The sequence below is a fragment of the Lates calcarifer genome, linkage group LG3, assembly GCF_001640805.2.
Source record: "Lates calcarifer isolate ASB-BC8 linkage group LG3, TLL_Latcal_v3, whole genome shotgun sequence".
NCBI lineage: Eukaryota > Metazoa > Chordata > Actinopteri > Centropomidae > Lates > Lates calcarifer.
Window position 1 is genome coordinate 12,362,829 of NC_066835.1, and position 142,320 is coordinate 12,505,148.

Consider the following 142,320-nt stretch of genomic DNA (forward strand, 5'->3'; position numbering starts at 1 on the left):
AAAGGGGCAGGGCAATGCTGTTTCAAATGCAAATCACCTTCCCTGTTCCTCACAAAAAACTTTCTCCAGTGGCACAGCTTGTAAAATATAGCACCCTATGGCTTCATTCAAAAGATACACCCACTAACCAGCGGCTGTAGAACCACATGGCCTACTGAAACCACTCAACCATATCATGAAGAAAAGTGAGCTCTTTTTCAATGGTACTAGTCCATGAATACACTGAAGCATATTAGCCAAGCAGTTAAGGTTTACATAATGTTTTACCTTCTGTGCTGCATGATGTGATGCTGTATAATATAACGCATTATTTGTCCAATTATAATTTTATTAGTATTTTGTTTATAAGGCACCCATAAGACTGGATATCTGAGGAAAAATCTGTTGATAAACTATTTATTGGAAAATAAAAGATATTAAAAAAGGACAAGAATCAGAAAACAATTTGCAGCATCATGGATGAGCACATAAACCAAAAAAAAAGGCTAGTAATACTCTTAGAAAGTTTGAAGTACCCTGATTGGAGCTAAGACAAAGCAAATGGCCATAATGTATCATCTCCCTGCTGTGCCAAGGAGCAAGTGCTGGCAAGATCATTGTTCTACTTACTTAAAATACCTCATGATTATTAAAAGGAGCAAGCAAAGCACTTCCACATCTTTGATTAACAGTGAAAGATGAGAGATCATTAGAGTTTAAAGCAGCAGAAAGGAAAACCTGCTCTCAAGATAAGCAGGTAACAAAATATCACGAAACAAATCCTAATGCAGGAAGATGTATAAACACAGTTGCAGTAACCTCTCGCTGGCGTGTTATTTGTCATTGTGCAGATTAAAACATTTCCATTCAAATGTGTTAGTGTTGTTTGCATTTAAATCAGAGCCATATTTTAACTACACTCCTCAGAGGAAAAATGACCTTTTTCCTAATGATCCTCTAATCTATCCCCCACTCTCTAAACTTGCAAATGAAACGTCTGCAAAGTTTGTATATTCAGATGTTATGTCATTACTCACGCGCTAGTGTGACGTCCCAACATTTAACACTCAGTAGGAAGTCAGAGGAGTGTTTATACATCTGCTATGGCTATCACAGCAGCCCGATGGACAACAGGCTTTTTGAAAACTGCCTTTGTTTTTAGGACTCCCTCGACATCCCGCTCACTGATACATAAACCCAGGGAAAATGTTATGATAGGCATGACTATGATACAGTCAATGGTAGTTACATACACAAACGTGCCCTTGCATGCACACACACACATACATGCATACACAGACATTTTGCTTGATGCATATAATATGATATCATTAATGATATCATGATGTCATTAAATATGCTGTGGATATGTATGTGTGTGGGTGTGGGTATGTGTGTGCAGACTATGAATTATGGCTTAGGCAGCCCACCGCACTACTGAACTATAAACGATACACTCACCAACACATACAACAAATACACACACCACATATGAACACTCTCTCTCTCTCACATACACACACACACACACACACACTGGAGTCTTTGACAGCAGCGTTATGACTGCCATGAGACACAGAAGCCTGAGAGTTGGTGGGTTTTCCCAGCATGCACTGAGAGAAGAGACAGAGTACACTTTGATGGAACAAACAGATGCTTCTATCTATCTATCTATCTATCTATCTATCTATCTATCTATCTATCTATCTATCTGTCTGTCTGTTTTCAAAGTGACCTCAGTCTGTCTAATCTGGCATGTTATCCATTTTCTTCTGGCTTTTACCCAAGCAATGACCATGTTCACAAGCTCAGAAGGTCAAACCTCTATATCACAACTCATCATGATAGCCATAGAAACACTGCTAAGGCTCTGGTGTCAAACATGTTTCTCAGATGACATGTTTCTTACACAGGACTCAGTTCAAGAGTTTAATTCCCAAAATTTGGTACCATTTGGTACCACCTGAATAGCATCTCTGTTCTTGACATGTCAAATAACTGACATATCTCTATAAACAATGGTATTTATCACCATCTGTAAAATAGTCAGGAATCAGGTTATTTTAGTGATAATTTTGTGCACAGCATACACAGAAATGTTAAAGCAAAAAAAGGATAAGAGAGTGCTTTTGTTGTATGAGTGGGGGAAACTTAACAGCACAGTGAAATGCATGTGGGAGGAGTAGGGAGGTTGGAGGTTGGCGACTGTGATTTATCAACTGAGGAGATGGCATTTTAGTCTATGACAAATGAAGAGGAGCGACTCTGCAGTCTGACTGAAGAGCAAGGGGCCTCATTATGTTAAGAGTGGTTTTAATATTGCATGCAGATAGGTCGCAGTGTGTTTCAAGTTCAGAGCTCTTCAGGTTAGTTCTTGTAATGCCTATGTGTCTGCATTTCTTATTACAAGGAGTTTGTACATACCGTACATTAGACAAACTATATGCTTATTGTAAATGTCTAAGTGAAGAATGGGTGAGAGACAAATATGAGTAATGTAACAAATGTTTTTGAGATATTATTTGAATCAAAATAACTTGGATTTATTTGAAATGACCTAGATCTTAATCACTCCTGATAGACATCTGCCTCAGACAACATACTGTATATTTGTCTTACAATTGATGCCAACTATCTAAATGTTTGACCTTTTCAGTGCACCTGTCTTTAATGAGGCACTAATTAAGAGTCCCATTAGGATTAGAGAGCTGGCAATTAACAGGTCCTTAAATACGAAGATTTGCTCTCGTCTCTGGTGGAACACTAAGACACTCATCACTCATCACAGGAGGCTAAATGTCTGCTCATAATAACAGATAAAAAGCTCTGAATTGGTTTGGAAACTGTATCCGTATCTTTGAGCAGTAGGCCTTTTTCACAGCAGATATGTTGACTTGTCGGAGTAGGAAACGCACAGGTGTTACAAACAATACAAGTGTCCCAGGGAGCCAGCACAAACAATACGAGGGCCCCTGAAACTGAAGCAGCTAAATGGAATTCAGCCATCATAAATTTTATTATCTACACCTTTTTCTTACTGTAACATGTCAAATGAAAAGGCCCACTAGACATTAACAAAAACCCTGTGTTTAAAACATATAGACGGTGGCTGAGTACATATAGTAGTACACATAGTGTAATTACAGTGTGCAGGGGGGTTAGGATCAAGATCAAAACCATTTCCAGTCTGATTTAGGTCTAAAAAACAAAAACCTAAAACATGCTCAGAGAAGTTTGACTTATAGTATAAATCTTACATTTGTTTGAAGTTTCTTCAGTTAAAACTGAGATTAGGAAAATGACTAAGCAGAAAATATACATGTGTAAAGAGAAATTTGGAGCAGTGATCTGAGTACAAACCCTCAGGCTGGCCAGGCTGCTCTGTCCTCAGTGGCGATACCATGTGATGACTTTAACATCATTAGGGGTGTAATCACTATGTATTGGTTTAAGTATTTGAGAAGGAGAAACTAAGTGGGGGGGAAAGTGAGCAAGAATCCGACTGTGTCCTCGGAGGGGTTTGTGTGTGTTTGTCTGCATAAGCATGTTTCCTCAAGCCTGAATGCCTGCGCCCATCTTGGTATCTGATATTGACGTTTCTTTGGGCTTGCTGACCTCTGCCTGGATAAGCCACGATAGTCTTCCACCTAAACATCGGGTCAAACATTGACATTTTTCATCCTCATGCACGACTAGAAAAATCAGCACAGAGAGGTCCTCCTCCCAGCCATACCAATCGAAAACAGAATAAGTTTTGTTCTCCCCCCAATCATTAGCAGATAAAGCCCCTCTTTCTTGCCCTTTAATCAAACAGGCAATGGCTTGACATGGCTGGTTAGCTCCTCGATAGAGTGCTCATTGTGCCTGCGTTGAAAAGAGCTATAGAGGGCTTGTCTGCGAGCAAATCATGGGATCACTGGATGTGCATTCCTCCCTTTCTCCCCCATCTCTGCCTTTCTCTCTCTCTCTCTCTCTCTCCATCCCTCACCCCCTTTTGAAAATCATTACATTGAACAGTTGCTTACTTATTGCTAATTTGTGTAGGTGATCTGGACAAAGTGAAGCAAACATTACTGAAAACAGGCACCCTGAAAGAATCAAAAGGTGTTTGCAAAGGTTTACCTACTGACATCCTTTTGAGACAGTATGTACACCTTCACACAGGTCAAACAAGTTTGATTTGCCTCCTTTTAAGGTAATGTGCCCCCAAAATGCCTTTTGTCTTTCAACCTCCACCTAAGGTACATGGTGAGGCTGCCCTATTCTCCACACACACTTTTCCCCCCACAAACAGGGTTGAGAACAATAGGTTTTAAGGCAGAGGCCCTTCATGCTTTCTGTCTAGTTTGTGATCAACCCTCAGGGGCCATGGCTCTTGAGTATTAGACTTTGCTGGTTTTTTTCTTCAGGTTTTTTTTTTTTTTAAGGCTTCTCCGGGGGCAGATGTGCTCAGCTCAATTCAGACGCAGCTGCAGATGAAGAGGAAGAATATAGGGGAGAACAAAGCCCAGCGAGATGGAGCAAGAATGAGGAGGACCTAAGGGGAGAGAAGAGCAGCTTGTGAAGGAAATAGGAAAAAGCGGATGAGAGAGAGAGAAACAGCGAGAAAAACGAGCGAGCGAGAAAACAAAAACTGAAACAATAAAGATGTGAGATAGAGGACACGCAGGAGTCAAGTGAGGGAGGGTTTAAAGGTGAGAGAACAAAAGGGGTGGAATGTGTGAAAAGGAAAAAAGATAAACAGAGAGGGAGGGACTGAGAGCAGACGGAGATAAAGAGGGCCGCGATGAATCGAACGGCACATTTCTTTCCATGGTGCATGTGAGAGAAGAGGAGACGGTTGAGAAACAAGACATTGTGGTTTCCCTGATCTAAATATAAGTTTGCGGTCGGACCCACTAACTGCTGTGCGTCTCTATCAAGTGTGTTTTTTTTCTGTGCCTGACACAAATAGCCAAAATGTCACATTTACTTACAAACCATGAAAATGCAGTGACGCCTTTTTTTATACGTACTAATAACTATTCTTAAATTAGTGTAAGACTTTGGCTTAATACCATGAATGAACTCAAATGCTTTTTCAAACTCATTGTGTGTTAGGCAAAGATAAAATAAAGACATGTTTTCATATATTCTAAATATAACTGAGCAACAAATTAGAATTCATATTGCAGAAAAAAAAACATTCAAAGCATTCCCAGTGAGGGCAAAAACAAACATTTACATATTCTCATCTTCAGGACATCCTCTGTTTCCTAATAATCAGCATTTGTGTGTTTTGTTGATTAAATGATCCTCCCCATAAATTCCTCATTGTTCTCTGTAAACAACACAGTAATAAAGCTAATGATGTATTATTTATTTTGGGCTAATGTTCTGTGAGTGCTCTAAATGTCTTTGATGTCATGTGCAATACTTTCTGGTGAAATCCTATTATTTTCTCATAAACACCACAATATGATTTTAATACAAACTAGGCAAGTGTGTGTGTGTGTGTGTGTGTGTGTGTGTTTCTCCACTCAAGCCATAAATAGAATGTGGGAGAAGTACAACTTCCTCTCTGGCTTTTTACCAATTTGTAATGAGCCCAGTCTACACCAGTAAAACCTGTGCCTCATCTGTTGTCCCAGTCTTCCAGTATGTATGTACCCAGTTCCACAAACCTTTTTCAGACCAGTCTGTCCAGATGAAGCTGATGACTGATTTGCCACCAGGACGAAAGACAACTTTTCACAATGGATAATCATCACAAATCTCATACCAACCCTGCAACTTTGAAGTTGCAAGTGAACAGTTTCAGATTGCTATCTGTCTCAGGCAGTGAAAAACAAGTTTTGAAATAGAAGTGGATATCCGGCTGTAGCTGTCCCAACCCACATGCCAGACAAAGTGAATTATTTTAGAATATGTGCAGGTTTTATCATAACTATCTTTTATCTCTATCGTCCTGTATTTTTCCTGCTGTCTCCTCCAACCTTACTTTCTCCTGAGTCACGTAAGGGAAACATTCAAAAGCTGTGTGTGTGTGTGTGTGTGTGTGTGTGTGTGTGTGAACATAATGGGTGAGGGGTTAATTGTTACCCTATCAAAATGCAGTTCCAGAGCAACTGCTGATATCCACATTTCTTGGTGGCACAGCTCTGGATGTAGATAGAGAAGAGAGGAAATTATTGACAGGCAGTAACACTTCTGTAACAACAACAACACACATACACAATACCATTCACCCTGGAGAGCCACAAGACTCAGTAAGGAAGTTATTAGCCAACATTCCTCACATGTCTTTTGATAAAAAATGTGTAGCTTGGGCACGGAAGGAGTGGAAGTGGCAACCCAAGCTTATTTTAGGGGCAACCCCACTTAACAGAAAACATCTGCCACGGTTTCTGCAAGTCATCTGTGTGGCTTCTAGTCATGAAGCTCAAGCTGAAGTCAATTTTGGAGGAATCATCTTCAACAGCAGGAGGTTTTCCTTTTGAGGAAATGCGACTTCCTATGTTTTAAGATTATTTGATTTGTTCTTATCAACCTACTGGATTCCTGTTTTGTTTTTTATTTTTATTTTAGTCTTGGTCTCGAGTTGATAACAGTTTCTACAACTCGAAGTTCAACTCCTTACTTTTTTTCCCAGTTGAAAAGGAAAACATGCTCAAGCGCATCCTATAAAATTAGATTTATGAATATGTGAGTACATGCTATGTATACAGAACAGCTGTTGCTGTCAAGCCATGCTGATTATTTAATTGTTATGTACACTGCGGCAAAGATAACGCACCGACAAGGTAATTGAAATGTTATCCCAATCTTATCTGAGATGATTACTTAAACACTACATTTCTAATGCATGTTGAATTAGGCAATTACATGCGTTTAACGAGAGCTGGTGAGTGAGAGAGAGAGTTGGGGGGGGGGGGAATTAGCAGACAATGGAATGGGAATATTAAGTGTTTCAGCCAGTGAGTGTGGGGTCAAAGATCACAGAGTGCTTATAGGCATATTAGCCACTTGGTTATGATAAATTATGACTGCGTTGCTATGGCGACGGCTACACTCATAGCCAGCATTCAGCAGAAAAAAACAGAGCCTTAATGAAGCAGGGCAGCTAGACTAATGTGGTAGTTTAATGTCAGCTCTGTTCTTTAAATTGGGTTAAAAATGAATCAATTATTTTAATAATGTTTTTTTTTATGTGAAAGTTACATGTTATGTCCTAGTAATTCAGAAGCCTTGTAGACATATGTAGACAGTGTATTCCACTGTTGTGTAATTGTAAAAAGACAGTTTATCCAAATGTGCTGTAGGTGTAACTTGCACTAAAGAAAATCACTTGTAGCAAATCCTCATCCTCATAGTGACAAGAAAAACTTGGAAATACATTTTCTTGAGAAGAAAATAATCAGGGAAACAGGGGCTTTTTTCCTCCTCTTTTCATAGTGTGTGTGTGTGTGTGTGTGTGTGTGTGTGTGTGTTTCTGTGTGCGTTTCTACCTGTAAAATTCTGGAATCCCCACTGTCTGCCACATTACAGTGATTTGCCACTTAGTTGACAATTAGATGCTAGCAGCTGGATGCTGATTTTTCAGGAAGCGGTGGGCGCTTGTCGCCATAGTCACGTCACGTCCCCTGTGAGCTCATTAAGGATGTGCGGAACGCCTGCCTAACTGGCTTAAAATACTGGTGGATGGACAGCCAGGTCTGTGCTGAGGAAAGAGAGAGAGGGACAGACAGAGACGAATAGAGAGGAAAAAGAGATTTGTGGATGGATATACAGTTAAAGGAGTGAGGACAGAGTGAAAGCAGACATGTCTTTGAACCTCCTGTACTGCCCTTAAAGGAATTTTTTAGCCACTATCATGTTGCTTCTGATCTGTTCTCTGTTTACATGCAGGTGTGCACATGTTCTAGCGTACATGTGTATACTAACATGTCAACACATGTAATGTTCGCCAATATCCACCCATCTGTCTACATCCATGTAAACATATACGCACACACATACACACACATGCATGCACAGACATATGTCACATGCTTTATAATTAGCTGATTGAGCTCTAACTTCATTACCATGGGGGAGTCTTCTGCACACTAATCAATTTCCACCATCTAGTAATGGCTTAGCGTGCAGCACTGGCTGTCAATAGCAGAATTAGCCACAATGCTGTGGGGACGAAGCACGTGGCCGGCCTGCTGTGGGAGGGAGGGAGTGTAAAGTCTGATTAGAAAGTGTGATGTGTCAGCCCATTTGCATGCAATCTGCGTTTTCAGTGTGTGACAGTACATCTGTGTGTGTGCAGCTTTGCATGTGTGTACCTGGCTGCTCTCCTTTAATAGCCACATATCCTGCTGCTGCCTGTTAAGACCGGCATTTTTACAGTCTCGTTTGACTCTAACACTCCTTAATACAAGCAGGCCAACAAACGCCCAACTATTTCCTCTGTCTAGCTCCCATCCCCTTTGTAGTCATCCTTTCTTTTAATGTATTTTTTAGCCATGCTTTAGGAAAAGGCAATGCCGGTCCACCACTTTGTTCCTGACTGAGACAACACCACAATACCACTATTGGACCTGAATTTTTGTGTAGGTGTTCATAGTCCCCAAAGGATAAAGCTCATTGTCTTTGGTAAGCTCTTGACTTTTCCTCTGGCCACACCATGAGGGTGGCATGTCTGGTTTTAGTGAAATGTTACAACCAGAGGACGAATCCCAAAGACTTTGGTGATCCCCTAATGCCACCTCTTGAGCCACTAGCAGGGCAAAATGTACTACAGGATGGATTGGCACAAAAATTTGTACAGACATTAATGTTTCCAAGATGATGTATCCTACTGTCTGACTTTTCCTCTATCATCACGTCAAAGTGTCTAGGACTTTGATTGGACATTTCCATTAGCCATGGCTAATTTTGAGATAATAAGCAAATGTTAGTATGTTAGCAAGCTAAACTAAGATGGTGAACATGGTAAACATGATACTTGTTTAGCATCAACATCCTAGAATTGCACATGTTAACGTTTTAGCAGACTGACTTTAGCTTAGTGCATTCTCACAGGGCTGCCAGCATGACCTGTAGATTCTTGTTCAAAATGACAGGGTGTTATTGCCATTGTCTGATTTATTACAGACCCCATATAAGGACTTCTTTTCCTCCTTAATGAACCAATACTTCCTGTTGAAAAATGATATAGGCGATACAAGACTGAACACTCATTGTTAGCTGTAAACCAATGGGATATCAGTATCAGTTAGGGAATTTAATTTACTGTAATAGGTGAGGCAGCAGTGTTGGACGCCATAAAAAAGTTGGAATGCCTTTATTAGCTTTTAGTGTAAGAGTATCTCATACTCCCCCCCCCAGTCACTTTGTTCCAGTCAGTTTAAGTCCCTATTTCATCCGGCCGTCAGCAGGTTTGGCAGGTTTAACTCTGGGAGATGACGCCACAGGAGGTCTAGTGAGTTGATGGTCAGCCTTGTAGCCCTTAGGCTATCATGTCACACACAAACACACACATACACACACACACCAGAGTGTATGCACATCAGGGAATCTTGTTTATTATCAAGTATTTAGGGACCAGAGACCAGAGATAGTGAGTGGAGAAGCGGAGCATTGATTCAGCATAAGTTTGATTTGTGTTAGCGTGTATTTCACTGCAGTTAATAAGGAGGTATCACACTTCAAAACACTAGAGTTTTGTTGTACGTGTGTAACAGGGGTGACTGAAGACAAGAGGATACCCCTTCATGAACTAGACAAAGGGATGCGTTGGAAGTTGGGAGCAAAGCCCAAGGGGATGAGAGAAACACCACATGGGGTTTTTACTGACGGATGTTGCAACTGGCAGGCCTCAAGATTAAAAGGGCATGTTCCTCAAGTGTTGATTGCACATCTGAAGGTGGTGTTGGCAGTACCAGGAAGCCTCCTCCTCCAGCCACTGGGCCCCAACACCACCACCACCACCACCCCACCCTGCTCCCCTCAACTGACGAGCTCCTCTGCCACTGGACAAAAGCTGCTGCAAGTCAAGCATGAAAGCAGGGGAGGGGGAGTCGAAAAGAAATTAGGGGTGTGTTGGAGAGAAAATAGCAGGGGGCATGAACTGCCAGCTGTTGTGTTCAGTGCTGCACTTCTCCCAGAGTAAAGAATGCCAAAAAATCCATCTTGGACCGGATCACACACCCGAGATTCACTTCAGGTGCCGTCAGCGTTGATGCATCATTTATGAACCACTTACCATGTTCTTATTTGTACATGTCTGTCTAAATAAAACAAAATTGTGACATGTTTTCATTTAGGGCCTCTATGATATAAGCTTCAGTGATACTCAATTGATGCCCTGAAGAGAACTGTTTTCCTTTCAGCTCTCATTCAGGAAGATGAGAGCACAGAGCAGTGACCCTGGAGCTGGCTAGGAGTTATTGTTATTTTCAAGGACATGTCAGCAGGGTGGATGCATTTTGTCACTGTCATTTGAAGCTGAGCCTTGAGAGAAAGTAAAGTGTTCTCAAAAGCAGCCTTCATTATTACAATGTAAGTAATCACCTGCGTTTGGTCGCTGGGCCTGTAGCAGAACGACGGCACATGTATTCTGTTTACTTGAGAGGAGGCTTTATTAAGTCAACACAAAGTCCTTGGCATCATAAAAATGTTGCTCACCGCGTCGCTTCAAGCAGGGGCGGGCCCCTAAAACCTCATCTGCTCTGTTGTTTAGGCCTGCCCTCTTTTTCACCCTCCCGACTTTTGATTTATGCTGTTTGCCTTCCCTGCATGAAAATTACCCCTGGTGTGTAAAACTATCTGTCAATTTCAGCTCTCCAGATAGTCCTCCAAAAAACAGTTTGAGCAAATTTATTGGCTCATTAGGATGCAGTTTGGAATTCAGCATCCCTCCACTCATTCCCCTCAAAAGTTCTGACTATACTTATTATGTTTATGTATGAATATGCTCCATTGTTTTGTTTTTTCCTCCACAATGACAGCATGTCTGATTACAACATGAGAGGGAGTGAAAAAGCAACAAGCCAAATCAGCCCCCTGAAGTGATATGTATTGGCTGGGGATATTTTTCCAGCATTCTCTTGCGCTGTAATCAAAGGGAGTGGCGTTCTGACTGTGACTCCCATCACCAGAGGCTAATGGCTAATCAAACAGGAGGGCTGCCAACACCTCGATGGCTTTCTCTAGCTGTCCTGCGCTCTCTCATTTTCTCTTCTTTATTTATTTCACCTACACAATGCTTATGGGATATGTTTTTATTGTTACACCAATTAGCGATAGCAATAACTTTTAATTCTTAACACTTTACCTTTTTAAGATTTTATCTTCTTACCAAACATTAGATTTCTCATAGTCCACAACGCTCACACTGTGTAGCTCAGGAGGGGCAACTTTTGCTCAACCCCTTTTGTCTCCAGCCTTTGTGAAAAGCCACAGTTCAAGGGTCAAAGTTCAAAGGCTCTCTGACCCAGGGGTCTTTTGAAACGCCACATCCCATCAGTCTTCTGAAGCATTCTGAGGAGGATTTGTATGATTAATCAAAAGGCTTTCTCCTCCTCTCTCCCCCTCTGCCTCCCGCCCAGTGTCCCAAACTAGGCACCTTCACAAGACACAGAGTTAAGTCAGCACGGCAAATTAACTTCATGCCTCCATAACACTTGTAGGTTAATTTCTGTCATTAAATGATGTAGGTATTAAAATACACTAAAACCTCGAGATGCTGATTTTAACTTCATCCTAATAAGTTATCCTGATGTTAAAGTAAGTCACTGCAGGTAAATCCAGCATCACAGAAATAAAAAATATTGCAAGTGACAGTCAAACTTGAACAAATTACACATCTGAAAGTCTTGCTAAAACTTCAGAAGCTCTTCATGATGCTCATGATAAAACGTGTATTATGTGTTGCTCATATGGCATCCATCAAAATTGAACCAAAGAGTTCACAGTCTGGCTAATCTCAAACTAACCTGTGGGAGTTATAGGTTAACAATTAGGGAGTGTTCTGCTGCTGGAACTCAGTTTGCGTCCTAGTAGTTAGGCAGCCTGGATTCCAAATAAATTGGCTCTTTTACTGTGAAGTTGTTTGTATTTAATGCCTTCCACCCAACAGATGCTTCTGTGGCAATATATTTTAATGGTCTAGCCTTGCTCCAGGCCAAAGAGGTTGGATGAAATTGGAGGGAGTCTGGTGAAGACCAGAGTTACATTTAGTGAAGGGCAAAAAGTCATTATTTAGTAAGAAAAACTGAGTTTGATCTTTCATAAACAAATTTATTTGTTTCTGTGCTGCCATATAAGATTTTCTACACATAAAGAAACTGATCCACAGAATGTGGCACTCGAATTCTTTTTATTTTCTCTCAGGTGTCTGACAGAATAAAAGCCTCTCTCTCTGAGTCTGTCTCTCTTTGTCCCAAACACACACACACACACACACACACACACACACACACACTGACACACTCAGTGGCCCCAGGCATGGCATGTGGGGCACAGTAATGTGGTGAACAAGTTTCAGGACACTCCCCGCTGGTCTCAGTCTGCGGTGCCGACCGCCTGTCGGCCAACCTCTGGCCGCCATCTGTATCCCATTAGAGCCACAAGAGGGCCGCGGAGCAGAACGCACTGAAAAAAAAATCCACTGTGTTCCCCTCAGTCATCCTGCATTATTTAATTACAGAGCACACTCCATAAAGTTCATGTTATTAACACAGTGGGAGCACATAAAAGTATATTGGATAAAGCGACACCAAAGCTCAATCAGTCATTGGCTGGTGCAAACAGGGAATTCAGGCCAATGCTGGTCGGTCACTCTTTGTAAATACTCATTAGTTTGTTTGGGTAATTAGTGCGTCTCAAAAGGTATCAATTATTTATCTGCTGTCCTTGATAAGGTATTTTCATTTATGCCGTAAGTTAAGAATGTATAGAATAGGAATCTGCAGTCCACATACTTTGACTCTTGAGTGAGTATGAAACATTTTGTGCCAAAACATGTTATTCAAAGTGCAATCACTGAGACAATCACTTGAAAAAGAAATTCATAATTTCACAGAGGAAAATAACCATTCCCCTGCAGCCTCTCTTTTTGAGATCCTGCCTTGGCTAAGACAGCTAAAATAAATGCCACAGCACATCTTTATCCAATAAAGAAAAACATTCAATTCTCCCAGGTTTCTGTTGTGAGGTTCTCAGTTACTTGGCATTGTTGAAAGTCTTTTTCGCCTGTGCATTGGAAACTCTATGCCAACAGCCACATGACCACAGAGGGGATTAGGGGTCACAGGTTTTGAGGCCACGCTGCATGACCTCAATCAGCGCTAAAGGGGACGTTCCCAAATAGCTAAAACTATCCAGATGATGACCTTTGACCTCAGCTCTGCACCCACCAAACTCACAAGTGAAGTGGACGTTGCCTCTGGCTTTTGGGAGACCAAACGCCTCCATTATGGTCTGAGATTGGAGTAAGGATTAGACTCAGGCACCATACATACACACACACACACACACACAGACATACGCACACACACACACATACATAAACACAAATGCTGTCTATTTTCATCTCCCACTCTCCTTCTTGTCTTCTCTCACTCCCTCCCCTCTTTCCCTGCCTCCCCCCTCCTCCCTTTCCCCCCTTTTCCTTCCTAACAAGCAATAAAGCTTTTGTGCTTCACTGACTCCTGTAGGCTGCTCAATTGGGGAAGTTGCCTGTCTCCAACACTTTATGTTGTTTAGATTTGCAGAAAAATAAAACATAACCTGCCACCTGTCTGCTCATACTCTGAGAAGCGGGCCAAACACAACAATTAGCCAGTGAGGAAACTGCGATAAAACGCCATCATGGTGCGTCTATGTGAATGTACGCATTAGGGGAGAGGCAGAGAAGAAACACCACACACTTGAGATATATAAGCACATTTCCACTCCAAATGAATTCATAGCATGTGGGAAAACACAATGGCCTGACCTGAATAAATATCGGGCGGGCTGTGTACCCGTCCAAAAATGGAAATCAGCCGATTGATTTCAGGATAGCAGCGTGCATATATTCTGAAATGGCTTTTATCGCTGGCACTGAAAGTCATATAAGGAAATCTAATGTCTCTGTAATGTAAATATAATGCCACTAATCCGAAGGTGCAAGGCAGCTTGAAATCTCGTCAAGCAGGCGTGCAGCGGCTCCTAAATATGTAATACCGTTAAATCAAATTAGAATACCTCTGTCTGACCAGAACGGAAACCAGCATGCACCCCAAACTGGAAGATAATTCAACAAGCACAGTGAGAGGAAAGCAGATTAATTTGCACCAAAATTATCCAGTAGATTGTTTCGGCGAACATTTCCATTTCCATTTTCCTGTGAATTATTCTTCTCACTGCAGGTTTTGGCAGCAGAGCAACGCACAGTATATATCACACCTCCTTTGTCAAACTAAAGACATTTTTGTCATTCGCTTTGGCAGAGAAGGCCTTGTACATGACATTTCAACCTCCATGCCAAACCCCCGCAGCAGGCAGCACAGTGGCTTCTCAGCAGCGGGGGCACGCAAGCTTTTGATGGAGGCTGTCTGGTTCTGAGTGGCACAGTTGGCCCAGATTGGTTTTAATACCCAGAATCAGCTTTACTGTGTGTTTCTGAGATTGTGTCTCCGGCAATGAAAACATAAAAGCATTTTACACACAGAAAGCGCAGCATTCTTTGTACTTGTGCTGCATGGCATAAGTGTAGAAGGCTGCACGTCAGTCACTTCTCCCTCAGACTGTGATCAGCTCTTTAAGGCCTTACATCTCTGAGCAGGCTTCATCACAGGCTCAAGGTCAGTAGGAAGTCTCTCAAAATTCAATTCGGCTTACTTCATACCACAAGTTGTTAGACTTTTCTGTCAACACTTGTGTAGTTTGACACACAGATGTGGATTTTTTTCTTCATACTGTATTGATTACCAAAATAGCACTCATACATCTTCCAGTATGCCACAATTGCCTGTAAATAAGTGTGCTACCTGACATTATGTGGCTGCAATAAAAACAAACACTTCATAAATAATGTAAACTGCTGTTACTGACTAGAATTAAACATCTCAGGATTCAAAAAAAGTCCACCCGCTTGCTAGACAAGAACATCAATATCATAACCCTGATTATGTTTTCTACTACTGTGTCAAGGTTTTTAAAATTCTACAATATCCGCACATGGCAACATCAGTGTCAGTGTTAAGGTTAGCGGAAGGATGTGATTATAGCAAATTCAATTTAGTAAAAGTAACTAAAAGACAGTTGAAGAGAGGGAAAGATCATTATTATGGTGAATATTAATCACACGTGTGGTGGCGCGTTCAATATAACTATAATTTGTAGGATACTAGGCTGATGAAACTACTATCACTCACCCAACAAATCACAACAAACAAAAACAAAGCAAAGACAACAAAAGGAAATAATAGTTTATTTTTGGAAGAATCTTTAGTCGGGTTGCTGGTGAAAATAACAGGGATGTTTTTATGAAAAGAATAAAATTTGGCAGATGTTCTCATAACAAAGGCAGACCTCCCCTGGGGCTGCAAATGCTTGTGCTCAGTGTGGGCTGATTTGGGCACACTACTACAGATATAAAACTGATTTTAGGTCTAATTTTAGGAAGAACAAAATAATGGTTTTATTTAAGCTGTGCCAAATATGTTTGGGTAGTGTAGTTTACCTTGATATCATAGGTGTTAAACTTGGTTAATGTTTGAAGTCAATTTGCACACAACACAATTACATGTCTATCCCATTTGCAATTAGTTGATTTCCATACAGCGCTGGGGCACATTTCTTCAGTGTTGTTCAGTTCTCATGTATTTACACCACAGTATTTTTTATTTTTTTTTTTTTTTGCAGAGGTTTAAAAGGTTTTCACACAAGGTGACGTGAAACCCACACAGGGTGCACACAAACACATACACTTCCTCAGGGCTGATCAAATGCTTCATGCTCTCTGTTCAACTGGGTGTCTTTTTTTATTTTATTTTTTTTTATGCATAAATCTACACATGTACACTTCAAGTGCTCAGGCAGAACACATTCACAAATAGTTTGTCAAGACTGCATGTCTTCTGCATCCTTTTTGTGAGTGTTTGTGTGGAACAGATGGGAGTTAATAGAGCTGCCAAGTTGAGTATCATTCAGAGAAATTTGTCAGATTAAAATGTCACTTCAGAGCAGCTTTCAGAAACCACCAACGTGCAGCTGTGACAAGTGCTGCTCTCACATTCAGCAGATGTGTCATAAGAAACACAAGTAGGGGTCTGAGCTGTTGGCCTAACAAGGTTAATGATTAATGACAAATTTCAGCAAAAATAATATCTCCTATCAATACCTGAAAGTAAGAGACATATCACATTATTGAGGTGATGCAAACATAAACTTATAATGAAACCACTTTCTACAAGGACTTTTAGCTGAGTTTAGTTATAACTGTAGTCCATTATGTGTCCAGCAAATTGTACCTTTAAACTTGTTGGTCTGTTGCTGTACCATCAATTCATTACAGGAGCTATAAGTTTTTGCTATTGCTATGTAGCTTACAGCTGTGTACTCTAGTGTCTAGTAGAAACCTCTTTCCTTTATTCACAATGAGCTGTCTCCAGCAGTGAAACGCAACACCAGTGTTAACGCTTGTTTTGCCTCTATTTCTATCACCTCTTTTGCATACTAACCAGTTAGCCCTGGCCTGTCCCATCCAGTCCCGTCATCGGGCGTATTCCAACCCATTATTCCAAGTGAAGTAAACAACTGAAATGACTCATGAATACACATCCAGCCATTTGACAAAACTATCTTAGCTAAGGGTCAACTAAATAGCTTTTCCCAGAGCTTGTTTAGCAAAAACCAGTAAGGGAATCTTTACGATTTTGCAAATTAATACACCAAAGGTCAAGCAGGAACTCTCACATTCATGTCAGTGAGTAATTTCAGTTTGGTATCAAGTAATGAAACTCAAATCAATCAAAAAATAACTGCCTGGATTTTTAAGATATTTATTGCACAAGTGTAGAGTGGGTTACAAGCCTGCTTATTTATTCATTTATTTACTGTTGTTTAAGGTCCTTTGGTCCACAGCTGCCGGCTCTTTTATCTGTGCTGGGTGGTCACACGCAGCTGGCAGTCAGCTGAGGTGTCACCACAGTGTCCTCATGTGCACTCTGTGCTAAAGATACATTATGTGAGAGCCTCAGTGAAAAACATTTAACAAATAATATCAATACAGTAGATACTGTAAATACTTTAACATTTCCCCAGTTCTGGTATATCATTTTGTCAAGTAATTTGTTTATATTTGTAGGCAACTGTAGTGGTTAGATGAGATTCACTCAAGATATACACTTCAAAACGCTAACAGATCAGAGGCCCTGAGCACACCTGCCATTAACATGCGTCTTTGGTGATCCTATCACAAATGGACAGCTCTAGGCACAAGTGTGGATGCCCCCAAGGCACATTGGGAACGTACCGAGATCCAATCACTCAGACCAGATTCAGAGGTGGTCTGGGCTGCATATGGCCACATTCTTTTAACAGTGTATGCGCAAATATGTCCTGGGCCACACTGAAGGACCGCCCACTCAATTTGTGTCCTCTGCATATGAGGAAATATGTACTCATTCAGTTGGTGGTCAAACCGCATAAGCTGGCTTTGTCCACTGTGTTTGAAAATTTCGAAAAAGCCCATAGCTATATATTATGAGTATGTCTTCCCCTTTTTATTTCTAGACTAGGTACAGGAAGTGTGTTGCTGCCTTCCATTAGTTAAAAACAACATCACACTTGGTCTTTGTAAACAGATATGACGTATGTGTTTATTGCATATAGAGCAGGGAAGTGAGATCTGTGGTCACTGGAGATGCATGCATTCTAATGCCAGGTGTGAACTGACATAATTAGAGCTGTCCACTTATGATCAGATCACCCAAGACTTATGTTAATACCAGTTATGAACAGGGCCAGAATGTCTGCTGTTCATAGACCTAGTGCAGTCAGCTGAACATTACACCTGCCATGGTCATGCATATGTTAATTATATGTAAATCTTTTTGTGTTGCCCCACATCAAACTCACATTGTATCATGGAAAGGTCATTCACAACACTTGACAACAGCTTCTTCTCCAAATTTGTGTGACCAACATGATTTTTGTCTCATTTTTTGCCCAACTAGGTGGGCGGGAATATTTTTCCCACAATCTCAAATTACACAACTTATGTTCTGGTGTATGTTGTGTACATATGTGTTAACAGACGTGTGCCCTTTCCACACATGCCCTCAAAACCCTTTCCCTCACTTTCCTTATTGGGGGCAGGAGCCTGCATCTCTCTGATATTTTTATTACATTCGTGGCAGTGGAGTGTTGGGGGAAGGTGTGGGGTGCATCGGGGGTGTTCCGGGGGAGTCGGTCAGGCTCTTGTCTTTCAAAGCATAGTGTTAAACCGCAGGAATGCTCTGGCAGATTCTTTGCTGCTCTTGACAGCCGCCATCAGCCGCTCGACCCTTTGAAGGAAGTTCTCATCTGAATTCCACCATCCCAATATACTCTGTGTGTGTGTGTGTGTGTGTGTGTGGTCTTCCTCATGTTGTGGGGACCTACATCTGTTTATGCTGTCACATTATGAGGACTTGTTTTTCTTATGAGGACAAAAAGCAAGTCCCCATACGTGAATCACGTATGACATATGTCAGGTTAAGGTTAGGTTAAGGCAAGTATCGTCGAGGTGAGAGTAAGTCTCTCGGAAATTAATGTATGTCAGTGTAATGTGGCCTGAAGTCATGGAACCAAGAATGTGTGTGTGTGTGTGTGTGTGTGTGTGTGTGTGGCCATATTTCAAAGACTGACCTGCATATAATGCAAGTTTACTGTGCATGTACTTTCCCACTGGTTAATCAGATTGTTACATGTTGCTTTTTATCATACCTGAGGCTTTGACAGTTTTAAATGATTGTTTATTCCATTGATTACTTCTACAAATAATCAATTAAACATTTCATCTGCAAAATTTCAGAAAATCCAAGGAGTGCAAGGTGATATCTTAAAACGGTGTATTTTGTCCTATAAACTGTTACATTCTGGACCCCAGATCAGATACAGACACAAACACCAATTAAAAACAAAGGTAAGTGATTCTTTAATGAATAGTTTAAGAGTTCAAAGTGGGGAACAATATGGCAATGAGTGAGTGGAGAGCTGGGGTTCTTATACTGAGCTTGATGAATAATGGAGATCAGGTGAGCCAGGTAACCAGTGCTGTGCCATGCCCCTGCTGAGAGCACACACATACACACACAGACAAATGGGAGGAGACACCTGGGAAGACAAGACAAAGGAAACACCCAGTGAAACTTGAAGTCACAGGGGGTCTGTGACACAAACGGTCCAAAACCCAAATACATTTCATTTTTATTGATATGAAACACAGAAAAGTAGCAAATCCTCACCTTTGAGAGGCTGAAACCAGTGAATACTGTTCGTTTTTTGCTTCATGATTATCCGCATTCTGAAAACAAATTGATTAATTTACCGACCGTTTAAGCTCTAATTTCATCTTTTTGTATTTCTTATTTCTTTGTCTCACAGTATAAAGTAAAGCTATAGTAGAAGACTGGCAGCAGGTGAATATTATGAAATAATTTTCAAAATTTGCTGCTAAATCCACTGGACAGTCCAAAGTTCTTCCAAAAGTATGAGTAGAATTCAAGACAGTTCAGTTCTAACACTGTTTGTTTCAAAAGCTGTTAAATGTTTTAAGGTTCATTATCTGCACTATTCCATAAGCCATTTATCATAATGGCATAATAATGGCATAATTTTCCTTCAAATAAAAATATATAAGTTATATCATGTGCTGCAAAAACCAACTGCATACAAGGAACAGTTTTCTACATACACATCTGCAACATAGGAGATCTGAGTCACTCCCACTAACCCCTAAATTCCATGTCAGTAGTCATTAATAATAATCATTAATACCAACATAAACACTCATAATTACATGCAACCATGGCTTCACAGGCTCCCACCTGTGTCAATAGACTGTCAGTTTATTTAGCTTTAGCTTTGGGCTGAAGGGTTAGCTGTTTCCATGTCTGCAACAAAGCTGCACGCCTCGAGGGTGCAAGTTGAATAAAGATTACATGTGTCATTATATTAAGTAGCAGCAGCTCTTGTTCTGCACACGATAATATAGGGTGACATACATTTTACATGAGTTCCAAAGACCAGCTACTGCTCCAAGGTTGTTCACTTCATTTAAAGCACGGACAGAATTAATTAGGTAAATGTCTCAGAGGTTAATCATTTCCCCCCCTTTCTCTTTTTTTCAGGATTGTGTTTTTTTCTTTTTTTCAGCACTCCACTCACAGGCTTTGTCTTTAACACACTCATGAACAGTATTTGCTGATTCTTTTTTTCTCCTAATTTTTTTGTCCTGTATTTAATCTTGCTTGCCATCTCTCTTAAATTACAAATTACGTCTATTTGCATTTAAAAGTCAAAGCTGGTGACTGTTTGACTTTATACAATATTCCATGAGTACACGCTAACTCTCTCTCTCGCTCTCTCTCTCTCTCTCACACACACACACACACACACACACACACAGTGATTAGAGGTTGTCTGTAAAGCCTGAGGTTAAGTTGATTAATTAACATTGATATAGATTAATTAGCTGTAGCGGCACTTTGATCTATGAAATCACCTCCACATGTGTAGCCAGTATATGTCTTTAGCACTGAGGCAGTTTCTACGCATAAGGAAGGAGACTACATGTTGGATTTCGGCCACATGAGAAGATATGAGCAGCTCAAACTCTCATGGGAGAAAGACAAGAGTAGAGATAAATATCTACAGATGATGGAAATGATCAGAAGGTGTTTTGCAGTCTTTGTAAGGTGTTGAAATGCCAGTAATAGAATTAAATGATGAGTTGGTTGATCAGCTCTCTATTTAAAAAGTTATGTGTTTTGTTTTGTTTTTTAAATGCACATTTCCTGAATAAATTACTTCCTGCAACTGGGACAGAGGCTGTGTGACCAAAGGCATCACAGTAGCCCAGGTGGCTAATGCATATGCTTTGTATTTAAGACAGAGAGAGGTTTGTTTGTTTGTTTGTTTGTTTGTTTGTTTGTTTTGAGAGAATCCTCTGCCTAATTGTTTTTCTGCCTCCTCAGATGCAACGCTAGCATTCCCAACAGGACCCCAACTGTCCCACCAACATCCTAAAATATGTTTAGAACTGACCATGGTAGCTCCTGAAAATTAGCAGAAGAATGTATGTATTATTTATTAATTTATTTGTCAAACTCCCATTGTGTAAAGGTTAGAGAACCTTTGTCATCATGATTATAAAACTAATAAACACATGGTAATGGTTTTGAAATGGCGATGGATTTAAAAAAAAAAAAAAAAAAACATGATTTATTGTTGGTTTCACATGGGAAAGGAACAGCAGTCTCCTATGAGAAGTTCTGTGTTTTGATGACCCCTGCCTCCTCCTGCTAAGACATACTTTGTTGGTCTATATACAACACCACCTGACTTCCTCTTTTTTTCCTGTCATAGTTACTACGACCCCTAGAGGTCACCTAACTTTAAAATGTAACTATGGGTCATAATAAGCTGCTCGCAGAGACGACATATGGGCTTGGGGTTTTTTGTTTGTTTGTTTTTGTTTTTTTGCAGGACACTCTCTGAGAACCTATTTCTAAAACAGCAGTAAGAAATATTTTTTGTGATTGTTTGAACTTGCACAAAGAACTAAAAGTAGTGAAGTAACACACCTCAACCATTCCACTCAACTTCCTTGCCTATTCTTCCTATCCCTGTTTCCATCTGCACAGCGGAGAGGGTCTTCCACTGGCTGGCATCATTAAAAATCAATATGGCTGCTTATTTGGAGTTTGAACTGTGTGTGAATTGGAGAGGGGGAACTCTGACAATTCCCCGGTGCTAAGCCCTCCAAGTCACATGCGGTTTGTCAAGCTTTGTCAGAGGACAAAAAGGGAGAGTGAGGCAGGGAAGGGGGAAGAGAGTGAAGGTGTGTGTGTGTGTGTGTGTACGTGCCTCCTTCCCTGCCGTGCCTATGAGTGTGTGTGTGTGTACACAGTGTAAGGGTGAAAGTGCTGAGGATGAGTGGGGAGGCATAGCTGCCGGGGTCTCCATGGCGATGATGCTAGTTAGCTAGCTCGCGCTCGGGGGCCCTGGAGAAAAGTGACAATACAAGGGACTTAGCAGCAGCCGCGGCTCAGCAGCCGCACTGCATTAATGAGATTTTTCACACTTATTATACACACACTCCCAGCCAGTGCCATTGCAGGAGCGGTCGAGTGGTGTGTGCTCATTGTGCACGCACGCTGAGGCTGCGTTGAGCATGTGTGTTTGACAACAAAATTAGGAGCAGCCCATGATTGTTTACGAGCAGGCAAACAAATAAACACATATGAACAATATTTTCCCTCTCAATCAATTTCTCTTTCAAAATCTGCTGCTCATACACACACACACATGTAAACCACAATATGGAAGCAAACAAACAAACAAAGACTAAATTGTAGAGCTAGACTCCAGGCTGTTATTGCAAACCATTATGTTCCTTTATTATATCGTATTACTTTGTTCCCAGTGTAAAATACTCCTGTCTTTGTCCTCCTATTCTGTCCCTGAGTTTTCTTTTTCAGGTGCCAGAAAAGGAGACATGCAGTAACAATGCTGCATTAGCTGTAAAGAGTTTTCTAATGGTCAGAAACTGAGGATTTTTCTACAAAGAAATGGACAGATTGAAAGTGTAAAGGCTGATGAAGATAACGGAGAATGAGAAAAGAGACATGAAAACATTATTTGTTTTGATTTTTCATTTATCATGCAATACTTAACCGTTAACGCTAGTCTATAATGGCAAAACAGTAAATTCAGCAATTATGTGGTCAAATAAGATATTATTAATTTAAAAAGAATGGCTATAACTTAATTTTTAAGAGCTCTTTTATGTTTTCCATTTCATCTGTATTTCTTTTGTGCAAGTCTGTGTTTTATCACTTTTTATTTTATGCTTGCTGTGACTTTGTTTCTCATTGTTTGTGTTTGCTATTTACTTTCTCATTTTATCTCTTTGTTGTAAATTTCTTTGACCTCAAAAAGCCTAACACAAAGTTACAAAATGATAAAACAAACAAAAAAAATGCAGCCTGCTGAAACATGTGTGTGCTGCAGCTAGAGGGATGTGCAAGTGAAAAGTGAATGTAATGGTTGATTGAATAGAACAAATATAAAGACATGGTCTGGTTTACCAGAGTGGTGAACAAAGTTGTTGTAATTTGACAATCTCATCATTTTAAATGACAAATAACAGTAAATGTAAATGATCCCAGACTGTGGCCTGTCTGGCTCGTGTTTATATGGTTGTGGAAATGTCTGTGAAGTCTCAGCAGTAAGAGATGGTACGCTGTGAGCTGTGAGCTGTGAGATTCTTGTTTTTGTACCCTTTTTTTTTACCATTCGCTGGAGAAAAATAACCATCATATACTACTTATGTGTCCTTTATCTTCTTCAGACGTCTGACTAAATTACATGTCATTTTACTTATCCAGTTTGAGCGCACTGTATGATTTAACAGTGAGGGAGGTGAGGTTCTGCCATATGTGGGTAAGACAAAATTAGAATAATGTTTCAGAGAAATTCTGATTGATTCGTTTTATCCTGTGATGTACAGAATTTCTTTCTGATATGATGTGACAGGAGTTTCTCTGGATGACAGTGTCCTTATCAGCCATGATGGTATTCATGAGCAAGTGATTAAGATGACCCTCTGTAGAAGAATATCCCAGTTTCTGCATTAAAGAAAAATGTTAACGATATATTTTCAGCGATTTATGCTCAAATTACCTACAATATGTGCTGTAAGTAGAACAGCAGAGTCTAAATGACGCCTGGCCCTGCCTGACAGAGAGAGATGAGGAGAAACACACCGGGAGGAAAAACAATTGTGTGCAAAGGAAATGAGAATCTCATTGTACAAAGGAAGTGTTCCTCTACTGCCTGGCTGCTGGCTCACAGATTAAAGCAGCTGTCAATTGATCAAATATTTGCATTTTCTTTCCCTTTCTTATTGTGTGCATTTGCAATTGTGTGTGTTCATGCTCACACACACACACATTGAAAAGAATGCGTGTATGGTGCACACCTACGTTCAAAAATGAGTGCAGGATAGCACACACACACATATACTCTCTCTCTCAGCACCACCCATTTGCATTGGGTGATCTCTCTTGACGCTGTGAGCGGGGGGTCCCTCTTTTTTTTTCTAGCACTGAGGACACATGCTCCCCTCAAGGGTAGCAAAGGGCAGGGGCCAGAGAGCAAAGGGCATGGCCTTATCACCGTGGTAACATCATTCTCTGGGGGGAAATTCCCACCAAAATGAGGTTACTCTGGTGATGAGTTATCACTTATCAAGTTTCATTTCAAAAATGTGTACAGTAAGTCAGCCCTGCTAGATGTAATTAGAACAGGGAATGCATTGCCTCTGTATAACTCTTTGAGAAGTAGTTTTGTCAGTCCCTCAGAATTTGATAATGGTTATTTTATACTGCATATGTCTTTTAAAATAATGTTGTTTTTGATGTTGTTCTGTCTGGACACTTAAATTTTATTGTTTTGTCTTTAATCTACGCTGTGTGATTAAGCCAAAGGCAATTCTGGGCAACAAGAAAGTTCCCACAAGCTATCTAAATGTTCTGGGAAAGACGCAATACACAAGGTTTACATTATAATACTGGAAGTTTTACAGCATGGAGAACAGGGACCATGAGGTCAAATGAAATAATTACCATTAGTGGATATATTCTTTGAAATCACATGACTTCAGAGATCATCTGGCTTGCAGTTTAGTCCATTTAAAACATTTGCAAAATCATTTTACAGTCTTTGAAACACTGTTGCAACTCACACATTTGCCCAACGATTTAATGACTAGCCAGATATCCATTCTGCGGTGTGTTTAAAGATGGTATTTAAGTATTTCATCCTTGTTAATTATTAACCAGCCAGCCAAGTAATATTCAACTTGAGTGTAAACAGACTGAGAAGCTTAAATGAAAAAGACGTTGATCAGAATCCAAGATAAGTTTGCTGATTTCAGATTGTTTGTGAGCACCAACTGTCACTGAGTTTAGTTCATGTAAACAAACAGGGGAGGGAAAAGCAGATTGTTTAGTCATCATATGGTGTCATCAGTTACGAGTGTGATTATAGATAGAACTCCATCCTCTCCAGCCCTTTGCTGTGCATATACAAAAACTGTACAAACAGGAATAACTGTGTTTAAACAATCATTTTTTTTACAGGCTATTACAATAGTCAAAATAATATTAGATTCCAGGCTGATGTTAAAATGAAAACAGACCAGACCATATGCCATTACTAACAGTGACACTATAAGAGGACAGCATGCCATGAGCTGAAATTTGATTTTGTAGAATCCTGATTTCATAATAACAAGGTAATGCTGATGGCTTGATTTGCAGCATTGCCTCTTTGTGTGTGTGTGTGTGTGCGTGCATGCGTGTGTGTGTGTGTGTGCATGGTTTGCATGTGTTTGTGCGTGCCAGCAGAGAGTACGTGTTTACAGCCCATGTAAGTATTTGTGTGCTTGCGTATGCATGTCTCACCTCCTCCTCACCCTGCTCCACTGAGAGATGAACAGATGGACACAGCGGGTGGAGGGGTGGGGTGGGGGGGGTGGAGGACAGAGTCTAGCAAGGCGCAGAGAAACAAAGGGAAGGAGGAAGGACTTCTCTCTACCTCGTGTCTCCTCCTTTCTGCAGGGGTAACACGATGCCAAGCTGCGCCCGCAGACGTGTCAGACTAACAGGTGATACAAAGGTGTCTTCAAGAGAGCATTTGGATGACAGTGGGACGGTGAGAGATAGCAACCTGCGTGACAAAGGTGACATTGTGTTGGAGGAATGACACTGAAAAGGGCGCACAGGTGGCACAAATGTGATTTGCAAGGTGCTCACAGGTGACACTACAAGGAAGAAACAAAGAGGCATAAATTAGGAAAAGATAGCAGCTAAACTGACGTTTATATTACAGTATGCTTTGTTTAGGAGTAATTAGATTTTCTTTGTTATGTGCTGTATGTTGCATTGTGGACTCCACACTCACTTCCACAGTCTGGACTTTCTAGAAAAGAGCAGCTCTGTTTTGAATTTAGTCATAACCAAACTTTTGGTGTCAGAACTGACTGTAAAAAAGGACTGTGAAAAAACTCCTCGTGACATGAGGAAAAGACTCATACCATACATGTGATAAGTGAAACATCAGATAGCACAGCATTTGAGATGGAGGGCTGACACAGCAAAGATGAGACCAGTATGTTTTTTGTTTTTTTGTTTATGTTTTTGTTTTTGTGTGGCAATTTTAGAAAAAGCTGAACACATTTTAGCCACTAAAATTGTCTGTGAAAGGAAGACTTGACTCTTCCAAATGCAAATGTCAGTGGTTTATTTGAAGTTGCCCTCTTGAAAAGCAGAGAAATTTCTTGCAGATTTGATCAAGAGCCATTTTGGTTGACATTTTCTCATATTATCCATGATCCATGGTTGGATTGAAATTATAATAGTGTCATATTAGTTTGGTTTGATTTGGACTAAAACAGCGCTTCTAGAACTGGCTTACATGACCACACGTCTTTGCAAATGAAATATGTTTAACTGGCTGACTGGCAACATGAAACCTAACCAAGCCAAAGAAAAAGTGGAGCTAAATAGCAACTTGATATCAAGTTCAAACCAGACTGCACAAACTGAAACGGGGAAAAAGCATGGATTTGTTCAAGCCTGCGGACACAGTTGTATGGTCTAAGGAAACCAACAGACGTCTGGAACTGTAAAAACACGTCAGACAGGATTTTTTGTCTTGTCTTCCTGTTGCTGATTAAACTACAAACCCTGTCTTTCCATGTACCCACACGTAAGTGTAAGCTGTGTGTTTACATTCAAAATATGCTTGTGTGTGTGCACGCACAGTACATACTGGATGCATGCATGTGTTTTCACAAGTATCAGCAAGACTTGGATCACAGCTAAATACATTTGCAACACAGCGGAGCTACTTTTATGTTCTCGGTCACCACAGTTTCTGCAACACCTTGTGTAAACATTTACACAGGTCTTTCACAGTAACATGCCAATGGAAGAAATTGTGTCTTTTATGAATTTTTCACCATTAACTTTCTATTATTCATTAACATTTAATAACATTAATGGGTCAGAATAAGAACACCTCCACCCCCACCACCGAAGTCTCTCTGTGAAGGGCATCAGAGTGGAGGAGTGGCAGACTCAGCTGTGCACTTCAGGTCTTCTGTGCAGCAGTGATCTGCAGACCAAGCAAATTGAATAATTGCATGGAGCATGTGCCATCAGGGAAGGTAATATTTTCATGTAATTGACAGTGTGTGTGTGTGTGTGTGTGTGCTTTTATTACTCTAAACATGGGGTCTGACAGCTTTGTGGGGACCAAAATGTTGGACCCCACAAGTTTAAACAGCTATTTGAGGGTATAACTTAATTGCAGGGTTAGGGTTAGGCATTCAGCTGTGGTGGTTAAGGCTAGGGTGAGGGCCCAGGGAATGCATTATGTCAATGACAGAACCCCACAAAGATAGGTATACAAGAATGTGTGTGTGTGTGTGTGTGTGTGTGTGTGTGTGTGTGTGTGTGTGTGTGTGTGTGTGCGTGTGTGTTTCAGACCTTCCAACTTTGAGATATTTGCACTTCTAACAATTGAACTGCTGTAATGTTGATGTTTATTATTATTATTATGATTTCATTTAATTTTGCAGAAACTTTATGCCACAAAAGAAAGAAACACAAAACACAGATTGTATCAGTGTTGATGTTCAGCTAAACAAAGATATTTAAATGTCTATGTCTGTGCATTTACTAAAATATACAAACAGTTGCAGCTTTATGTACTGTATCTTTGTTTTGATCATGTTTACATGCTTATTTTTTGTATGTCTGTCAGATTTGTTAAATGGACAGACATATTCGACTCACTCTCTCTGCCTGGAAGTGGATCTGATGGGTTTTTTTCCTGTGACTGTGTCAGCTCCGTTTTGCTCTGACAGTCTCCTCAATTTAAGCAGGAATTAGATTTACTTCCCTCTGCCAGCACCGGCCTTTCATCAACAAATACGGGGTGGCGAGATCACATTTGACAAGCACAGCATAGGTAATACACAGCCATATCCATCATTTTAAACTTTTTATGTCTGGCAATGACAAGGCATAAATCCTGAGGAAAATAGTAAGTGTTGGAAGAATGTCAGTAAGCTGGTAAATATCTGAGGGACACTGAAGGACAAGTACAGTAAGCAGCAGCAGTTAAATGTTCTTCCCTCACCCTCCAGAGTTTAGAATAAAGTTTGTTGTTGTATGTTGTGTATGTGTGTTGCTATAAATGTCATGACAGTGAATTATAGTCAATCTTAACTTTGCTTTTTGAGCTCAGGGGGAAAAGTGGGATTGTTACTATATCCTTCAAATTTGGCACAAACATCCACTTGGACTCAACGATGAACCAATAGGTCAAAGGTCACTGTGACCTCACAAAACACATTTGTGCCCATAATTCAAGAATTCATGCACTAGCTATGACAACATTTCACACACAAATGGCAAATAGGATACAATGATGAAGTGATGATGATTTGTATCCAAAAGGTCAAAGGTCAATCCATCAAAGTCTTCACTACATATATTTTATGAGTCTGGACAGATATGAACGTAAACTGCAACTTGAATAGTTACTTCTACTTTCAGTTTGCATTTCACTTTCTTTTTTTTTTTCAATAAAGATGTGCAGAACACATTTTCACCTCTTGTCAGGAATTTAGCCCCTGAACCATTTGAGTTGATGTTAATTCATCCCAAACAGCCAATGTACCAACTGTTCAGACATGAAAGCTTGCAATGGATACACCAACTGCATGTGTGTTTGTGTTCAGCCCAACTCCTACCCAATCTCAGACCAGAAACTGTAGTTCTTTCTGTCATTTTATCTCCTTCCTGTGAGTATGAAACAGTAAGTAGTACATTGCAAAGATGACAGAAGATCAGTGGCTTGATAAGGATAATTTGATATGCAGATGTGTTTGATGTTTATTTAAGCAAACAACATGCAAAAGCACTGGAATCAGTCCTGTCATAGAAACAAACGTGCTATTTGTGTGAAGTGAGAAAGTGAGTCACTTTTAGGTAGGCTGAGGGGGAAACAGACTGTTATTTTTTAATACCTTATGCCATACAAACAGCTCAGTGCAACATGGGTGTCATGAGCAAAGAGGATGTATTTTGATCCTGTGTTGGAGAAGACATCGTCATGAGCAGAAAACTGCTCCTCAGGGTCCTTGCAGGTGGTCTCACTGACTCAATTCTTTCTGGTTCTGGGAATTCATGACACATTAGCAATCTTCCTCCCTCCTGACAGCATCCTTATGTTTCCATACATCAACTCTGGTATCCTCTAACCAAATTACATCAAACACAGCCCATGCCATTACCGCAACGCTCACTGCATCAGCCTCCACAAGGCCTCATTCTTATCTCTTTTTTTCCCACAGGGGAAGTACGAGTGCTGAATTGTTTAGCTGAGCCTCTGCAGATAGCTATCATCTCTGACGCTATTTGCTTGCAGCGTTGCACAGGAGCCAAGATGGATGCATTAGCAGCGTCTTTTCATTGATGAGCAAAATAAAACTTTACGCTTGACAGTCTGTCCCAAAGTGGATTCCTTTCGTTACCAGCAGGTATATCTGAGGTGCGCTCATAATCCATCTGATGTCATTCAAGCATGGGACAGCATGGCAGGTTCGCCCCTGGTGTTGGATCCCTTCTGTGCCTGTATATGTGTGTATGTCTGTGTCCCTGTGTGCATATGTGATATTTATGTCTTTGTCTTTGTGGGTAAAATATACAAGAAAACAAGATCCACAGATGCCCTTTGAAGACAACTACACCAGCTCATTTTTACTAGACATGTTAAATCAGGATACGATCAAGCATTTTACCGTCTAAAGTAAATCACATCTAAATTAATATACAGTAAGCACTGATAACATAATTATTTAGGAGTGGTTGGAACCACACAATGTATTGATTATACAGTGTGAATTTCCTGGCAGCAGAAATAAAATGAGTGGGAAATGCTTTAATTCAGGCTAAATTGATATCGAAAACAGAAACTGCCAAGCTGATTTACAGAAAGCATGGTGATTATAGTGTGAGATGGTCAAATAATCAGACTATCTTTTTCTCGCTTTCACACCCTCTCTTCAGTCTCGCTTTCTCCTCCGAGTGTGTGTGTGTGGTTGCGAATATGTTCTAGAACATTTACACTAAGATGGAGATGTTAATAAATATAGCCCACAGGCAATCATCGATTGATCACAGTTTCCTCACCGCTGTTTTGTTTAGTGTGCCGTAGACTGCTCATGCACACACACACATGCTCAAGAGAGATACAAAAAGGCTTGTAGATGCATGAAAAATCACCGGCAGAGACATGCACAAATGTAAAATCAAGCATCAACACACAAACACACATCTAGACACACGGGGAGGATGATAAATTGCACTGGATGCTGGTTTTCAAACAGATAGGCATGAAGAATTACACTGATCATCGTTTAGTAATGCGCACGTTTTTTTAGGACATGGTTCTCATTTGTTTGGCTTCTAAGCTCCAGACATCTGCACAACAAGCAGAGAGCAAACCAGAGTCAGTGTTTTGGCAGAAGCTTGTATCTTTATAGCTGCTTATTTTCTGCCTGGCATTTGAAAGGAGTGTTTGTTGCCTTGTTGAACACTGAGGCCTCATCGTGGTGGTGGTGCTGTTGCTGCTGCTTCTGCTGGCGGCTGAGCTTGTTTTGCATGCTGCTTAAATGGCTGCACGATCACTGCGTGTTCGTGCACGAGCATGTGTGTGCGCGCTTGTGCATCTGCAAAGAAACATGTGTGTTTAAGGTGTGGGTGAGACACCGCAGCGGTTTGACATATATTCTCCTGTGTGATCACACACACACACAGGATGTAAGGTGCAGCCTGTTAAGATGAAGGTGTTTACATGCATTTTACAAGTTGTCTAAAAGAGGGGGAAGTGACAGAAAGGTTCCCATAAGAGTATATGAGGAGGTGTACAAGTTTGTGATGCATTAAAACCATTACAGACTTCAATAAATGCAAGAGAAACCATATACACTTAGATTACCAGACACAACAAGTAAATCCAGCTCACTTTAGGTGCATCATAAAATATGAATACAAGATCATTTTGCACATGAAAACATTATTTGCACAGATGGAGATTATTTATACTCTTTAATTAAGTAAAGGTATTATTACTATAATATAAAAAATGATCTGTTACAATTGAAAGCCCAGTGTTTTATTTAGGTAGAAGTCCAGAGCTATTATCTGTATCTATACACTTGCAAACAGAACTTTTATGTTGTAGTTAGCTGAGGTGGAGCTAATGTTAGAACGTTAATAATGTTGGTTATTTACAGTTTACTCAAGTCAAGTATTGACAAAACACAAAATTTCACAACAGTACACAATCTACATAGCTACAAAATACAATGATTCAATGTTAAAGAGAATAATCAGAAGTAGCATTCACAATACTCATGTAAAGAAATCAGTGATTTTACTTTGACAATGTTCATAAAATCTTCTGTAATGTGACTATACAATTTCTCTGGTCATGTGGAATCAGAGAGCAGGGATAGTTTGGCAGTTTTTCCAGTGGAGTCGACAACAATGCATCATGTTTTGTAACAGTATATTGGCAAATGTTCAGTGTTGTTTTTGTATAAATCTTACTCTACAAAGTAACTAGCAATGTAATTGAGTAAAAAAAATAGGGAATGTAAACAGTCAAGTAAAATCCAAGTATTTTAAAATCCAAGTAAATTGTACCTACACACAGTGAGTGAGTAAATGTAATTATACTTCAACCATGATTATTTACAATGCTATCAATCCATCCAAAATGCTTGTTGTTCATTTTCATGTTAGTTTTTAGTTAGCAGTTCTGGGCCTCTCTAATTCAGAGGCCAAAACCTAAATGTTTCATCTTACTGTTCTCTCCGTCTTCTTTAGGAATCTTTCTCAATCGTCTTAACAAAAAGTGGTTTATATATATTTGCAGCTAACAGCCCTCCTGGCGCTTGTCATTGGTAAATTTTACTTTATCCAAGAATTCCTCAGTGAACCTTTTTTTTTTTTTTTTTTCAACACTTGTTGGGGATAACTCATGACTCTTCATTAGAATGGCGTCTCCTTGAAGCCATATCATTGCTGCTCAATTTCACCACATTTAGACCGGCCACCTTAGCCCCCAGTTATCATATAGATTTACTGAGGATAGCCCATAAAATCCTATATCACTTTTCAAACTGTTATCATATACTAGTTGAAAAAGGAGTCATTTAATGGGACATATTAAATGGCTAATTGAAGTGTAATGTGCTCAGGTTTTATTTCCTTTGTAAGTGATGGTGACACGTGAAAGCATAAAGCCCACAGACCATTAAATGAGCTCAATGAATTAATTTTATGCAAGCACATGAGTGTGTGTGTGTGTGTGTGTGTGTGTGTGTGTGTGTGTGTGTGTGTGTGTGTGTGTGTATGCACATGTGACTAAATGGTTAAATCTTTGGAGGACATACACTTGTCTGTGCACATATTAACCAGTGTGTGTACATACGGCAGTGGGTAGAAGTTCTTGTGTGTTTCATTTGTGTGCGTTTTTGTTCACGTATGTGCTTCTGTTTGAAAGCAGCTCCATCCTAGAACCAGTTGCCGCCTCTCCCTCATCAACCTGCTAATCACTGTGATTAGTGACTCATTTCATCATTACAGGTTTCATACCACACACTGCTTACCTCCATACGCAACCATTCCTGGAGAGAACTTCACACACATACACACTCACACACACACTGAACATACAGGCCTGGCTGTTGATCACACACTCCTCCACCTTCACCCCTGCAGTCTGCCATCCATCATGGTGCCACTGGGGAGAGAGATGGAGAAGGGAGAGAGGACAGGAGGAAAAGATTGGGAAGTGGAGAGAGAGAAAGAACAGAAGAGAGAGAGAGAGAGAGAGAGAGAGACAAAGAATGGAGTGACCATGTCTGTCTTTTTACCTTGAGCTGGGCCTCTCTTAAGCCCTGCTCTGCACACACACACAAACACTGAATAAGATATGTGAAACCAGAAAGCCTTAAACCACTTCCTCAAGGGGCACCTCGAGTGTGCATGTATATGTGGCGAGGTGCACCAGAAGCTATGCAAAGCTGTGTGAGGTCAGGTGCGTGAGGCAAGGTGCAGTTGACACACAGACTCATGCAAACATGCAGAAGCACACAAACACTTAAAAGCATAAATAAACACACAAATAGAAAGAAACATTGCAACCTTCAGAATCATAGACTAAAAATAAACCTGGTTTTATTTCCTTTTAGCTGCATTACATCCTCATGTGTGGAGTCAGAAATCTTCTAAATTTGATGTTTTAATCATATAAAAAATAATGTTAATAATAATATATTTATTTACATTGTATTTTTATACAACATAGGCTCAATATATATTAAATTAAGAAAACCTAACAAAAAAGAGCAATTAGAATTCAACACAAACCTGTCCCATACCTCTCCAAATCCACTTCAAATGGCATAAAACATCTCCCTGAGTGACTTTAGAGTGAAAAAGTTGGACCTGAAATTTTGACATTTTTCATTCCAAACTATGACCCAGCCGCCTGTCGCTGTCACCAAAAACTGTGCTGTCAAATTTCAAAGAATTCACCAAAAACCTGTCCAAATCCATTTCAAAGGCACATTTAAAAAAGGAGAAACTGGCTAACCACACTAATGATTAAATGACCACCACGTGTTGAAAGGACAGTTATTTACAGTGAAATGGAATACATCTTTCTTTCTGACACTTTTATTTTCTGTGGTGTGATCTGAGTTTAATGTGGCAAATTGCTACAATTTGTTCAATATTTGTCATTTTAACGTGTTTTTAATTGCAAGACTGTTAATACATACATTAATAGAAATGCATCTAACAGTGTGTGTTATATTTCACTTATTGTTTGTTTAATTCGATTTCATTCAGGTATCTTAAATCTTTCATAGACCAAGAGGTGCACCCTAGCAAATACACTGGAGCCAGCCAGACAATTACCTGCTTTGCAGGTGGTGGGTAAAAGCTTAAAATCAATTCTGAACTGCTATTAAGCCATTAAAAGCAGGATATATAACATAAGTTATGTAATAGCTTCTCTCAGCAGGTGTTAACAGCAGAGTAGCTTTCTTTACTGTCTTTAACCAGGTTTTGTGCCTGATGCAAGAGAGGCAAGAAGATAGTAAAGACGGAAAACCTTTTCCCGGTATTTAAACCTTTTCCTGGGGTTTTCTATTGAATCTTTCACTTTTCTCATTGGAGAAACCATGTCTGAAATGATTTGTTTACCAGTGCATGAAAGAGTAACTTGCAAAAAACACCATCAAGGTTACAAATAAATGGTTTCAAGCACCTCCTTGACCAGTGGATCACTCCTACTATTTGATCCTTTTACAGTTATTTCAAAGTGCACAGTGAAATGTCACTGCAAAACTAATTACATACAACATTTAAAACATGGGGGAAGCAGAAACATGTTAATACTGATATTTTTTTGAGTTGATATGGCAACTGTTAGTATGCAGTTGCATATTTACAACAGTTACAGAGCAACAACATGCATTAGCAGTCATGTAACCAGGCCTCCTGGCTAGTATAAAATTCACTCTCTTGTAGCTTTGTGTTTGGTCTCTACCAACTCCTGAGGAAATACATGGCTCTTTCAATGTCAAATGCTCCACTATGTTCACCAACAAGTTGCTAACTAGTGAACTAGTGATTTTTTTTATTATTATTGGTGAGAGTAAAGTTGCAGGCTGTGCAGCTAAACAGTGAGCTGAAACTCAATATAAAGTCAAGAGGAGCTGAAGATTTTGGCGCTAATTCTCCAGGTTCATCACTATGAGTGACCCCTTCCACACGGGGGTTTCTTTTTACTGTTCTGTTTCACATGGTTTTCACGTTATGCCGTGGTGCATTGAACAGAGATAACCCCAGTGCAAAGTGCTCTAGATCTATATGCCTATGTGCACAGATGACATAATGCCTGCTCTGAACTTCAGAGGAACTTCTTCCAGTAAATACCTTCGTAACAAAAGTGGAGTCAGTCACTACAGACCCGAGACAACTGTTTGCGTGATTCTCAGCATGTACACATTCTGTAGCTATTTACGTGTGCGTGTGCAAAACCGTCAGACTTGCCTTTGTACATATTTCCTTTGTTTCATTTCCACCGTTCTGCTGCTCATGTGGTGTGTCACAAGCTGAACCAAAACACCTAGTTAGCTTTCTTTGATAGCTGATCGCACACCTGTGATTCAATGGCGCCTCGTCCAACCTGCTCTGGATGATCCAGCCTGCCAGGCCATACACTCAGCCGAATCCTCCCCCGTGTGCCAAGAGACTGTCGAAATTATAATCCCACCCCGGGTCAGAGTACATTAACAGTCTCTTTTATGAGGTAGCGTACCCCCAGAGCCTTTCAGGGGGGAAACCTTTAAAACAATGGAGATTGTTTCCTGGAGGCTCTGAAGCAAATAAATTCAGTCTGTAGGGACCTTTGAAGGGCACATGGCGTTCTCACCAAGCTCCTGTAACTTCTCAGCAGCAGATAAGTGTTAAATTCTAATGCTCTGAATCCCCGCTGTGTATCTGCTGCCACAAAATATCCACACATGAAATAAAAACGGGGGTTCAAAGGAAATGTAATAGCTGAGCATTGAGAGAGCTACTGTACAAATCAGCATTGGAACAGGTGTGGAAGAAAGATAGTAAGACAAGGAAGCCAAGTCCAGGCTGGTGGGACAGGGCTATAGGGTTGTGGTGAACTAATCCTAACCAGACCTGCCTCGTCTGTCTTCAACCAGCAGCACCTCATAACACTAAAGTGTGTGTGTGTGTGTTTAAATGTGTGTGTGTGTAGGAGGAGAATTTGGGGACTGGTCTGCATCATGTTCCCTTTTTTTTCTTTTTCTTTTTTTTTTTAAGGAGGAGGAGACATTTTCTGCAGAGTCTGCAGCCTCTCCCCATCACTAACACCAGCATTTGCATGCATGTGCACGTGTCTGTGCGTGCGTGCGTGTGTGTGTGTGTGTGTGTGTGTGCATGCACGCACATGTGCATGTGTGTGGGCTATCAAAACCTCCCACCATATGGGATGTTTTACCAGGTAACCCAGCGGACTGCATTACAGGGTGACAGAGATGCACGATGAAGCCTCATCTATCTCCACATCTGCAGCGAAGGTGGGGAGCAGGGGGGGTTGGGAGAGGGGGGGGGTCACTGGAGATGGATAAGATGCAAATTGGTGAGAAGCTGAAGCACAGAGCATTGTTTTATTTTCTAGGGAGAAATATAAGCTCATGACTTCAGCTGGAAACTGTGGCACCTCACTTCACAGCTGAAAATGTAAATGAGCTTTCGAATAAACAATTTGTACTTTTTTATAATCAGCACTGTTTTGACTTTTTTTTTTTTTTTTTTACTCATATTGTAGTCGTGGTACAATTCACTTAACAATTTCTTTTCTTTCACTGCTTCTTGGTATGACCATTAATTGCACTACAGGGAAGAAAACAACACACACACCCATACACACACCCTTACACACAAACATAGCCCCAACAGCAGTTCTCCTTCCTCTTAGCTCGTCTCTCCCACGCTTACTTTTCACTCCTACACAGTCCCTACTCCAACATTGCATGAACATACAGTAAACATGTCAGCGATTTTTAAAAAAAGCACAAGACTTGGTGTTCACTGTCTCTCGAGTAAAAATAACTGGAGTGAACATAAAATATTTTCCTCAAATCCTCAAAAATGATGCAAGTTACTGTTTCAAGGATCGAGGGTGCAGTTGTTGGCCCTGCTTTGACATTTAATTTATTCATTTTTCTGTCAGCATTTATTTTTTCCTGGCATCATTCAAATATTATCTATGCTTCATGTACATTTTCTTGTGATTCTTTTCTCTTTTTTTGAGCTTGAAAATGAGGCATTGGATGTACACTTCAGTTGCCGCACATGGTGGCAACCATCAGCCAAATGGGTTCTGGTTGTAAATGCACAAAAAGCATGTGCAGATGTTCCCCTAACCTTACAAATTGATCTTTATCATTGCCTTGCTGTTTATACTGCAGCATCTTCAAAGTGTGCCCCAAGTTTGAGGTCTCGTAATGCCAAACAAAAAGTCCAGAAAGTAGCCCGTTGGCAAACAAACAGAGAAAGAGGAGAGGAGGAGGAGGAGGAAGAGGAGGAGGAGTGAGATGAGGGCTGTGGGAGCTGAGTGGGGCATGAACGGGGGGCATGTTTACCTCTGTTCTCCGAGGGGCACTGCTTTAGGGTTTGGTGGGGAGAGGGGTGGTTCTTTCTAAGGAGGATGGGGGAGTTTAGGGGAGGACTTTAGAGGGAAGGAGAACAAGGGGGTAAAAATTAGATATTTAGGGGGGAAGTGAAAGCTCCACTTTTGCCCCCCTTTTTTTTAAGCGAGGCTTGTTTTGGTTTGGGAAATGGTGCTCACTCTCTAACTGCAAACCATCCTTTATGCGTTGATCACTTCCTCTGACAATCACACATTTCACTCCCCTATTTTAACTCCCTTCACATTCACACTTACATAGTGGTTTGACAGTGAAATAAATATTGAGAAGCAATTAATGATAACATACAGTACATACTTTCTTCTCCTCCTCTGCTCTGTATTTCTTCTGCTTTTCTTAAAAATAGAAGTGAAATTCGAGTAGAGGATCTTTTTCTGAGAATAAATTATTTCCCAAGTGCTATATTAATCTATTTGTAGAAAAATGAATTGTTATATTAAATTGATAATTAAGGATTCACTCTAAAAAAGTAGTTTTCATTAACCAAGGACATCTTTTTATTTGTGCTTGTTTTGTCAGAAGCAATGATCATGTTTCCATCTCAAAGTCTGCATGTAAATTTGGCTCTAAAATAGAAAGGAAAGTTAAATATTAATAAATAGTTGTAAATGAGCTGATTATTCAGAGGGTTGTTCAGTTTACTTATTTGCACATAAACATCAAAAATAAAACCCTGCAAAGCCAGTTACACTCCAGCTTACACCTCTGATAACCCCACTAACACACACCCACACATGCACACACACACACACACACACACACACACCAAAGGCCCCTGCCAACAAAGAGAGGGGGCAGCAGAGGAGCGAGAGAGGCAAAGAAAAGGAGAAGAAGGAATATGCACGCTTGACTAATTCTTGTATTCAGAGTCGGTAGTCCCTTCCCCTCCCTCTCCCCTGGCTGTGTGCATGTGTGTGTGTGTGTGTGTGTGTGAAAACTGGCACACTCTAACCTTGACACTTTAGCATCATGGGGGCGATGAATGAAAATGACCACAATACACTTGGGAAGCCGGGGGGTGTGGAGGAGGTGCTGGAGGAGAAGATGATAAGGGCTGATTAAGGAGTAGCAGAGAGAGATAGATCTGTTTATCTATATACTCATTATATGTATATCTGTAGGCAAACAAAATGTGTGTGTTTTGAGCACTGTTTTTGTGCGTGTGTGTCACTGTATGTGTGTGTCCAAAGTCAGGAGCAGCAGCAGAGAGGGAGTGGGCTCTCTGATCTAAATAGCCTGCCAGTTATTTAAAGGCCTTGGGGCCTGTGCTAGATTGATGTTGTTTTCTTTCAATCAAGGAGCCGCGTGGGACGCGCTCACGCTGCACGACTGCTCACATAAACACTCTTTACTACGAGTGTAGGGAGGAAGACGGGCCTAGACACTGTGTCTGCATCTGACTGTCTCTATCTCGATGTCTGTGCTGGGAACTTTTCACCAAGTGACAGAAGCCTTCAAATGCAAACACAGTGTTTCAAAATACTAACAAACCATGCATGTTTTCAATTAAAATGCACCTACGCATGATGAATTTCATTTCAATATTGTAACATATACTGTACACATTTACATAGAAATGTCAATTGCTTTACTGATATCCTGAGTTGTAGATTTTTTACTCTTGTATTTCAGTTTTTATTTTCTTCTCTCTGTGAAGCAGTTTGTGATTGTGCTTGATTTTGAGGATGGCTTTAAAAGTAAAGTTTATTTTATTAAAATAATATTCAGAGGTATCATTTCGAGTTTGGAAATTTGACATTAAATCAGACCAAAATAGTTAAATGATGTCTCCCAAAAAGGACATACTGTTACTGAGCAAATCTGTCAGCTCTGGCCAAGGATGTGAAGTGACACCGCATGCAACAGTTTTTTGCTGTTGTTGTTTTGTTTGTTTGTTTGTTTGTTTTTTCTGAATGTGGTTTAAATGCAAGAAAAGCATGAGCTACTCCTCAGAGGCTTTTGTCACTGCTACAACAAATGTTCCCATCTCATCAGCCAGGCCGTCTCATGACATTCAGCGCCCCCTTGAGTCTGCAAAGCAGTAACAGTCTGCATAATGTGGAAGATATAGAGAGTTAATATTGCAATAATGTCACCACTCCTTGAAATTTAAAGGCTGCAAGAAAGTGAGTTCAGACAAGACTGCACAGTGGTAGTCTACCCTGTAGTCATCTGTGTCAGAGCCTGAACCCACCTCTAATCTTCTCTGGTGACCTCTTGCAAAAGTCCTTATCTGACAACTTTACATAACAGTAGTTAGGGAATGATAATGTTGATGATTACACCAGTTATAGCCAATAACCAAGTGAGACAACTACACAAGTGTTTGTGTGAAGGCATACTGTTTTCTGGACATTAATGCCAAAAAAGTGGGTGTACACACACACACACACACACACACACACACACACACACACAAACACACACAATCAGAAGCAGTAAGAAGTTTGTCTGAAGGCAGAAATCATTCACCAGACTACACTCTGTCCTCAAGGCTTATACACAGTGAAAACAAAAGACAGTGAGGTTATGAAATGTCATGGCGTCTGTCAGAAAAAGTGTTTTAATTTTTCCCACCGCAGAGCGCACCAGAATATATTCTGTGAATAAATTGTGAATTATATCTTTAATTTCCCCTGGCTGTCCTAAGTATTCAGAAAGACAAATTGTACATATCCAGCCATAAAGGCACGGAAGAAGTAGAAACTCTCCTCAGTTTTTACCACGGGTGAGAGATTAATGCCTGCAGTTTTAAAAGATAAATAGTCAATATGTTACATACATCATTCACATTATAATGTTCCAGTCCAGCCTCTCTCCTCTCACATATTTTATACCAAAGGATACCAAAGGGACAATGGAGGCAAAATATTAAACACCAGTGAGTCCAGCTCTGTCTGAATGGTGCTCTGACTCACCGCTGTTTAGGAGAAAAAAACTATTTTGATTCCTGTGGGCAGAGAAATGTGCCAGAGAAATGCCTGTACCCAGCACAGGAGTATATCTGCACAGGGGACCTTTGTAAAGAATATATGGAGAGCAATGTATTCATTCTGTTATTTAGTTATATAGGACAAAGAAACAGAGCTTTACATAAGGTCACTTCATTGTAAATGGGGAATCCAGTGGTCAGTGTCTATCGAACAAGAATCACAGTGGCTGACCTCAGTGGGAGCATTCTGTTTGATTGACAGCTGTGTCAGTCCATGACCAACAGCCAATGGGGTCACAGCTTGTCTGCCCCACCTCACTCCTACACAAACTGCACCCCTTTATCCAGATTTAGATTTAATGACTTCAGTAACTGGCACCAAATACAGTGTTGAGCCAAACCTAACTCCAAAAAAATCCCTGTCCAAAACCATATTTTGAAATTTTCAAATAAAATGGGGGATTAAGAGTTCTTTTACAAGTTAACAAAACTTCATTCTCCAAAGGATGAAAACAGACTTAGTAACTTATAAGAAGATGATGGTTTGGAGAGACATGATTAATTTTATTTGCATTTATGCCTGAATATGTATGATGATGTTGCTGCAAAACACTTCACTTCACTTCATGTTACTTGTACACTTGCTTGAACTAACCTGAGACTTCAATTGTAGCATTTTTAAGTTTTTTTTTTTTTTTTTAAGAACAGCTATAGATGGTTTTCTGGACATTAACCTGTTGTAAAACTGCATATATGCAAGATAATTTACTGTATAGTACCATATATACCACATTTCCAGTGATTCTGCACAGTATTTAATTTTTATGTCTGAGTTGTGTTATTTTTCCATTATTGTAATTTTAACAAGTTGTTGCAAGACCATGCCAGAGATGAGTGAGAATTTTGCTCCTTCACCACCCATGCACACCCCTGAGACCCTCTGTCCTCATACCATATTTATATATCACTATTTTCACCAACACGTGTAATGTGTGTAGGGACCCTCTGCTGTACATATATTATGATTAAACTACTCTGTGGTCAGGGGACAGAGACTAAAACATCTCACCTAAAGGTTACTGGTACAGTGGGAGAAGTGGGTTTACTGCTGAGGACATGGGTATTCCATTATTTCCACCATCTTTTGCATCTCCATGGCAACTACGCCAACACACACGCACACACACAGACACACATACAGGAACAGTCTCTAAAGACTGTCTCTAAAGAGCATAAAAGGAATGAGTGTAACTCAGTTTACTTGGGAGCTCACTGTACTTGACTTACGCTGCTGAGCCTCACTGTTGGCCCATTGTGATTTCCAACCAATTAGGCAGCTGCAGTGCAGAGGCCAAATGAGACCTGTTACTATTATCTAACAGCTTACCTTTTTATAGACCTGCATGTTATAGTTACTGCCAGTAGAAATGCAGAGGAAATTATTACAGTCATGGTGGAAAATAACTGGAACAAATTATGAGATGTGTTGGATGAAATGGCTCGGGTGGAGGAGAAGCTTGGTGAACATGCGGGCACATTTACAGACACACACATACACACACACACACACATACACACCTCCGTCACAGCAGCAGCCTCTGTGCCTTTTTTCTTTCTCATCGACCAGAGCTATTGATGTACTGAATGTTGGAAGGCTGAGTCAATAAACAAGAGGAAAAGCTTTTTGAGGAGAGAGTGACTGAAAGGAAGAGTGTATCCACATGCAGTCCAATCTTTCTATGCATTTGTGTGTCTGTACGTGTTGTGTTGTGTGCATGCATGCATTCATGTATCTACCTGCACATTTTTCTCTCCTCCCTCTCCTCTCTCTGAAGTGACTTTATCCGTGCACTGTCTCTTTCCCTCTACTCACATCTCCGTGAGTCTGTCCTCTCTCCAGACTCACAGAGCTGACTCGTTAATGTTTAATGCTCACTCAGGAAGCAGACATGCTCAGCGAGGCTTGCACACACACACACACACATGTACTCACACCCCTCCTACATCCCCCTAGCGACGCCATCCTCATTACCAGCCTGAGATTTGACCTTTCACCCCTAGACCAGATGGCTGATGTTTTCATACTGGAGAGAGAAGAAATGAACGACATTGCACGGCGTCACAGGAGGGGAAGGAGGACGAGTGTGTTGGAGGATGATGGAGGTGTTTGTCTTATCAACAGGGGATCAGACAGAGCTATTGCTGAATCAGGCAGGCCTACTGTGCAGTTATACTCTTTGTGAAGAAAACTGGGTTCTCTGGAAGCCAATGGGATATACCTATAACACCACCTAAGGATACATTCATACTAATGAAAGAAAACTGCTTGATGACAGTGTAGTAGATATTCAGACCATCTCACACAGGTCTCAAATGGGTTAATTTTACCAAATTTATGGGTGAATTGTTGCTTAAATTGCTAGTGTGAAAGTGCCCTCACACACTCTCATTTCTTCCACTGGCCTGCACATTTTGCTGACTCCAGAAACTGTGACATAGTCCAGATCAGGCTGCAGGTCTTTGCCACTTTACACATCAAAAGACTCCACAAATCACACAGTGTGAACGAGAGGCAACATCCGTATGGGATTGAGACTAAGCAGGCGGCAATGTGTGAGAGGTGGCATTGTGTGAACATGTGTGTGTGTGTGTGTGTATGTGTGTGTGTGAAAGAGAGAGAAAGAGAAAGAGAGAGAGAGAGAGGCAGAGAAAGATTGAGAGAATGAGTAAAAGCAGAGATTTCACAGTCCTGTGTACATGCTTTAGCACATGTGTTGCTATTGGCACAACAATGGCACACTCAGGTGGCGGGTTCATTATGGCGGTATGTACTTTTGGTGTGTATGTCTGTGTGTGTGCTTCCCAACTAATGCAGACAAGGAAACCCCCCTAAAAAACCTTAACACCTTAGGGGGAAATGATAGAAACAAAGACAGGAAAATGGTGAAAATGGAGGCTGTATACATATTTAAAAGCTTGTCTGGAGAGATATGTGTTAAGAAGAGGCTTTAAAGTCGACAGAGATGTACCAAGAGTTCCTTTGACAAGACATTTCAAAGCAGTGGAGCCTTGACAGCAAAGGCTTTTGGATCTAGGAGCAGGGGACCCTTGTCAGAGGACTTCAGGTTGAGAACTGGTTCATAATGGGACAGAAGTTCACAAGTGCAGTCTATTTTTAGGCCAGACCACATTTTGCCTTGAACAAATTTTGTAAGATAAAGTATTTGTACTCCTAGGTGTCAAGTTTCAGGCTTTACATTGATTGTCAGACTGCCAAAGTTATTATGGATCAGATCAGTGGAGTGGGGAGGGCCAAATAAAGTGATTTCATAATTACTGATATTTGGTTGCATAAACTGAGATATGTCATACTAGAATATTGTGGCCATTAATGTCATCAATGCAAGTTCAATACCAGTAGGTATTGGAATATATAGCTCGACGTCATCAGCATAAAAATGCTACTTAATACTGTATTTGCAAATAATGTGCCTTAGAGCAAACATATATTAAGGAAAAATAGTGGCCCTAAAAGAGAGCTGTGAGGCACACCAAATTTTAGAGGCACAGTAGCACAAAGAAGCTTTTCTAATAGGGTCAGCAGAGAATGTGCCACAGAAAAGCAGTATATATATTTTACATTTATTTATCTATTTATTTATTTCACTTAGCAGACTTAAGCAGTCTTAAGCAAGGTAGGAAAAAGGTACGCACCAGGAAAGACCCAAACAGAGAGAACCTACTGGGCAGTCAAATCACTCAGTTTTATACTCCACTTGACACAAGTGCCACAAGGTTACAGGTGCATGAAGACATAAATGCACTAAAATTGAAATTTCTCTGATAAAAGAGAATGTTGGAAGAAATAGGTCTTCAAGCAGTTTTGTAGACAGAAAAGGATTCTGCTGACTGTGTTAAGTTCTCTGGAAAATCTAAGGAAAATGCTGCGTGCAGTATGGTCCACAGTTTCCTCTTTTTGCACTAAGGTCCAGTTGTGCCGGAGTTTGGCTGTCACAAGCATCAGATGTATAGACATTTCTTTTTCTTTTAAATCCAATTGCAGCAAATGTGTGGCCAGCTCTACTTATTCAAGTCGCCCCCGTAACAGAGGTGACAGCCTTCTAGAAACGTCCTGCCAACAACGCTGCATGTGTTCACTCCACTGCCTCTCTTTCTGCCTCCTCCACAGACTCTCACCATCCTCTCTTACTTCTATTTTCTTCCTCCTCCCTCTTTCTGTCTAACACACAGACATATATACTTTGAGGGCTACACAGCGGGAGGGAAAGCCAGAGCGATGGAAACAGAAAAAGATTAGTTTTCCATTTTGCAACTTGCGCTGGGCCTGCATTTCATTTTGTCCACTGAGTAGACGAGTCCGAAGGCACGGCTGGAGAGTCTGATGATGTGTCATGACTCAGTGTGATCCGGAGGAAAAGGCTGCAGCTCTGCTCATGTTAAAACACAACCACAATGTCTGTTCAATATGACCTGAATGCTGAGATCACCGGGAGATGCATGTGAAGGAAGTATTTGTGTGTGTTTTAGTGTGTGTGTGTGTGTGTGTGTGTGTGTGTGTGTGCCTGCCTGCCTGCCTGCCCTGCTTTCTCTTTAATCAGAGAGTGAGTGGAGCAGAACAGAGCGGAGGGTTGAATCAGGGGCCTTTCTGTCGGTCTGGCCGACTCTAGGCTGGCATTGCTGCCGTCTAAATACCCGCCTATAACCAGCTCCTGATGTTTCTCTGTCTCTGCACAGAGGATGGATTACTGCAAGTATCTCTTCATCTCACTATAATCTTCTCCTCTCACATTACCACTAGAGGACCACCTGAATTCAGACATATGGAGCTGGATTAAAACCACACACTACTTTGAGCTCTGAGTATAAAGTGACTGTCTGCCGTGCTCCTCATTACACACAAACATCCTGTAAGAAAGGGAGAGTGAGAGTTAATGTCAGAATGCAATGACTCACTCAGTCTCTCTTATTTCTTACCTTCCTCTCCTCTTCTGCTCCCTTCTTTCTTCATTTATTCTGTTTCTGTTTCTATTTATTTTCTCGCAACCCCTTTTCTCTGTCTTCCATCAGTTCTTTCTTTCTTTTCATCTTCACAGCTCCCTCCTGGTCTTTATCTTCCTTGTCTTTGTCTATCATTATGAATGGTATGTAATTATGTAATTTTTCCCTCTGATACAGGACCAGTATCTATTCAAAACATATAAGCAGAAGGGCCATTCATAATGCATATGAGAGGATTTAATTAGTAACCACTCTTTCACAAAGGCTCAGCAGGCCCTATATTTTGAAGAATACCTTTTGCTGGTCCAGGTCATCATGTTTGAGTTTGATAACCTTCTTCCTTGTTCTTGACTAATATCTCTTTTCTTTCTCTCACTGCCTTCTGTCTCTCTTTTCAGACTTAAGAGAAAGAGTAATTTCTCCAACTGAATACATTTTTGCATGTGCTATTGATTGCTAAGTTTCACTTTTGGTTAAAAAAAATAAAATCCATATTCTGTTCAGGCGAAAAAAAACATAGTATATATTGTATATGTATCTTGCAGTCATACATACAAAATCTGTATGTTGTGTGTCCACTTCACAGATGATTCAGACAAATTCAGGCTGAAGGTAAAGAAACATGCTTTGTAATTCCTGCGTAAGCGCACTCTATTGCTGGCAAAGCCCCTATATATTAAGACCCACATGAATATCAATTGCACAGGCTTTTTGTGGGTATGTGCTGACCTCTGCTGGTCATCTGTGGGACTACTCTGTTAGGTAAAGGAAAAATGGCAGGTGACTCATCTTATAAAATTAACAATTTAGTCTGACACTGTCGTTAACACATATTAAACAATACCTATAGCCCACATTCCTGTCTGTGTAATGTCATAGCAATTTTCTTTTTAGGTTTGAGCATACAGGTTCTTATCTAGCATCAAAAAGTTTGGAATATCTTTGATTTAGGTGGCGCATGTAGTGTATGTTGATGTGTTACAACCAGTGATGTACTGAGCTCAGTCTGCTATTGCTGCAAAGTGATTTAACTCTAAAACAGCTGCAGTCTCATGTTTTAAAACAATTATAAAAGATTTACAGTCAACCTGAATGAATACTCGCCTCGGCTTTGTTCAGCCAAGATCTAATTAGGCCTGGCCCCTGTCTGATTCTGATTATGCACCTACTGACTTTCGATTACTCATGTACAGAGTTCTGAATTTACAGTCAGCTTTGATGTCATTTTGTTCATGAATGTTGTATTTTATCTGATGGCATGATTAAATTTGTATCTGTTTTCCCAGCAATGCTCACTGACCACGAAGGCTCAGAGGAAGGTTGTCCAGGCTGAAACCAAAGCTGATACATCTGTGTGTATTTTTGACTTGGATCCTCCATTTTTTCCACTGAGGTCTTTTACTAGATTTTATTGGCGTAGAAGCAGAATTACTTCAGGCTGAAATGGTAATGAAACTAGTAGCTACAACCTCAATGCGATCTCAGCAGCACAGGGGAAGTTTTGATCAAATATTTCTTACTAACACAACAGCATTGTGCTGTTCAAATTTTGTAACAGTGTTCATTCTGCTGTACGATGTTTAGCTGTGCTCATCAATCTCAGTGAGATTCTGTGTATTAAAGAGAGCTGACAAAGAAAGTGAGATTTTGTGTCAATTTTTAAAAAGCAAGGGCAGTGATGAAACCTCTTTCTTCCTCAGTAAGGAAATAAATTGCCTCTGTAGTGAAACATAATCAGATAATCTGCACAGCATCACATCATAATACAACACTGCATATTGGACCTGCATTATGTGTAAATTAATCTGACTGATCAGCAATGTTTGTGTGTAAAATATTATTGATTTTAGCTTTCAGTGTGTATAAATGTTACATTAGTGTGTTGATATGATAGAAATCACTGTGAAAATATTCTAAAAAGAGCATTTCAGGTAACACAAAAAATGTGCAAATATCCAGGCTGATGAAGTGGAACTATAGTGGATATATGCAGTACTGTATATAAGCCTAAGGTGGGCGCTATAAGCTTGTTTACCTTATTTCTCTTACTTTGTGTGCACCATGGACAATATAAAATTAAATACATATATTTGCATTAATACAGCTACTTCACTATTTTATGAATTATTACATCTTCTTTCATTGTTAACCCAAATCACTGACATTAGCTCATGTCCAGAATGATGAACCACATGTATTATGGTGATATGTTTTGAATAAGTGACTGCTGAAGCCCTGTGACTTTGCAACTGTGGTGAATAACAATGACTTTAACAGATGAAAACACAACCTTTGCAAATGAATTGTGCATAAAGTAATCATCCTGCTTTGAGCCTATTCATAAGAAGGCTGAAAAACATTGGCTCTAAATTATAGGAAATGTTATAATAAAACAACAGCACATTTAAACCCAATTTCTGTAAAACAAAATAACCTGCAATCTTAATAATAAACAGACCAAAAAAATGTGTTGTTATTACTGAAAGACAAATGTGAAACCAAAACTACTACTACACCAAATCACACAGGAAACACTAGTATAGCCACAAAGAAAGCGTAACAGTGTGCCATAGTGGGTTTGTAACCAGTCAACTGAACACATTCCTGTAGTGAGTAAACAAGTAATAGTTGCAGCTCGTGGGGGGGCTCTGCAATCTGCAGCTGTTGGACAGGCATCTTCAGGGGCCCAGGAATGTAGTAAAGCAGGACGGCAGTCAGGGATACTCATCACCCTATGTTTCACAAAGCTCTTTACACTGTGGGTGTCAGTTACAGTTTGAGGTATCTGAAAGGGAAACAGTGAGACATATCCGGAGGCCTCAGAAGAGCCGATGTTGCATTTTGAAAAAAACAAACAAACAAACAAAAGTTATTCAGAGGTTTAATACAGCACATGCAAATCTTGCCTGCTTTAGTTTAATTATATATATCCACCTGGCCTGCCTGTCAAATTGAATAGGAAGTTAGTTATCATTAGTATTGGGTTAAGCCGTTTTTTTGTTTCTTGTATTATGTCTGCCTGTTGTCCTTGAAGGTCTCTCTCAAACCTGTAATATTTCATCAATAGGCCAAAATACATCATATAACATCAGATTTTGACGTTTACATTGATGTTCCTGTGAGTTATTGTTGTACAAAAATGAACTGTAAATAAAGTTTCTGTGGGATTTAGTGCTAGAGTTAATTAAATTTTACACCTTTTCTCATTATAATTAAGTATCATTGTCATTTTCAGTGTCATTTTAACTGGATGCGTTGAAAATAATAGTCTTGAGAAAAGCGTCCTCTGGCGCACTGGAGGACCACTGTGTGTGCGTGGTGCTACCTTCAAGCCCTGTCGAAAATGTCAGAGTTTTTAGCGAAATGTATGGAGATGGGTGGGGAAATTGAAGTCTTGGTTATTAACGATTGATAGGCCTGCTTAAAAAATAATAATAAAAAAAAGCCAGTTTAAATCTTGTGCTCCATATTCATCACAAGATATTTGGAGAAATATGGCTGATTTTTCATGATTTTCGTTATTAACTTTGTTCAATGGTGAAATAAATTATTTGTGGCAATATAATAAATGTATATGAATATTAGGATTGCAATGTTTATTCTTCGTCGTGCTTTGTGTCTTTTGTAAGTAGGCCTATATTAAAGCAGGCTATGAACCGGTAATATGTATCACTCATGGTAGTTCTTAGCTCTTGACAGGCTGCGAAGAGGTCCGGGATTAGAAGATTGGGATTTACGAGCGACAAGTGAAGGCATCATAGGATCCCATTTTTTAGGAGGGCTGATGTCATTTCAAAACTTAACTCACACTCCTAAGTCAACGCGGCGAGTTCCTCACTTCTTATTCTCCCGTAAAGTCCTCCCTCTCGTCTGGCGGAGCTTCTTAACAAACTCCAGGCGGTGAATTAAACTAAAGACAAACACGAACTTCTCCACTAGAAGCGGAGCACAAGGATTTTATACCAGAAACCCCGGGACCAGACCAGAGCCCCTCTTTCTGCGGGCAAAGGCGGCTGATTTTTTTTTTTTTTTTTTTTTTTTTTTTAACTGCAACCGCACAAAATGAATCGGAGCTTTAATAAGTCGCAACCTCTGCGAAACATGGATTGTAACGCCGTGGAGGTGAAAAGCAAGGTGAGTGTTGAGGGGTTTGGAAATTTCTTATAGGCTGTAAACGGGGGAGATTTTGGGGAGAAAATAAAAGAGTTCACATGGTCGTCCCGGAGCGGAGCTGGAGTCGGTCGGACAAAATTATCTGCAACTAACGACACACATTTTATCCTTTCAGTGACAAGACTCTTATCTGGTTCTTGAAGCAGGATCTGAACGCACCAGTTTCTGGATGTTTCTGTAATTTGCAGTGATTACTTTCTTCTTACTTCCGACAGAATGCAGATTGTGCTGATTTGGCTCTTTCCCTCTCTGTCACGAAGCTGTTGAAGGGAAAACTGGTTTGAAATAGTTTTTGAACAACCTATCTCTTACCATGTGTTATAATAATCAGTTTTTAATCTGTTTAATATGGTTTGTTTGGAACAATAGTTGCATTCACTGCAGGTTTGTGCCACATAGTTTCATCCTACACGTTGTTTTGGGTAGTTTGTGAGAGGCTGACAGTCAAACAGCTGCATAAATCAACTTAACCAGAAAGTAAATCACTATAGTTATTTACCAATTTCAGGCTTATGTAATGGAGACCACTAATATATACAAAATGTGAACAGACGGCTGCACATGAATCTTGTCAAAGCTCATAAAGTGTATTAAAAACACATTAGGGTCTTGGATGTTTACTTTAGATAATTGTCTGCAATCCAAGAAAAGTGGGTTTTAACAGTTTGATGTGTAATTGTCCTCTAGTAATGGTGTATGTGGATACAATATAAATCATAACAGATAAATACGTGACACTGTGTCCAACCCGGACCACAAAATAACAGCAAACTATTTGTAATTATGCCAAAGCCTCTCAAGGATTTCTTGTAACCAACATTTTTCTCTAGATTCCATTAAGGCAATGACAACCTCACAGTGGTATGTGTACATATGTGTTTACCCACGCCAGCACACACGAGTGTGTCTGCACATATGTGAAAGGATGAGCTCCTGAGTCACAGATGACATGCTAAATTGAGATGGGCAAATGTTGCAAGAGGTGATTCATTCAGTCCAGAGGTCCTTTTCACTTTTGGTTTTGGCTTGCCCAGTTTCAGTGGGGTGAGTGACCTGGCGGGGAACTGTGAGAGCGATAACTGATTGTTGTTGATGGTAGGTGGGAGGGCATCTATTCCAGGATGCCCATACAAATGATCTTAAACACACAGAAGCATCAAAGTGCTGTGTTTTTGTTTTGAGGCAGGGTCAGTTTCGTGTTTGTTCCTCAGAGAACAGGAGTGGTCACTTTGCAGCTCATCAGAGGTTGTTCGTGGGTGGTACTGACAAACCAGGAGCTGCGTGCCTTGAACGGGCAGGTTCAGCAGCGTCATCACATCATCACTGCAGAGCTGACTCACCGTCATGTAACGTCACATGTTTCCCTTTTTGGATCACATGTAACTCATCGCTCTTTAATATGTCATTTTGGCCTGTGTCCTCTGGTTTTGTTATGAGCATCTTGTTGTGTCCTGGAGACGAGGCGGTTTCGTCCTCGCTTTGTTCTCTGTGAGAAATTTGGTTGGAGTGACCAAATCAAGAAAGATGATTCAAAGACAGTTGAGAATAATTTGAATAAAATACAGTCTTATCTAGCAAGTACCAGTTCTCAGTATCTGAATGGCAACATTTATGAATATCTTTACACTGCATTTGGTTATTCTGGATGTGATATGTCGGGCAGGACACACACAAAGATACAAATGATTGAAAGTCAACATAAGCAGTAGCTTAAAAATCTACTTCAAGTGTGTGTTATTTTATAATTGGTTGATTGCTCAGTCATTTCTAAAGCTAAATTCTTGGTTACAGCTTCATAAGTGTAAATATTTTATTTTAAACTTCTAAACTGAATATATATTTCTGTTGACAGTTATTTGGATAAAAGAAAACATCTTAAGACATGATCTCTAGAAACTGGTGATGTGCAGTTTTTACTATTTCCTGACTTTCCACAGACCAAACAACTGGAGGGGTGGGAGGGGGGATTGGAGAGGTGAGATACACCCTGGACAGGTCTATCACAGGACTGGCAAAATGAGAGTTCATTGTTTAAGTGCGTAGCTCTCAAAGTCAATCCTTCAAAACTCCTGCAAGCAATCCCAAAGTTTGTCAAAATGTCTGTTATGATTAGTTAAGGTCGATATTCAAATCTGTTGTCAGCACATTTGAGTCTGGTGCATGTTATGTGCCTGGTTCTCAGTGGTTCACATTTGGGTTTTCTCAGGGGAAACTGTTCCAGTGATAAGCTTATCAGGGATAACACTGGAGGTGTCTGGCTGGCTGTCCCGGAGCCTCAGCCAGGAGCTGGTTTCACTCACTTAAAGCTCTTATCAGAGACGGAGAGAGTGCCGTAATGGGGGTTGGGTGGGATTCATTTTTCCCCACTCCTTTTTTCCCTTACATCGATTTTTACCAGATTTTTAAATACTTTTAATTCTTGAAATCGTCATTGGCAGATTTTTAGCGGCTCACCTTGCAGATCATGTTTTAAATGTCTTTTTTTATTTGACTTCTAAATTACCAAGAACCCATATGTGATAATTCAGGTGAGTTGTCCCTGATAAACAGAGCATTACGCAAGGACAAAGCCAACGCTGGTGAAACACAGAAGTCAGTTATCTTCCATTTTCTTCACTGTGTCAGAGTTTAGTCTCCCCAACATGTTCCAACCTGTTGACATCACTTTGCTCTGATAGGCCGGTAGGGCAGGTGATGTCACATTCATAGTGATGTATTCTTAGGTTTGGGTACAGTTTTGAAGCCCGTGATTAATCATCCCATGTTCAGACTTGCTTGTACCCGAGGGCCAAGTTCTGCTTGTGAAAGCAGATGGTTCAGAATGATCGCTATGTAAAAGTGGAAAGAGAACATCCAGATTCAGAATGGTGACTGAGCTCACTGATCTGCCGATGTATAATTATTATTTGTTAAGTCAAGGGTGGCATGATGAAGTCTTACATTGTTAATTACGGTTCATGTCCAGGTTTCATTTTCTGAAATGTTGAGTACACCTGTTGAACAGTAGCAAACCTGTTTGTCTGCTTCTTGTGTCGCCTTCGAATGTAGGTTGAGTTTTACTTACTGGAATTCAAGCTGGGTGCCACACTTTACATACAGTCTACAGCAGCTACACACCCGCCTGACATCCCCCTAGACTCCTAACACACCCCCTCTTAAATTCATATGTCATCTTCTAATTACAGAGCTGGTTAATGTATCCCCCTGCTCTTCTTCTCTCCACCCAGTCAGTACACTGCTACTCTCCTCTGCCACTCTGTCAGCAGTCCCCCCCCCCCAGATCATCCCTCCACTCCTCCCCTCTGCTGTCAGCTTCCCTGCGCTGCGAGCTGGTGATTACAGAAACAAGCAGCACCTTAGTCTACAAATTACCACTCTGTGATTCAGACACCGGTGCAACATCAGCTGCGTGTTTGTGTTGGTTCATTCAGCCGTGTCTTTGTGGCTCGGTCGTATCTCTCCTCCTCATGTCCATGCTTGTCTGTGGCTCACGTGATGACCCCACCGTGACCCCCAGCCGCGCTCTCATTGGTGGTCCGGTGACCTACCCGGGAAAGCTGTGGCGCAATTGTTCAAGTCTGTGCTCTTGTGTGTAATGGGTGGGTGGGAGACAGAGCTGCCTGCCAGTGTCATTTATTTATGTTGAGACAGCTTACTCATCCACCTGTATTGTTCTGTTATACAGCAACCCCTCACCTCCTTCCCTTTTCCTGCTGTTTTTGTGGTCAAAGCTACAAGTGATGTGCAATTTAGCTTGTGGATGACGGCCTAAACAACAGTCACACTCTGCATTGTGACATTGCTTGCTCACTTCCTTGCTAGAGTAAGAGGAGAATAGCCACCGTTACATCTGTCCCTTTACTTTCTGTTTTTGTGCTAATTTAAACTAATCAGCTGCTGGTTAGCTCACAATTACAGTGCAGACATAGGAGTGTTTTGTGTTAGTGGAGGTGTTTTAGATGAGGATGCCCACTGTTATGCCATAAAACATGGAAGGAAACACTGATCCTTTTGTACTGAGAGGCACATTTTTAAACATGTTTATTGGGTAAAAGTTGTAGAATAAACATTTGCCATGCTATTAGTAATATTTGCTGTATTTTTCTGAAATTTATTTCTGTAAGTTATGTCTGTAAATGTAATATGAATGTTTGGAAAATTATGTTGCTTTGGCAGCGTTGAAACTGTTGTGTTTATGGTGTAGAAACTACTTCCCCTGTGCCATATTTTACATCAGGTCATGGCCACAGCGCAGCTCTGTGGACTTCCACCCTGTTAGTTTTATGTGTGCCAGTCAGATGGTTTAGATAAATGCCTGAGGTCAGACATCCCGGTTTCCTCTTCCTGTTTGGCTGTCGCACTGACTGTCCTCTTAATGTCCTCTTGTCTTTTGATCTTGTGCTCTCCTCAGTATGGGGCGGAGTTCCGCCGGTTCTCAGTGGACCGGGTCAAGCCTGGCAAGTTCGAGGAATTCTACAAACTTATCCTGCACATTCACCGCATCGCCAACATGGAGGTGATGATTGGCTATGCTGACATCCATGGGGATCTGCTGCCCATCAACAATGACGACAACTTCTGCAAGGCCGTGTCAACAGCTCATCCACTGCTCAGGATCTTCATACAGAGACAAGGTAGGTTGTATGAAAAACATGGCTTCCTTTGCCTTGTATAATTACACAGCAGTGATGAAGCTCACTGAGTCTAAAAATGCCCAGTCTTCTTCTTCGCCATCAGAATCCTAAAGATTGTCTCTTAAAACTGGTTGTTAGTTTAAATAAACATCGGATGGAAACTGACTTTCAAAAATCCTGTAACTGGTAAACCTATAAAACAATAATCTGTTGCATTAACTGCGTCTTGGGCTGCAATTATTGTGCTGACTCGAATCAAGTTTCCCCGCAGAATATTTCCTCATCCAATTATGTCTGTCTTCCCGCTATGGGAACTCTAGGCCTTTTTGTTTACTTCATGCCAGGCTTTCTGTGTGTGCCTGTATGTGTGTTTTTGTGTTTCCTGCCCTCTTATTGGCTGAATCAGTCTCAGTCTATGTCTGTCTGCCTGGCTAAGTCTTGTGTCTTATCCAGAGGAAGGGCTCGCAGGCAGATGAACACACACACACACACACACACACATATACACACAGGCCGGTGCCTCGGCAGCCCCATAGAAATCAGGTCATTGAGCAAAGCCTGTATACCGACATACCAGACATTACAGAGAGACAAAAGATCTGTATGAAAAGAGAGACTCCTTACTGAGCTCCCTCCGTTTGTGTGTTTGTGTGTGTGCATGTGAGTGTGTATTTGTTCAAAGACAACACCATAGTACACTGAATGGTAACCAAGTCCTAGTCTCCCTCTCTCTCTCTCTCTCTCTCTCTCTCACTCACTCTCTCTCTCCATCTCTCCATCTCTCTCTCATTGATCCCAGCTCTGGAGTGGGTCTTGACTGACTGCCAGCCAGCCAGCGAGCATACAAATGAATCTATCACCATTCACATCTATTCATACCCTCAATCCTTCGTGGAATGTCCCTTGTTCAGTTGCGTAATGAACACGTACACTCCAGGGTATTGTTTAAATTGTCATTCGGTGGTTCAGATACAAAAGCTAGCCACGGCGCGGTGAATTATCTTGTCGCTGATTTCTAGCCAGAAATAAGGATACTGAATATTCAAGAGGTCCCACCAGACTTCTCTATTGTGTGATTCTGTTGTCTTGAGACATATGGCTGCAGCTGAATTAACTCATTGTATATCACTGATAAGACATTTGCCAATGATGTTTAATGTAACAAATTTCAGCTAATTAACTAGTTGTTTTTTGTTTTTTTAGAATAGTGTAACTTTGTTTTACAGCACACATTAACATGGCACATTTCAGTGCAAGACAGGTGTTTTAAAGTTTCTTAAAGGTTTTCTGTGCACTATGAAAATCTCTCTCATATGTTTTATAATAGCTTGCAAAAGTCTTAACTAGAGAGTAATTTCTGCTTTCCATCCTGTGCCAGATAATACTTGATTTTTGATAAAAATTATCCTTAAAACAGCCAAAGATTACTTTGTTTAAAGAGAATCTTCAACAGTTCTTTCATTATGATCATTGATCATTGTCTTGTTATCAGTTTACCTGGTAGATGACAGCCTTAACATTCACCTCACTAATGAAATTGCAATGTGACATGGAAATTCTGCTAGCTAGCAAGCTACAAATTCAGGCATATTTTGTCATAGTTAATTCATGTTGTGTATTGTCATAATTCATCCTTTAGACTTGTAGTTGATGTTCTAATGACTCAAACAACTCGGCAACATGTCACCCATCTCTTTACTCATCTCTGTCCTGTCCTATCTGGACATCATTAACATCCACATGGGACATGATGAGGTGTATATTATTGTGATGATGACCATTGTCACCTTCATTTATATCCTTTCATCAATATCTGCCATGCTACAGAACACCTAACACAGGAGAAATCCCATAAAACACCAGAGAGACTGAGTTATCTTTGTTGAAGGACAGATTTGGTTGCTCTTAAGAAGGGGCTTATTTAGTGCTGTTGTGGTGTAAACACAGCGCTGACATGGCGATGTGGTTTAGAGGAATTTGCACTGTTGTGACTGATGCTGCAGCATCGTAAGCCTCACTGCAGTCTATTGTTAGATGCTAGACAAAGAGGTGTGTGTGTGTGTAAGCGAGTACCTCGTGTCTCAGAAGAGCTCTCCCTGCACCCAGTGTGGTACGTGCACGAGAAAGTGTTTGTCTGTGTGATGATGACTGTATCAGTCAGTACCAGCCTGTTAGCACAGGTCATCAGCGAGCAAGCTCTCGGTGTCACCGTCTCGGTCAGCAGACCACCCCGGATGAAAGAAATAGCTTCACGCACACACATATATAAAGACACTGTGACTCACCCCTCAGTCACAGCAGGGACACTCTGTGTAACTTAAACTGGACTGGCCTTTCATATGGATCTGAGTGCAAAAAAGAAAAAACACACTTAATTGGACTGTGCCCCCCTGACAGCTCATTCAGCAAAGTTTTTATGTTTCTCTTTCTATTGCCAATTAAAGGTGAGAAAATTGAAAGACAAAGACGTTGTTATGTGTAAAACATGTATATGTTTCAGTGTAGGCTGCCACATAGAACAAAACTGAATTCAAAATGGGAGTTCAAAACTCCCAAGTTCATGGATACATTGTACAATAAGGGCTTTTAAAGGCTCTCATCAGAGATAAAGATGAAACACAAAGAGAGACCGGAGGGAAGAAATAAAAGGAAGATCAAGAGATGAGGGATCTTTAAGGTTGAATGACTGTGGGTGAAAGTCAGAGAGTAAAGGAAAAAGTGTTTTGCTCTGCTGGGTTGGTTGGCCAATAAGATTTTTGTACTTAATTTCCCAGTAAGACAGACCCTCCCTCTCTACCCTGACAAGACAGGTTTCTACGACTGGCTTTGTGTATCTGTGTGTGGGAGTACTTTTGCCCATCGCAACAATAGGTATCATTACATGTGTGAGTGTGTGTCTCTTTTATCTACCTGACACCCCCCCTTCCAGGCTTAGATTGCCATTGTTGGTAAGATCACTTGAGCACGTGCAGCAGTTGTGTGGCGTTGCGACGATAATCCTGCTGAAGATACCTGATGTTCCTGCCTGTGGGCAAAGATGGCAGCTTGTTTAATGATGACCTCCACCTATAGAATTGAGGATTACACTCTGCGGTTTACTCCTAGCTATACACAGTAGCCTCTCAGCGTAGATGATTACATGGGACTCAACTTCAGTCAGAGCAAGTGGAAGTTAAAGCAGAACACCTTTGTTGTTTTTGTATTTTGAACCAGGAAATCTGCTGATATTTAAAACCTATAAGGGTAGAGTTACTCCAAAATAGACAGAGGTATTTCTGTTCACAGTCTTGCAGCTACATTGCAAATATTACTGTCAGCAATGCAAAACTATTAGGTTCATTTATCTGTATATTTCACTCCTTTAGAATCCAAATTTTCTTTGTTTAACAACAGAAAATGTGATTTATCTGGATGTGCCCACAGTAGAAAATCATTTACTTAGTAGGTTAAGCCACAGACATTCTGTCTGTAACATAATGATTAACACAGAAGAAAACATATCTTGGCAAACTAAGCTGCACAGGAATGTTTAAACATGTACATCGTGTGTAAATACTTATGTTGGTTATTGAGTGACTGCTATGTAAATATCATTTGGTGATGACACGTGCAGCATTATTCTTACTGTGTGCATGCATGTCAGTATCTGTCTGTAATTCTTATTTTAGAGGGGAGGTTCACACTTCCACCTGTTTGAAACCCATAATTTTTAAAACTTAAAAAAAGTCCATAATTTTTGACTTTTGCACTTTGTCGACATTACCCCTGCAAGCTCTTCTGGATGATTATATCAAAACCTGTGGTGAAACATGTCCGTTTGTAGAGAGAGAGAGGGTGAGAGGGGGGAGGGTAGTCACATCACACAGGGAAGTTTTGTACTGGGACACTTCAACGTTTCTCATGCTCACACAATCGGGTGGGGGAGGGGTGAGCAAGTGATGGGAAGAAAATGGGACGCATCAAAAGATTTGTGGTGAAAGAAGAGCGAGTGAACCAGCTCTGTATTGTGGAGGTGGACTCCTTGTTCCGCTCCAGTGTGTGGGTGTGTGATTGTAGTAGTTTAGTCAAGAGTGGTCAGCTGATGATAGATGTTAGATTGGGGTCACATGGATATTTTCAGCCCTTGAAATTGCTGCAAGCTTGTGTATGTTTGTACAGAGAAAAGGATCTGACTACGGCATTTTTATCGTGATCAAGCTATTAGCTTCCCACTACTTCCTGAATTTGTTTCAAAAGTTGTAGTTGACCAGTTGGTCCTGCTGTGACAGACTGTGCTCAGAGGCATGTTAAATACACTTATCTAGGTAGTCTGATGTTTTGTCAAAGGTTTATGGTATTTTTATCTAAGGAAACTACTGTGAGTACTAACTGTTCATTCATATTCTGGCCCTTGTGCAAAATGATGCAAATTAGGATATAGATAAGCATTACAGGGAACACTGCCTCCTTTTTCTTTAGATAACTTGGACAGGAAACTGGCCACTGGGCTCATTGGATTCCACATTTCATCCTAAAAAAATAAAAATGTAAATATGATCCCTGTTAGGACTAAAAACACTAGACAGAATATATCTCATCTGCTCCTATGAATCCATTTTTGGGGTAGGATAGGACCAGTAGATGAAATCTGTTAATGTGCTAAAAGGCTTTTAGAGCTGGCAAACTTTGACTCAGTCTGGCAGGCTTTGGTGCATATCTACTAATTTCCCACACTACAGCAATGAGTATGGTAATCATCTTGATAGTCTTTTATGATAGTCTGTGCATGGTTGAGGACAATTAGGGTTCAAGTAAGGCTATGTGTGTTAAATTTAATTTAAATTTCACCTGTAATTATGCTAATAGTAGACAAAAAAGCGTTCCTGATCCAAGCAAAACACTGGCCTGTTTTTGCTTCTCAGTTTTCAGGGGGAAAATAGTTTTTGTAGACAGTGCCAGTGGCCTGCACACAGACTAAACTTTCAACAAAAAGAAGAGACCCCTGTTTGGCAAAGGGCTAAAAGTTTAAATAAACAGAGCAGAGGAGGGTTGGCCAAGGTCGAGCCTGCGTGGCTTCATATCTAGCATGCTGAGTGCCCCGGGGTTTACAGCTCCGGCAAGTCCCCCCCCCCCCGACTATTCTCCACACCTGTGAAAACTAGAGGGGCTAGATATCAACAGCGGCCAAGCTAAAGAGAGATGTGGCACCTTAGCATAAATTAAAATTAAAAAAACGGCAGAATGCAACAGCAGCTACGCCAGTCAGAGCTAAAAAAGTACAGACGTCCAGACCCAGTGCTGTTTCTCAACAGCTTGGACCGCACAGCTGCATGGAGATCAAAGAAACAGCGAGCATTATTATATTTCTATGGCTGCCCTGACTGTCTGCACTCTACTGACTTTTCCACACTTGGATCTCCTGTTATATTCTTTTTTGCATCAGTTGAATCGTAAATGTGTTGTTAACAGAACAAAGCTTGGCAGGCTGTGAATAGAGAGGTGTCATTTACACTCAAAACTATTAAGGGAGTGCAACAGGAAAATGAATGCAGCATGTTGTTGGAATTGCTCGAGCGAAAAGTTCATTAATAGTTTCAGTGCATTAGTCATCACCTTAAGAAGGTGACTGTGTGGAAATTGTTGACATCCACACTTGACTTTTCATTTCTACTGAGGAAAAACACATGTATATGGTTAAAATAATTACTTTCTTACACTCCAGAAACTTATCAGACACATCAACTTTATAAAAACAACCTTTATAGAAGAAGGCGTAGTTATCTCCTCAATGTATTTTGTGCTATCAGGTGTGTATAGAGTTGTTATGGGATATGGATGATGGGCAAAGGCTTGATCTTACCCAGACCTGACCTGACCTGACCTGACCTTTCTAACTATGGAGTCACTCCAGGTAAGAGCTCTGGTCAACCATCAGCCACACTCAACCCACATTTTTCTGTATTATTTTTTTCTTTACATGGAATTTGGTTCTTAAAGATTCAATCGGTCATTTATTGTTAACATTAGAAATAGCTAGACACTTGTAAAAGAGATAAAATAGGACAGAATGACGAAACAGTGTGTCATGAAAGTATGTGAAACAGAAACTCCACTGCTATGGCCATGGTCTGATGCCTGAAATGGTCAAAGACCAAATGTTGAAGTGGAGAGAAAGTTTGGTGGGCTCGTCTTTGTTTTTTTGTCTGGTTTTCTGGTTTTGCTGAACTCCATGTACTTAAATTTTCATAAAGTCTTATTTCCTCTCATAAAAGAACAAGATTGCAAGCAGACATCTAATCTCACTTCAGTTCAGTTCTCTTGGTGCCAGACTTTGTATGGACTCTGAATCTGTTGTAGCTTTTGAGCATTAGCTTTCCTAATATCTTTACTTATTATTTTCAGTTATAGTTGTTTTATATATGTTTTGGACTTTGGGCAGCCATTGTACATTTTAAATTCACAATCTCTGATGTGTTCCTCTCAGTCTGTGACTGACTGAGGAACTGTAGGAATCCTGTCAGCACATCTGGCCACTCTAGCACCATGGCCAAAGGGCTTTTGAGAACACGTGGAGATGTGTGTGTGTGTGTGTGTGTGTGTGTGTGTGTGTGTGTGTGTGTGTGTGTGTGTGTGTGTGTACTTTTGTCCACATGCCCTGTTCACTGGATGGGATTGTGCACCAGATGTGTCAACATGCCAGTGCTCAGTCATGGTAGCTGTAGGTGAAAGCTGTGACCTCCCTCTCCACAGCATTTGATCCATGTAGACAAGAAAAAGAGCCACTTCAGTAATTAGCATTGGCTCTTTATCCCAGCCAGATCTGACAAAGCTGATTTAGTCCTCGGACACTGGATTAAAATAGATCTCTGAATTTTATTCATGCCAATGTGCAGCTTTGTCTTCTTTGCTCACTTGCGCTTGGATGGTGTTTGGTGGATTAATACCTTGCATTCCTGCCACACAATTAAATGAGCGATGAGCAGAAAGCATCTCTTTCCTCATACCAGCTCATCTATTTTGGTCCTGTAAAGGTACTGCCTTGCCTAAGCATGCTTTTTTGACTCTCTTTACTGAACATCAGAGTCATTAAGAGTGACTTTGAGTGTGGTCTGTGGTTCCAAGGCTTCCGCTACCTTTATGCTTGTCACAAGAGAGTGGCCCCGGGCTGTGCAATGACTGAGCTGGTGTAGTAAAAAGGGGCTGCTAAGATGCAACAGCCCCACACGCTGCCTACTGCTCATTGAAGGAGACAGCCGCTGTCTTTTAAAACCCATCTCTGTTTTTTTTTCCCTCTCTCTCTTTGCTTTTGTTTTCTTTGTTACATCCCCACCCTTCTGTACTTTCCCTTTTCACGAGAGCAATCCCCCGTCAGACGGACTTCAACAAAACCCTGCAACCCGTCCATCTGATCATCCTGGGCTGCATTCAAGAATGCTGTTCTAGGTAGCTGCTTAGACTGATCCTCATTCTTTTCACATTAGAGCTCAGGCATGACTCAGTTGTCAAGGGCGAGGGAGAGAAAACCACGGCAGACAGTGGGGAGTCAGCCTGACAGTAAGAAAGACAGACAGGCTTGGAGGAGGGAGGGAGGGAGGAGTGGGCAGGTTGAGTCCACCTCTATCCAGTGGTCTGGCTGTTATCCTCCTGTAGCAGTCTGAGCCAACGGAAAGCAGGAACTTTCTGGGGAAGAGGGGAAACCCGTGCAAGCAGAGGTGCCACAAGCAAATGTCATGTACAGTATAAGACAAAAAGCCTTTTATTAGAGCTTTTTGTAAGCTTTAGACAGACACTTTGATGACAAATCTGGGTTACATTCAGAGGGCAGCAGCATGGGAAAATGTACCGCCTTTGAAAAAATGCCTCATCTCAGGCAAGTGAGGTGTTTAAGGTCTAGTCAGTGTAGGAAATTTGTCCCTGTCTCTACCGGGAAATGTTTCTGTGCCATAAAACCCTTTAGGTAGCGTGTGTGGGCTTCTCAATAAAACCTGTGTGTGGCCTTTTCTCTGCATGTCTTCAGACAATGCCAGCCGTAGTTAAAGTGTGATGGAGATGCCAGGAGCAGGACAGAGCAGCAAAAGCCATGTCCGATGGGGAGCTGCCTCCTCTTTTGTGCCTCTCACTGCGAAGACGCTGCAGACCAGCTTGGGTGATGCCGTAAATCATGTCAGCTGGCACAAAAAACGGGGCAAACATGTGCTTGAGTGCGCACAAACACAAATCCACACCCATACTAAACATGCAGCTGGATACAAGCATGCAAACACACACACACACACACACACACACACTGTTCCATTGCATCCATTTCTCTCTGTTCTTGAGGCCTGGGAGGGGAGGTCCTGTGTTTTAATTAAACTTGTGAGGGCTGTTGTGTTTGGCAAAACTATATTGGTGTTTGTGTTTCCTAAGTCCCTGCTTTCATTTTGGTTTACGACCCCGCTTTGAACTGAGTCCCCTGCTCCCCCACAATGCAGTTTCCAGACATTGTGGGACAAGGAGTGTCTGTGTCAGGGCACTCCTCCAATCTGCTTCTCACTTTTGACAAGCATTTCGTAGATTCACTTTTGTTTTGCATCAGGTTAGTAGAAAATGAATCCTCTTAACTCTTAACTTAAATGTTTGTGTAAGTGTTTGCTTAAGTGTTTGATGTGCAAATTTCCCGAAGGATGCAGCTGATTTGCAGTTCTTCATATTGGTGAAAATGAACTATATACACAGCTGCTCTCAATTCAGAAATGCCTCAACACCTTGACAGACTTTTCTGTTATGACTGCTCTGATTCTCAAAAACTCAGTGGCCGGGGTTGAAATTGACCTCATCCTGCGTCTAAATAAGCCCAGAGACGCGGGATCTGGAAATTGCACGCTGGATGTGATGAATATAGCCGGTCCTTCAGGGACAAACAAACAACTTCCTAAGCCGCCACCACCACTACAGCCACTCCTCAGCAGCATGAACCTTCAAAGAGAGAAAAGAAGCTTGAAATACTTCAGTGCCTTATTTCTTTCACTCAGTTATTGGCTTGAAAGTGGAAGGAGATCCTGTGACATGTGTGACCTAGAATTTCCAACTGTGTGTGGGTTTTGGTCTTTGTTTATGTGTTTGTTTGTATGCTGTCATAAGAATAGGAGGCAGGGCTTTTTTTGGACTCCTGTTTTAACTTCAGTAGACAGCAATGTAGATGATCTATACAATTATCTATACAATAGAATTTTACCTTATTTTGGAGGCTTTCTGTAGTTTTGCGTTTTTGGAAACATGCTTATTCATTTTCTTGCTGAAAGTTAGAGGAGAAGATTGAAACCATACTCATATCTGTCAGTTGAACATATAGCCGCAGCCAGTTAGCTTAGCACGAAAAGCTAGCTTGTTTCTATTTTTGTACATTAAGTGAGTTGTGCTGGTATCTTGCTGATTTGTTACCTTCAGACACAGTCAGGCTTGCTGTTTCCCCTTTTTTCCAGTCTTTATGCTAAGCTAAAGTATCAGGCTGTTGGCTGTAGCCTTGTGTTAAGTGGATAAAGATGAGGCCAGTATTAATCCTCTCATTTCTCTCTGCCAGAAAGCGACACACCTCCCAAAATGTTGAATTACTCCTTTAAGATAGGTTTTAGCCATCAGTCCCTCATAGTTAAAGAGCAACAGCCTTTTTTAGACTCTCCATTTTGCACTGAGAAGGCTACTCACAGAACATATAGATTATGCAGTCACCCCAGCAGACTAGAAAGCAATGGGCTCTGTGTTATTACAGTGGCTATTTACTCTGTCCAACTCCATGTAAGGCTACTTAGGCTCTGTTTGGATTGATCATATTTTTTTAGAACTATAGGAAGTCATTTGCTGGAGTTTGCATGACTCTCTGAGGGGTCAACAAACATGTTAAATCAGAAAATACCTGCTGTAATACATTAAATATCACAGGGTTATGATAAATAACAGTCAAAGGATGTTTTTTTCCTTCAGCCAATACTGAGACAATACAGAGAATGGCCAAATAAGAGAATGCAGTGGAAATTTCCCAGGCCAAGTTTAGAACCGAGCCATGAGCAAAGTGAGGGAAGAGGGTGAAGATTTGGGGTTAGAGAGAGCGGGGAATATGGACGCTGGGTGGGTGTTAGTGGGTTTTTGAGGGAGGAGTCGCTGGTTTGTGCAGAGACGGCTCGCTGTGAGACTGCTCACTGCAGTTCCTATTTAATTACAGTTCTACTGAAGGACAAGGCCAGGCATGCTCTGCCTCTGCATCTGAAAACTCACACTAATTCTCACATATGCTAATGTTGTGAACATGAGTTTGAGCAAAGGATTTGTGTCCTTTGAGGAAATCTTAGTTTACCTCACTTTATCGAAACATACAGGTTTGCTTGAGAACAGTGTCACACACCGGACCAAAATGCTGCATTGCCTTTCAGTCTGGTTTTTATGTGGGGTTTTTTTGTTTGTTTTGTTTTTTTTCCCTCCACAAATTTTCCACCATGTCCGACTTTTGTTTTGGTTTGTTGTCCAAGCACACCATCTCTGGGGATAGACTACAGTTTGAAATTTCTGAGGAACTTAAGATCTATTTAACTCCTGCTTTTTCAACAGAAGTTACCTTTTAAAAACTTATGATCATTTCCAAACCATTCATTTCAGTTGCTATAGCACTACATCTATTTCTTTTTTTTCCTTTTTTTTTTTTTTTTTTTGGGCCTCAGAAACAACATGCAGCTTTCTGCCTTTACCAAGCCGAGCCATGAGAGCTAGCTAGCACAGCATCAACCTAGCATTGCCTCTGCAAACGGTTATTTTGGGAGTCCATAATTACAAAGGAGGGACTGACTTTGCTTCTCAACAGCTCATCTGCAGCAAACACACTCACCACTGGCAAGGTTGACTTCAGAGCCACCCAGCTCACTTTGGGTTAGCTGTGTCTTGGCTACAAAAACAGGCTCATACTAACTGCTGGTAGCCCACCTAAGATTTAGTTAACAAGTAAACAAGTAAATATATCAGCACATCTAATTTTGTCATTAACGTGAGGCAACTTCACAGTTTCAAAATGAGTGGAGTCTGTTGTGCATACTGCTATTGCCCATGACTGACTTGAATGCTATAAATACTATACATTGGAAACACAGACACATACACACACGCTCCTTATGCCCCGAAACCAATCAGATGAGCTCGACCTTGTAGCATGTGAAGTCATTTATTTTCCCCATTTGATGACCCTGGTCAGAGGTTCACTGTCCCTGAGGCAAGAACCATCCAGAACTAAATGCACTTAACCTGAAAGCCTGTACAAACATGGCTGTTACAGGCTGTGTCCTTTGGTCTGTCTGTATGAACACCATTGACCAAGGTTTTTATTGTGTGCATTTCTTTGTTTTTGGATCCCTAAATTGGAGATACTCAGTCACAGACCGTGTGTGAACACACGTGCGCACACACACACACACACACACACGTTCATTAGCTAAAATTATTTTATGGAATTTCTCCATGTTCACATTGAACAGACGATCATGCCTTTAGCATTAAAAAGGCATGTTTATGTGTCACAACCCATTTAGTATATGCTGGAGTGTTTTTCCTTGAAACAGTCTGATCTGGTCTGCTGAGAGGGAGTTGACTGTTTCTTTAGGGTTGTTTACTCTTCTGGTATTCCCTTGTGGCCAAGCCACACTGACGAAATCTGAGGCCATTTTGTTGTTTCTTTTTTTTTCTAGGCATAAAGGGGGAGAGTGGTGCATTGTTAGAGTTTTCTGATGAACATTTTCTGATTTTCAGCATTGAAAAAGACTGAGTTTTAGTCATTGCTTAATTGTCTTCTTATCTTCAAATGTTGGTGGTGACGTGCATTATGGCACACTTGATTTGTGTGGATCAGTGCAACAGTGTTGTGTGTGTGTGTGTGTGTGTGTGTGTGTGCGCTCGAGGAACTAAAGGAACAATTACAGCCAGCTAAAAGTATAGCCATATATAGGTCATGAGGCTAAAACAATGAGACAAGCTGTCATGCCCCTCACCAGTCGGGCAGTTCTTCAGCCATAACATGCACTGGAGTGCTTTGATTGGCTAGAATAAAGGCATAGGTTTTAATGATTGGCTATCACAAATCACCAGACCTTGCAATTAGCCTGACAAGTAGCCATGGCAAACTTAATTTAACGTCAAAGTAAATCACAAAGAGGATCTAAAGTACACATCTCATCTGTGGTTTGTCCAAGGTGTAATTGATTGCTCCTGGAGGAGTGTCCTATTGGGTCATTGGATGGTTGGTTTTAATGTTTTACTTTGCTTTACTATAGAACCGGTCTATTTGTAGTTGAATGGTTCACAATGACACTTTGTTTCTCAGCTGCATTTTGTCTAATACTTCTGATTAATACATCTGTGATTCAGGATCAGCTCATTGTGTTAATGCCAAAGGAAATTGAGCAAGATAGTTCTTTGATTTACAGTATGTAAGAGGGTGGGGGTTAATCCTCTTTACTGTGTCTTCATATACAGTAAATGTTCTCCAGAGGAGGAGTATGAGGAGCTCAAAGTGAGTAACTGGTTTTATTATAAAAACCACCCCCTTCTGCATAACTTTTAGCCATAGTCACATAAAGGTGGACTTGTCTGCTTTACTGTCTACAACTGAGATCATTTTAAACGACTGCTGCACTGGTACATTCAGCATGCAAGCATCAAACTTTAATAAATAACGTTTTTACCCAAAGCCTTCCTGCTCAGTAAAGAACTGTCTTACGAGCTCCTTAACTGACTCACCAACGTCTGGCAGGAATAGACAGACACACTATGTGAGGACATTGCCCCCTTCTCTCACCCCCCCCCCCCTCCTCACACCTCCCCCGAGTTGGTGGTTGAATCAGGCCAACTCAGCAGTTCAGGATGGGAGAGGAAGGAAAAGAATGGAGGAGGGGAGGAGTGAGCCCTGACTCTTGTGCTGATATGAATTGTGTCCCAGAGACTCGCTGAAACAATGGACACTGACAACTCATGTGGAAATTCTCCCACAGATAGTTTTGACGTGTGTGTGTGTGTGAGAGAGAGAGAGAGAGAGAGAGAGACAGAGAGAGAGAGAGAGAGAGAGAGAGAGAGAGAGAGGGAGAGATGAGAGTGGTGATATGGCTGCAGAGAGTAGATGAAGTAAACCACAAATGGAGTCAGTGGAGCAAAGCAGGAGCAGGAAGAACCAAGGATATGTGTCACCCCACACAGGAAGTGTTGTGCTATGCTGTGTGGTTGTGTAAGAGAGGGTGTTGGTGTTTTCAGGTGTACGGGAGGATGGGACTGTGGCCTGTCCAAGCTTGCAGAAGATTTGCCCAATCACACCCGGGGAATGGGGGGGCCCTCACCTGGAGGCCGGAAAGGGGCTTTTCATTGACCCTTGCTCATGACTGAATGGAGGTCAAAGAGAGAGCTTGCACTAATGGGAGGGTCCGACACATACCAGTGCAAATCTCGTGCTGGAGCCCCTTCAAAGGATTAAGAATAGTAAAGCCAAACTGGATCAGCAACAAAAGTGACAAGAAGCCCATATTCAGCCAAGACTATGATGCTGATTTGTTGCAAATAGACAATAGACAAGGTGTGTATGTGTGACTGTGTATTTGTCTGGTTGGATAAGGATAAAAAATGATCTCATTCGGCTCTGGAGACAACATTTTCTCTGGCCGCGTATAAGTCGAGTTGTAGCGTGATGGATTATTTTTCTTGCCCATGGTGTGAATGAGCTGAATGTCTCCAGAGGCAGCTTCATAACAAAGGATCACTTTTCCTGTGGGCTGATGTAAGACCTTCTCAGCAAGACATCCTCTGTGAAGATAGACAATCTCGCCCCTTTTTCTCAGTCTCTCTTTCTGTTCCCCCTCAAGCCGGCAGTTCACTACAGACGAAATTGAAATTGGCTCACGGGCAGAATGATGAATTGCTAATCTTTTCACCTGTTGACAGAAAGAAATTTGTCTGTTTTCAAGTCTGTGTTTGTCTGCTTGCTCGATTGTCTCATTTCCTTACCTGTCTGCTTGAACAGCACATGCTCCAGCATTTCTTGGTCTGTTTGTAGAGTGTGAGTGTGAAAGACAGTGAGAGAGCCAGAGAGACCGTAATCCTCCTAGGCAGCTTGTTGTCTATCACCTACAGCCAATAAAAGATTAGACAGTGAATGTAGTTCAGATCAGCACCAAAAAGTTTAAGCAGGTAAAACATGTGCCCAACATCTTGTGACATGTGAAGACCTCTAGACAGCAGCAAGCGTGGGTGGCTAAACCACACAAAAACAAGCACAAGCTCCCAAAGTTTGTATTGTAATATAACTACAGTATTATTTAGATGTGTGAGTTCCTGCATTTGGCTTCCAAATATAGTTAAGACTGTTTGCGTGTTAGACAGCTAAATACACAGGCCAAGATAGGTTATGACAAGTTTCAGTAGTTGAGTTCAGTTCAGCTGGTTTACACAGTATAGCAGTGTTTCAGTTCATCCACCCATCCACTGCATCCTCTTCACACGTGGGTTTATTATTTTTAGCTCTCTTCTCCTTTTTAATGCAGTTGCCCCAACCTTTTTGCAGCTATTTCTATAACATGAATAATTTCAACACAGCTACCGATAAAGCTGTTGCAAATGAACCATGTTCGCTTTCTCTCACTTCTGAAGTGGGCCCCGCATGAATAATATTCACACAGGACTCATAAACATTGTTCTCTTCATTAAGCAATATGAAGCAAACCCAATTGAGGGCAAATCTTTTCAGCCTGGGGCTCATTAGACATTATTTGATGGTTGAAAGAGGCTGGAGGCTGCAAATCTTGTGTTTTGGTTTATGAGTTTGGGAGAGGAATTGAGAGTTTATACAGCGAGTCTTATCATGTTATGCTGTTATCTGAATGTCTTCCTTGTAGTAGAGCATCGGATGTGTATAAGAGAGGAGGAATATTGAAAGAAAGATTGGCCATCAGGAAACAATAGCTCAGGTTACCTCATAATTTTAGCATTTAGAGTTCTGTGTCACACTTAAGTCCATCTTTCTCTCGTACACACACCCACTTAATCACTCACTCTCACACAAACAGAAGGCCCGACAGGTGGCAGGGGCTCTAGTCCAAGTCTGCTACTGTGACTACTGTCACCGCTACACTGCCAGAATCTATCTCCCCTTATCCTTTCTTTGCCAAAATGACTGTAAAATGTATTATTCGTCATATGGTTGCAGGACTTAAGTGTGTTAAAATGTTCTCTTTGAAATGAAAGACATGTCCACTGTTTACGGCTAAGCATAACTTTTCTTAAGTAAAACAGTCCAAGATTTCCATTGACTTTGTATTCCACAGTGACATTTATTTATATCTTTGCATGGGTAGTAAGCAGTGAAGGCAGCCCGGGTACCTGTGGGCCAGATGGCAGCGGAGACTTTGTGGAACTTAAATCAACAGCATGTGTTTTCTTGGTTAGAAACATGCATATGATCAGCAGAGAGGCAGCTGGATTAAAACCAGAAGCAGCAGCAGTAGTAGAAGAAGGAGGAGGAGGAGGCAGGAAGGCTTGTGAACCCCCACCAGTGCTTTTTTTTTTTTTTTCTTGGAGGGGTGGGGTGGTGGTGGTGGGGATACTTGATGGAGTGTAGATTGTTCCTTTTGAGGAATGCAAGACCTGTCTACTCGATCGCTCTCCTCTCCCTCCCTCTTTGATGTTTCATCGTCCTCCCCCCCTGTTATATGTCAGCCCCCCCCCCACACACACACACACACACACACACACACACACACAAACACAGGTTAATCTCCTTATGTACGCGCCTGCACTCTCCTACTCCCTTCTTCTTTAAATACCCTTCTCTTGGTCTTAACCTCTGTTCCCCTCGTGATTTGGTCCAACATCTGTGTGTGAATGAAGTCAGCTGGAGCTGTGTGTGTGTGTGTGTGTGTGTGTGTGTGTGTGTGTGTGTGTGTGTCTGTGTGTGTGTGTGTGTGTGTGTGTGTGTGTGTGTGCCTGTGTTATGGGGGGGTGGGTGATACCTGTGGCGAATCTTTAAACCTGCGACTCTCTCCCCACCCAACCCCACCCCACCACACAGACCAAGCCAGAACAGGAGCAGACAAGGCAGCTCCATTTAACTTGTCCCAGATGTGCAGCTCGGCCCCCGTGCGCCGCCGTAACTGCTAGTGAAATGAGCGCAGGGAGTGAAGGAATGGAGGGAGTGCGTGCAAAGTGCTACCCAGCACATTTACTGTATGTTAGGGTTTTGTCTCACTCTCTTGCAGTTTCACCTGACACTCACATGACCCCTCTTCAGTTCTTGTAACCCCAGCATTTCTTTGCTTTTCTACCTGAAGCACAAAAACAATACAAATGCAGACTAGATGATGAGTGTGAGTCCGTTGAAGTCTGCTAAAAAATATCTACATAATGATGAAGATTCTAAGCTCTTTTTTTTTCTCCCACCATCTCTTTCTGGAATGAGCAGATTCACAATCTACAGAAAAGTGAATGCATTTGTGCATGTATGTGTGCGTACACTCCTCTGTGCAGACTGGAAGAAGGATTCAGATTATGTACTTACAGTAACAATGCTACAATGTAAAATACTGTAAAGGTCCTGCAAAAAGAAATGGATTTAAGTCAATCTAAATAAGTATCACAAACAAAATGTACATGAAGTATCAAAGTAAACGTATACATTGTGCAGAGTGGCTCCCCTTTGAGATTATTATTGATAAGTTACATTTTATAAACTGAATTTGTAAAGTAACTAGTAGCTAAAGCTGTCAGAAGTAGTGAAGTCGAAGTATACAGTAGCCTAAAATTGAAATGCTTAAGTTAGGTACAAATACCTCAGAATTGTGCTCAAGTGCAGTGCTTGAGTAAATGTACTTAGTTACTTTTCTGTGCACCTAGCATAACAGAGCATGCACAAGATCACAAAAACTTCCAGTAAGTTCCTACCCAGACCTTCAGAGCAGCTGTCGATTAAAACCACGTACGTTTATCAAGCTTCTCCAAATTTCCACCCAGGCCCTGCCTCAACCACCCCTGCAAGAATGTGAAATATGTTTGCATGTTAAAAAAAAGTTCTTCTTTATTCTGTCTGGATTCTTTTTCCATGTTAGTGTTAGCTGAACGTCTTGGCAGCAGCCAGCCCCTAAACACACAGATTGACTTCCCGGCCGTCTCCAACAGGGAGGAGAAGAGACGTCCAAGAATACTGATTGTTTTGGTTCATTCAATACATTAATATGTGTACATCCCATTTTAGGGGGCTCCGCCTGCTTTTTATTTTGACAGAGGTGAAAACTTGACCTGGCAAGTAAACGGAACTGCACTAGAGGAGAATTGCCTTTTTTAGTATTCACTGCAAGTTCTATTACATGGGAAAGAGATGTAGAAATTTGCTGTTCAGCTCATTTTTCTGCGTTTGGATTTGTTGTATGAAACCACTGGAGAGTCATGAAAACCAGTTATTTCTGACCCCACGCTATGAGGAGAAGGCAACACAAAGCACTCTGCATTTCATTAAATCATGTCTTTTCTAATGCAAACAGGACAAAAAAATGCAAATGTAGGTAAAGGGAGAATGTTTCAGCAGATCCATACACCTCTACTGTACAGCATTGTAGTGGGCCGCTTCGTTTCGTCCTGCATGGCTCTGCTCTGTCATGTGCTGTTTCATCCCGTTCTGCTTCGTGCCATATTCGTGGTGGTTTTAAAAGTGGGGACCTTCCAGCTGTGTGTGTGCGTGAGAGTGTGTGTGTCGGCCTGTCTGTCTGTGGGGCCCAGGAATGAAGCCCACTGCCACAGCATCCAGTGAGCTAATGCAAAAGGCAGCAGGGTCTAGCACTATTCACTGTTCTCTCTTGTGTGCCTCGTCTCTCCCTCTCTCCAGTGATTATGGTCTCTCCTGTCACTAAGCACTTTGTCATGCTTGGCCAGAGACCACGATGGGGACTGGGGGGTGGGGTTGTTGGGGTGCAGGAATGTCACTTGCATAGATGGACTGTAGCTGTAGACATAGCAACAAGCCAGAGGTTGTAGGCTGTAGTTTGAGAATACAGTAGAGACGAATTAGCTTTAGAGGTGAGAGAACTGTAAAGGAAGCTTAATACGTAAAGAAATATGCTAAGCTAAGTGGCTAGCACCCATTGAAGCTAATTAAATTTGTCTGAAAAATTAAAAATCACAAATTCGGTGGTGCACAGTTTTCACTGGACTTTGACGACATGCTGATCTGTGCCAAGTTTAGCAATGTAGCATGTGATTAGAATTTCATATATGCTTCTTGTATCTCAATCCCCATCTGTGTATCGAAGACTTCTTTGCATAGCCTGATGTCACCACAGTATTTATTGCGTCTGTGAAGGAGTCTGAAAGAACTGTGTGTTTGTGAAGTTCCTCAGCTGGGCTGCTAGTGTCTGGGTCTTATCACTGGGTAAAAATATCATTACCAGGGGGGGTCACACCCCCTGAGGGGCCCCCACTAAAGCTGTTAGCAGGGTGTTGATGTTGTTGCCTCTGCCCCAAGTCTCACATGCACATAATAACAAGGCTTTTCACTGATGAAGTTATGTTTAAAATTAGTTAGCAGTTTTCGTAGCTAATTGTTAGGTTTTACAGTATTTTCCTGTTTATATTTTTTACAGCTGCTTTGACAGTGACTCAGCCAATCAGAGTTTAGGAGCTTTTTATAAAGACAGACACAACATGCTCCCCCTGTTTACTGGCAAATCAGGAAAAATTAATATTAATTCTGGCTTTAGCCCCAACAGCTAGTTGTGTTTGTCCTCATGATGTTCCCTCTGCCAGCACAGATACACCAAAAATACTTAACATGGTGTGCCAACTTTCACAAAGCCCTGTGTGAAATATCACACATGGAGCCGGCCCCAAGCACCTCCACAAACACCATTAGTTTGAATGTATGTGTTGTTTTTATGGTGGCACTCACCTGTCGTGTTGTGGCTGTGGTGTGGCATGGTCACTTATGTAAAGCCAAGAGCTAATGTTTGTGTTTGTCTGTAACAGTCTGCCTTTTCACGTCAGTGCTTCCACAGTGTCGTACACACACACACACACACACACCCTCATTATACAAATTCCCTGCTGATAAATAGTTTCGTACTTGTTTATTACGCACATTGCATCACGTGTTAAATAAAGCATGAAAAGGATTTGAAACACTGTGTCAAAATGAAAGTCTGTTTTGTTTTGATTCATTTCCATCATCCTTTGAGTCTGTATTTACAGTTGTGTGGAGTCAGTGGTGAATATAAGAAGACCTGCCAGGAGCAAGTGTGCAGAGGCCTTAATGGCTGATCATAAAACTCTTTAGATTCCTGTCTTTTTATGGGAGATGGCGGAAAGCAGTAGGATTTTAAAGAGCCTTCTTTTCACAGCTTTGGTTAACTAGAGGTGGGTTTCAGCAGAACAAAGACTATTTTTCCACTTTCTCCTTTGCTTTGTTAACTTAAAAACAGCATGGGGCATTCAATGGCAAGCACGTTTTCTCACCAGTATCACACAAAAACTTTGAGAGATTATGTTTCCCAGCTAATTTAAATATGATTGTCTGGTAGATCTCAGTTTTCATTAAAGTCAGCACTTAGTATGGCTGTAAAGAAGATTAGTAATATGCCAGCGATGGATCACATTACTTAAACAGTATCCTAGCAAGCTTAAATTAGCCAGTTGGTTCAAAGCAGCCTGCGCCTGTCTTGTGAACCTATGCAGGTCTTCATCCTGTTGGGAGATATCTCCAACTGCATGTACTCACACATTCCTCAAATGTCATGCAGAGAGAGAGATAGAGACACACACACACACACACACACACACACCCCAATGAGCAGAATGTAGAAGTCACCCAGAAGCCGTCTTCTCACCTCTGACCTCTTGCCCCTGACTCTCCACGGGTTGAATGGATTGGAGCCAGGTTAGGTGGTGTTTTCTGGTGTTATCATGGGGTTTCAGCTACAGTTCAGCTGGAGTATTCCTAAATAAAACACCTCTCCATTATTACTTTATGCCAGTATTGCGAGACAGAATTTAGATTCACAAGGCTGGGAAACATAGCACTGTTGAAATCCCACTGTCAATTTCTGACCCCCTTTCTTTATCCACCAAGCCATGTCAGAGCTCTCACATTACCCTCGCTGATACTCTTTACCACAGATGTTTAATGTTATTTAAGTGAATGAACGTTTTTCCGTCTCTGTCAGCATTTAGCCTCGCTATTAACTGGATTTTTAGTGGAATTCCCTGACCTTAAGTTTAGAACAAACTGAAGTTTAGGGTAAATGCAAACAGCTGGTGTGTGCATGCACAGTAAGTTTTCCTAGATTGTATATCACATATACCGTCATTTTAAGTTCTATACCCTGATGAGTAAATTACATGTGATAGTAAATGACACTGTGGAAATATTGACTAACAGCTAATTGAAACACTGAGTTTTTCTAATAGGCTTTGGTTCTGAGGCGCTGTTGAGTCTGCAGATGCCTGGCAGTGACCTGACAGGCTTTGATCAACGGGTTCACATTGGCTTACCCATCATGCTTCAGTGTAGCAGGGATTAGGGTTGTCAGGAGCTGTTACGATAACCTTTGTGTGATCGGCTGGAACATGCTCACTTAGACTAGCTCTGCACCACAATCCCTGTGTGTGTGTGTGTGTGTGTGTGTGTGTGTGTGTTGTGTGTGTTGTGTTGTGTGTGTGTGTTTGTGTGTGTGGTGTGTGTGTGTGTGTCTCCTAAACTTGGCATTAGGTCTAGAAAGCTTTGACACTTGATAGTTTATTCTTACTGAGCTTCTCAGAAGTAATTAATGACCATTAATGAGATTGGTCTCATCTGCAATTGGAAGTCATTGGAAGTTATTTTCTTGCATTATCCTATACTCCAGTCACTCTCACACTGGGTCTTACAGAAACACATGCAAGTTTATCTTGAAACATAGACATAATTTCTACTATGGAGTGTCCTCTGCAGGGTTTTTTCTCCTCTTGATGTGCAGGAGGAATAGAGAACATAATGTGCAACTTTGCAATGGAAAAACCCTTTTCAGTTTGATGAATGCACTGGTCCAGAATATAATACCCCAGCCCTGCAGACAGACACAGACAGACAGGGTTGTGCTGCCACAGTCTGGTTCTATGACTCGACATTTTAATTTGCTTGGCATCTCCAAATACTGTAATCCCGTGATGCTTTAGTGGTTTTACTTACCAGGGGAATATGTGGTGGCTTTAGCCATACTTGTTATGGAAGGCATAGTGCTAGAAAAATGTAAATCGCAAATTCCCCAGAGTCCAAGGTGACGTCTTTGGGTTGCTTGTTTTGTCCAACCAATGTACCACTATTAAAGACAAACACATTTGGAGAAAGTGAATGTTAGTTTCTGATTAATTTTCTCTCAATTCACTATTCTCTTAATTCGGTAATTGTTCACCTCTAGTGCACTTAAAGGTTAGAAGTGCAGCATTTTCACTTTATTAAAACATATAATGACTTCAGGCTTTTCTGAATGTCAGTGGCAGTGAACCCACTTCACCTGTGGCTGTTTTCATTATCATCTGAATGCCTTCCTCCTCACTTACCTGGCTCGCACTCACATTCCTCCACAAAGTATGCGACATTACTTGATGTTTGGTAATTATATAGATAGGTGCATGAAGACTTTAATTCTGCTTCTGACAAACACTGATGCAGAATTTACACGCTGACATCATAAAATGCAGTTTTCCTGGTGGATTGTAACAAGTGTAATCAACCCAAAAGTGTTGTAATTCCATATGTCACTAAGCTTCGCTGCCTCCTCAGCTGTTGCCCTAGGATATACTATATCAAACACGCCCTATATCTTTATATATTTGTAGCTTTCTTTAAACAAATTACACCAGCATGGCCCTCTTATGGGATTTTTCAAAACAGCTGTGAGACATTACACACAGAAAGTGTAATTATAGTCGTACACATAGGATTTCTAACTTAAAGATCACGCGTCCTACTAAATACACTGGTGATGCAGTGGGCCCTGTGGTGTGCCTTTGGTTTTGGACTGAGGTGAGGGTGTGGAAGGAGGGAGGGTGTTACACCCTAGACCCTGTAATGAGACTTTGCTGCCGATCTCCCTCCAATGTGGTTCCCATCAGGGAGACTTGCACTTGTGGCAGAAATTCCAGCCCTGTAGCAAATGCCTTGTCTGGATTCAATCAAATCAGCTTCTGCCACGACATGTATAGAAAAGTAAAATACCATGCACCATAGGTTTGATGATACTCAGATACTTTTACAGGAAAAATTGGCATTTAAAAAAAATGATTTTAAAGCAGCAAAAGTTGATAAGAGCCATTTTCCAGGCTGTTTCTTTATCAGGTATTGCATGCTTTTGGCACCACAGCTTGGCTTGAGTCTGTTAGCACTTGACAACATTATTTCATGCTGTGCCAAGAAACGTCAAGCTCCTATTTCACTAGCACTCATTTATCATTCTTATTTTTGTCATGTTATTCATTTTCCTCAATTTAGTCACCACCAATTCCCCATCTGCACTGTGGTTGGTGTCACTACCGACCCCCACAAGCTGCTTCCTTTCACCTGACAGCGAGGACTTGCACCAGGGACACTGAGCACATACAGAACCTCCACATTCATTCCATTTTCCCTCTAAAGCTATAATAAAACATGCTCCTGCTTAGTCAACATTCTCCTGCTCAGGAGGAGCAAGAAGAGGTGGCGGAGGAAGACGACATATATTAATGAGTCAGCACTGCCTGGGGAGTCAGGAGTATGGCAGACGTCCGCACTCCTCCGAGGTTGGAGGGACAGCCGGCCAGCTGGCTCTGCTCTCTGAGACTCCATATTTGTTTCAGTGCACTCTCTTTCTTCAGTGCGCTTTGAAGGCGGGACCAGAAATTATAGTGTGCTCACCCATAGATGCACACCCCCATCTCAACCACACACACACACACACAATAATTTTATAAAGCAGGTGTCCCACACAGTAGGGCAAGGATGACTCATTTTTGTTGCCATGGAAGTGCAGGAGCTGATGCTCCCGCCTGGGGACCCTCACTTCCTGTCACATCAGGCTTTGCTGTGTCCAGATTTCCTGTCTGCCTGAGAAGGGAAGATTAGAGAGCTATCAAGTTATTTCTTTTTTTTTTTTTTTATCAAGGAACACACTTTTTTCCCTACCTCACTCTTCTTTGCCAGAACCACAAGTTTTCATTCCACTCTTGCTAAGCCTCGATCCATTCTCCTTTATTTTATCAAAGCAAGTATATGAGCATGTTTGGCAGTGGATATGTAGTTCTCAAGAAGTCACTCTCTCACTGCGAGAGTGATCTATCCCTCTGTGAAGGTTTTCATTGTTTCATTGATTGCTCTAAATCTCTGGTTGGAAACAACATGCTTTAACTGAGATTACCACACTGATCTTCCCTCACAGCTCATTCTTTCCACATCGTATTGTCTTGTCTTAGTGGAGCGCCAAAGACTTTTCTTGTGGTGTAACTGAAAGGACAGTCAGTATTTTTGTGTCGTTTGAGTTCTGCGTTCACTCCAAGGATAGTACATGTATGTGCCTGTATGTCTTGAGTGCAGAAATGCACGCTGGGAATCCCTACAGCTGCTGCCCGGTAGCAGAAGGGTGGGTCACCTCTGTCAGCTCAAGCAGGAATGTTCTGCACACTCAGCATTTTATCCAAACACACACACACACACACAACACAACACACCGGGCGTCGCAGTAGCAGAAGTATGTGAATATAGTTGTATCTTATTTTTCATACATAGGTTGTACTCCTCATCTAAAAGCGACTCAGTTAAGGACTAAACCAGCAAATCCCTCAGGTCTTGTTTATGGCTTCAGTAATAAAAACTGTGTTAATGTCACATGTGGAATGAAATCTGTATAAATGATTAGCAGGTCTCTCACAGGGAAATTCTTTTCAAGCACATCTGTGCTTAGTTTGAACAAAGGTTCTTGAGTTTGTAAGGCAGGTGGTTTGATTTAAAGGTGTGGGCAAATAATGGAGTGTTCATGTGTACAGGTTTTGTAGTCCTAGGATGGAAAATTTTCCATTGTGTTTTTAACTTTCTGTATGCAACTCTGTCAAACTTTTTATACCTTTGTAAGTATTTTAGTTTTTCCTTTTTCCTTGTAGCCTTTAACATTCAGGGACAAATGTACATGAAAGACTAACTTTTTCTGTTTTTGTGTCTCCTTTTTCTTTGCAGAAGAGGTCGACTATGCAAACTTTGGCACCAACACAATTACACGCAAGAAGAAGGCAGTGGTGGCGCTGCGCAACAACGACGTCAACCGCAAGCGTCCACACATCCGCATCGGCATGCCCCAGGACTTCCGGCCCGTCTCCTCCATCATCGATGTTGACATCCTGCCTGAATCTCACCGCCGTGTCCGACTGTACCGTCATGGCTCGGATAAACCCCTGGGTTTTTACATCCGAGACGGAACCAGTGTCCGGGTGACGCCACATGGGCTGGAAAAAGTCCCCGGAATCTTCATATCCCGGCTGGTGCCCGGGGGATTGGCAGAAAGCACCGGGCTGTTGGCGGTGAACGATGAGGTGCTGGAGGTGAATGGCATCGAGGTGACTGGAAAGTCCCTGGATCAGGTAACAGATATGATGATCGCCAACAGCCACAACCTGATCGTGACGGTGAAGCCAGTGAACCAGCGCAACAACGTGGTCCGCAGCAGCAGGATCTCAGGCAGCTCAGGCCAGTCGTCCGACAGCAGCGGATCGACCGGTTACCCAAGTTTGTCGGTGGCCTCGGTGGGCGTGACATCCTCCGGTGCGCACGGGTACCAAGACGACCTGGAGAGCGACGAAGAGGCAGATATCGTCATCGAGAGCAGCCTCAAGCGGCCATCACAGAGGTCCAACGCTTCCCTGGCATCCAGTGTGTCTCGCACACACCAGCAGACGCCGACGACAGCTTCAGGCCCCCCAGCGCCTCCCAGTCCCCCCTCACGTCCGTCGTCGGTAGTCTCCACCGCCTCCTTCCACTCCCAGCCAAGCCTCAACGGAGGATCCCACCACCACCACCACCACCAACAACAACAACAACAACAACACCACCACCACCACCACCACCACCAGCATAGCAGCCTCAGCTACCAGCTCCACAGAGACCTGAACCTTCAGCACAACCCACACCAACAGTCCCAGCACAGTCACCACCACGCCTCACAGCCCCCGCATCACAGCAGCAACCCAGCCCTCCGCCACAGCAACGGCAGCCTGCACAAAATCCTCAGCTCCCTGAAAACGGACCCACGACACAGTCTTGCACTGCCTAGGGGAGGGGTGGAGGAGGATGGCACTGTCATTACCCTATAATACTTATAAACACACACTCAGAGACATAAACATCCCAAACTGCTCAGAGACTAAAACTGGAACACCAGGCCGGATAAATATGAGCTCACGTGGGTTTTGTCAGATACTAATTTTGTAACTTCTGTTTGTTTTTACAAGATAATTGATTATAGGAAGTTGCGAGCCCGGAAGCAAGGAAAATGTATTGTATATATTTCTTGTATTTTTTAAACTGTTTTTGTCTCACAAGAAAAGATTTGTACGTATGTATGTAATAAGCATCAGAACAAATAACTGTTTTTAGGCGAGTCCACTGTATCCTAGAGTTCTGAATGTGCCTACAGCCTGATGTTTTCTGTTAGTGACCACTTTTTATTAAGATCCTTTCATTCTTATTACTGGGACCAACTTGGGGTTGCTTATGGATGTTTTTAAAGAGTAAATCTATATTTCTTATATTCTGACAAATGCTGTGTAGAGTATGATTTTTTTTTTTAATAGGTCTTTTATGCATTAATGATTGTGATCGAATCCTTGTATCTGTTCCAATAAATTATTCTGTCTCACAATTTTGCAAACTGGAAATGTGATGCTTTGGTTCAGCATTTATTGGATTGCACTGTGTCATTTAAAAGCCATTGAATCCTCATTTGTGCTGTATAATGACATCAGTGTTTTAGCTGTTCTGCTCTCATTTTAATAGCTGTATCTATTAAACCTGTAAGGATAACGATAATGGACTTTAATTCTGGAGATAACAATTTAATGGCTACAAAAATGCTATGATATACACTTATTGAGACCACTATAACAATCTGAAACAACACAAAACATCTACTTTAGGTTTCAGTGCCTCAGAACCAAAAGTCAGAAGCTCTTTTCTAGACTTACTGCTGACAGTCAACACATCAAATAATCATGGCAGAGAATGACATATCCATTTCTCCACCAGCAGCATCTGGAGACCAGGAATGCATAACCATAAAACATGTCGTGAGGGGTGTGACTTAGGTTTTCCTGGAAATTGCTGGTTGTGCTATTACCACACAGCAGATTTTTTAAAAACTCTGAAGATATTTACACATCAGGGCCAACTAGAGAAAACCAAATTGATTACTTAAGATGATGAACAATTAAGATTTAGAATACTACCAAAGCATTTTCATTGTCACTTTAATGTCACCCTAGGCGTGCAAATCTGCAACTTAATGCATTAAGTCCATGTCTACTGGCAACAACAATAGGATTTGAGTGGGTAAGACACAAAGGTCAAGTTTCAACACAAACCCATTTACTCTAGACATCACAAAATGAAGACAGAGCACTTTGAATTTCCTCTTTTTCAGACACAACCAGACATTATCATCCTCTGGCTGTTGGATACAGCCAACATATCTGACCCGGACAAGCCAAAGGAATGCAGGTTTGTCCTGGGTCGGAGGCCCTGCAGCACCAAAAAACTCCTTTCACCTCCCTGCTAATGAATGTTTGTCTGCTGTGTTTATTCAGCATGCCACACTGCTCCAACAGCTAATGCATCATCGACGCCCAGGTGGTCTTCTCTGGTTGTAGTCTGCACCGCCAAACAGCAGAGTGTGGGTTTGGTGGGAGACCCAAGTCATGCAATCAATCTTTGCTAGTAGTGACTTAACACTGACTCTCAACCGCATGGCAACCTGCAGGTAATGCTCATCAGGCACTCTGATGAAAGCAGACAAATTGTAAGATATTAAATCGAAATAAACTGCACCTAAAATAAGAAAATCCAATTTTTTTACTTTACTTTTTTAACCAACTTCATAGTTCATGCATCAGATTTGTGAAGATACTGAAGCCCATTGCAATGTGGTAATTCTGGCTGCCATCTGCTGGCCAAGATTGCACTGACATAGTATGTTGTGAAATGTGCAGTATAGGCAATGGACATCAGTGTCAGTGTCTGGAGTTTGGAAATCATCATTGAAAAGATAGTAATTCTTCTTACAGAGTAAGAATACTTTTTGTTTTTATCATGACATGACATTACTTATTTCAAACTATCAGACTCAACACCATCATTTTGTGTTGTGTTTTGTGTTTTTCTCTTTTTTCTGTTGTTGTTTTAAAAGTAGTTGGTTTTCAGATTATTAGTTTGACTGTCTTTTGACACCCACTCATGAAGGATGTGCTTTATTATGCGATACACTGTTTTGACTCCTATGAGCCACCGTCGGCTGCACAACACACGTGATCTCAGCAGTCAGTTGACAAAGCAAAACACGGCAGTAGACCAGAAAGAAAGCGAGAGTGAGGAGACATGGACAATCGTCAGGTTGACAGGGTGGGCCTCCTGTCCCCCCTGGAGGAGTCCAGCGCGGAGATCAGCAGAGACAGCGGCATCGTCTCCCAGAGTGCGAGCAGTTTGTCCATGGTGAGCGACATCCTCAGCAGCGGCACCGTGTCGCAGAGCGCCAGCTTCGGCGCGGCAGCTAACGTTATCCCCCAAAGCCCGAGCCTCAACGAAGCTGCGGAGCCCGGGACGACGACCGACCAGCAGCACGACCCGGAGCAGGACGACGAAGTCCTGAGACGCACTGCCCTCAGCTACTCCTCCTACATCAGGGCGACAGCCGGAGAAGAGGTTTGTGTTGCTGACTTTTATATAAGAGAGCTAGCTAATAATAAAGCTCTCTAACTAGCTACGTTAACGTTAGCCCTTTGTGGGAACACTCTCTGGTTTATAAGCTGTAATAGATGGACTTGTCAATAGCGAATAAATCAATTACAAATCCTTTATCACTTGTAAGCCATGATTCAGAACAGCTTTGGGTTGCCAGATTGTGGAAAATCCTCCTCCAGCGTGACACTTAGTGAGACCCCTCCACCGGCCTGTTTGACCTCCTAACCTCTGGAAAAGGGCTGTACTTATAAACTGTTTATTAACATTTACAACTACTGAATTAGTCTACTGTAGAACCCGTGATTCACCAACATGTATAACTTTATTATTACTAATTATTACAGATTCAGAGTCTGAACAACAAAATAATGGGAAATTTATCATGTTAAGTTTTGCACACACATCCACAGCTAGTCCCACTCAGTGTAATATGGTTAAAACATGGTCACATTATGATAAGTCTGGACTTGTAGGTGTTAATGAGCAGTTTACACATTTTATTTTGGTCCAGATGCTGTGCAGCCGTTTTCCCAGACCTGACTTGAATCTGGCAACCTTAAAGTTATTCCTAGTAATGGCTTGTATCTGATCCTCAAATAAGAAAATAGTTTATTAACCATTAATATAGATATTAATTTCGCTATCGGACCCTTTATAAATGGTGCCTTATAAGAGGTATGTTCTGTCTTGGCTTGTTAAGTATCTGTAGTGTAGCACATGCTCGTATTACAGCAATATACTCCGCTAACAAATCACTTCAACCAGCAAGAAATGCAGTTTTTGATCAGCAGATAAATAAAGAGGTTGCTAAGCGACCCTTTTCTGGATGACAGGCAGTCATTACATTTCAGTGTAATCATTTGAGATATTGTCTTCCCGTCCTGTTAGTGCAACGTGACTGGCTGCAATCAGATTGATTCAAAGACTGTCCATTGTCAGGAAAATGAAGAGGTCACTGCACACTGTTATAAGTCATGTCTTCAAGTGAAGACATGAATAATTGTTGTTAAGGTCAAAACTGAGTTGCAGGACTTGTTTGATTTTGTCATGTCTCAAGTCACCAGATTTATGTCCCAACACTGATCCATATCCGAGCCGTGTGACTGAAGTTCACACATCTGTTTTCTGGCTCCCAGTTGTAAACCCTGATAGTCAAATAAAACTTGTTGGAATATCATAAACATAAACAGTCTGAGTCCACACTCCAAAAAGTGCCACTTGTCCTCAGCTTATGGAGGCAGCTGTCTGTATGTGTAGGTACTGACTATAGTTTTGCTAAAGATGGCCAGCTCGCTGTCACTCCTGAGTTGACCTTAACTGGATATGCATGATACCCTCCCTTTAATGAGAAGCTGAGTGAGCTAGCTCGCTCTGTGGGAAGACAAAGGCTCCTGTGTTTTGACCATGTGGTCCTTGCTGACACAATTAAAAGATATTTTGTTGAATTCCAGTAGCTTTAGTTTTCACATAGTGTGTGTGCTTGTGTAACATTTTACAGTGTTTTTTTGTTTTTTTTAAATGATTTCTCCTCTAGATCCTGTGCTTAGAGAAGAGCTTGGAAGAAATGCTGACGAGAGTAGATGAATTTGTAGGAATGCTGGATATGGTAAGCTGGATCAGGCCATGGAAAAGTGAACAATTATGTGTCATTATTAAAATGACTTTGTAGCTCTTTTTTATCTAATTACATGCATATTTGCCTCTTGTTTGTTATCTCCAGATCCGTAATGATACCTCCCAGATAGTGAGTGAAAACCTACCTCAAATCCAGCAGAAGTCTGATGAAATGAGACAGATATACAAAAGAATTGATAAGTTAGAGGTAAGTTATCATTTTAACTCTGCAAGATTTAAGGGGTTAATACTACTTTAATGCAAAATGTCTTGTGTGGTGCATTCATAATGCACACTTGATCCAGGGAATGGCATCCTGTGACCAAAGCAGACTGCACTAATAAGGACTGTAAAATGAATGTAATATGAAACCTATGATGTAACGTGATGGAAACAGAATTTGTGTGCTGTGTTTTATTTATAATTAAGCGTGAAATATATCCTCATCACAAGAGGAGAAAGTGTTAGAGCTGTTGTGAACTAGTCCGTTCTTACTGGCTGGCCACTTCTTATTTTCTTCTATCAGTAATGGAAGTAATCACTTGTGGAGCGCAGTATGTTCTTCTTTTCAAAAGCTAATAATGTTTCACACACTCTTGAGTGACTAATTAAAGCCAACCAGCTAAGATATAAACATTTATAATCCTATATAAGCCTACGCATTTGGTGAGGTAGAATTGTTATGTTTCCCTTTTTACATTCCCTTTTTTTATGCTAATTAAAAATAATAATAATAACTATAACTAGCTCAATCTTGTCATCCTCTCTCTCTGCCTGCAAATTTCACAATATATAAAAGTTAAAACCTTCACAGAATGTCCTATACTGACTCTTGTCTTTGTGTTTTACATTTGTGTGATGTTATTTTTGTCTGTATGAAGTGTCCAGGAACAAGATAATTTTGCCAAAAATCTTGATTGTATCAGCTCTTTGCTGTGTCATTCTGGTGCTGCCCACAGGCCTTTGTAAAGATGGTGGGAGCCAATGTCAGTGCCATGGAGGAGCAAGTCACACAGGCAGAGGGAGAACTAGGAACGCTACCAGGTGCTTTCAAGAAGATCCTCCGCACAATGAGTGTCCCAGGCTTCTTAAATGTAAGAGCTCCTTCATGTGCTTGTGAATTTGCAGTCATGCCTTCTGGCAATGTGTAACTTTCTATCACTGAGTTGTGGCTCCTAATTCCTCTCTAGGGTGTGTGCTGTCAGACAATTAAGATTAATTTGTGTCTGTTCATTGACAGAAACCGGCCAGCCCAAGAAGACCAGCACCACATCAGCGTCAGGAGATCCCCAGCGTGTTCCTGACGGATGATTATTTCACATCACAGCCAGAACAGTGACACGGTAGAACATTCAACACAAAACTTGGATCTAACCTCAGAGGCCTGTTTGAGGGCAACAGGGGTGGGGGGACGGGGGGGGGGGGAGACCGTAGAGACAACTTTTACTGCCATCCATTGCAAGAGGATCTATCGGTGCAGCGGCCTCAACACAGCAATAGTAGCCTTTCTGAACAAGTCACTGGAAGCCAAGCGTTTGGAGACGCTCTGCAGTTTTTGAGTGTCATTTTCCTGACAGCACCAAGCACTGAACTGTAGCATCATGATTTTAAAAGTGCCTAAATTGGTCTTATTTCTGTCGGTCTTGTTTTCACTACAGTTGTTAAATGTGACAAGTCAGGAGGACAAAGTGGTCCCACTGTAAAGAAGGTGCAACAGGAGGAGCTGTAAAGATCTTATGTCGATGATGTACTACAAGATGTATTACACAAAGAATTAACCCAGCTTTTTTATAAATTACATTCCTGTTAATGGTGTTTGTAAAAACCTGCACGCTGTTATGAATTTGTCTGTATTTCTAATATCTCACCCCACCCCACCCCCCAGCAATATTGATCTCGTCCAGTTAAGCATTTAATGTCTTCCATTTCAAAATATTCACATTATTGCTAGCCTGACGGATGACAGTTGCCCACGTTGATGTTGGTCAGCATCTTTAATAGCACCTTTTTAACCAAAAAAAAGCACACTATTAATGAGTTGTGTTTGTAGTTTCACAATTCAGACTCATGAATCAAAGTTTGGGCCACCGATGAAGCTGTGATTGAGTTTTGTGATGATTACTGGACAAAAGTTGGATCTCGTCCTGGGGAGAAAACCGTAGCTCACAGATGTGGTGATGGTGTGGCCCTCTGACCCCCTCCAACAAGTTTTAATCACTAATGGCCACAGCTATGATTCATTGTTCACTTAATTATTTGCCAAAATAGTCAGAAATAAGGATGTTTTATTTACAGGCCGATTTTTGGTTTATGTTTTTAAAATAATCATTAAAGATTTATTTGAGACAAAATCTTCATTGCATGTCCTGTTATTAGTATTATTATATTATTAGTCTTGGTCATTATGGTGAAACATATGCTGACATGCTGGGTTAATCTGTAGAGGTATAGTAGCTGGTAACAAACTGCTAACAGTTAGTAAAGCTACAGGTCAAACAATCATAAAGAGACATGCAAAAAAGTATGGCCAGAATACTGGGATATATATAAAGGACACAGGAAGACATCTTTATAATATCCGGAAGCATGTGAGTGAAGGGAGGAGGCAGGGCAGGAACCAAAAAGAAGAGGGGGTTAATACCTGTCTCAGCATAGGACATACTGGACTTTATCACATACTTCATACAATAGGTAAATACCCAAGTGGTAAATGTGCACACTGTGATCATCCTGAGGGCGAAAGGCAGAAGCGACAACATTAAAGAAAGCTAAGCTGTGGGGGATACACAGTCAGCTAATTAAGTAAGTAGTGAAAGAAACAGGGTTAATAAAGAAAATTTCGAGTTTTCTTTCTCTTTTTTTCTCCCGCCAAACTGCTGTTCCACAGTTCAGTCCGCTAGATGGCGGTACTGCACCTGCAAGCTGTTTCGCCAACCGCCAATCAACCAAGAAGAAGGAAGCGGGAACTCCATCAGTCCGGTCCGGTTTGTCTCAGTTTGTCTCCACGCTGACTGGACAGCTGACCTGGAAAGTAAGGTAAAACATGGCAGGCCGTAAATGCTCTCTCTTTGAGTTAAATGCTTTTCAAGGATGATAACTTTTCCAGTAAAAGTAACACGGCTTTGCCGAGCCGAGTATAGAAAAGACAAACTAGAAACAAAGATTAATAAAAACGGTTCTGGGGGTGGGGTTAAGCACTCACTGCGTAGCTAGGAATAGTTTCATAACAGAGAAATTCAATTCAGTTCAATTTGTCCTCTGACTGGGAAGCTGGTCAGAAAATAATGCTTTCATATTGAGTTGTAATTCAATGCAGACATCAACATTCGCCCTCTACCTTCCACCAGTTGCCAATTATGTGAGGACCGTCCATTAATTCACATCAGTATTTATGTTATATGATCATTCCTGAGTTGTTTCATTTTTACATTAGTCCATATAAATCCCAGGAGTGAGTAAGGGGTGGTCATAAATCTCGCAGGTTCAGCCTGCAGTCTGCCACGGCTCTGCTAATGACAAAACTCTCTTCTCCTCTAGATCCAAAGCTTCACAAATGGAGTGCAAGAAAGAAATATGGCAAACGTGTGGAGAGGCCTTTGTCAACCAGTATTATCAGCAGTTTGACTGTACCAACAGGATGGGACTGAGTAGCCTTTATGTGCGTTTCACATTTGAAGTTGAAGTTGCTGGTGTAAATGATATAATACATGATACATGTGATCTGATGTGAACAAACTTTTTTCTTAGTCTGATGATGCTTGCTTGACATGGGAAGGAACACCTTATAGAGGGCGAGAGGCCATTGGAGCCAAACTAGTGGTGAGTATCTACTTAACACAATGGAAATGCAGGACTTCTAGTCCACGCTGCTTTACTGTGTTCTCCCTGTTTTAAAGTTCCTGCATTTGTTCACACATTCAACACATAATATTTTCTCATTTTCTGCCTTGAACAGCACCCTCCCTTTCCTTTCTTTATCAATATTAATAGTGAATCATTATGGTTGTTAGATTTTGCTTTACATTCCAATTGTAATATTGTTTTCAATCCACAGAACTTGCCTTTCCAGCGTATTGCGCACGCTATCACAGAACAAGACTGCCAACCCACGATAGATAGTTGTATCCTCATCATGGTGTTTGGACAGTTACGGGTAAGGCGGTAGATGTTATTTTACATGCCTGGGTCTGCACCTTATCCACAGATATACAGCCTGCATTATGCAGTAATCACACCATGGAAGCTATGCTCCCACTATACTAAAAAAAGTAATACAAATTACTACAACTCCTAGATAATTATGACAAAAAAATAATTCCACTTCTAAAATGGCATGTATACTAGGCCATATTAAATTGTAAATAACTTGTTGATATCTCTAGTTAATCATTTATTCATTTTTAAATTGAGTGCATAAAATCACAAATATCTCAAAAGGCCACAGAATTGAGACATCACAGCTGGCCACTGATGAAAAGCCTCACAAAGTAAAAACCTGTTGCAGTAGCGCCACCATATGGCTAGTTACAAAACTGTTTTGTATGTTTTTCTGCCAATCTTAAGTTTGCTCCTGTTGTGGCTGTTCAGGGTGATATTAGCTGCATTTCTGCAAAGTGAAATGTGGAGATTTTCACCATTAATCATCCTGTACATCTGTTTCATCTGATTGTTACTGCTAACTGCCTCAAAACAATTTTTTAAAAAATATATCAGACTCTTTGTTTTATTGTGAATGCGGCAGATAAGGCACAAATTAAATGAATAATATGATGGTCAAACACATTTCTGCCTTAGTTCACCTTTTTCATCGCTGTTCTCCCTTTTTTTGTTTTTTGTAACAGGTAGATGATGATCCACCAATGGCCTTCCATCAAGTGTTTATGCTGAAGTGCCTTAATGGTGCATGGGCTTGCACAAACGATGTGTTCCGGTTGGGGATACATAACATACCAGTGTAGTGATCCAGATTTGTTGGCCCACACACACTCTGACACCCAGCTCTGATATACTGTCATCGATGAAACTGTAAGGAATTATATGCAAAGATCCTCTATGTGGTTTGTATTAGAGATGTGTCAAATTACATTCCTGTATAATAAAATCATTCATGTCTGAGCTGTTGCGATTCCCTTTCTCTGAGAAATAGCTGTATTTCCTCTTTTACTCATTTTTCTAAGAAGGCTGCAGTACGATGACTAACACTGAAAGTCTAGTGAGTAGGTTTGAGCAGAGAGTTCGTGTTAGTCATCTGCATCTTGTGGTTTTTTAATGTAGCATGTGTTGTGCATGAGCACTAGAGGCGCACTGCCCTGCTCTGTGAGCGTCAGTTTAAATGGTCCGACCAACAAAGCTACAGCTGCATCTGCGAGAGGTTATGGCACACGGCACGAGCTAGAAGAGCCAGATACAGTCCTCTGAATGACACCGACGGCGAAAAAACTGTCCTCTCAGAAAATGGATCTAATGAATATAAGTCGCCAGTCTGATGATCTTAAACAGTCGGTAAGTAGTACAAACACAGCTAGCCACCGCATTGAATTCATAGGGGGTCGTTAAGTAAGGATAATGAGCATGTAACTGTCAGGTTTCTCGCCTGTGTTGATATTATCTGAGAAATTACACGGCTAACTCAGGAGTTTTAGACCCGCCGTGTGTAAAATTAAAAGGGTTTAGCTACATGAATGTACTGCACATTTAATCTTAACGGCTAACGTAACTGTAAAACTAGCCTGGTCTGCTTGTGTTAGCTAACTGTGAGGTGTATAGCAGTGCCAGATACACAACCGCCGACAAAAACAGAGCCCAAACGTTCAAAACTGTTTATGAGAGGTGACAGTATAATAGTTGGTAAAGTAACGACTTTGAACAAATCCCATATTTGACATATAAATGTCTTTGTTGTGGTTGAAACGAGTTTATAATGCGCACGCGCAGTGGCGTCTTTTGTAATTAAAGGAACAATCCGTAAAACAAGTCGAAAACATGATGTTTGTGATTCTGCTGAACCACAGTTTACCAATTAAAAAACAAATCAGAGAAAATACCAAACTCAGTGTGAGGTGAAAAAATGTATGCTTACTTACTTATTGTTTACTTACTGGACGCTCACTCTTCATAGAATGGCATCAAAGATAAAGATCCAGACTGCCAAAGTGGTTCAGAGACAGAGGATGAACCTTTGCTCAGAGAAAACCCCAGGCGGTTTGTCATCTTCCCCATTCAGTACCCAGACATCTGGAAGATGTACAAGCAGGCGCAAGCCTCTTTCTGGACAATAGAGGAGGTGGGTGTTTTCATTTTGGCATTTCTCTCACAGTTTACATACTGACTGTCCACCACAGCTTGTCATCACCTGAACAGTCTGTGAGACAGTCAGGTTTACTGCTCACATTGTGTCTTTCAGGTTGATTTATCCAAAGACCTGGCACACTGGGACCGTTTGAAAGCTGATGAGAAACACTTCATCTCCCATGTCCTTGCCTTCTTTGCGGCCAGTGACGGTATCGTCAATGAGAACCTGGTGAGGGTTTGTTTAGCAAGCTTGTGTACCTGTAAAGAGAGAATATTTTTTCCACATAATAAAGTGCCTGGGTAACATTTTTTGTATTTGTGTTTTATCTAACAGGTGCAGAGGTTCAGCCAGGAGGTGCAGGTCCCTGAGGCACGCTCCTTCTACAGCTTCCAGATCCTCATAGAGACCGTTCACTCAGAGATGTACAGCATGCTCATCAACACTTACATTAGGGACCTGAAGGAGAGGTCAGTTGCTCATTGGTCTCGACCTCTCTTGCAGTGGCTTTGTGGCTCTAATGTTTAGATTTAAGCAGGTTTCAGGGTCAGATTTATTGGATTATGTTTTAAATTGAAGTGGCTAAATGAACAATAGCAGAGTGTAAAGCATTTGAATTAACAAAAGCTATTCAGGATCTTGCATGGGAATATATTTGCACTCCACCAAGTCAGTATGAATATCTGCTACATGCTGTAATGGTTAGATGGCAAAGATTATATGTCTAAGCCTTGTGCATAACCATAAGCAGACAAATTCTCCCTGTATATCTAATTCTCTGAAGATTCAAAACAAACTCTAAGACCTGCACCTGTTCATCTACAACACTTTGTGGTAATTTCCGTTGCATTCCCAGCTGCAGCGGCTTTGAGGTACTTACAGACTAGGAAGAAAACAATTTGATACATCAACAGGCTGTTGACAGTGCCTATATAAAGTATAGAAAGTTTTATTGTTGGACAGCATACATCGTTTTACATTAATTTTATCCTACACCTTCAGAGGTTCTACAATATGTTGTGTTTATGTTTGTAAGTAAAAAAAAAAAAAAAAAAAATTATGTTAAATTTTTTAATCAAATACCTCTATATGTGTCTTAGGGACTATTTGTTCAATGCCATTCAGACTATGCCTTGTGTGAAAAGAAAAGCAGACTGGGCTCTACAGTGGATAAATGACAGCAAATCCACATTTGGTAAGTACATGGCATTGAAAATCATCATATTGTAGATGGAATATAATGAGCAGTTCTGGCCTAGTCAAACTTTCAATTAAAGGGGGGATATTACTCGTAGTTTTGACTCTGGCTTTTTGCCCTCAGGGGAGCGAATTGTGGCTTTTGCAGCTGTGGAGGGAATCTTCTTCTCTGGCTCATTCGCTGCCATCTATTGGCTCAAGAAGAGAGGCCTAATGCCCGGGCTTACCTATTCCAATGAGCTGATCAGTAGGGATGAGGTGAGAGGAATTCAAAAACTAAAAGATGTTTAGTCAAAACTGCTGAAAGGTCCACTTAACTCTGAGGATAGTTGTAAAAAAAAATTGCAATAATGGAATAATGTATGTTTGATCACAGGCTACACAATACATATTGCTTGATGCAGAATTAAGGTAATTGTTGATTTTACTTTCCAAATTACATTGTAAGTTAAATATGATGTCGTGTAGCATAAAAGATGAAACATGGAAATCTTAATTTCTCTTGCACAATACTGTGGGGGAACTTTTATCTTGGATGATTTTCTCAGAGACACCTGGATTGAGGTTTGGCTGTGCAAGTTTTTCCTGTCATTTCAGGTCACTCATCTACTTACAGAGGTTACCATACTTCTTTACTGTCTGCATTTACCACTCATGCGGTGTGACTCCTGGCTTGTTTGCCTTTTTGCATCCACACTTTGCTATTTAACAACTGTCAGAATAGCTATGGTGCTCTTGGGTAGGAAATATGGTCACAGTTTGTATATGAAACAGTCAAAGGTTGATCTTTGTTTTAATATCAACTATTCTGACATGTATGTTAATGTGTCTCCTAGGGCCTGCACTGTAACTTTGCCTGCCTGCTGTACAGCTACCTGGTGAAAAAGCCATCAGAGGACAGAGTGAAGGACATCATCACCAAAGCTGTTAGCATTGAGCAGGTCAGCACAGAATGAATTGTAGCAAACAGTATATCTGTGTTATTTTTTTCCTTACTGTATAGTTTGTCTCTATTGACAGGTACTGCAACAAACCAGCAGTAGTTACTTTAATAACTAGACCACAATCTTATTTCTCTAACTAACTAAACATAACTTGTTTGGGGTTGCAGGAGTTTTTGACAGAGGCCTTGCCAGTGGATCTAATTGGGATCAACTGCTGTCTGATGAAACAGTACATCGAGTTTGTGGCTGACCGGCTTCTCACTGACCTTGGACTGGCTAAGGTAATTTTCATTAAAAGGAAGCCAAAAGTTCATTTCTCATTTAATTCCTTCATACTACAGCATTTATATTATTAAAGCAGAGGATCCCCTGATGCCTCAATGTAAAAAAAAAAAATCCTTCTCTTTTTCAAGGTTTACCAAGCGGAGAATCCATTCGACTTCATGGAGTCCATTTCATTAGAGGGGAAAACTAACTTCTTTGAGAAACGAGTAGCAGAGTATCAGAGATTTGGAGTTATGTCGAGCATGATGGACTGTGAATTCACACTGGATGCAGACTTCTGAAACAGAGATGACATTCGCTCACTGTTACCTTTGACCTATTTATTTATTTGTTTTATGCAGTAGCTGGCAAAACCCCCCCAAAGATTAAAGCTACATTTGTCCTGGGAGAATTTCAGCTGGAGTTAATTAGCAGCCAGTATTGTGGAATAAGGTGAAACCCTGCTAGTGGTTATTTCTGACCTCAGCATAGTGCAGAACAGTCAGTTGTAAATTTCCCCATTGTGGGACTAATAAAGGATTATCTTATCTTATGTATGACCCCAGTTTTAATTATATATAAAGTGTGAGGTACATCATAAATCACTTGAGATGGCAGATACCTAGAATATATTTTATTGAATCTGTTGGTCTGGTCTGGTCTGACTTCTACATTGAACTGTTTTAACGGTTTGTCATTTTTAATGTACAATAAAAATGTTTTTTTAAAATGAAAGTAATTTCGTTTTTATGATAAGTGTTTTAGAGGAATAATTTATTTTCAAATGTTAGTGACTGGTTATAAACATGGTTTCAATACATAATTGTTATTAATCCCTGAATCTTGCTAATACTGTCCGAATAAAGCAGTATTTATATTTATATACTGCTAATTGTACTTTTCACTGAGATTTCTCCCAGCAACCAGATTAGATTAGCCACTCCTCCGTTAGCATACGGATGCAGGCAATGATAGCTAACAGTTAGCTCGTGTTTTCGCAATTTGAAAAGATGGCTCGAGACCTGCAAGGTTTTGCGTTGGAAAAAGCCGAAGTGCTTTCCAGCCGTTTGAAAGAGCTCATCTCTTCGGGGCAAGGGTACGTTCGGGCTCAGTTCGGGGTGGATTTGGGTTTGAAGCCCGAGCTGTACCCGACGTGGGTCATCCTGTCTACGGCCGCGGTGGGTCTGCTGCTGCTGCTCGGTCTGTCCTGGGCCGCCGTCTGTGGCGGTCTGCTCGTCGGGAAAAAACGAGGATCCCCGGTCACCCAGGGCAGCGGTGAGCCCGTCAAGGCCACTTATATTAAAACTGCGAAACCAGAAGAACAGAAGAAGAGGAACAAGAAGAAAACGCTTGAAAAGGTACAGGCGGCAGTGGGCAGAATCACGGTGTCTTTATCAATATAACTGCGTCTGTTCAGTGGTGTCTGTAAACAATAGACCCCATAAGAAAAGTGTTGACTCAGTTAGCTCAACGTGTACACTGAGCCCCACTGTTATTTTATCAGAAAGAGCCATCAAGTTAAACGTTAACGTTAGTTAGCTTGCTAACTTTGCTATCAAGCAAACCATGGTTCTCATGGGCGTTTTAACACACTTTGACTTTACACAATATAATATTAAGCCACCCAGGGACAACCATGTGACCCAATTACAAATGACAAATATAAAAAATAAGACTAAAATACAAAGAATCCCTGTTCGGGATGCTAACTAGCTGCGTGTGTGTCCAACTGTCAAGCTACTAATGACAGTTAAAACAAGATGGAGAATTATCTAGCTGCTCATGTCCGGCTGTTGAACTGCTATTTACGTGAAAACGAAACTGTTTCCACACATCTGCGAACAAGGTTATTTTGTTTTTTTAAGTAGGTGCCTTTCAGTTAATAATGTAAATATCTTTAAAGTTTAGGTTTAGGACCACAGTGAAGGAGCAGCTCAGTCCACAGCCAAACGTCTTCGCAGTCAGGTGTCACCAATCATGCTAATAACTGACAAACGGATCCTGTTTTTAGTGGGTTTAGAAATACAACGTTAAATTGATGTTTCCTTTAAAAAAAACAAAACAACTTTTGTTCATGTAGCAGTTTTAAGATACATTTCTGAATTATACTGCAAACTCAGCTACAATGTAAAGATTAATCTTGGAATTAAAAGTTAATTCTACTGAATTATCAATATCGTGTTATTTATTTGATGTCTTTCTCTCTTCTCCAGAAGACACAGTCCAATGGGCAACCAGTGACTGTTGCTCAAGAGGAAGTTCAGGTGACAGAGGTGGTTTCCAAGCTGTCCCCGCAGATCAAAACCGAGAAGGTATGTTTGCGCTTCGGCTGCCAAATGTAAGAGGACCCAAAACTGTTGGTGGTTGTTGGCACATAGTGTAGCCAGAAAGTTTTGTTCTCTTTTTTTGAGTTTTGATCAACCGTGATAAAAACAAAATTCGGAGATTGGTGTAATATTGCTGAAGCCCTAATGCACAAATAACAATATTAGTAGAACTTTAAAAGTAACTTTTTTGTAACCCCATACTTCTCTTCAGTGTAACTTTTATTTTTCTCTGTCCACAGGTCCATGAGGTACAGGCCCCAGTGCAGGTGAAAAAGAATAAGAAGAAAACCAAGACAGATGTGAAACCAGTTCAGCATGTGTCTACAAATGATGGGAAGGAACCTGATGATGGTAAGACTCAACTGCAGAGGGGGAAATTTCATAACTTCTCATTTTCAAACTGACTGTTTTGTCATTTCCAGTGCACTTTTCCTGTGTTTTCACTATTTACAGCCTACTTTACCTCTCCAGTTTTGTTTAGCCTCACTTAAAAGTATCAGTTTTCCTACTGAAGCCAACAGGACAACCAACCTAAAATACTCATTTATCATTACCTTGTGCATTCCAAGACAGCTAACCCTTTGTTGTTGGTTTTTTGTGTCCACCAGGTACCTGGGAGACCAAAGTCAGTAACCGAGAGAAGAGGCAGCAGCGCAGGAAAGACAAGGGTCCTGAGGATTCTGGTAGCTCAGGAGGTGTGGAGGCCCCCAAAACCCACGTGATGGCACCCATAGCCACGGCAAATACCAACACCAAGAAGAACAGAGGAAACCATGGTATTCATCTAGCAAGGATTGGCTGTGTCTTGTAGGGCTCAACAAGTAATCAAAATATTGAAATTGCAATATGGCCAAGTGCAAAATCCAAATTACTGGAGCTGCAGTTTTTTTAATCAATGTAAAAATGTGTCACAACAGACCATTCTAGACCATTACATGACCATGTAGGTCATGGACTCAAGTTTCATGTAAAATGCCCAAAATACCACATGTAAAAAAACATTTTTTGGACATAAATTCTTAACACAGAGATAGGTTATATGTAGCATCTTGTTGGGATCACTTATACTGAAAAACTAGAATGATCTGACTGAATGAGCTGACTTTTACTCTAGTAATGTTTTACTCTGGTAGCGTTAAATTTTCCCCTCACTTTGTTTCAGAGTCGCTGCCTTCAAGAACCACTGGAAAGGGAGATGCAGCCAGTGGAACTGGTAAAAACAGAGGTGAAACTTTTTTTTTTTTTTTGTCTGACTCGGATTGTAGAAAACATTGTATTAGTTCCCACATTGCCCCCTTTTTTTCCTGAGTAAAGATTTGGTCATGTCTCAAAGTGATTTTTAAATCTGTGATATTGGTCTGAAGTCTAAAATCTAATTTACGTGGACTAAAATCCAGAATCCGCTTGACTATAGGCTGCTGCAACAGTCAGACTCTCTATCTTCTTGTGTATTTGCCTCCTCAGTGTCCACCAGCTGGAGAGAGGAGCCTTCGGTCAACGGTGTCGGATGGACTGACATTGCCTTGAAGCTCCCAGGCCAGATGGGGGCTATGGAGGGAACCAAGTGGAGTAACATGCCCTCAGCTCCACATTACAGAGCCCCAGCTGAGCCCAAGCACTGGGCACAGGAGACACAAGGTACCGAATGGGCAAACGTCTCAACAACACAAATATAAACCATAATAGCAATAGTAGCAGCAGAGTATATACAGAGGAGTCAAAGAAACATTAGGACAGCGACGTTTTTCATTGTTTTTGTTCTACTCATCTTGTTGGATTTAAAATGAAACACTGACTTTGAGGTTAAAGTGCAGCTGTAAAGATGTTTGAGAGTAGTTACAGCCATATCAGGTGAACGGTGTGGTACTCTTAAGTCCTTTTTATCCTCTGGGTGCTGAACAGACCCAGTTCTAACTCTTTAGTTATATGGTATCATTTGTTACTACCCAGCTATTTTAGTGTTCAGTTATTAATTCAAAACAGGCCACACAAACAATAATAAAACACTGTAATTTGGATTGCTAAATTTAAAAAAAAAAGGGAAAATTACAGTAAGATTATTCTTAAATTCAATTTCACTGAGATCGTAGTCAATTAAAATCTCTGTCCAATTGAGCCATCTGCTGGACTGAAGTGGTATTGCAAGAAAAAGCAACCTTGACCTATTGTTAAAACCTGAGCTAACATTGAGTAAGTGGCTATACTGGAATGTGATGAAACCATTAAAAGTTTAAAGCAACTGCAGGCTCAACAAACACATCCTAAATATCAGTAGTTTTATAAGGGGACATACCCTGAGAGGTTATTGAAACCAGTTATCATGTTTATTATAAATCAGATTTAACCATTACTCAATCAGTTCTAATATGCTGCGAGGTAGTTTTCAATCTTTACAACCCTGTTTGGTAGAACAGTGTTCTAACTGTATGTGTGCACATCTGTGTTTCTATGTACTCTCACTAGCAGCGTGGAGTGGCATTGATGGTCGGATAAAGACTGACCTCAACCCTGTGTCTTTCTCCATGCGAAGACTAAACACCACAGGTTGGTATTGGGATTAACTCTCAGCATTATCACCTCATCTGTGTTTTTGTTTTCTCTTTTCGGTCATAGCTGGTTTAGTGTTTTTACCTCCCCTCTGTTTCTTGTAGACCCAATATCAAATTCAGTCGAGCTCCAGTGGGCGAGCCACACAGATGCTGACGATCAATGGTCTGGATTCAGTAAGTGTCTCAGCGACCCATCCCACATACCACACCCTCCTGAGACAGGAACAGCATTTAGGATTTTTCTGTGTCTAACTTACATCTCGTTTATGTGATTTTCTTTTTTTCAGACGGGATGGCAGCAGCAGACCCCAGCTCTGACTGGAATGCCCCAGCAGAGCACTGGGGAAACTATGAAGAGCCTCCTGTGCTGATGACACCAGCTCCTCCACTGAAGGAACAGCCTGCCCCCAACAAGGTCTCACTCAGTCTTCATGGCCTCCACATTGCCATTTGCACTCTGTACTTCCCATAAACCTTCCATCAGGGTCTTAATGACATGTGAAACAGGTTTTAGCAATTCTCTATATTAAGCTTTAATCCCAAAAGCACCTCTTGAACACTTTCTGTCACAGTTGTTTTCAACTGAAATGATTTGAATGTGTGTTTTTGTTACAGCAGTTATCAGAGGATGATAAGGACTCAGAGGATCCGTCTGGAGGAGCAGCCAAATCCAAGAAGAAGAGGAAAAAGAAGAAGAAAACAGAGGAGGAGGTTGCGTCTGAGGCTCAGGCTCAAGCCTCAGCACCCCTGGTCAATGCAGTGCCCAAACCCCAAGAGCTTCCTGTGCTGGCCTCCAAAAAGCAGCAGAATCCCAGCATATCCTCCTCTCAAAGTAGGTTTCACTCTTTTTACTCTCCTCCTACATTTCTTTGAAGCCAAGGCTGTATGTTCTACTGGATTTACATCAAGATGCTTCTAAATACAGCTTTTTTATTTCTACTTCTCCACGCAGAGAAGTCTGAGCTGACCGTGGAGCCTCAGAAACACTCCCAGAAGAAAAAGGTCCGAAGAGAAACATGAAGTCGCATCACAGGTCCAAACAAAGCATATGCAAATGATTGTTAAAAGTGTCACATGCAATAATTACCAGGTACAGAGTTTCTTTCTGAGATAATACATTAACGGTTTATCAGTTATCGAAACAAAAAGAAAACAGGCAGTGGATATCACCTGCTTGGCTAAATACAGTGATGAAATGTGGTCCTGTGGACTGAAATCTTAACTAATTTGCACTATTTGCTGCACTGCAACCAGAGTGGAGTTTCAGGAGATGTTGACTTGCAGTGGAGGTACATGTTTATGTGACTATTTTTTAATGGCATCAAAAGTGGAGTTTTTTTCTCTCCAAGAGTGAATGTTTATCATTAACACAAACAACATAAACCAGTTTTCTTTATTTTTATTTCTAAGAAAATTTAAGTTACAAGAACACCATAAATTTTGACTCCCCAGAATGTTGCACTTTGTTGTGTTTGTCATCCTGCTGCTCATATATCAATTACTGTGTGAGATCGAGTTGCATGTCAGTGCTAGACTCAAATCTGTCTCAAAGGATTGGTTTGGATTTTTCTCTCAAGTTTATTTTAATTAAACACTCAAAAGGTCTACTGTATTTTGAAAGAGTTATGGATCACTGCAGTTCTGGCTGTGAAGTTATACCCTCATAGAACAACTACAATGTAAGAGACAGAACAAAAATCTGCACCCCTCATCTTGTGCAAAAATACAATCTCAGGTTCAGCCAAAGCTAATATGTGGTTTTAGCTAATTTACGTTTAGCCACATTGATGGATTTTCCTGCTGAGCTGTGGCAAAGGGATACATTCTGGCAGTGGCAGGAAAAACACAGGTGATAAACCTCCATGTGACTGCCAAGACAAATGTACCCACTTTATTTGATTATTCATAGACTGCTGAAGCCTCTTATTAGTGTCGGCTGAACTTTTGAATGCATTTTTGCAAACTGCATAAACGGTATTTTACTGTACCCCATTTTTTAAAGTGTTGGCACTGTACAAAGGTATTACTATTTAGGTAGTATGAACAAGAGTAATTTTCACAGTTATCCATAACACTTGCAGCATAGATATGACGTTGAAAGACTTGAAAAAATTCGGAGTTGACCTTTACAGTAAATCTATCCTTGTACAACTCACTGGATGTAGGCTGTGTAGTTTGTAAAATGAATGGCAGCTGTGGACAGGCTGAAGTCCATGTCAGTCACAGTAGTTTCACAGCAGAAAAAAGTATCTTGACAATAGAAACTTCCCCACAACCACTTCCTATAGGGTAACCCACCTAGTAAATTCTGTACACTCAGTTTTGCCAGAATATGGCTAAATAACCTGTTGTCCTGAGCTTCAGAGTTTTTAGAGGAAGAGGGATAGCAAGACACTGAGGCTGCATATTTAGCCATATTTTGTTGAAACCATGATAAAAATTTGGAACGTGACAGCTGAAAAGCTACTAACTCACCAGTCATGTATCAGACCAACAAGGCGATGCTAAAATCTGCTATTTGGACCTTGTAAACTGATCCTGTATTGACACTTGGGCTGTTACTGAGCGCAGTAGTTGATGTGAACCACCAGGAGGCACTGTAATGTGAAGTTAAGGAGTAGTGGGATTATCCCATAAAGCAGTAGCACTATTGCGTATTGTCTCTTTTACTTTCATCATTCGAAGAGTGTCTATCTGACTAGACTGTGCGTTGATTTTTCTAGAGACTTCATGGTCCCTCCTTCACTCTTTATGTTTTTTTTAAAAGATATTTTCTTCCAGTTTTTGTGCTAGAAAAAGCCATGCCATATGTACAGATTGTAAGGGCTTTTTCCGGTTCTGTGATTGCACTGTGCAAAAGGCTGTATTGATTTCCTTTTGATGTCAAGGAATAGTTTTTTTACTACCTTTCTGCAGAATGTGAAATGTGTAACTTTTTTCAGTTCGTACCTGATTTGCAGGATCTATGACGAAAAATGTTTAGATTTTTTTTGACGTGAACTGAGAATGAAAAACGTACATAGAGATGTGATACGGAGAAGCTTTAATTCCACATCAGAGTTAGTTTTAACAAGACACACACACACACAAACATAATTACACATATACAAGGGGAATTTAATTCCATTGCCTTAACCTGTAGATGTATAGCATTGCCGTCCTTTTTTATAGTTTCCATCTAATTGTTGATGTCAGAATTAATTTGATCTTGCATGACTTTGATAATAGTACTTGTGTACATGAAATTAAATGAATGATCTCTTGCTTTAACTGTTAGTACTTGGTTCCTGGAGTACCACTCAGTGTATATACTGTAATAGCTTTTTTAAGGAGACAAATTTGCAGCTTTTCTGTGGGCATCCGATTTAGCGGACATTAACAGGAGTCTGTTGTCGGTAGGCAAAAGAGCCTTAGTGCATCAAAGTGTTGATCAGCTGGTGGTGGTGCATACTGCAGACTTGATAGAACAAAATGATAGGTTGCTGTGGCTTCAGGCACCTTTTTTTTGGTTTGTTTGTTTGTTTTTTAATTTTTACTGATGATTAAGATGATTCAATCAAGGTATTTATATACTTGTCTGTAGGAAATGTTTTTTGTGAATGATTTTGTTAATTGAGGAGATTCAAATGATATTTCTATGTTTGTTTGGTAAAGATATAAAAATAAATAAGAAATGCTTGATATCACATTGTCACACAGTAGTCATGTTTTTGTTTCCTGGAGAAACTTTCTGAAACTATGGTTTGCATACTTTTATTTTTCTTGAGGTGTGAAACTTGAATGCAACAGAACTACACGGTCTCTTATTTTGAGGCTATTCTACCTGTCAAAAAAAGCTGCGACCTTTTCCAGAGTGACTTTATATGATGTGTGGGAGATTTTTTTCAGGGTCATCAGCTTTTGAATGTAGCTTCTCCTATGGTGATTGAGATTAATCTGGAAATATAGCAGTACTTCATGATGAGATGTTTCCTTTTTTAAAGATGACATTGACTCTGACAACCAGAGCTCCTTGGGCAAGTCATATTTAATTAAATCAGTTGTTATTCTGAAGAAGCACTGATGGTATTACCCACTTTTAATCATGTTTTCATGCCTTGCTAACCTTACAGTATGAATTAGAGTCAGCAGAATTCCCCACAGCCAATCTTGATATAAAATGGTGCTTTCTCTCTCTCCACTGGCATGTTGTTTTCATGTTTTCTGTCAAACTAATCCTAAATCTGTGATTAATACAATGAGGATTCGCTATATGCGATGGTGCAAATCTGTGTCAGCAGCCAGGTCACTGATAGGCCCCGGTTTGCAGTGACCCTCCCGAGGCCAAACTGCTGCCCCAGTCAATGTGGCAAGGCAGTCGCGTGGCACGCTTAGAGAGCCTGACCTCCTTCGCCTCATCTCTCTCTCTCCCTCTCTCTCTCTCTCTCTCTCTCTCTCAATATCCCTTATCTCTCAGTTCATTACGGATTTACCAGTTTTTAATCTCTCACAATCTCTGGCTCTCTCTCCATTCACCTTCACTTCAGATGGATATCACGTTTTTATTCACCACTGACAGATTGTTGTGCTTATTGAGTTTTTTTTTTCCCTCTCTCTTGTTTGTGTGTACGAAAGGCAGAGATATTAATACTGAAGGTCACTCTGTAATGGATGGCACTGTGGTTGCACAAAGCCCTGCTATGGAAATCACTCTCTAATGCTGTTTTAAAAAAAGATCTCTCTAAAGTCTCCTGTGTCTGAAACCCACATTATCCCACATCCTGAAACAAGTCAGTAAAGTGTGGAAACATTATACAGCCAAACTAATATATCAGTGCACCCAAACGCTGGCTGTGGGATTTATTGTTCTGCAGTAGGTCTGGGGAAAAAAGGATTACAAGGCTTTGTACTTCCAGTCATTATGTCAGAGCCCACTTTCTTTACATTTCTGTAAATATGTCTGTTTAATAATTCAAATGCTCAGCCGTGGTTGTTGTATGGGAAATCTTTAAGGTTGGAAAAAAGATGGACCATCAGTTTGAGATCTCTTGAAATTGCATTCCAGTTTTTATAGAGGTGGCAGTCTGGTCAGTATTAAATCATGGCTGGGGAGGAAAATCCCCTAATGTGACGATGATGCAGTCCACCCACCAGAGCTTAGAGCTGTGGCCACTGGCCCATCTGTCAGGCTTGGTGCATGATGTTTGTACAGACACAGAGAGGGTTTCTTGCTTGAACACTGCAATGAAACACATCAATCTTCAGCCATTTTAGTTTTAAGACTTTTCTTCAAACTAGAGACAAAAAAACGAAGTCTCAATGTGTATCACCAGGTGTCAAGAGCCAAATTATCTTGATAATGATTGGGCAACCAACCTACTATTAAGAGGCTGTCACTTGCTCTATAAAAAGGCTTCACACAGCTGCATTGGAGAACAGCCACATTAGCCTGTGAGGAGGCCTTGGAGCTCCTATCAGTGTCCCTCCTAACACCCTCAGCCCCCTGTGTCCAGTGCACAGTGTTCCTTTTCTGTGTCTGAATAAATAAATTCAATACAAAACTCATGTTTGACCAGTTCCTACCATTTAGCCATTCAATAATGTTCAGTACATCAGGACCAGTTCAGCTTGGAAGCTGCAATTTATGGGAAGTGGAAAAATGTACATTCCTAGGTCAAGAGGGAGGTCATGTGCAGAAAAAATACGAATCATTTACTCGGTACAGTTTTTTGGTTTAGGACAGTTTATCTTATTTTGTCTTTTAAAAAAAGATAAAAATTGAATATTAGACTTCATGTAAATGTACTTACTGCTATTGTAGTGGCCCAACAACATTTTTTTGCCCCAGGCCCTCCCAGAAGATTAATCTAGCCCTGGCCTAAATATCTAATTTCCCCCAAATAATGAGTCAGTTGTGGAGAAAACTTTAAAGGCTGTCGACTGAGATAAATAAAACAAAAAGGCACCAAAATGTTTGACTGTGATTATAAAGCTTTTTCCATCCATCAACATCCACCATCCAGTCCTCGGAGCTTGGTCAAAATCCTCCTGCGGTCACGTGACTCCGGGATGAGCCAGATTAACGGCTCCCTGTTTTGCCAGGAGTCCACTTGCTGAAACAGGCGAACATCGGTTCAAACGCACGCTGGATGTGGCCGTCCTAGCACCAAGGACGTCGACTATCCTGTCTTCTCTTTTTTTTTTCTTCCCGGACATTGTACACTTGAATAATTCATTTTTTAAAAGGCAGCATTCATGAAATAGCTTGAAAACCGTAGCAGGTTAAAAGATGATTTCGCCGTGGGACCGGTGGTACTCGACGAGCTGCTGCCTTTGCTGCCATGTACGGACGGGCACCATTATTCTGGGAATATGGTATATGGTAAGTCACATTTTTCAACATTCATCACTCGATGTCAGGCCTATACGTCTTCAGCTTTGGCTAAAAATGCGGAACATGCCATTGGAATATGTTGTAAAAAAGCAAATGGCATTGAGTTTCATAGGAAAAAGCTAAGTTAGCTAGCTGCTGCTGTGTTTCATTTGTTTTTCGACTCTCGTTTTATTCATTCGGCTGCCAGGAAAGGGTTCTGTCATGGCTATTCTGATAATTTTTTAACATAATGTATTCATAATTTGCATCTACTTTTCCTTGCAGTGTGCGCTTTTTGCTGTGTAGAAATGATAACCTTAACCAGCCCATCCCATTTGATTTGTCCTACATCTGCACCGGTTAAATATAGAGTTTCCTTCTGTTTTTAACCCCCGGGATAACTTAAAGTTTTAAACATAGTGCAATAAGCCTGGTAAATCCCTGACCTTTAGTAGGCGTTAGTCCCCCTCTCTTTTTGACCCTACTACTAATCAAGTATGTGTCGTCAAACCGAGCAAAGGCCAGAAAAAACAACTAATACCTCCATAAATAACATGTTTTGATGCTAGATGAAACCCTAAGACTCATAAGGTCATTTGTGTAGATGAATGCTGCATTGACCCTGTAACACCATCAATGTTTCATATATCAACATCAGAGCAATTATAGTCAGTTGAGTTGTTTGTTCAACGAAACAAGTAATTTGAACGTCACCTTGGGCTCTATGAATGTGTGAATACTTGTTATTTCTACTATTTTCTGTTCATGTTATGGACTGAATAATTTATCCGAATACTAATGAATAAACTCCTTAATAGAAACATGGAAATAATTGTTGTGGCCCAAGTCACCATCTCATGATGCTTCATTGCAGTTTTGCTCAGCAGTCAGCAGCTGCCGTGTATCATATCTTAAAGAGTTACTAGATTCAGAAAGGTATCTTAGTCTAGTTACTTTTTTATGTTGTTCTAGTCAGACAGTTTCCACAGATACAATGGAAATTTCCAAAAGGATAATTAACTAACGAAGTACCTAAAGGTTAAACTCAACTGTGAAATATAATATTAATATTGATTTTAATTTCTCCACAGCTCATCAATGCAGTGGTCTTACTCATCTTGCTGTCTGCTCTCAATGACCCAATTCAGTACCGATACCACCTTACCAGCTCCGAGCTGGGAACTGACATTGATGTCATGGACGATGCAAGTGAGTGCAACTAATCCTCTCACTGTTACATGTCCGACTTGGTGTGAATTGTCCAGTGGTACAATTATATTCAGTGTCCTCAGTGAAGCAGTTTCTTATCTTGGATTAGGAATGACTTACAGAAACTAGAGCTGAAATGTGAGGATCTCTCTGTTTTGTATTACTGTAAGCTGTGATGGGCATATTTGTTATTTTCTAAAAAGTTACAGACAGAGAAACTAATCAATTAATTGAGAAGATGGATTAAATAATGATGAACATAATTGTTAGTTCCAGCCCTAAAAGAAGCCAGTTTCCAGTTGTTTTCCATCATTCAACCACAGATTTAAGATGTATCACTACTGAATGGCTGTGAAGGTTTACTTTGTTTTTTAGTGTTAGATGTCACCTAGATGGTATTTTACTGTTTGTTTGTTTTTTGTTTTTTTGTTTTCTTTTTTTATCATTATTTTTCAATTTCTCGTTAAACACTACTTGCTCATTCTCAAGAGTCCACTTACAAAAAATCTTATTTTGCCTCCCCTCTTTTCTGTTGATAATACACTGTTTCTAAAAAAAATGCAGTTAAATAATTGAGTGATTATTAAAATATTCAACAAAAGTTTAACAAAAAAAAAAAAAAGATTAAAAAACTGATTGTAAAAGTCCAGAGGTTATGGGTGAAATGGCTGAAACGTCAACATGATGTGTTGTTGAAAAAAGGCCCAAATCTCCAACACTGATGTTTCCCTAAGTGCATTCAGTTGTCTCCACAACAGATTTAAGTGAAAGAGTAAAATGTTTTAATCTCAGTACTACATCATCAATATTTTATGATACAATTAGTCAATTTACACTTATTTAATCTAATGTTTATTTCACTCAGCTTCATAAGGCTGATAAGTTAAAACATTTTAAATTTTAAGTGAAAAACTGACCATGAACAGTGAACACTGAAGCTGTTATCAAGATATTTCATTATTCAAGGCCCAGTAACAATATTCTTTGATTGTATTTCCAAGCTCTGCCAGAGAGCGAGCTCATTAAAATCAGCAGCATGTCCATACAGCCCCATGTGTTTCTGCCTTTCTGAAATCACCTCTGCTTTCTGCCCAGTGCTTCTTTTCCCAGAATGCTGCTCTCAGCAGCACAGACATAGCTGAGTAGGCGCGACTCAGTGGAGAACAAATCAAAGTGCATGTATATTTTCAGTGTTTCCCCTCCAGCTGCTATCATCATCACAGTCGCCTCTGGAACGCCACACACCCTGATTAAAAATGACTGCTCTAATTCTCCGTCGGATTAAAATGGCCATCTTGACTGACTCTCTGCTCTGATAGCGTTGTTGTCTGTGCCGCATCAGTCAAAATATAGAGGAAGATAGAGACAAGCTGCTGTCATGGTCTTGTGATTAATAGGCAGGTGTCAATAGCATTGATGTCACTGTGATCGTATGCAGAGATATCCTGAAATTAAAACTCAGATGTGTGGATGACGTCTGTGTGTGTGTGTGTGTGTGTGTGTGTGTGTGTGTGTGTGTGTGTGTGTGTGTGTGTGTGTGTGTTGGGAGGGTGAGAGGGGATGCCAGTGCGTTTGTGTGTGCATGTATTGTTTATATTTAGTATGTGTGAACATGTGTGTCTGTGCCTAGGGTGTGTGGTGAGGGATTAAGATGGAAGGGTATCCTCATTTCCTGGGTCTTAACACCGTATCAGCGCTGTAATAATCACTGTTGCTGAACATAAGGGAGAACTGACTATCATGACGACATGCAGTGGTTGCATTCAGTTTTTTCGTGTTGTGTTTTCATGCTAACAATGCTAACAAAAACCACCAGAAATGCATCAATTCCATTGTTCTCACAGGGAGCACTGAGTCCGATTACTGAGCTCATTACCTGCCAGTGCTGCATAGTGATCAGGGATCCTTTTTTTTAACCCAGCTATACAAATATCCTATCCTTAGTTTGTTTCCATGAAAATGTCTCATCAGTCACATTTCACAGCTGTGATAAAATGTGAGACAGGTGTTAAATCTTGTAAAATTTAGCGCCTCTTGCATAACAGTTATCCACGTGCTGATCATGTCTTGTCTCATGCAGATTGGGTGCTAAAAATAGTGAGGTTACTTAAGGTGCTTTGTTTTGTATAAATCCACGTCCCAATAAAGACTTCTGGATTACATCAGTGGATTCAAGGTTCCAGTAAAATTATGTGTTTTCTGCTGTTCTGTTTTTCATGGGTAAACTAGATTATCTGTTCTCACATTGTTCTTGTTTGTGTTTTCTCTCTGCAGATATCTGCATAGCCACTGCAATATCCCTACTCATGATTCTTATATGTGGTATGGCAACCTATGGTGCTTACAAGGTAAATAAATAATAGAAATGTTTGTAAAAAAAAATAAAAATCTGTTGTCAGCCAGACATGATCATAAACAAATTTGTGAATTTATGCTGTTTGAGTGTAAATCTTTTTTTTCAATCTCTCCCATAAAGCAACACGCTGCTTGGATCATTCCATTCTTCTGCTACCAAATCTTCGACTTTGCCCTTAACACACTGGTAGCTATTAGCGTGGTGGTTTATCCCAACACAGTGCAGGACTACCTCCAGCAGCTGGTGAGGATCAGTTCACTCTTCACAACTAAAAACACCCACTCAAATGACAAAAGTGCAGAGCATTGGCAGTCCAGGCATAGTTCACTGTTCGTGATAACTGTTCAACAACAAGGCAGATTCAGGAGTTAGCGCTTTATCTGTTGAGTAACGCTTCTAAAAAAAAAAAGAGGCATTCAGTGAGGAAAGGGCACCCAGGCATGAACGCGGATCTTAGTTATGCAGATTCAGTGTCCATTTCAGACTCTTTGGTTGTTCAGGACTTAAAGGTCAAGTTTTATCCACTTTGTTACTTCCTGTCTCACATGTCTCTTCATTGTTTTTTTTGTTTTGTTTTTTTCACTCCTGACATTTACTTATTTTATCTTCCTATCTTCCTTCGTTCAGCCGGGGACATTCCCTTACAAGGAGGACATCATGTCCACCAACAACATGTGCCTAGTTTTCGCAGTCCTCCTCTTCATTGGCTGCATCCTCTCCTTCAAGGTGAGCCCACAGAGTCTCTGTATCACTTTCATTCTCCCAGCCTGCCTCACTTTGGCTTTTATTGACTTTGGTAAATATCCACCAACTTCCATCTGAATGATATCTAAATCTGTGCAGATGCATAGAAAAAGGTACACTTGTAGAATATAATGATATATGACACACATTTTTATTGAACATTTGCTCATCACATTGCAATGTGATTAAGGCAATTAAGTTTCACACTGTGCGCACCTCATAGCAGTATGAACCATATGGCATGTATAATGAATCTGGCAGTGTGAACATTTTCATTATCAATGTCCTTCACAAGATTATCACACAGTCAGAGAGCGGTGGGTCAGGGACAACAGGAAACCAACTCCTGTCAGACTAATTCCCCCTTAATGCATGGATGATTCTCCAGGCGCAGCTACGCTCTGGGGCTCTGGGATGAGATGGGATATGAAGTTGCAGTCATCTGTACAATCAAATCAAGTTGTTTCTCCTCTAAGCTCAGATTGGAAATATTCTCAGCAGATATCCAAAGCCGGAGCCAGGGTTTTATGATAGGAAGCAGCCACTGGAAGACACACTGCTGGACTCGGCAGAGAGAGGAGTCATACATGTCATGACTCAGACAGAGAGCTTTGTTGCACAGAGTAGCTGAACCGCACATTGCTCCAAAATTCAGTATTAAAGATCAAATATAGATGTGCGCTTGCTCAACCCATGCAAACTTGACATTTGCCAAGCAAAATCAATGGAGGCCCAGTTTTATTGATGGGCTTTTACGGCATATTGGCCACTGTTCCCTATAGTGATTGAGTCAGTCCCCTGGAAAAGAGCCAGATCTGAAGTATCAGGGACGCATCCAGCTCTCAGCACGAGAGGCAGCACCTGCTAAAGTTCCTGCCGAAGCCAACGTCCTCCACTTGACTGCACTTGGCATGAATGACAGATATGGACAGGCAGGAAGAGGGAGGGCTCGAGAGATTAGAGAGGGAAGATACAAGGGTAGGATGTGGCAGATAAAAAGGTGTAGATAGATAGAAGCTTGGATGAATAAAAAGAGAGGCAGTGTGACACGCTGTAGAACGTAAAGGGGCAAGATGGTGAAACTCAGACTTTGTAGCAGTATGTACTGTCTGACAGAACAGTGGCTCTCTGGTACAGATTGTTATTGTACCTCACAAACAAAGTGGCTATTTTATTTCAAGGGTAAAAAAAAAAGTAAAAGTAAAGTTTGCACCTTGTTCAGAGGTATATTGATAGAATGTATTGCTTAAATAAAGAGTGCAGAGGCACACCAAACAAAATAAAGTGACAATAGGGACAATAACCTGATGTTTTACCGTAAAATAACAAAAACAAAATGCTCTATTTTATATAATCAAAATAACAAGTTGAACTAGTTGTATGCTGCTGTTAATGGTGCTGAAGTTGACCCCAGTTCAGAGTTGCTACCACAGTGAGGAGGTCAACTCAGCAGATGGTAAAGTGATTGGCTAGCAGTTCGCATGGCTTCCTGGATGGTTGGTTGCTCTTACTGCTGGCAGAGGTACCGACTCAGCAGGCTACTCACATACACACACAATGAGCCTCCTGTTCTTCTGCCAAGTCAGAAAAACTTAAACCTCAGAGCAGGAATAGGCTTACTGAAGCAAGAGATGCCTGATAAGTTGCTCTTGGTAAAATGTTGGAGGAAGAAACACAGGAGCAACATTGTCCAGGAAAATGTCCACATGCTATTTTTACAGCAGAATTGTTGTTTGCCCTTACTTGTCTTGATGCTAACAACGACAGCTTGTACATCACAGCCTTTATGAAGTTTTGACATGATGCATCTCTGCTGTCATCATCCCTAACCTTGATGAATGGATGAGATCACGACAAGCAGCGTCAGTAATAATGAAAAGTGGAGACACTGTCTCTGAAGGTCATTGTTTGTTCTTTGTTTTCACCCCCTACAGGCCTACCTGATTGGCTGCGTGTGGAACTGCTACAGATACGTGAGTGGCAGGGGCACCACAGAGGTCCTGGTTTATGTCACCACCAATGACACCACGGTGAGTCCTCACCTCAAGGACACAATGAAAATCTCCCCATCCTCGGATCATAATATAATTGCATTTGCACAGCATTTTTTATTTTTAACGGTTTTGGCTTACAAGCCTTTCAGTTCATTAGAGGTAAAGGTTTTGAGAAGTCATTGTCATCACTATGCGTAGCACATTAACTTGAATACGGTGTATCAAATGCTAGGTTCAACATCTAAGGTTTTACTGAGCTACACTAAAATCTAGACCATATTTACTTCTGTATGTTATTGCAGTTCAATGAGTTGATACCTCTAAATGTACAAGGTAAGGATTAGTTGTGATGTACATTATCATTTTTATATAGTTGAATTGTCCTTAGAGCAGCATTATAAAATTGAGAAATAAACATATTTAATTTTCAAAACTAATAAATGGAAAATTCTCAGAAAACCTCATTAATCTCAACCTCAGACTTGGGAAGTTAAATGAATCCATGTAACAAGAAGGTGGAAATGACTTTCTATTCATTGTGGGAAATAATTCAAAGATCAGAGAATATGTACAACTGATCTGTCTGTTGAAATCTTTATCCACACACTGTATATTCTAAGAAATGAAAAAATGAAATTGAAAAAAAAAAAAAAAAGCATTTTCAGAAAGTATTTTGTCCCATGCCTCCGTATATTTTGGTCATTTCACACATCAAATAACTTTTCCATTTCTAAGAGGTTCAGGTTAGTGTGGTCCTGCTGTCCTATGTGTAGTATTTAACCATTAATTAATTCATGCAAGTAGAATGAATGAGAGGAGTACCACAGGTGTAATGTTTGTACAGGAGATAAGGAAGAAATTAAGATTCACTTAAAGGTGATTAAATGCATGAAAATGTTAATTATGGACTCATTAAAATCCTACACATATTACTTTAGGAGTTGTATTGCAAATTACAAGTATTGTGAAGTAAATTATAGTAATTCCTAGAACCCCTAAATATATTATTTATAGTGTATCATAGACATAGAATAGCATACACTCAGTCCTATATACATTCTGTCGTTTAAATATCAAAGTACTGTCACCATGCAGTTTGTGTCAGTTGTGTACTTGGTGTGGGTCTCAGTACAGTAGGTGCTGTAGGTCATCCTGAGGTGTGATTGGCTCGCTGTTTAAAGCCGGTTGTCGTCCATCCCTCAGGGGATGACTCAGGGTGCTTCTGAGAGGCTTTAGCATAGTCATGGTTTCCATTTGTCTGTCCGTCTGTAATCCTCCACACTGATACATAAGACATTAATCTGTCTCACAACCGCTGTCGTCTCAATACGTAGCACTTCATCTGTCTGTCATTTTGTCCTTGTACCCGCCATGGCCCTGGTTCACTGCTGCTGTTTTTCACCTACAGGCAGGAGCTAATCCAGCAGGGTCTGGTGTCACATTGTGTATCGTATGGCCTTTTAAGTGAATTTTGGATATGTGCCAGTCTATTTTGTCTACTGCAGATATAATGGAGTATAGACACTGTTTTCCTCAGCCACAAAATAAGAAGGAAACCTGAATACATTTGTCATGAAAGCACTGAAATAAACAGTTTAATTCATTATTTCAGTTGATTGGAGGAAGAAAAGTGTAAAGATGTATATGTTTTTACACTCAATGTGATAACCTTTTACTGCCTTTTGTCAGGGCTCCATAAATAATGAGCCTGCATTGGCTTTTGTATGAATTTTAATTTTAGATTAATTTTAGATTTACAATTTTGTCACGAAGGTCATGATAAAACACTCATATTCGTTAGCGAATGGGAACTTATGAAAGTGAAGCGTATACTTTTTATGGATAAATGAACGCAGGAAAATCAGCTGTTTATTCAGATTAATTAGGAACAAAAAAGCAAAATAAAGCAAACAGTTGAAGCAAGTGGGTCAAAGTGAAGGCCACAGAACAAGCTGTGTGAATTTTAATGAGAGAAGTATCAGGGAACAAATAGAGTTTAAATGTAACCAATATCTGTGGCACACAGTTTAAACAGCTTTCATGTTGGCTTGAATAGTGACGATATGGTTTTATCATGACATTCCCTCTCCCCACACACAGCGGTGAATGAATGGAGCGCTCCATCTATTTTTACTATTAGAAAGCCGGCAGTGTGTCTAAATGGCTTTTTACAGCCTCGAACACCAAGTACCCAGCTGCTTATCTTCCCTGCTTTTATATAAATGCCATTAAAATGCACAAGGGTCGTCTCTCACCCCCTCCCTCCTCCTCCTCTCTCTATATATCTCTGTCCGTCCCCCTCTCCTCTCCTGGACATGTTACATAATTGTCTGCTTGTCCGCTTCATTTCAAATCCAGCCTGTGATGTGTTCGCCGGGCCTCCCTGGCTGTTTCACAATTCCATCCCCTCTGAGAATATTCTCTCTCTCACTTTCTCTCTGTCACTGAATTAGCAACAGGGCTGGTTTTATAACACCATTTACAGAGAAAGACCACTGGTAGAGAGGAGGCAGTCTGGCCACTAAAGCAGAGGGATATGTGTGCGTGGGGATGTTGGCCTTGCAGCAAGTAATGCCTTCTATAGGGGTGGAGTACAAAGAGTGTGAAGGAATCGGGGGGAAACACGCAACAGTGACCACGACTACATCTGAAATCACTTCCTATGTACTATATAGTGACCAACAGTGCCCTTAGAAACTCTCACAAATAAAAACGTAGCCATTCCTCCCACAAAATAATGATTTCCTGTGCACAAAATCTCATACACTGCTCGCTATAGATTAACCCGTGTGTTTATTACATAGGGATTAGTAAATGACTAAACACAGCAGTAATTTCAGGCAGCTTAAAGCGAGACTGTAACTTTTGCGTAACAGCAGCCCCTTTGACCACAAGTGACAGAAAAATAATTAAAACGTCATGTAGCAGTAGCTTAAGTAGGAAGGAGTTATGAAGTAAGTCAGTATTGTCAGTAACTCAACTATTTGTATCTGAAATTTGCTAAAATTAGCAAACATTTGCCACGACGAGCTGCTCATTTACATCAGAGAAAACACCCTGAGTGCTCTGAATTAAGTATTTTCACTTAAGTATGAAAGCTGACGTACAGAGCTAGCTGCTAGGTAGCTAGCTAGTAGTTTTTGAGGGCTTTCAACCACATCTCACAGACTTCTTTCAGCAATAGAACTGGCTCCGGTGTTGTCATGTGACCTGAGCGTAGATGTAGTTTAAAGCTCAGAAAAGTCTGGAAGTGGATCTTTGAGCTTTGATTATTTCAAAATACACAGTTTATAGTTACAGCATATGGTCATTTATATGTATATAGTTTATAACAGAATAGAGGACGTATGTGAGTTTGGACTGAGCCTCCTTTTTGTTCTGTTACATTTCAGGTTCTGCTGCCACCATACGAGGAAGCCATTGCCATCCCACCCAAGGAGCCTCCTCCCCAGTATATGGAGGCATGAGAGCCGTCCTCACTGCTGGATCCTATACCCCAAACACCCCCAAATACCCCTTACTCCCCCCTCCCCCCTCCCAACACTTACCACATCGGTCTCCAACAGTAGGACACTGACTCTGGCTGGAACATGTTGACAAACCAAGGCAAAACAATGTCATAGATGCTGGTTTCAGCTTGGATTCCTGCCAGCTGTATATTAGATTAGGCTGATCCTGAGCCAGTTTTGCCCATCAGCCCCACCCCACCCCACCCCCCACAATCACCCCTGGTTGTTGTGACGTATTGTCCTCCCCCTCTCGTCTCTTCTGTCCTCCTCAAAGGACAATATCTCTGCAACTTCTGAGACCGCTATCCCCGACCATCAGCAATGACAGCCCCTCCCTGTTGGCAGCTGCTCATCCACCCTGGTAGCATTTTAACTCTTACACGCCCTGAACACTCTGTCCCGACTTAATTTGCACTTTTCTTTGAGTGAAACGTGCACCCACCAGTCCGGCCACCAACTGTTAACCTTCCCAATACTGTGAATCTCCCTCATGGTCTTTGTCTAGAAACAAAAACTACCTGAAGAGAGATAGCGACAAAGAGAGAGAGAGAGAGAGAGAGAGAGAGAGAGAAGGAAAGCGACATACGTGATCAGTTATGCAAGAGCACTTTTTTCAGAAATTGACAAATTTCCTTCATTGAATGTAATGTTGGGGTATTTTTGTATGATCTTTTTGTATAACAGTAAAAAAAAACTGAGAGAAAAAGAAGTGAATAGCGAAAGACTGTCCTGCTGTGATTATATATCATCTGTGTATCGATGTAGCTCGTCCTGCAGGAAATCGTTTTGAAAAAGGTTCCTCGACCAATAACAACTACGTCTTCCTTTTGTGTCCATGTATCACACTGTCTCACTGTTCACCCATTGATTTCAGTCCAGTCACAGTTTATTCCAGTTTGCCTTCCTGCCCCCTTTTCCTGACATGAACTCCGAGATCTCAAAAGACTGGCATTAATGTAATGAAGCACTTATCACAAACCATACATGCTTTACACAGTCACACACTACAGATTCACATCCAAACAGGCAATACACGTCAAAAGTAAAAAGTGTTAACGTGTGGAAATGTTTCAGCTGAGATGTCTGTTTTGTGTTTCCACCGGGTTGCAGATGCAACAGCATTGACTGTGACTTTATTGTTTGTTTGTTTGTTGTTTTTTTTTTAACATGGATTACAGTGTATAATCTAATGTTTGAGTTGAGCTAACTTAGCTGGACTGAGGGGCATTTTCCTATAAAGACGCCGTGACGTGCTGCAGTACATGCAGAGACTGTATGCGTGTGTATGTTTGTGCGATTGTGTGTATCCGCTTGCCTGCGCGCTGTGTGTGGCATTATGATGTAACTTCTAGGTCCTTTATATGTAGGAACATGTCTTTTTTTTTTTCTTTTTGCACATGCAGTGATATCATGTTGAGATATTTTCTGTGCTTGTGACCTTTTTGACATTGAGGATGGATGGGGATATAAAGCATTGATTTAGCATTGCAGAATAGCACAAAATCAATAATATATGAAGCTAGTTAAACAGTGTAAATGCTTGTCTTTTGCCTAGAACTGTTCAGGCAATCAGTTGAGCATTATTAGAAACAAGAATGGAACAAATAATAATCCTGTTCTTTCCCATAATTCCCAAGTAGTATTTGTTATCAACTTAAAAAAGAACACAATAAACCAGAGTTACAGACTATGCAATAGTGCATTCAATGACTTGTTAGATGTGGAAATACACATACCATGACGTAGTGTTCCATTTGATACTATTACTGTAGTTGATAATATAGCCCTTTGTTGGTCCCTTCATCATCGTCCCCGTGTGAAGTATGACCACTGCTTCTGCAAATCCAACAAAGCTGAAAATGAAATTGCACTTTAAATGTCAGCGTGAGCTCACTGCAAACCAATGTGTTTGTGTTTTCTTCATCTTTACCATGCTATGCTGCAGTTAAGTGGTTCTAATAACGATTGGCCGTCCACACCTGGACGATACGAGCTCAAGCAAATCAATATTTACACTGTGCGATGAGACTGAAAAGCTGCAGAGCCGATGGATTCTCACGTGATTCTGAGCCGATTCGAGGAAAAAAAAACTTGTGTCTGGACGAGTGGACGGCTGATGCCTCATTTTATTAGAATCACTTGACTGTTCTCCATCGCTTTTCAATCACACACATCTTCTTGTTGGATCTGCATGAGCTCATGTCTTCAATTCTGAATAATAAAAAGCAAAATCTACCACTGTCTCCTGCTGGATTCATTTAATGAGTCATTGTTTTTTATATATACTTGAGCTTTTATCGTCATCTTGAGAAGCGCAAATAATAAAAACAATATTTATGAAGCTGAGTTCATGTACAGTTAAAAAAAACTATTAGGTTAAATTTAATGCTTGTATCAGTTCTTTTCAGTGTACAATCTATTCTCAAATTGTCACAAACATATATTGTTTTAGTGTATTTAATTTATCATTATTATTATTATTATTATTTGTCATCAGATTTTGTACACATACTACCAGAAGATGCAAATTATATTTTTTGATGTTTATTAATAGCAGTGGATATGAGATTGTCCAAATGTTTGCCTTGACACAGAAATAAAAGTTAAACAAGTGTTAATATGCAAGCCAGCCCAGCTCAACAGACTCTTACAACAGACAATAATATTAAAGCTCACTTTTTAAAAATATGGCCATGATATCAGTTACCTCTTTCTACTCCTAACATTTTAGGTAAATACGTCTCATTCTGACACTTGAGTTCCTGTTGGCATTTCTACTAATTGATACAAATTTTAAAAACTAAACATGGGTCTTTCTAATTGTCTTTTTGTCCTCTGTCATTCTTTTCCCCCAGAAAGTCTTCCAGCAATAAGCCTTTCCACAGCAGACATTTTGACTTGTCATCCCAAGAAAAGCACAGGTGTCATTAATCACGCTAACGGCTTTCACAACACCAGGGCCCTGAAACTGAAGCAACGACATGGAATCCAGCCATCGTTAATGTTATTGTTTACACCTGTGCTCATCCTGCTGTGACACGTCAAACTGTCTTCTGTGGTGAAACGCTTATTTGAAGGCAAGGAACCAACGAAAAACTGACACTAGAACCACTTAAATTGACTTATCTGTTTATTGTGGCAGGGTGCAGCTGACAGCATGCCCAACCTGTTCAAATTACAGGACGTCTGTGTCTTGTGATAGGGGGGAGTTGGCATCTTGGGAAACACCACTCAACAAAAATTAAATGCATCATAGGTTGAAATTGAGAACAGATGCTCACCAAGGCCTGAATGGACTGGTTCAGTGCCAAGAAATTCATCCTAAGTCAGTATCTGTTGTTTAAAACGCAGGATAAACTGGCCATAGTTCATACAGACTGTGCACTTCTATTATTAAGTTTCAAGAATATGATTGTTCAAAAAAATGGGTGTCAGGCTGTCATGCGTGCATCCCGCTGGCCTCAGAGATTCACTATCCCTCCCTCTCGGCTCAGCGACGGATGAATAAGCTGGCAGATCAGCAAGGATTTACCCGCCCGCCCCAAAATGGAGTCTGGCATTACCTTGGGTCCAACAGTAGGCTACCACACAGACACGCTCACCTACTTTCTCGACACTGGGACAGGGCAGAGAGGGAGGGGGGAAAAAACAACCCAAAAAAAAAAAAAAGTGGGTCACATTCTATCTCTTTTCTTGTTGAAATGCTTGTTGCATGCATGACATAAGCTTCAAAAAGGAGAGATATTTGTGAAAGAGGACAAGAGGCAGGATTCGTCTGACCTGGATAGTATTCAGATTCTCCACTGCAATGTCCCTTAATACACATTTTACCTTCAAGCAGACTGTCACAAATGACCACATACAATACCTAATGAGACTTCTATGTGAATTATCACCCAGGAATACACCCCCATTCTTTATAACTACAGAAAACTGCTGGGTGTGTGTCAAAAATGTGAAGGGGCTGGGGAGTGCAGTGGTGCACACTCTGTTAATTCACATCGTTATATTGTCCTCATTGGAAGCGGGGAATCTGCTGCACGTGAAGCAGATCAGCTGGGATGATTTCATTTGATTTAACTGGGAATCGAGAAAAGGGCTTATGGAGGCAGTGAATGGAAAAACTGGGCCAAACCGCTCGATGGATGATTGACAGATTACATATCTCTGCTTCTGGGTAAATGCACTGGGCCCTGTAGAGCAGCAAATTTATAGCAACAAGAATTAAATCCAGTCTTGACATTTGTGAGATTAATCTATAAAATTGTTACTTGCAAGTCTTTTACTTTGCAATGGCTTAACTTGTTTTCCATGAACCATCAAATAAATTCAAAACGTCTAAATTGCATGATGATGAGTCACATTTTATAGTTGTGGGGTCTAAAAGGTTAAAGAGGTAATCTAGTGATTTAGTTGTTGGGAGTTGACAGAGGCAAAGTAAAAGAGCATGTGTTAGATGGAGGCAGCAGAGGCTGAGATATCCTGACTTTTAAACCTTAGTGTGGGTCATCTTGTGCATTTTGACTTAAAATTTGACCATGTTAAAAAGCTCCAGAACAAGAGATGAAATGGACAGTGTTTTGTCAACTATCTTTGTGGAAATAAGTTGTTTCTACAGCTTGTATACTGGTTTGTATCTGCACTGTAGTTACAAAAAAACACTTCTTGCTCAAGGGAGAAGTAATCCATTTATCTCACTCTAAAGTCATATGTGTAACAGTCACTCAGGTTGGCAGGAGCTTCATCGTGCCTTTCAATTCACACATGGTGTCAACAGCTAACAAATGTACTGATGTTACACAAGTGCTGCAGTGATTCTAACATACTGATACTTAAAATTTCCTTATGTAAGCTCAGTGTTTGAAAGGCAAATGTCTTCATCGGTTATAAGTGAAGACTTTTTGTGCAGGAGTTGATTCTTCAGGTCTTAATTCAACTTCAAATATGTTACTATGTCACAAAGACATTTTGTAAAGCTAGCTATTAGTGTGAACTTTCAAGTAACACCTGCTGAATGTTCAAAAGATACCACGCACTGAACCATTTTGTTCTGGGTTTCTTTGAGGTTGACCAATATATATATACCTACAGCAGTGTGAGGATATCAGAGGCAGCCATCACCCTGTAAAGCCTTTAATACCTCTGAGAGGAGAATGTCCTTACTCGATTACAGTCAGCAGGCTGCAGATAATACAGCAGACGGTCATCCCCAAGGTTTATGTAAGTGAGAAAAAGAAAACACATTCTCAAACATCAACAGTTGCATAATTTTGACATCTATGTCATGATAAGCAGTCAGTTGGGTGGATCGTGGTGGTTTACATGCACACTCACATAATCACTGACGTCATGCTCTGTGACACAAGTCTCTGAAGAAGCTTCTACTGTTTTAAAATTTGGTTTCCATCACTGTTTGTGTTTTGTTCTATCAGCCTCGTAATGTAAACAACTTTGCGGAGTGAAGAGAAATCCCTCACATAACATCATCTGAAAAAATCAAAGAGCACACTGCTGCTCTCTAGGTGGACGTAGTGTTAACTACCATGTGTGGACAGGCAATTTACGGTATATGCAATAAGAAATGAAATGACAACAGCATCAACTGTTAACTCCGACTTTATTTATAACAACGGGGTGGGGGAACAGCTCTACTGGGCCTGCTGCTGCTGATCTGGCATGCTCCTGATGATGTCAGAATCGCCTGGAGAGGAAAAGATGATCAAAGAGTCAGTGGGTCAAAATTAATAAGTGCCACATGTGTAGTACAAAGACATCCAATCATATCCTGAGCATTAACAGACAATTATTTTAATACCCAGTGAAAATAAATAAAGTTGACAATACAACGATAAATGTCACCAATGGAGCATTAATGAACTGGCCAGAAAGCACTAGCAGCTAAACTGAGCGCTCCCGACTGGCTTTCATCTAGCAAACCACCAGTCCTGAATTGAACCACTTTGGTGAGCAGGTCCAACAGGCGCAAAAATTCACAGAGGAAACTAAATGACAGGAAATAAGATGTGTTTACGTAAGAGCTTTAAATCAATTCAGGAATTTATACAGTCTCTCATTTGTTGAGCTGCAGTGAGCTTGTGGGAAAGATTTTTTATTTTATTTTATTTTTTATCTCTTTTACTTTGCATCTAGCCTTCACATATCTGGCTGCTGGTCGACTAAACAACTGCATAAAATAGGTCTACATAAGGAGCAACCAAAATGTGACATTGTACATGCTGAATGCCAGTGTGTTAATACTAGGCTGCCAATGTATGGTGCTTCCAGGTGAACAGATTCACTGGATAGATGTGTATTCTCGCAAGAATCACTGAAATACTGTGATGAGGTGGGAAACTTTGGTTTGTGTCAGCAGGATCTCTTTGTTGCTGCTCAAACAGGCTCAGTGAGACCTGTCCCCCTATTGGCTAATGTTCATGCATCACTTTTTTAACTAGACAGTGCCTGGCACAAGGTCATGTCAGAAACATACACTTAGACTTTATTGATCCCTTTGGGATGACTCCCTCTTAGGAAATTAGTATTACATTCCCATTAGTCCCTTAATCAGTTTAAAATGGTTCGGCTAAATCTGAAATGGTCCTCACGAGTCAAACAACAAGCTCATCAGATGCTGTCTAACACCAAGACAGGTACTCACCGGGGTCAATGATCGCCAGTGTGCACACCCTGTAGTATTTGCCACAGGCTGTGCCAAGCTCAATGTTGTTTCCACTGTAATGGTGGACACCGGTCTTGGCCAGCATGGCATAGTACTCAATCTCAGATTTTCTGAAAAGAGCAGAGAGGCAAAGACAATGTGAGTTAAAGCAGCAAATACACCAAATTAACAAATGCATCAAACAGATGCAGACAAGTCCTGATACCCTTAGAAACTTTAAGAACTGACATCTGGCTGTACAGAAACTTGGATCATTGTAGTTTCATTTCACATTGTTTTTAATACCTTAGTCATCATGTGACATGCCAATAAAAAAAGACATTAATCTTCAAAAAAAATTATATTATTTTAAATCAACCCCAACGCAGAGTCCTGACGTGTTTATTGCACAACAAGCTTAATACACAATACTGTCAAAAACCTTTACATCTTTAACAGCATCTAAAGTTTTGATGTTTGATCACAATAAAAAAAAAAAAAACATGGAACATCAGATGTCGTAAGCATAGTTTTAGCTTTTCATCAATTGATCCATGACAACATCTAGCTACTTCCTGTTGATAAAACAAGATGATTACGAGATTGTGAACATGTTATTGCTGTGTATAACTGACAGCAAACAAAAACACAATACAATCTCCAGATGCACTGGACTTTCCTTCTGGAGTAAGCAGTGAAATGTAAATAAGTCTGAATTGAATGAACGAATGATGAGTCTGAATCATTACATGATTAGTATTACAGTCTGAGGGCCTAATTCTCACTTTATTCTCTGGATCTGATATTTGACGTGACCCCTGTTTAAAGCACTGCCAGTTTTTGATTGTAATTTATTTATATACTGTATTAGCTGAACTACATCAAACTCATAGCTTTAATAGTCTGAAACTGTGTTTATCATCACATACCTGAGGGCAGGGCAGTTGTTGGCCAGGATGACCAGCTTGGCTTTTCCCTGACGGATCATCTTCTGGGATTGTTTGTAGCCCAGGACGTATTTTCCACTCTTCATCACCAGCTGGAGACGGGAGTTGATGGACTCCATGGACTTTTTCTATACAAACACCGACGCACATTTCTTAAGTCTCGGCGACAGCACACGAGCTACAATGCTAACTTCCACCACTGTACCAACGTTGTAGTCACAAGTCACATGGTAGAGATAATAATTTGACATTTAACAGACTGACACAGAGAGCAGCGTGTTACGTATGTTTTAGGATACAGTTATGGTAACTGTTGTCACTTTACTGACATTTTGCTGTTGTTGGAGTTAGCAAACTAGCATTAGCTAATTAGCCGACGTCAGACAAACATATGGATAAACAGTAATAAAGCAGATAAACAGCTGGTAGGGGCGCCTGTAAATCTTGGCTGCAACATTTCAACGCTTCATTGTATACGCTGAGTACTAATAATACATTAATAATGGCAGTTGCGGTGCAACTTAACAGGCCCTGACAGAAACACTTGTCCACGTGAAGCAGCGTGCGCCCCGGCCCGACCCCACCGTACTCACCGTCTTCTTTGCGGCCACCATGTTTGCGGTTTAGTCCACACACCGGCCAACCTGCGGGCGACAAAAGGGAAGGGGAAGACTTTCGTTAATGTCTTGATAGAAACAAAATGCCAAAATGTCGAGAAATCGGTGGGTTTTATTGAGAAAACTCGGAGCTCTGCTTACTGTGAGATGTCTCCTAATATGGCCTCGGCGAGAAAGGAAGGCCCATGGTGCACCGCGCCGCTATCTGTCGGGGAGGCTGCGCAGAAGGGTACTGCGCAGAACACTCACTGCAGATAATTTAAAGATCTTTTTTTGACAAATAGGTCAATAATCAACACATAAAACCGATCTATGTCAAACACAAAACACATGAGCAAGGCAGTTTAAGGTAACTACACATTATAGGGGTTATTACAGTGTAAAAATACTTCTTGATAAAGTAAAAATCCTGCATTCAAAACTTTATTCAAATAAAAGTACAGATAAGTCGGCAGTCAGAAGCAATTCTATTATATAAACTGTTGGGTAGTTTAATCTATTATCGCATTTTATAAATTGATCAAGTGTTTTAAATGGGAAATGTAAAGTTAAATCTCAAACATTGTGACTTTATTCCACAACGTTCGAAATATTGTCCTTTGAACCCCACTATATGTATTTGATAAATACTGTTTTTATTTTGAAACCGATTATAACTCTCTGCCAGAGGCTTTTCTGCTGGTTACTGGAGTTCTTTAAGTCATTTTTTCTGCTTATACTTAAGTGGAATTATGAATGCAGGACTCTTTCTTATAAAGCATTTTTGCAGCGTGGCGCTGGTCCTGCAGTGGTTCCACTGGACAGTACACTGCCCCAGTAACTTTTGATTTAGAAGCACTTGGCGTGGGGTTGGGGGGGGGGGGGGAGTTTTTGGTGAGTTTTTGGATCGGTGAAGAAAATGTTACTCGTTCTCTTACCCCGCCCCAAGAGGTGGCCGCTGCACCCTAGCTGAATAATGTATTTTTGTCCCTGCGCCAGCCTCTTGGAAACAGCCTAAGTTACAGTACACAACAAAGAGCCCATATTTCATCCGGCGTGTCCACCTGCTTAGAAATTTGCAACCGCAACACAAGGAGCTGAACGCATTTTACTGGAGGAGGTGCCACGGTGCGCAATTACGCACAGGAGTAGAGGAATCTGACGACCGGTCAGTCTGTTTTTCCTCCTCCCGGGAATTCGCTCACTATAGTTTTGACTCCTCTCTATTTGTCGAAGTGATATCTATGCGCGACGTCATACGGTGCGGCTACAGCCTCACCTCTCAACTCTGAAGTTAACCGTCCAGTTATCTATGTGCTCAGGACAGGATGGGATGCTCCACCAGTTCGCAAACTTCAGCGGTAGACACGACTCGACCCGGTGCTAAGCCCGAGGAGAGCAACGGAGCCAGCACTACAGGTGATGCAGAGCGCTTTATATTATATCTAAGTATATATGATCTGAAAAAATATGATTATAACATATTTGGAATGACATATGTTCATGCAGCTGGGTATCATTCACTGCACTAAACAAAAGTATTAAGTGAATGAATTTGTAAAAAAAAAAAATAATGGTGTCAGAGGCAATGATTTCCTAAACAAAAAATAATTCTGACATACTGTAGTTTAGTAATTTGTATGTAAAATAATGTCAATTTCATAAAGTGAAATCATCCATTTCTTTAGATGGCTTAATATATTGGCCATAATATATCTGTAAACATCAATTTACCTCAATGATATTACTCAGATTATGTCTATAAATACTGAATGAAATAATAAATATATATATAAGTTATTTTATTTCATCACATATAACCTTGTAGCATGATGGTGGAAATGGTGTCATCGTGGAAGTTCACTGCTGTCTCCATATATAGACATTTAATTATATTCTAGTGAGCAATGTTCTGATAAGGCACAATCTGGATGCAAATTAACACCACTGCATTCCTCTGGGTACAGTATCTTTATTTTTAGCGAGGCCGACAGGATGGGAAAGTTTATTGTCATTATTTAACAGCGGTTCCTGGCTCTGTCTTTCCCCTGAGAGAGACAGTGGCATGAGAGCAGATTTGGTGACGGTCTACGGTTTCAATAGGAAATGGAGAAGCCGCTTTGGACACTCCTTTGTTGTAGTGGGTCAGAGATGGCCCGGGCACGGTGCAAACTAGCACACGTTTCGGAGTGAAACACCAACACTGGATCCTGTGTTTGCGTTTAGCAGTGTTAAGAAAGAGTAGGAGCTTATAAATATGTGCAGGACAAATGTAAAGCACTGTGTCCAACTGTAATAAATGTGACTGTTTGCAGATCTGCCAGCATAAGCATTATTTGACCCTTCAGAGAATAAGTAGGTGGTAAAAGATTCACTGAGTGGGACCACCACTGAGCAAGTGTCTGTTCTTATTCTCCTTTTTAAAGAGACACACATTCCTGCACTCTCTCCAAAGTCAGCATAGACTTGCAGTGATGTACTGAGCTGAGATGCCTCTGATGCTGATTAAATATGTTTTTAAGCTTATATAGTGCAGCTGACCCTGACCTTTGACCTCCAAAAAGGTGAAAAGCTAAAGGAGAGTCTTCGCTACAACTCTTCATAAAGTATAATGTCGTTGTTGTCGGCTGAGGTTGGCAGAGCTTCAGATCTCACTTTGCAAATCTCTCTGTGTTTATCAGCCGGATGACATTGAACAGCGAGGTGTTCTGTTGTCATCGTCTTAGAGGTTAAATGGAAATTTGTCAGGATGTTTTCTTATGTTTGCATGTGGCTTATCTCCTCTCCCTTCATGCTACTTGTCACTTCCAAGGAAGAGAAATGGTGACATTTATTAACCCATCGTTTATTCAGTTGAAGACGTGTGAGAGTGTCACTGTCAGCAGCACCTCCTGTCTGACATACTGACTTACACATTCTTTACAGTCACAACACAAAAAGTAATATTATTCAAAGTCTTTTTGGGGGAAACAGTGATAATTATCATGTAAAATGTTCCTATTTTGGAAAAGACGTCTCATTTATACAAATTATTTCTGTATATATTGCACAGGAATCTCCAAAGTCTCCTGCCCCTCTCCGAATTTCCCGTAGTCTTTCTTCTTCTTAATGACATCAAGTCTGTTTCAGGGAGCACTTTGTTTACTCACTTTGCTTCAAGAAACTGTGACAACATTAAAGTCAATGGTCAAGACGTCAATGATCCATGCAAATACTTGCAATGCAAATCTTTCAGAAAAAGGGTTACAAGGAAGTGATACATAACATCACTGAACACACAGCAACCTGTTCACTGAGTTGCGAGGCTGTTAATGTTTGTTAACAACAACCCACACAATCATTAACTCTTTGTGTCAGTGGAGGTCTCTTTACGCTTTCTACCCAATGATCAGTGCTCAGTTGATCTATAATTGTATTTTCAGGGATGTTTCTCTTCTCTATTTGGGTGAACCTGATTGCTTTACACGGTCCACTGGTTAGAGACTAAAGTCTAAGCCTCATAACAGAAGTCCTTTTCAAACATCAGATTCTTATCTTCACATTAGCCCCATTCTTTAATCACAAAGTACAATGAAATTCAGCATACAGTCTAACATTTGCAAATGAAGTCTACAAAACTTGACTGTTGTATGGCACCTATGATAATATTAGTAATGCAGACTGGTCCTTCTGGTTTTGGATTAAGTAAACTCTACAGGTGTGACAATGGCAACACAAACATAAAGTAAAACAAGAGTACAGTACTGATGCCCCAAACTGTCTCACATTTAAATAATGAAATGAAATGATGTGAAGTGGGAGACCTTTTTACAGTTACTTTACTTTTTGGGGGCATTTTATTTTAATCACAGACAATTCAAGATGACAGGAAATGTAGGAGAGAAAAAAGCCCCACTGGCCAGACTTGAACCAGGGATGTGCTTGGAGTCTTAACCCCAACACAGGGGCAGCCTGTAGTGAGGGAGACTTTACCATAACCCGACAAATGCATGTGAGGAAACTCAAACAGACATGACAGTATTAGTAGAGGTATGTCTTAGGAGATTTACTGTAAATTTGATCTAGTTTTATACTTTATATGTTAGTTTTGTTTTATTTACATGGATCATGTGCTGTGCTAATACTTTAAAACTGTATTCCTGACAGGGGCAGCCAACGAAAATGGCAAAGTAGGTGAGGACAGCGAAACTCTTCCGGACCAAACGCCCCCTGGGGACGGCGATGCTAAACCTGCTGCAGGTGAACCTGCTGCAGCTGCCACACCTGCAGACAGTGCTGCTGCAGCTCCGCCAGCGGGGGGAGGAGCCTCAGCCTGCGGCAGACAGTCCACCTGCAGCAGAGGCAGCGCCGCCGGCAGCAGACAGCACTACTGAGACAGCAGCCGCCGGCTCCTCTGAGCCTGCGGCCGCTCCCCCAGAGCAAGGGTAGGTTTGAGTGAGAAGAAGAGCAGTGTGAAAGGTCAGAGACAAGTTACTTTTCCTTTCATCCCACATGGCAAAATAAGGCCTTAGCAGATATTTCAATCCCAAACATCCCATAAAGAACCATTCCAATGTAGATTTTGGGGATTTTAGTGGACTGTGACCTACAGAAAATCATACTGAAGTTCCACTAAAGTTTTCTTGTAACTCTCCTCAACATCCTCACATGAACAACCTCACTGTGTCTTGGCAAAATGAATTTAAGCTTTAAGCTATCAGCTGAGTTTTTGCAAGGCTCTAAGCACCTATTCATTTTGTACAATTTTCAATGCAAATTACACCTCTGTCTTCTACAATATGCTTTATCTCCCAACACTGTGGCATGTGTCAGACTTACTCACAGAGTTATAAAGCTGATAAGGGCAGAGCTGCATGCCTTGTGTGTGCATTTCAGAATGTCCCTCATCAACCACTGTTACTGTTTTCTCCTTGACAATAATCACAGTATATGTGTCCCATCGAGGGAAGGCCAAGTTATCAGGGACAAAATGTACAATTGTTTCCAATGACCACCAGTAACCTGAGCACCGCTCCTCCTCCTGCGTAGTGACCCAATGAACACAGGCCACGACAGCATCCAGGTACATAATGTCCCTTCCGTTTTTCCCTAGACCCTCCCCAGTCCCACTGCAATGGCGGTAACCAGGCGGTATCCAACAACACACAGACATGGCTTTGGCTTTTAATGAACACACCGGGGTGGTCACAGGAAAGTGTTTATGAGTCACACATCAAATTATTTAGTTAGTATTAAAGGATCTGTCTCAACATATCACCACTTGTGCTCAGTTAACTGATCATGGTCACTGTGAATTGATGAGCCACTCTCATTATCTAATGAGTTATATTTAACTTTTTTTTTTTTTTTTTTGAGGTGTGATTGACTGTTTAATAACCTCTTTATGATATTTTCTCCCTCCTGGCAAAAGAAAAAAAAACACCTGACATTATAGTTTTATTTATCCCAGTATCATTGTCATGTATCATTTATGTTTTTTTTACCAGTTGGTCCAGGATCAGCTCCCGATTTGTGTCAATTATCAGCAAAAAATTCAATTTTTTTAAGCGTATTTAATCTGTGCCCACAGGGAATGGACACGTTACGTTTGTCATCTCTGCGCCTGTACCTCTCCTGAGGCTCTGGGTATGCTAAATTACAAATTAGACAGTACAACATAACCTGTTGATCCCTGCTCTAAATTCCATGAGGGATCTTCAGGGCAACTGCAGGTCTGCACCGTGATCATAACCCTGCACACTTGACTCTAAATGGCTATCTGGACATGGAAGTGCTCCTGACCTGAACCGCCTGACTCAGTGCAGCTTTACATTTACTGCTCTCAGTTCACTTATTGCTCCACGATGCAAATGACCCACAGCCAGAAGGTTCAAGAGATCAGGTCGTCATTGTTCTGGTTGTCGAATGCAAAGTACCTGCTACTGTAACATGGGTCTTTAAAGAAAGATGAACAAGGCAGCAAAGCTTGTGCACTTATGCAATCGGAGAGGTAATATTGCATACTTAGATTACTGCATATTACCACCCAACATGTTATTTCCATGGTCTAAACATGTGAGGTTGTAAGACGTGATCGTTCGTAATCATCGTAAATCAGGAAAGCACAATAAGCAGTTTCTCAGATTACTTGACAAGGAGATGATTATTAATTATGTTACACTGATTTAGAAAAATCCTGATTTATATTCAGCAATCACTCACAATGACATGCAGTCACTAAATAATCATGGACTCTCCCTGACCTTTGTTTTCACTTGATCTCGACCCCCCCCTTCGGTGTCCAACCTGACTTGCCCTCAGCTCAGGCTTGACCACAGCCCTGTTTTAGATGGCCGGGCCAGAGAGTGTGTGTTGCCAACACTTTGTTGTCACCGTGGTCTCATTAAGGTGCAACTGGAGTCCACGGAGAAACTAGAGCATGCCAACACACACACGGGGCCGCCACCTGCGACGAACGATGTCAGGCCCCGCCGAGGCCTCCCTGCCTCCATTTCACAGCCAATGAAGAGAGAGGCTCGAGTGTCACATTAACAGACCGGACATGGCAGCTCATCCTACTTCTGAACTTGTCAGTGGTCAGGGTTGGGATGGGTCTTTTGAAAATAGTCCGCAATCACAAGCGTGTTGACAGAAAACTGGAAATGAAGCATCTGACTGAATGTGCCAGGCAGGTTTTAACTTGTTTATCTCTGTTGGGTCTTTGCACCTTTGGATTAAGATTTGTTACAGGCTGAATAATTAACGTTGCTGTTGGAGGGAACATTCAGCACCCTCAGTGCAAATCTGCAATATGTGGTTTTAAAATTAGCACTGAAGACAAAGTACAGCCGAGGAGAGGAAGAAGTTATTAGGACTCATCCACTGAGGACCATGAACACCTGTACAAAACATGGCCGTTTATTCAGTAGCTACTGAGAAATTTCAGTCAGGACCAAAGTTGTGGACATTATTGTCTCAAAAGCCTAGAAAAATGTCTCTAAGAAAATCATCCATCCATTATTGATACCACTTATCCTTAAGGGTCATTGTTTGGTCTATCAGACACACTATGCTCTTGATTTTTAAGTTTCATTTCTTACATTGGTACCACAAATGACATTCTGTTCACTTATATTGTATTAGGAAGGAGAGAAATCATCCATCTATTATTGATACCACTTATCCTTAAGGGTCATTGGGGGGGCTGGAGCCATCCAGCTGATGTGGGTGAGAGGCGGTGCACACCCTGAACAGAAGGAGAGAAATGAGACAGGAGGATCTCTAAACCTGGACAAAGTAAACTGAAGCTATTTCCATGTCTAGATGACAGGAAACATGGGGAGAGAGATGAGTAACATGTTGAGATCTTAAGTGCTAAAGGTGAAGGGAAGTGGACTTCTCTTTAGATTTTTTGATGATGTTTCACCTCTCATCCGAAAGGCTTCCTCAGTTCTAAAAATTGGCTGGACAGTCCCAAGTTAACGTTTTGGAGAGTCGTTAACCCACCCTGTCGTTATGTGAGTCGTTAGGGTTACATGAGCCCAGGTGTGACTCGTTGGTGGGTTGCTGCCCCACTCTGACATCATGTGAGTCGTTAGGGTCACGTGGCTCCAGGTGTGAATGAGGGTTAAATCGCCTGGGTGAGGATCTCAAGGCTGCATTACAGGTGGCTGATAGTTGGTGTCGTTGGCCACCACCTCTGTTTAAAGATGGACGTTCCACGTGGACATAGATGGCCTCACACCATCTGTCCTCTCTAACATGTTGAAGCTTCAGTCAGATCCTAACTGGAGATGTTGTGGTTAAAGGTTAGCGCCCTGACCTCCGGAACCAAACTTTTTTAGTGTGATGTGACCACATTTCACACGTACAAATCTTTCTGTCTTTCACCTAAAACAGAAAAAGCAGAGGCCACGGCGACTGACTCAGAGCCCAAAACAGAGGAGGCACCAGGTGAGCACAGCTTTAGTTTCCACATTGTCACATCCCACATTATATCTACTGTATACAGTCCTAACATGCTTCTCCTCTTTTGTGTCTCCAGCTCCCAGTGAGTGAGGTGCGACGTGAATGACTCCACAGTTTGGAAGTGTCTCACTTTGTCTGTATGCATGAGTGAAAGTATGTCTTCATATGTGTGTGTGTGTGTGTGTGTGTGTGTGTGTGTGAAACAGACACCAACTTGTTGCCAAGATGCAGACCCTGTGATAACCGCTTTCAGTCAGGGTTCCCCAGTCATCACTGTGCCTTCTCCCCCCTCCCCATGATGGTGTATGGCTGCAATTTCTGCTTTGAAAACTGTACATAGACAGAATCTTAGTAGGTGTGTTTAGCTTCAGAGGGTGTAATCATTTCAGAATACCTTAAATTATTGATTCAAATTTCTATTTAAGTGTATAGAAATTTATAAAAGCAGATGTATTGTAACTTCATCCTAAGAGTTCATTCTGTAGTTTTCTACAAAATTACAATTCAAAGGAAACCAAAGCCAAAATATATTTGATTTATAAAATTATATTCCGTTTAGGTAGCTGGCTTTGATTTTACAACCATGTTTGTAATGAATATGAAGAGCTGGTCCACTGCAGGTTTACTGAGGACTGACTTTAAACATCTGATGAATACAAATGAGTTAACAGTAAATGTAAGAGCCTTTTTTGTTGTTTCTGATGTGTCATGATTTCTCTCTGGAAAGAAAATCTGTAATACGCTGTCAAAAAATTAAAAGGGCCACCTTAAAATCATCTGATATATGAACTTTTTTTAATACCTTAAGGCAAGGATGAATGTGACATTTTAGGGAGAATAATGATTCAGTGACCTGGGGTTTTACTGCATTACGGAAGTTTTTTATCATTACAAATTTGTTCTAAGTGCAGTATGTCAGGTGTGTAATTACCTTTATCCACAAACTAAATGCTGGTAAGTTAAGTGCTTCTCTATTGTAAAGGGTTTTGATTGAAAGGTCAGTGGTTTTGCTGTGGTATAATACTAAAAACAGTTCAGTAGTGCAGTCAACAGTGGTCAGAAGAAAAACAACTTTATGCTTAAACCTGACAATATGGAAAAAGAAAGTCAACAGGTTAGGTTCTAGTTTGGTCTTCCATTTGTCATCTGGAAATACAGTAAATCTTCCACAGTACAACTATGAGGCCAGTTGGCGGTTAGACTATAACTTGTTTGTGATGTGGCCGGCTAGTCAGGAGTCTGAGAGAGGGCCGAGAACAGCGATCCGCCTCGATTTCCACCAGTCCACCCTGAAGTGAAAAAGAAAAGGAGGACACGAGAAAGGTAAACTGGGCAGCATGGATTCCAGCTCAACATATAAAAGCTATAATTCCACTTGTGAGAGAAGCAGCTGCACATTTGCAAGTCAACACGGATGATGCAAAATGCATGACATGCATGACTGAACATGCACCTAGGTACCACGATTTTCCACCACCTCCATGTTGTAGTGATGTATATGAACCAAGCACCACTGGGTGCTGCAGCTCTAACGCGGCGCAGAGGTTTTGTTTGTACTCACTCTGGGGAGAGCAGCGACTTGGTAGGCGGCTCTGGCAGGGAAGTTACTGCTGAAAACTGGAGAGAAAACAAAAATGATATTTAACAGAGAGCCATCAGGTTAACCTGAGACTTTAACTATACCTCAGCTGCTGACTATCAGCCTGAAAAGTCAAACTTCGCATGACTTTGGATCACAGCAGACACATCCTCTCCCTCCTAATATCAAGGTCAGAGAAAGTTCCCTGCCTGCAGTTTAGGGTTGAGTAGAGTCTGGGAGGTGGGAGGAGGTGGGGTGGGAAGGGGGGTTCAAGCCCTGAGGGGTTGGGTTACACCTGTGTGCCTGCATGGCGGGTGTCCGCTTACAACTCACTGGGCACTGCAGCTTCCATTACACCTGTCTGTTGTGATCCATGAGGAAATGCCCCGACTGAGCAGCCTGCATGAGGAAGCTGCATTCATACGGCAGAGGAAGAGCTGAGTGAGCCAGTCTGTCAGCAGGTCATTTTCTGAGGGATGTCAGTGAAATATGAGCCACTGTATATCTCCTCATGACCACACAGGTATGGAGGTTAGAGCATACCAGTGGAATGATTACAGAATTTTATAGTGTTTAATTGTGTGGTGGTTTCATTTAATTTTTAAGGTGGAACACTACTGTACTCACACATCTTTAACCTGAAGCAAGCTGCCTATAAATTAAAGGAATCATCAAGTGGAAACTGTAAATGTCAAACCAGGGATCAAATATATTGTGAGATGGAATATAATAAGCACACACATAGCAAAAGGAATAACAAAAAATTAAACGGAAAAGCAATTTTAAAATTATTTCGCAATTCCATTTTAAAATCAGTCATCATTTGCGGTCAGAATAAGGAAGCAGAATAAGAAATTGTCAAATTTACTTATGATTTTTAATTACTTTTCTAAAATTTTTAATTTTCTAACAAATAAAGTTATAACAGCTTTTTCAAACTGATCAATTTACTGAACGATTACAATTTTAAAAAAAGTATTATTCTATATGAACAGTTAAGGCTCCAGACGCAGGAGCATGTAAACATGTTGAATAAAAACAAGAGTATTTTGATCTGTTCAGTGCCTCAAATTATATCTACACTGGTCAAATGACTGACTGAGAAACGTGTGTTTTCCCTTCACAAAGCAAGTCATCACAGCTGGAGCTGGAAGACATTGAGTGCCTTGCTCGAGATCACTTCGGCAGCCTACATACTTGCTAACATGCAGGCTTAAAATCCACAACCTCAACTTAAAGTGCAACCGCCCAACAAACTGTGAGTCAGATGTTTGGATGACAGCAATGATGCTCATGTAAGGTGAATAAAGGAAGGTGTTTGCAAAGACCACACTGACGACAGCAGATCTGACAATCGTGGTTAACAGCTGCCCCCATGTGGCTGCTTTTATAAATGAAGAATTCACAGCACGTTTTGTTAACTCCATTAGAAGATCCAATGAATTGCACATCTATTATTTTTCCATTAAAATCTAGTTTATAGCGTAAAAAAAAAAAAAAACACAATGTGTACAGAAGAGAACAAAGTATTTACGTGTTTACTTACATGTCTTGTAGACCTCATTGACTGCGTTAAAGTCGTTTATATCTGCGAGCAGCACGGTAGTCTTCACCACTGAAATAGAAGAGTTTAGTTGTTTAGTTTGTGGAAAACATTCAAAACACATGAGACACAAGAGCAGCGGCTCAGATACTGAACATTCTGATAATTCATCTCACCGTTGCCGTAGTTGCAGCCGGCAGCTTTAAGGATCTCCCCCATATTGATGAGAGCCTGAGAAGTGAGAGGGAGAATGACACTGTTACACCTGATCGATTGATATTTAATTTCACCTTTTACATCTCTATTTTCTTTATTTATATTGCTGAGACCTTTAGATGTAATAGCCCAAACAGATGAAGCCTGGGAAACATCCTGTTGCTTTGATTAATCAGTGTCAGTGTAGTGAGTCTATCTTGTTTTTTATCTATTTTACAGGTTTAATTTCTAATGCTTGGACTTCTTTTGCTTTAATTCTAATCTCTGATTATCTGTCAACCGTCATTGTCATGTACTTAAAACATGGTCGACCGTCATCATCCGCCTCTGTGAGCTTCACCTGTTTAGCCTGGGCCTGGACTCCTCCGTCTACCAGCTGACCTGAGGCCACGTCCAGCCCCAGCTGACCGGAGATGTACATAGTTCTGTCCACAACCACCGCCTGACTGAGGAGAATACACACACACACACACAAATACACCTCAGTTAATTAAAGTGTTCAAACTCCTGATGATAACCCGCTTTAACGCCTTGGTGTGTGCAAACAACCTGCTAATCTTTTAAAGGATTAGATAAAACTCTGACAGCTCTTTTTTACTGCACGACTTTATCACCATCAGTCTGAGATGTTCACTGCATTTCAGGATTTATTAGTGATGCTGTAATTTCCTTCTTGTCTTTACCTGCTCTCTCTCAATCTGCTTTAGCTACCCGATTATCAATTACCTTGCAAGTTTAATGTTTAAATATAACATAAAAATAAAAGATAAGACAAAATATACCAACCAACACGAAATGAGGTAGTTGCTTAATTCAACAACGTCTGAAAAACCATGTCAAAGTTTAAGTTTTGGATTAATGTGGATTTTTCCTTGAAACTAAATAAGACAATGAGCAGAGTCCATTCATTCTTGACTAACTCCACCCACTGAGAGCCCATTGGTCAGACCAGGAACACCCTTCAATCTGAGCAACTGCACAGATTCAATTAAAGAACAAGAAAACATAAAATGAGTGAGGCTACTTCATGATTTTTGATCACTGAAACGGGTTTTAGTGCAGTTATTACAAACTAAACCGACACCTTGTTTAAATTTCTTTAAAGTTATTTGAGTTGAAGGTGCACAGGAGATGAATCCTTACCTGTATATTCCCTGTCTGACGGGGGCTTTAGGTGTGTAAGGAATCTGCCGACGAATAGATGCCATTTCGACTCTGCTGCCTGTGTGTTTTAGAGAGATTTCTACTCTGCAGTGTTTCTTCTGCTCTGCTCAGAGTTTAACTTTGGCTCTTTTTTTATGGGGTCAAGTCAAATCAGGTGAGTTCACTGAACACTAAGGCCCGCCCCTGGTCAAATATTGGACTGTCTGTGGGATTCTCACTCATTCAAATGTTTTATGCACCAACCTGTACACACACCACGTGTCGCTATAAATAGATCACGATGCACATTTCTGTTTTTTTAAACTCGTCTTACCTGTACGGGCCGATGGCAGCCGGGGCTGATGTAGTGTTGACGATCTTTCTCTGGAGTTCAGACATGTTTCCCAGATTTTTTTTGTTTCAGTGGCTGTGAATGAAGGAAGTGGTTACGCATGCCAAAGGGAAGAAACAGTTGCTGTCGTAAAGTCTACCGTAATGTCTGCCAAGAAGAGAACGCCGCATTTTTGGAGGCGCTTCTCAGGAAACCGCATGCTAACGAAAAATAATGGCGCGCATAGTCAAGGAGTTACGGTACAACAGGTGTTCTAATGGTTTCTACTGCAATAGAGTCCAAGTCACAGGGTCAAGGTATGAAGTGAGAGATAAGATAAAAGGCAATCCACTGCAGTTAAGGTTAACTATAAGTGACTTTTATTATGTCTTGCACCTTTTCAAAACTTTAGAAAGTATTACAAACAAAGATAATAAATTAAGTGGTTCAAACATAAATGCTTACATTCCACCCTACACCCTCAAGTCATTATATAGCTGAAATAAATGAACACAAAATCATATAGCTATATATCAAAAGGTGATGTCAGATCTGTACATAATATGGCTGATTCTGAACAATGTCATATTTTGAACTGGGATTTATTCATTTTTTTATTGTACAGAGCAAATAGTTTTTTTATTAAAAGCTGAAAATAATCCATCTTCCATATTAACAATACTCTTAGCCTGTGCAGTTAATATAAGAGCATTCCACTACAGAGCATAATTATAAACATGCATAGTCTAAAACACGCAGAAATCAAGCCACAGATATTTGACAAAGGGGCAAAAATATTAACAGCCAGATCAGCTTCTATATTTAAACCAGTGTCACCAAAGGAAAGAAGTTTAAACGTTTAATAAATAGAGTGTGAACGCTCGTATGCGAGTTGCCAGTGCACTGCAGACTTAGTTTATGAAAATGACTCATGGCAAGAATGTTAATGATTTCTGCATGTAGAAAAAACAAACACAAACAAACATGATCATTCAGAAACTGAGATGGTACTGATGCATGTGTTTAAAATGTCAGCACATTTTGGCCATAGAGTCCATCAGATGAGACACAGCAAGATAGTGTAACAGATCCATTCAGAAGATTATAGCATTGTTAAAATGTCACGTAATATGCAGTAAGTATGGGCTGAACCACACTGTCAAGACTGCACGTTAACATTCATATGTAACAGCAACCTGCAGACACACTGCACATGTATTCAATGTAAGGACAGTCTGAATTCATTCAAAGGGTCGTTATTAGCACATGTGACAAATCAAGATCAAATATCGTCACAAAACTAAACCACAGAGCAGTTTGTTTCCTTCATGAAGACAACAAATATGTCATTGGCTTGTTAGTAAACGTTTTCAGTTCAACATTCAAAACTGTAAACTACAGCCTCAAATTGTATTTTTGATTCTGATACTGATATCAGAATTTGAGAGCTGAGAAAGATCTGAAAACTAATTATCAATTTTATATATTACATTATATTAATTATTTAAGCATAAACAAACAAACAACCATTTTTGATATGGGTTCCTTGAATTTGGTTATATAAGAACTGAGACCAGGATACACGCTCAATCAGATATGTTACAGTTAAATAATAAATTTGTCAGTGCTCCCTGATGGGAAAAAAATTAGATTTTTAATTACATTTTCTCAGTCACTGCAAATATATTTCTATGCTACAGTTTCTTGTTACTTACTGGCACTACACTGACACTGACATAAATTACCTTCAGCATAGAAATGTGAATAAAAAAAAGACCTTAACTAATCTCTGATCTTTTGAAGGAGTAATTTAACACCACAGAGTCCATCACTGCACTGAATAGTTTTGTGTAAATACAGTTTTTAGCTGGTAAAAAATGAGCTTGCGTCCCAACACACACAGAACACAAACTAACGGTATATCGTCATTCCTTCATTAATAACATCACACTCTAAATGTCAGGAAATGGAGAGCAACAACACTCATGGTTGTTGCTGAAACACGTAGATATAAGCTGCAGGGAAATCAGCTGAGAAGAGATCTTAATGCAAAAATAATAATTATCTAACGTCTGAAACTCAGACAGCAGATGTGTGGCTGATGCAGTGGCTCTGTTTTACTTAAGTAAAAAGTATCAGTCAGTTACTTGAGTCTTTTATCTCCTGAGGTGAACTACTGCCATGAATAGTTCATGTGACAGAAGTCATACCTGGTTACTTTCTTCACTGAGCTCTAAACTGTTACGGCTCAACATCTGGTTTAAGTATTCAAAAGTATTTAGGAATGCTTTTGTGTGTATTATAGGAGATTTCTGTTCCATTTGGGAATGAATTTCTGTGACAACTCTAAAAGAAAATGTGGATCAGTTTGTTGAGTAAAGGCGCTGATTTTAAACTCACAAGGGGCAGATGAGTGTGTGCAGATGAGTGAGAGGGATGCAGAACTGGGACAGGTGTGTTATGAGGCACTAAGATACATGGTACACTGGATGTATGAAGAAAGACCAGAATGTCAAATTCAAAAAAAAAAAACAGCAAAATTAAATAAATGACAGTAAAGACTAGTGAAATAAGTTTCAAATTTTCTGGTCCACTGAAAACATGCATGATCCACTCTTCACCATCCAAATGATTTCTGACCTTTCTCCACAGTCCAACTCATCTCCAAGAGAGAGGAGAGGGTTTAACCACCCGACAACTTGGCGGTTTTATTACATTGCTTATTTTGAAAACCAGGTTTCAAATATTTTTAAGGCATTCTCAACTGAATCAACATCACCTTGATTGTCTTTGGTCATGGACAAACCTCCACAGCTTTTAGTTGCAGGTATTTCCAAACTAGGCTCTATATTATATTTACAGCAAAAGTAAAAAGTCTGAGGAAAAGAAGACCACTCAACGCTGGCCGCACTGCTTGAGATCCTCTGCTGATGTTGTCCTTTGTGTTTTGAGGGTGATTCCAAGATGGTTTTCTGTGTGACACAAAAGGGAATTTCATTTCAAAAAGGGGGAATCCATTTTGTGACTTTCAGATGTGTAATCACCAAGGCTTGGTTCTCTCTTTGGCCGCAGTCTTGAGCATTGTTGGTGGAGGAGCAATTTACAGGAAACAAATTTAAGACTTAAAATGAGGGAAGAGCATCAAGACATAGTGTAGAAAGACTTGTACGTGTGGATTCCATGGGTCAACATGGACATCATCCGGAAAAAGAAGCCTCTCTCTTCAGTCAGAGGCCAGTTAGCAGTCGATCAGAACAGCAGTCGGCTTCGAACAAAGACAATAAGGTCATCCTAATTCCTCTGAGTCATAGGTTTTGTGGTAATGGTGGCTTTGAGAAACCCAGGGCACCAGGGCGTGAAGGCGAGATGGAGGATCACTTAGAAGTTCTGTTGTCGTCTCTTCTTGGCATCCATTGCATCCAGGATGGGCTGCCTCTTGGCGGTGTAGCGCTGCCTGAGCTCCTCAATCTCCCGCTCCATCATGGGATCCAAGGCACTCAGCCGCATCTGTAACTCCTCAAAGTCTAGGTTCTTCAACTGCTTGACAGCACACAAACACAAACAGCGATGGGAAAGAGATGAGTCATTTTGTGTCTTGCTGCAGATAATACTGAAACAACTGCTGCTTCTGTTTTGCTATTTTTTATCACTGAATCACTGGCGTACAATAATTTCCACCATGAATAACCCCATTCATTACAGCGGAACCATCACAGGCTCGTGGAAAGCGTTACTCACAAAGTCAAAGTCTCCGTCCTGAGGCACCTTCCAGTTGTCGGGGAAGACGTTCTTGGACTGGATGTGGTAGCCCGGCTGCTCCTGCGGCTGGTTGTGGTTGTAGTTCTCCTGCTGCTGGGCTGCCTTGTTGGAGTCCTGCTTGTCAAAGTAGTCCATGAAGGATGGACGTATTGGCTGCTGGGGGGTGGCGTGCCCTGTGAAAGAGGAAGAGGATTGTGTACCAACTTATCTAAGACACACTTATTTCTACATATTTAAATTTCATACATTTCTTAGATATTGAGCAATCTAAAAAAAATATGCAAATAATTTCCTTACATACTTGTATTTTTCTGGAAGCTCTGATATATCTGACTTAGCATCAAGGTTTTAAGAGCTATGGTATTTTTTTCCTGCTACAACCACTAAATTCCCTTTAATTAGGTCAACAACATGTATGTGCTCACTCCTCATGGAACCCTGGTCTTCCTCCTCCTCTTCATCATCACTGTTGATGACCATAGTGCCCAGGTCTGACTCCAACATGGTGCTGCTGTGTTCGATCATTGTCTGCGCTCCGTCGCTCATGGTGCTGGTGGCCCGCATGGTCCCTGCGCCCTCTGAGCCCGACTTCACCATAGTGTGAGAGTCCACCTCAGTCTCCTCCTCCTGGATGACACAACACAATTAGACATGTAGCTTTTGACGTGTACAGTAGTCATCTGGTGTTTGGCTTGATTGAGACGAACAGCAAACGTACAGAGTTGTCGTCCTCCTCCTCCAGCTCTCTCTGCTGCTCCTGCTGCCTCTTGGCTTTCATTTCCATGGCTTCAGTTATCAGGTCTCTCAAAATTGTGACCGGCTTGGCCTGGCTGATAAATGGGTGCTGCATATTCAACAGAAAAAAAAGATTGTTGTGTGCACTATATTTTAGCATTTTGTGATGAGAGAGAGTTACATCTAGTCTTTGAGTGTGTATACCTAAGCTTGTATGTTCTATTCTTATATATTTATAACTCTATGTGTGTATGAATTTCTTCCTCCTTCCTCAAACCTGTAGGAGCTGGGTGGCAGTTGCTCTCTGCTCTGGATTCTTGACCAGGCACTTCTTGACAAAGTCTGTGAATTCGTCGGACCAAAGTTCAGGCTTTCTAAATGTCGGTGGAGGGTTGGTGGGGATCATGAAAATAGCCTGGAGGAACACAGACAGGATACAAAACAAAGTTAGGTTAGAGCAAGTTGGTTATGTTAGCGCTGATTTCTTAAGTAAAGCACATTTACACTTACTCTCATGGGATGAATGTCAGCATAGGGAGGTTTTCCTTCTGCCATCTCTATAGAGGTGATGCCAAGGGACCAGATGTCAGCCACACAGTTGTACCCGATCTCCTGGATCACCTCTGGAGCCATCCAGAATGGAGTACCGATGACAGTGTTTCTCTTTGCCATGGTGTCCTTCAGAGAGGAAATATACAGTAGTGTCATCATTAAGCACTACATTAAATCAATTCATACAGACTCGCAAAATCAGATTAAAAGATTAAATATTCCACACAGAAACCTGATGAGAGCATTCACTTTGCTGTCACTATAACAAACCTGCAGACATTAATTCTAATGTTACCGTTAACTGTCCAGCTACTCCGAAATCTGCCAGCTTGGCGTGTCCCTCAGTGTTGAGAAGGATGTTTCCTGCCTTGATGTCCCGATGGATCTTTCTCATGAAGTGGAGGTATTCAAGACCCTTCAGAGTGGACTTCAGGATGGTAGCTATCTCATCCTCTGTCAGCTGAGGCAGGAAGGGAAAAGAAAACACAGAGATGAGATGAGATGAGATCCACGAGTAACCTGGGACCTACTCAACAATCTCTCCTTTCTGCTTTTTACTGTTAGAAAAGCAGTTTGGTAATAACTAGATAACATCCATGTTCATGTCCATAAAAATAGTCAGGAGGGCACTGTGGTCTCTTCACCATCACAACAATAAGAAATATTTTGTTAATGTCATTGTTATATCAACAGACAACCCCAGAATATATGTATGTAACTTTTAAACAAAACTTCAGGGCTATTTGTTTGCAAAGTGTATCAGTGTAGAAGACATAATATAAATACCTTTATCTGTTCTGTTTAAAATGTGCCACAAAAAAATAGAAACTCTGGCAATTTTATTCTGGCCACACAGGCAGTCGTAACCCTCTGTGAGTACACACCGTCTTGTTGCGCAGTCTGATGATGTCAGAGACAGACCCGGCTCCGCAGTACTCCATAACAATCCACAGGTCTGTGTTCTTGAAGTAGCTGCCATAGTACTTCACCACATAAGGGCTAGGAGGAAAAGCAAAACAGGGTGGTCATTAAAAGAGAAGACAAAGTTTCATTTCAAGCACAGAGAGCGGAAGTGAGAAAACCCTTGTAGTACAAGAGAATAGAGGACTGTACAGGTTGCAGTAGTGGTGGTGGCATTGTTACATCAAACTCAGACCACAGTGAACTATGGCAGCAAATATTTCTTTGATGAAAATGAGAAATTTTCAGGAGTTTTAATCTCATCTGTTTAGCAAATGTGGAGATTTAGGGAAATCTACACTGTCATCCCACCTGTCACACTGCTGCATGATGGAAATCTCCTTAATGATCTCCTGCAGGTCAGACTCCACAGGAACCTGCTTTATGGCCACCACCTGGCCTGACTCCTTATGGATGGCTTTGAACACACTGCCATAGGAACTAGACGAAAAACACGAAAGATGAAATTACTGACAAATTTATGTATTACACAACACAGACTGTTCTGATGGAATGGTCAGACACATGTGGAAATGGAGCTTAACCATGAGAAAAATTTCTTACCCTTCACCAAGTTTCTCTAGAACATCAAACACTTCCTCTGGCTGTTTGGTCAGACTGTCCTCACTCAGCTTTTTCAGCTTGCTGTAAAAATTGAACGGGCTAATTGTTATCTCGGTAGAATAGTGTTACTAAAAACAAATAGTGAAACCAAGCTGAAACACTAGACTACAGAAGCATCTGAAATTAAAATGACAGTGGTTTCCAGCACTTACCAATAAGTAACATACGGAAATAACCAGTTGGGGACAATTTACTAAGACACAAAATGTAAAAATGTGCATTTCAAACAAACACTGGGAGGGGATTTTAGTACACAGTGTTAGTGGATTTTGTTTTTTTGGGGGGGGATTTTCTCAGGGGTTTTTGTTGTGGTTGAACAAAAGAAGAATTCATCTATGTCTATCTATATCTTACACCTTGGACTTTAATACAATGCAGACTTTCAGAACAGGAAAAACAGCATTTAAAACGTATTATGTTACTAGTACGATATCGGCCAGCTCTTATTTCCTCATGAGTTAAATCAGCTCCTGTGGTGCTTAGTTCAGTTTAGACATCCAGTGTTCACATTGCACAAAGACCAATAAACTACACGGTTAACGGGGATGCTCATTTGTCCTGCGGGGAGATGTAACATTGTTTCATTCACAGACAATTGAATTTATTTCAATTTCATATCCAAATAATAACACCGGTCAAACTGCTCATAAAAGGCATTTCTGAACAGTTACCCAACTACGAGACCGGCCTGAAAGCCACCAGAAGGTTTAACACGGTGCTTCGGATTTTGGTCAAGAGTAATCTTATCTAACCCGAGTAGATAGTTTGAGAGAAAACCGTGGATGTATTATAAGACCCGTTACAACTAACTAACTTAGTATCAGCTAACTCGCTAAGTGGCAGCTATCATGGGCAGCTACCGCCTACGTTAGCATTTTAGCTTACTAGTTAATAGCTTGAAACCACGTTTTTAACCAGTCAAAATGTACACAAACCTTTTTGGCGCAGACGGCTCCATGATGTACAGCTGCAAAGAATATAAAGGAAACAGACTAATACTAAGTTATGTCAGTTTTGGGGCCAGTAGTCACGATGTGAACATTGTCGACAGAGTCGTTGTTGTCAA

At 40.8% G+C, this 142,320-nt stretch overlaps 10 protein-coding genes and 1 long non-coding RNA gene across 15 annotated transcripts in view; 8 read left to right on the plus strand and 3 right to left on the minus strand.

Annotated features, from left to right (window-relative positions):
- The first annotated feature begins 49,315 nt into the window (after nucleotides 1-49,315).
- Nucleotides 49,316-80,226, plus strand: pard6gb (par-6 family cell polarity regulator gamma b). Its single transcript, XM_018698008.2, has 3 exons — nucleotides 49,316-49,676; nucleotides 54,127-54,349; nucleotides 78,549-80,226. Exons 1-3 carry the CDS (start codon nucleotides 49,605-49,607, stop codon nucleotides 79,676-79,678), a joined length of 1,425 nt encoding a protein of 474 aa, XP_018553524.1. The 5' UTR covers nucleotides 49,316-49,604; the 3' UTR covers nucleotides 79,679-80,226.
- A 1,660-nt stretch (nucleotides 80,227-81,886) lies between these two features.
- On the plus strand, nucleotides 81,887-86,281 carry bloc1s4 (biogenesis of lysosomal organelles complex-1, subunit 4, cappuccino). Its single transcript, XM_018698015.2, has 5 exons — nucleotides 81,887-82,277; nucleotides 83,851-83,922; nucleotides 84,037-84,138; nucleotides 84,890-85,024; nucleotides 85,171-86,281. Exons 1-5 carry the CDS (start codon nucleotides 81,954-81,956, stop codon nucleotides 85,267-85,269), a joined length of 732 nt encoding a protein of 243 aa, XP_018553531.1. The 5' UTR covers nucleotides 81,887-81,953; the 3' UTR covers nucleotides 85,270-86,281.
- A 529-nt stretch (nucleotides 86,282-86,810) lies between these two features.
- Nucleotides 86,811-89,045, plus strand: LOC108898142 (nuclear transport factor 2). Of its 2 annotated transcripts, none has more exons than XM_018698017.2 (5): nucleotides 86,811-86,966; nucleotides 87,468-87,588; nucleotides 87,678-87,749; nucleotides 87,985-88,083; nucleotides 88,772-89,045. In XM_018698017.2, exons 2-5 carry the CDS (start codon nucleotides 87,484-87,486, stop codon nucleotides 88,886-88,888), a joined length of 393 nt encoding a protein of 130 aa, XP_018553533.1. In that variant the 5' UTR covers nucleotides 86,811-86,966; nucleotides 87,468-87,483; the 3' UTR covers nucleotides 88,889-89,045. The 2 variants fall into 2 exon arrangements, with proteins under 2 accessions (XP_018553533.1, XP_018553534.1); XM_018698018.2 differs by having other exon boundaries at nucleotides 86,881-86,961.
- A 176-nt stretch (nucleotides 89,046-89,221) lies between these two features.
- On the plus strand, nucleotides 89,222-93,353 carry rrm2b (ribonucleotide reductase M2 b). Its single transcript, XM_018698014.2, has 9 exons — nucleotides 89,222-89,432; nucleotides 90,049-90,213; nucleotides 90,334-90,450; nucleotides 90,556-90,689; nucleotides 91,320-91,414; nucleotides 91,541-91,674; nucleotides 92,253-92,357; nucleotides 92,528-92,641; nucleotides 92,774-93,353. Exons 1-9 carry the CDS (start codon nucleotides 89,349-89,351, stop codon nucleotides 92,924-92,926), a joined length of 1,101 nt encoding a protein of 366 aa, XP_018553530.1. The 5' UTR covers nucleotides 89,222-89,348; the 3' UTR covers nucleotides 92,927-93,353.
- Nucleotides 93,354-93,553: 200 nt separating this feature from the next.
- On the plus strand, nucleotides 93,554-101,186 carry mtdha (metadherin a). 4 transcript variants are annotated; one of them, XM_018698012.2, is made up of 11 exons: nucleotides 93,554-93,982; nucleotides 94,838-94,936; nucleotides 95,191-95,302; nucleotides 95,560-95,727; nucleotides 96,114-96,176; nucleotides 96,416-96,589; nucleotides 97,418-97,495; nucleotides 97,603-97,674; nucleotides 97,788-97,915; nucleotides 98,116-98,332; nucleotides 98,453-101,186. In XM_018698012.2, exons 1-11 carry the CDS (start codon nucleotides 93,635-93,637, stop codon nucleotides 98,518-98,520), a joined length of 1,527 nt encoding a protein of 508 aa, XP_018553528.1. In that variant the 5' UTR covers nucleotides 93,554-93,634; the 3' UTR covers nucleotides 98,521-101,186. The 4 variants fall into 4 exon arrangements, with proteins under 4 accessions (XP_018553528.1, XP_018553525.1, XP_018553526.1 ...); XM_018698009.2 differs by having other exon boundaries at nucleotides 93,555-93,982; nucleotides 97,415-97,495; XM_018698010.2 differs by having other exon boundaries at nucleotides 93,555-93,982; nucleotides 97,415-97,495; nucleotides 98,119-98,332.
- A 2,284-nt stretch (nucleotides 101,187-103,470) lies between these two features.
- On the plus strand, nucleotides 103,471-115,899 carry laptm4b (lysosomal protein transmembrane 4 beta). The gene is made up of 7 exons (XM_018698016.2): nucleotides 103,471-103,861; nucleotides 104,944-105,061; nucleotides 107,336-107,409; nucleotides 107,538-107,660; nucleotides 108,045-108,143; nucleotides 110,096-110,191; nucleotides 113,548-115,899. Exons 1-7 carry the CDS (start codon nucleotides 103,769-103,771, stop codon nucleotides 113,620-113,622), a joined length of 678 nt encoding a protein of 225 aa, XP_018553532.1. The 5' UTR covers nucleotides 103,471-103,768; the 3' UTR covers nucleotides 113,623-115,899.
- Nucleotides 115,900-119,264: 3,365 nt separating this feature from the next.
- On the minus strand, nucleotides 119,265-122,126 carry rpl30 (ribosomal protein L30). The gene is made up of 5 exons (XM_018698092.2): nucleotides 122,028-122,126; nucleotides 121,863-121,913; nucleotides 121,252-121,397; nucleotides 120,323-120,453; nucleotides 119,265-119,365 (listed from the first exon to the last, which is right to left on the minus strand). The coding sequence occupies exons 2-5, from the start codon at nucleotides 121,881-121,883 to the stop codon at nucleotides 119,313-119,315; spliced, it is 351 nt and encodes a 116-aa protein (XP_018553608.1). The 5' UTR covers nucleotides 121,884-121,913; nucleotides 122,028-122,126; the 3' UTR covers nucleotides 119,265-119,312.
- Nucleotides 122,127-122,860: 734 nt separating this feature from the next.
- si:dkey-284p5.3 (uncharacterized protein LOC557830 homolog) lies at nucleotides 122,861-126,288 on the plus strand. The gene is made up of 2 exons (XM_018698099.2): nucleotides 122,861-123,284; nucleotides 126,012-126,288. The coding sequence occupies exons 1-2, from the start codon at nucleotides 123,194-123,196 to the stop codon at nucleotides 126,236-126,238; spliced, it is 318 nt and encodes a 105-aa protein (XP_018553615.2). The 5' UTR covers nucleotides 122,861-123,193; the 3' UTR covers nucleotides 126,239-126,288.
- Nucleotides 126,289-129,074: 2,786 nt separating this feature from the next.
- Nucleotides 129,075-130,588, plus strand: LOC127139276 (uncharacterized). Its single transcript, XR_007809446.1, has 2 exons — nucleotides 129,075-129,797; nucleotides 129,889-130,588. It is a non-coding gene; the product is annotated as an uncharacterized LOC127139276 (long non-coding RNA).
- A 265-nt stretch (nucleotides 130,589-130,853) lies between these two features.
- Nucleotides 130,854-134,798, minus strand: rida (reactive intermediate imine deaminase A homolog). The gene is given in 7 exon segments (XM_018698098.2): nucleotides 130,854-131,076; nucleotides 131,078-131,101; nucleotides 131,374-131,429; nucleotides 132,938-133,006; nucleotides 133,111-133,165; nucleotides 133,491-133,596; nucleotides 134,628-134,798. Coding segments are annotated over 7 exon segments (408 nt in total). The 5' UTR covers nucleotides 134,693-134,798; the 3' UTR covers nucleotides 130,854-131,043.
- A 183-nt stretch (nucleotides 134,799-134,981) lies between these two features.
- The window catches only part of stk3 (serine/threonine kinase 3 (STE20 homolog, yeast)), a 7,381-nt gene continuing 42 nt past the window's right edge, over nucleotides 134,982-142,320 (minus strand). Inside the window, exons 1-11 of the mRNA XM_018698079.2 lie at nucleotides 142,190-142,320; nucleotides 141,195-141,275; nucleotides 140,943-141,071; nucleotides 140,555-140,669; nucleotides 139,966-140,130; nucleotides 139,629-139,796; nucleotides 139,396-139,533; nucleotides 139,102-139,227; nucleotides 138,809-139,010; nucleotides 138,363-138,556; nucleotides 134,982-138,161 (exon numbers count right to left, since the gene is read on the minus strand). The exon at nucleotides 142,190-142,320 is cut by the window's right edge and continues 42 nt beyond it. Of these exons, the coding sequence (XP_018553595.1) occupies nucleotides 138,003-138,161; nucleotides 138,363-138,556; nucleotides 138,809-139,010; nucleotides 139,102-139,227; nucleotides 139,396-139,533; nucleotides 139,629-139,796; nucleotides 139,966-140,130; nucleotides 140,555-140,669; nucleotides 140,943-141,071; nucleotides 141,195-141,275; nucleotides 142,190-142,212 (1,500 nt within the window). The 5' untranslated portion in view covers nucleotides 142,213-142,320 and the 3' untranslated portion in view covers nucleotides 134,982-138,002. The remainder of the gene's footprint in view (nucleotides 138,162-138,362; nucleotides 138,557-138,808; nucleotides 139,011-139,101; nucleotides 139,228-139,395; nucleotides 139,534-139,628; nucleotides 139,797-139,965; nucleotides 140,131-140,554; nucleotides 140,670-140,942; nucleotides 141,072-141,194; nucleotides 141,276-142,189) is intronic.

Coding starts and splice junctions, on each gene's coding strand:
- pard6gb (XM_018698008.2), top strand. CDS start 49,605: ATGAATCGGAGCTTTAATAAGTCGCAACCTCTGCGAAACATGGATTGT. Junction 49,677..54,126: donor CCGTGGAGGTGAAAAGCAAG/GTGAGTGTTGAG, acceptor TGCTCTCCTCAG/TATGGGGCGGAGTTCCGCCG. Junction 54,350..78,548: donor GATCTTCATACAGAGACAAG/GTAGGTTGTATG, acceptor TTTTCTTTGCAG/AAGAGGTCGACTATGCAAAC.
- bloc1s4 (XM_018698015.2), top strand. CDS start 81,954: ATGGACAATCGTCAGGTTGACAGGGTGGGCCTCCTGTCCCCCCTGGAG. Junction 84,139..84,889: donor AAAGAATTGATAAGTTAGAG/GTAAGTTATCAT, acceptor TGCTGCCCACAG/GCCTTTGTAAAGATGGTGGG. Junction 85,025..85,170: donor GTGTCCCAGGCTTCTTAAAT/GTAAGAGCTCCT, acceptor GTTCATTGACAG/AAACCGGCCAGCCCAAGAAG.
- LOC108898142 (XM_018698017.2), top strand. CDS start 87,484: ATGGAGTGCAAGAAAGAAATATGGCAAACGTGTGGAGAGGCCTTTGTC. Junction 87,750..87,984: donor CCATTGGAGCCAAACTAGTG/GTGAGTATCTAC, acceptor TTCAATCCACAG/AACTTGCCTTTCCAGCGTAT. Junction 88,084..88,771: donor TGGTGTTTGGACAGTTACGG/GTAAGGCGGTAG, acceptor TTTTTGTAACAG/GTAGATGATGATCCACCAAT.
- rrm2b (XM_018698014.2), top strand. CDS start 89,349: ATGACACCGACGGCGAAAAAACTGTCCTCTCAGAAAATGGATCTAATG. Junction 90,451..90,555: donor GTATCGTCAATGAGAACCTG/GTGAGGGTTTGT, acceptor TTTATCTAACAG/GTGCAGAGGTTCAGCCAGGA. Junction 90,690..91,319: donor ATTAGGGACCTGAAGGAGAG/GTCAGTTGCTCA, acceptor TATGTGTCTTAG/GGACTATTTGTTCAATGCCA.
- mtdha (XM_018698009.2), top strand. CDS start 93,635: ATGGCTCGAGACCTGCAAGGTTTTGCGTTGGAAAAAGCCGAAGTGCTT. Junction 95,303..95,559: donor TGGGAAGGAACCTGATGATG/GTAAGACTCAAC, acceptor TGTGTCCACCAG/GTACCTGGGAGACCAAAGTC. Junction 95,728..96,113: donor GAAGAACAGAGGAAACCATG/GTATTCATCTAG, acceptor ACTTTGTTTCAG/AGTCGCTGCCTTCAAGAACC.
- laptm4b (XM_018698016.2), top strand. CDS start 103,769: ATGATTTCGCCGTGGGACCGGTGGTACTCGACGAGCTGCTGCCTTTGC. Junction 105,062..107,335: donor TGATGTCATGGACGATGCAA/GTGAGTGCAACT, acceptor TTCTCTCTGCAG/ATATCTGCATAGCCACTGCA. Junction 108,144..110,095: donor GCTGCATCCTCTCCTTCAAG/GTGAGCCCACAG, acceptor CACCCCCTACAG/GCCTACCTGATTGGCTGCGT.
- rpl30 (XM_018698092.2), bottom strand. CDS start 121,883: ATGGTGGCCGCAAAGAAGACG. Junction 120,454..121,251: donor AACAACTGCCCTGCCCTCAG/GTATGTGATGAT, acceptor TGCTCTTTTCAG/AAAATCTGAGATTGAGTACT. Junction 119,366..120,322: donor ACTGGCGATCATTGACCCCG/GTGAGTACCTGT, acceptor TTTCCTCTCCAG/GCGATTCTGACATCATCAGG.
- si:dkey-284p5.3 (XM_018698099.2), top strand. CDS start 123,194: ATGGGATGCTCCACCAGTTCGCAAACTTCAGCGGTAGACACGACTCGA. Junction 123,285..126,011: donor CAACGGAGCCAGCACTACAG/GTGATGCAGAGC, acceptor TATTCCTGACAG/GGGCAGCCAACGAAAATGGC.